Source organism: Acanthochromis polyacanthus, chromosome 2 (assembly GCF_021347895.1).
Source record: "Acanthochromis polyacanthus isolate Apoly-LR-REF ecotype Palm Island chromosome 2, KAUST_Apoly_ChrSc, whole genome shotgun sequence".
In the NCBI taxonomy this organism is placed as follows: Eukaryota; Metazoa; Chordata; class Actinopteri; family Pomacentridae; genus Acanthochromis; species Acanthochromis polyacanthus.
Window position 1 is genome coordinate 35,549,334 of NC_067114.1, and position 121,896 is coordinate 35,671,229.

Below are 121,896 nucleotides of genomic sequence, written 5' to 3' on the forward strand. Positions count from 1 at the left end.
GCGCTTTTCCACCACTGCAGGCTTTGTTACCATACTTAGCGTTTATGCGCCAACTCTCTGCTCCAACCCAGAAGCCAAAGATAGATTCTACGAAGAGCTCGATGCTGCTGTCAGCAAAGTCCCATCTACTGAGCACTTGCTCTTGCTTGGGGACTTCAACGCCAGGGTTGGGGGTGATTACGACTCCTGGTCGGGTTGCCTCGGACACTTTGGTATTGGCAAAATGAACGAGAATGGCCAGAGACTGCTAGAACTGTGCTCTTACCGAAAGCTGTCCATCCATATGTTCTTCAATACAAAGCTCCACTACCGCGTGTCCTGGAGGCACCCAAGATTGCACCACTGGCACCAGCTGGACCTGATCGTCATCAGAAGGGCCCAGCTTAAGAGCGTAATCATCACACGTAGCTTTCACAGCACAGACTGCGACACGGACCACACTTTGGTTTGTAGCAAAGTGCGCTTCGTGCCTAGGAAAATCTATCATCCAAAGCACATGAGACCTCCACGCATCAAGACTGCACTGATGTCTGACCCTGTGCTCTGCAGTCAGTTTGCCGACTCCTTCGAACAGGCGCTGAAGGATCAGCCAGCAGTTGAGACTGCAGAAGAGAGATGGAATTCTCTGCGGGACACCATCCACAGCCTTGTCCATATTCGGCAAGAAAGAGCGACGAAACCCAGATTGGTTTGAAGAAAGTCTTCCGGAGATGGAACCTGCCATCAAGGCCAAATGCGACACTCTAATTAACTATAAGAGGGAGCCATCAGCTGGCAACCTCACTGCTTTGAGAACAGCAAGGAACAACGCTCAGAGAACTGCAGGACGCTCTGCCAAACCAATACTGGCAGAACTTGTGCAGCAGCATCCAACAAGCTGCTGATAGTGGGAATACACGAAGGGTCTTCGAAGGCATGAAGAAAGCAATCGGACCTAGTGCTAGAAAAACGGCCCCCCTAAAGTCCACCACCGGTGAGATGATTATCAACCGCAGCAAACAGATGGAACGTTGGGCAGAGCACTTCCAAGACCTCTACTTGAGCAAGAACGCTGTCACGGAGGCGGCCATCAACAGCATTCCCAGCCTGTCTGTCATGAAGGAGCTCGATAAATTACCAACAGAGGAAGAGCTCAGTAAGGCAATCAACTCCTTCGCTAAAGGCAAGGCTCCAGGAAATGATGGCATTCCAGCAGAGGTGTTACAGTATGCCAAGCCCAGTCTCTTACAACAGCTCCATGAGCTTCTCTGTCAGTGCTGGGAAGAAGGATCAGTACCCCACGACATGCGTGATGTAAACATCATAACTCTCTATAAGAACAAGGGAGACCGCAGCGATTGCAATAATCATCGAGGCATATCGCTGTTGAGCACTGTGGGGAAGGCGTTCGCCAGGGTTGCTCTAAGAAGACTGCAACAACTGGCTGAGTGAGTCTACCCCGAGTCGCAGTGTGGTTTCAGAGCGGAAAGATGTGTCTCACTGTGACATGATCGTCACAGTGAGACAACTGCAGGAAAAGTGCCGCGAACAGAAGCAACCTCTACACATTGCCTTTGTAGATTTGACAAAGGCCTTTGATCTAGTCAACAGGAAGGGCCTCTTTAGGCTCCTGGAGAAAATAGGGTGTTCACCAAAGTTGCTGAGCATTATCGTCTCCTTCCATGAGGACATGAAAGGCACCGTGCAGTTTGACGGCTCATCTTCTGCCCCCTTTCCCATCACAAGTGGAGTGAAACAGGGGTGTCTCCTTGCTCCCACACTTTTCGGCATCTTTTTCTCCTTGCTGTTGTCGTACGCCTTCCGATCATCAGAAGATGGAGTGTTCCTCCACACATGGTCAGATGGCAAACTCTTCAACCTCTCCCGATTGCGAGCAAAGACCAAGATATGCCGACTACTGCTGAGAGAGATGCTGTTTGCGGATGACGCTGCCCTGGCTTCCCACTCACAGGCAGGACTCCAGAGGCTTATCAACTGCCTGGACCATGCCTGCAAAGATTTCGGCCTCACCATAAGCCTTAAGAAAACAAACATAATGGGCCAGGATATAAGCGAAGTACCCAGCATCTCCATTGGAGACCACACCCTGGAAGTAGTCGAAGAATTTACCTATCTCAACAATCTCCAACAACCTGTCTCTGGACAAAGAAATCGGTAAGCGAATCGGCAGAGCAGCATCAGCCATGGCAAGACTGTCCAAGAGAGTGTGGGAAAACAGTAAGCTCACCACAAATACCAAGATCGTAGTGTATAACGCTTGTGTGTTGAGCTCCCTTCTCTATGGCAGTGAGACCTGGACAACCTACGTCCGACAGGAGCGTTGCCTCAACAGCTTTCACCTGCGCTGCCTGCGACACATCCTTGGCATCTCATGGCAGGACAAAGTACCCAGTGTCGATGTACTCGAGAAAGCAAACTCCCAAAGCATGTTTGCGATGTTATCACATCGTCTATGGTGGCTTGGGCATGTTCATCGAATGGGTGACGGATCCTTGCCCAAGGACCTCCTCTATGGGGAACTTGCGACAGGCTCAAGGCTGGTCGGCCACCCTGTTCTGCGATTCAAGAACGTGTGCAAAAGGGACATGAAAACTGGAGAGATTGACCCAGATCTCTGGGAAACAACAGCAGCCGACCGCAGCATTTGGCGACATGCTGTCAAGACTGGCGTACAAAGAGCAGAGAAAAAGAGGGATCAGCTGTGGCAAGATAGAAGGGAGCGGCGAAAAGCGAGAGTAGCATCTGTAACTGCCCCGAAAAGCACCTTTACATGCAAGCACTGCGACAAAGACTGCCACTCCAGAATTGGACTATTCAGTCACAGTCGACGCTGCTCCAATCAATCACACTGATATTCCTGGCGCAGTCCATTGTCCTTCGAGACAAAAGGAGACAACAATTTTAAATGATTTACTGTGTGAGCCCAAGAAGACTTCAATAAACTCCCTCCATCCTCTGGACACATATTTTATTGCCATGTTAAATCTTTTTTTTTAATATATTTTTGAGTTTTAATCCTAGTTTTAGCATAGTTTTTTCTTTGTTTTTTTTTTAGTTTTGTCATCTGTGTGAAAGATTCTAAACAAATAAAGTTGAATTGATAAACTTAACAATTGACTAACTCATGATTGACAAATATTTTCATTGTGATTGAAGGGTTTGTTTCATTTTTAAGGTTGGGGTTAAAATGTTGACAGAAAAAAGATTAAAGAAATAAACTACATTAAAAAAGCAATTAAATCTAAGGGAAAAAGCAACTTAAGAAAATTACACATTAAATACAATTAAATTATATTAAACAGGCAAAATATTTAGATAATTAAATGGAAGATACAAAATATGAAATTAAACACTTTAAAACAAAAATATTAAAGATGAAATATTTTAGATAAACATTTAAAAAATACAACTAAACAAGAATAATAAATGTTTAAGAAAATACCATTTAATTAGATTATTAAACCTTTAAAAAGACAAAACATTTATTTAATAAAATGCTTAATTAGAAAATTAAATCTTAAATACGAAACTCTTAATAGGAATTAAAGAGAAAATACAATGAAACAAAAGAAAATTAAACATTAAAAGGTGATAAAACATTTAAAAAGAAAAACCTTAAAGATTTAATTGAAAAATTAAACATTGGGAAAGAAAAGGAAGTTTTTCAAACAAGCTGATAAAACATTTGAAAAAACCAAACATTTAAAAGACAAAACAATTCAAAATCAAATCAGACATTAGAAAAGAAGAAAAGTTGAGAAAAGACCAAAACTAAACATTTTAGAAGAATCAAACTAAAGACAAAACATTTGAAAAGACACCAGTTAGACTTTAGAAGATCAAACAGAAGCAACAATAAAACAATCAAAAAGAGCAAAAACAGATAAAGGTCTTAAAACGTTTTCTAGTCTGAAATGACAACATCAAGTTGTTCCTTCAAATATTTCTTCTTTCTATGTTCTTGGTTTGATTGTGGACAGATTTACTAAGAACTCATTTCAGAAAACTGCTTTCCAGATAAAGTCTACTAGTAGTGGAAGGCATCGATCAAAGTAATGTTCCCTTCTGATCTCCACAAACTTTACTGTTCAGTGAAGAGAATCAAAGTTTGTTCAGGATTTCTAAAGAACCCACAGGTGAAGGTCTGAGAAGAACTCAGATCGATGGTCCAAATGTAACTCATGGTCACAAGTTTTATGGCTTCTGTTAACTAGAAAGTTCAAACTAACAGTAAAGTACTGAGAAACATTTCAAACTTGTCATTTATAGCTCTGTGGTTCTTGTCTTATTGTGTACAGGCCCAGAGACAACAGATGCACCAACTCTGGTGCAAATACTTTTACCTAAACTAAACTAAACTAAACTAAACAAAACATCCTTCCCTCTGGCCACTGTACCTACCATCTAGTCAGTCTCAGCACCAGAGGACATGAATAACACTCAAATGTGTGCATCTGTATGGTCAGAAGAACAGCACCACTGTAGCAGAACTTCAGTTAAAAAGAAATACAATCACTAAGCAGTTGCATGTAAACTGTACTAGTAAGACTGCTTCTAAATTCTATTGGGAGTAATAACATATGAGCTGTAACTGTCATATGTTTGAGTCTAAATGATTCAGAACCTTGAAAAGACAAGAAGCCACAGAGAATTCATGCATCTACACGCTGGTCCTCCTGTAAACAAGAAGAGAGCGGTGCTGTCATGAGCTTGCTCTGCATGGTGGCACTGCAGATATAAAGAAAGATGCTGACGTCATTTACAGAACATGACATGGCCTGCTGTTGGACTGATACGAATCAGGTCCAGACCAGAACACCCACGACGGTTCTGGCCTCAGAATGAAGAGAAGCCTGACGAGCAGCCACCCAACGGTAAGATTCATTCAGCTCCTCTCAGAATAAGATTAATTCTTAGCGCTGCTGGACTTCTGTAGTTGTAACAGAAAGGTGCTTATCAGTTATGAAATTCAGTTTTGTACAGCTGTCACGTTGACCTCTTAACAAACTCATGACATCCTCAAAGAGTCTGACAATCATAAATGGTGTAATAAAAAGAAGCAAAAAGAAGAATGTCAGACAGACCATCACTCACAAGATGGACTATATAAAGCCACTGATAGTCGCTAATAACTCAGTCTGAAGTTGTTGTTTGAATGTAATAATGGCGATCTGGAATACAATGAATCCACTGCCAAGACCAAAACAAAGACTTTCGTAAGAGCAATAACTTGCGATCACACAGCGGTATCATAGACAGCCACTGTTCCCCTGAAATAGAGACTGTCACACTCAGACCCTTCTACTTGTCGAGAGAACTAATAATTGTGGGTGTCACAGCCGATAGCATTCCTCTGGATGCCAACTTTAGCACAGTATGGCTCATGCTAATGTGTTGAGACAGATTAATGATTACTTCAACTCTAATGGCAGGAAATGCACTCCTAATCTTGTTGTATCCTGAAAACAATGACAATAAAGGCTTTCTATCTTCTAACAAACCTATTCTATCCTATTTTTAGATTGCCACATGTATTAATATGCAAAAGAATATTTGGAAAAGCAAGGAGACTATTCCAGCTCATGTGTTTGAGAGACAAGGAAAACACACTGAGCCTGTCAGAGGACAGTCATCCTCATATTCAGAGGATAAAATAATAATAATAAAAAAAAAAACGGTGACGGGGTCCAGCAATGTTGCATTTGACAAAGTTCAGACAAAAATGTTTATATTTGGAAGAGACATTTTTGTGCATTTAATTCAATTTTATTTATATAGCGCCTATTACAATTCAACTGTCTCAAGACGCTTTACAGAACCCATATGCCTGAATTTGCAATTCTTTCTCCTCTTTTACAACTTTTAAGATTAACTTAAAACTGAAATAAAGATTAGTTATTTTTTTTCACTTCCTTTTTATTTCTCCGTTTATTTCTGAGTATTAATATTTTTATTCATTGAAAAGGCTTTAAGGAAAGATTTCATGAAGGTCGATAATGAAAGTTAGAGCAAGCTAGCACTAAGCATTTTTGACTTCGTATCTCTAACTCCAGCGTGAGATGAGGCCATGAAGCAGAATTCAAGATGAAGGTAGGAGATGGGGACAGGACCACAAAAGAAAACAGATCACAATTTTTGCATGGCGATGAGGCCTAAGGACTGGAGGAGGTAAAAATAATTAGTTAAAACAATTGGCAAACACAAGAAGAGATGAGAGTGTAGGCAAGTTAATTAGACAAGAATTGGAAATTAGAGAGAATCTTAGAACACAACAACACTGCATTCATACCATCAAATAGTGTGCACATGTACATTTAATGAGACGAGAAGAGTGTTATTAACTTGGCGATCCCTCTTCTCTTTGTGACTTGTTTTCCCCTCACCTGTTTTTCTTGTTCGTTTTCTGTTCTTAGGTGCACCTCATTTCGTTTTTTTTTCAGCCTCCTTGTGTCCTCTGGCCTCCTGCTGCCCTGTCCTGGAAATCAGTCCTGGTTCTACATCACAAAGCCTCAGTTCCTAAAATGCATGTCAAGCAGAGAGGACCAAGGTGTCTGGAAGAGCTATGAGCGAGAATAAACAGGTGTGTCCTCGACATGTTCACTAAATTTTTTTGTACCTGTGATATAAAAGAAGCATGACACATGGCTGGACGATACAGGGCGCAGGACCAACAAATGTGCGCATGAGTTTTTGTGTGTATACTTCACAGCACGCAGTGTGTGTGTTAAATAAAATAATGAAACTGTTCCTTACATTGCTCATGTAATTGAACATGTTGAAGAATGTAATTTTTCATGACATTGTTCATTATAATTCATTCCACAGTATGCCACGTTCTGAACTGACTGCTGTAAATGATCATGAACACTGTTCTGCTGATCTCACAGACATCATAAAACACAGAGGTAGGTTACAGATGATGCAACTCTGCCACACATATTTCACTGAGTAAAGCTAAGAGGTGTGGAAGTCTCATTGTGTTGAATGTCTGTTGCCTCGCGTCCTCACCCCTCTGGTGGGAGGGAATAAGGAGCGAAGAAAGGATGGGGAGAGAAGTCAAGGATTTAGGAGCAAAGAAATGAGATAGGGCTGTGTATGTGTTCCTGTTATTCGTAGCAGGAATCATTGGACACACCTGGGCTCCATTCTTAAACAACTCCATGCTGCGTAATACTCTGGCTCAACTCTTGTGGCTTTACCAGATTGTTATACCTTTCACTTGTGCTAGTATTACCTAAGGCAAACCCAGTTGTATCTTTCCAGTGTTTATCTCGTGCTCTCAGTAACTCAGTCACTCATTCAGTAAGTGAAGCGGACCTCCCTGGATTTCCCACCTGTACTGCTCTCTCACTGCAGCTCAACACAGCATCACCTCCTCCACACCAACATCAATGGTATCTTTTAAAACTTCCTCTGCCTGTTGACCTTTGCATATGGGTCCCAAAAACCTTGCAGTGTGACAGCCCAAATACATGTATCAACACGGCACAAGAGACAGTGGATGACTTAAAGACACGCATGCACACAAAGAATGTGCTGTACATTAATATCAGTCTTAATGTTTTAGTAATACTCAAATTTCAAATGTTTAAACAAATATTTTGACACTTTGGCAACACTGAATCTTGAAACTCTGAACTGTACTCGACACTGCTGCCGTTGGCTTCATCCAAATTGAGCTGCCTCATTTTTAAAAAAAAACTTCTCTTTAAGTCCCTCAGTATATTAGTGATGAACCACTGATCAAATTAGGATAAACTAAACCAGTTTACCTTTTATATCAACATGTTTTAAACACAACATTGCTGCTGTAAGCCAAATACGAGGTTTTGTTACATTTAAATTTCAAATGAGGAACAGGTTGAACCAGTGGTTTTCAAACACCTGGCTTCTGAGCAGGAACCAGCTTCTTATTACCGTAAGAAGCGGCTTCCTGCTCAGAATGCAGGTGTTTGAAAACCCCAAGCAGGATCCTTGTTTTCATCTCCCATCAGACATCATTACATCATCAAGATTCTCTCTCTCTCTCTATCCGAGACTGTGCAGCACATGCATCTAGAAGAACAGTTTTGTGATTTCCATCCATCTTAATAATGTCACTACACTTTCATTTTACATTTCAGAAAATAAATAACGTCATGTCTTACCACAAAGAGGTAACAAAAAGGTATTCTTTACTGGCCTCCAGTCAATGTGATATCAAATGTTTTCACTGAAATCACACAATTAGGCAATACTTTACCAGTGATTACAACATCATAGATCTTCATCGTTCCCTGGCAACCCCCCCAGGCTGTGTGCCTAGCCCAAATTTGTAACATTGCACATAATTTGGTGACAGCACTGGATTGATGTATGTGACTTATACTAATTAAGATGAACACTGATCAGGCATAACATTATGACCACCAACATAATATTGTGTTGATCTCCTTTATGCTGCTAAAGCTCCTCTCACCCAGAGAGGCATGGACTCGGGAGCTCTGGGGATGTCGTGTGGCACTGGGATGGTGGCAGTGAATTGTGTAGGTCTTGTGGGTTGCAGGGTGGGACCTACCTCGATCAGACTTATCCTGGCACATCCCACAGATGCTCAGTAAGATTTAGATTTGGGGAATGTGGGTGAACAGCTTAGCTCTGCCGTGTTCCCCGGGCCACTCCTGAGCAGTTTTTGTGGTGTGTCGGGGAGCACTGTCCTGCTGAGGGTGGAAACTAACATCAAGGATGGCTGATGCCGTGGGGGGTGAAGGGTGGGGGGTTGCTTGACCTGCAATGTTTAGGTGGGTGCTACATGTCAAACATCCACACGGATGTCAGGGCTTAAGGTTTCTCAGCAGAACATTGCATTACAACAAGATGATCGATGTTTTTCGCTTCACCTGTCAGTGGTTATAACGTTGTGGCTGATCGGTGCACAGTGCTCAGGTTTTTCTGTCACGCAAACAGCATCTGTTTTAACTCAATGGGCGTTTCCTAGAGAAAGTTTCTTTCATCAGCATTTATGAAAACTTTTGAAAAATCTTTACATTTTAACCAAGAAAATTAGCTTTTCTTTTTTTTTGTTGCTATGCTGGCTTTTGCCAACAGTGATATACCTGTGAAAAGCTCCTGACATGCTGTCAAAGCCTCATGGGAACATAAGTAAAAAATGTTTAATTTTGTTTATTAAAAACACCGTTTCAGTCCAAGCTGATTTGGTTACACCTGCAAGTAATGACATTTTACTTTAACAATTCAGGGCCCAGAGCATGATTCATTTGAAAATTACACATGTATTAAACATCAGGTGAATTGAACAGCTACTTAGTAAGAAACTTGAACACGTATCATGTCCGTTTGATCCCAGCCAAAAGAACTACAGGTGAGAAGATTCATCACAGCATGTCGTTTCAGTAAAGCAGCATCAAGCAGTCTTCTGCAGCAAGTCCAGTACATAGTGTCTCATTTCTTATAAATTGATTGTGCTTGTAACTCTAATGTGGACCCTGTGAAGAAAAGGTAGGTTAATAATGACAAAAACAACTTAATGGGGAAGAAAAAAACCCCAAGAACACATTTTATCTTTTCAAATGATTTCCAAATCAGAAGCAATTGATACAGTGGAGTCTTAAGCCAAAACTGAGCTTTATTTAGAAAAAAAGAAGAAGAAAACGCTGTGTTCTTTTAACTTTAAGTCAAACCTGTCAAAGTCAGAACATAGGACAAAAATGGTCTGTTAAATAATGTTGCAGAGGACACAGATGTTAGTTTTTTGCGTGCAGGCCTCCACGGTAACAGTGGGAGCTGTGGCTAGCATGCAGATTCTTATGCCACAGTTTAGGGCCGGCCGTGGCTTTGGTGATGCAGCAGGCTGTCCACTAATCGTAAGGGTTGGTGGTTGATCTCTGGCTCCCCCTGTACCCAAGTGTCTTAGACCCTAAGTTGCTCCCAGTGGTAGGTGAGAAACGCAGTGTAAAGTGCTTTGTAGAACATAGCTCAGGTTGAAAAGGTAATTTACTAGAAGATTCTGGAAAAGACACAGTATTCTGAATATGTGAGAATCTCATTGCCAGTGCCATAAAATGTCAAAACACGTCCCTGTCCAGTGTTACCTACAGAGAGCAGAACGTTCTAGACTGGACTAGCTAAATAAAGAAAGACTGAAATGGACATAGAATAAATAATGGACTGCAGCAGCTGAGTCACAGTCTTATCAAACTGGCTAACAGTCTGCTGTGCTGAAGTAAACCCACTCACTGTAGTATCTGGACTCTGTTCTGGGAACTTTGTGACTCAGTTTTGTGACTTTTGGTGTCTCCTGTGGGATCATTGATTTCTCAGGTCTTAACATAGCATTGGTCCTGTGGTACTGAGGTAGTGGGGGGATGTTACCGCATTGCACAGCCTGAGGCTCAGCCCTCATGGCAGACCTCTCCCTCCTACGTTGCCCTGATGTCAGTGTTTGGCGGCCTCCTGCTCTGAACACTGGCAGTCTGTTAGTGTAAATTCCCTCGGTTCACCCACCATACAGAGTCGTGATTCTGTGCCTCGCTGTCGCAGTACAGCAGCTACCTTCTTTTTCTCATGTTGGTCTCCAAGTGCCCGAGTTCCTCGTAGGACTGGTAGAAGACTTCCAGCTCGCAGAAGCCCCAGCCCCTCCAGACACACAGGCACCACTCCATGTTTTCCTTCTGAAAGCCACATACAACTGTGTCCTTTGCCACTAGCGCTGCCTCTTTCAGTATCCTGAGTGAAAGACAGAGAAAAGGATGAAGAAGGGAGTGAGAGATACAAGAGAGAAATCAATCTTCAGAGGGAGAGAGTGGTATGCAGTGTGGGGAAGGAGCTAAAGTTAGTGAAACATCCCTGTGCACTGTAATTAGCTCTTCCTAGAAACTAGTGGGCAGTTCTCGGAGGCAGTTTCTTTGAAAGCCACTGGGTATACTAAATGCACTGTTAGCATAGAATTTACTATTTGCCAAAGCACTGGTAAAGAACTAAACTCCTACGCTACTCTGTTCAAAAATGTCGGCTCCAAAGCTCTTGCTCTTGGAAATTAATATTTTTCAAATTAACCAATGAATCATTTTGCAAATGGGACACCCAATTTAGTTTGAAACATTTTGTAATTTATGACAACTGTGACACAAAGCAAGGGCTTTTGGTGACCTTGTATCTTGAACTCAGCCACTAATGCATCGTACAGAACAACCCTGAATTATCCACTTCCATTGTTGTTTCATCTTTCTGAGGTGTATCATTATCCTTTCCTAATGTTAGTTGATGTCGTGTGATTTCCAGCCTCATGACTGCAAGAGCAGGTGACGCTGCACTCTCTGACGCCAGAGAAGGAGATCAAGGCCAAACATGAGATAACTAATGAGTTAGACAATACCTTGAGGCTTAAACATTACAGTGATGGAGGGAAACTGTCCTGTCAGAATGGGCTGGCAGCACTATGGTGCAAATCTTCCCCTTTGTAGAAGCGCACACAGATATATTTTCTGCAAAGAATCAGCTGCTGGCATCTTTACAGAAATAATTACAGATTCAGTGAAGCACCACAAGTACCCGGTGAAGGATTTTGCTAAGCTTTATTGAAGCTGCATTAGTAAATTAATATACTTAATTCTGTGGCTTTTCCTTCCCTGGTGGTATATAGTGTGGACTGTAACAAAAATGGGTCGAACAAACCCCCAATTTGAAACTCACTAAGATCCTTTAATGTTAGAAGTACTTTATTCCTTTCTGGACAGAAGCACAAAAGTCCAACCCTATCCTGTCCACCAATCTTAGGATACATTTTTGAGGTATACATTGCCTTAATAAACAGTTAATGAGGCAAGCTAATGTAAATGTGTAATTGTGCTTAATTTTAGACTGAACATTTAGTAATTGGATTTCAGGATTCTTTTTTTTAAATGTTATACTTTGCCATTGGAACACAGACACATTTGTGGTACCGTAATACTTTCCTACAATGCAGTGCAATCTATTTGCTATAATCACTGCATGAGTAGGTTAAATTAGGATGAATATACAAATATATTCAAATAAATAATTGTTGTGAGAGAAACAAAAAATTTAGATTATATATATTATACATTTGTAATTTGTAAAAAAAAAAAAAAATTGCATATTGCTTTGAAAATAATGATGCTGACATACTGATTTTTATGTGCCTTTCCATGTGCCTCGTGTCGCTGGGCAAGGCACTGAACCCCCAGTTGCTCCTAATGGTCGGGGACCTTGCGTCTTGCATGGCAGCTCTGCCTCACTGATGTGTGTGTGAGTGTGTGTGAATTAGATTTTATATGCTGCACATGTTCAGCATAGAAGTTCATTTACATGCTGAAGAGAATTTTTCACATTTTCAGGCACCAGTAGGATGAAAATTTGAGACTACACTGATTTCTATTATTTATCTTCTATAGATCAAATCAGTAGGAAAATGCTGTAAAACAATTAGATTTCGTTTCTAAAATGTGAGGCAACATTTTGTCTCGGTAAATGAGCAGGGGAAATGCTTATTTAATGTTTCACCCATGTGCTGCAAAAAATCAAAGAGTGGGGAAATAAAGTCATGTGATGTTAAATATGCCATCATGTTTAGTGAACACTGCTTTTCAGGGCAGGAAATTAGCTCACCCCAAAGAGGAACATCCAGGCGGGCGAAGGACAGCAATGACACGTCCCTGTAGCTGATGAGCATGTGGCTGCATTTCAATGACCATCACATCACCTCCATGCCTGTCAAACAACAACACTCATCATCCCACACATGCGGTAAGCATAACCCTTTTTATTGTATATAAGAAACACTCTGATATGGTGCTAGAAAAGGTTAGATAAGCTTTTAAAGACCTAAGTAGTTCCTAAACAGAAGTTATTACATATTTACTCATTCACTCATTAGATGATTATTAGTGATTATATTTAATATTATTACACAATAGGGTGGGCATATGCTTGGATCCAAATATTGGTAATGACTTCTGAGTTACAATAAGCAGGCTCCAAAGCCTCCAAAGTCACTCACTTGACATACTGTCCTCACTGCCACATACCAAACAGCTATGCTGCTGCATGCTGAGGCGGCTGTTGTCAGCATTTCAAATGCCCCACTACAGCATTCATCTGTAGATCTGAGTAGAACTTCTCCATTAGAGAGAAGTTCGTATTGTAGCTTCCCACCTTCTGCTGAGCTGAGCTTGATATTTCCAAAGACATAAAACAATAATGCGGCTATATCCTGCATTTAAATAAGAATCATCTGCATGAGATGGCTGACTGAAATAACTTTAAAATCTGCAAGCACTTGAAAAAAAACAAAACGTATTTTCTGGACTATAAGCCGCTACTTTTTTCTCACGCTTTGAACCCTGCGGCTTATACAACGATGCGGCTAATGCATAGATTTTTACGGGCGAGCTTCATGCCATCATAACATTTAGCCTCGTCACATCAGAATAAAATTACCGAACAGGTCACAGTGAACCAATGAAACTGTCTGAATTAAATCAAATGCTCTAACACTAAATTCCTCAGATCAGTCATTTTGCGCTTCATGCACACACCCTCATCGAAGAAGGAAATAGAGCTGTTGAATGAAAGCTTGGCATCAATGAATCGAGGATGAGACGTTGGAGCTGGCAACGTGAACTGACTCAATGTGTTTTACTGCCGTACTACAGGCACTGTTTGGAAAAAAGCATTTATTTAATTAAAAGCTTAAAAAATCTTTCTGTGTAAATATCTCATGTCACAACGTGGACACCTGCGGCTTATTGTCAGGTGCTGCTTATATATGTACAAAACTTTTTTCTTTTTAAATTTAGTGGGTGCGGCTTATATTCAGGTGCGCTCAATAGTCCAGAAATTACGGTATATATATATATATATATATATATATATATATATATATATATATATATATATATATATAATTTGTTGCATTACATCTCTAATTGCACAGAAAGCATTTTTGAGTTTCCCCACTTCTAGCCATGGTTGTGCGGTTTTTATCTTGCACCTCTGGGGACAGAGGTTTTGTATTGTCGTGAAAAATGAGTCCACAGCAAGTAGTACACTACTATGTACCTGGGGATCCACAGAGTTCCATTCACTAGGAGCACAGCAAAGGCCTGCAGCTGAGGCGCTGTGGGAGTCATTGTCAGGCCAGACTCTGGGTTGGTGGATGCTTGCTCATCTTGGTCACCGCTCATCTGGTCCAGGTCTGCAGCCAGGGACACACCACTGCAGCTGGTTTGTAGGCTGAGGTCTGCAGTGTCTGAGCAGTCTGACTCTAGAGGGTCCAGAGAGCGGTTTGATGATATGGAGCAGTAGTCTGTTAGTGAATCCTGGTGTTGGATGATCTGAGTACCCGCCTTCTCACTGTAGATCAGTGTCATTTCTCCATCAGTCCAGTCGTGCTTCTCTTTATGGTTTATGATGTTGAGATCAGTGGCTGCAACTGTGGTGAGTCCTGCAGGACGCTGCACAGTGAAGACGTCTCGTAGAGGGTTGCTTTCTGTGCAGCTGAAACCATAACATCTTCTTAAAAACAGTCACTCAAAACTCATTTAAGTTTCAGCTAATAAATGAGCGACACAACATATCAGCATACAACAGTCAGTCAGTGTGTGTGATGCAGTGGGTACATGACAATTTAAAGTTACAAGATTGTGCTGAACACAGTGAAATAATTTTTTGATCAAGAGTTACAGTTTTCTGAGTTGTAACTATCTTTTAGAGGCTCTTCTATCTGCTCTTTCACTCGACACAAACTGTGTGGCTTTTATATTTTTGCATCCATCACAGAACGATTTGTACTTTTTTAGAACAGGAACGAGTTTCTCACAGGCCTAACAGAAGGAACTTACTGGATTTTGTTAAGTAAAAGCCCCCAGTCAGCTACAGGAACCGAAATTGGTGTTTGAGGTAGTCTACACTATCAAAATAAAGTCAAAGTTAAAAGAAGCTTACCAAAATAACACGCACTGTCTCGTAGCTGCTACAGTGTATAATAAAAGATCCGAGATGTCAAGGAACTAACCAGACCTACTCCTCTCAGTGTCTTCTCTCACACACAATAGTGATGGACAAACCATATTTAGATTCACCTTCAAAATAAGAGTCCAAAACTTGTAACATAGCTTAGTCTGAGTCTCTAGAGCAGACATGTCAACTCAAGGCCCATACTTTATTTATCATTATAGATATTTTGCAATACAGACAATGATAATATCGAACGTCTATCATAACTGACCTGCCTGTATGTAGCACACAGACCACTGATACCACAAGTCCCAGAATCCAGGTGCAGCTCCCCGCTGCTCTATTGACACACTCATCAGATAGCAGTGGTCTACCAGGCCCTCAAAACAAATGGCCAGATGCAAAGTAAACTCTGAGAACAGGTGGGAGGCAGATAACCTATTCACTAGCAATAGCAGTAAACCACTTGCCTTGTTTGCAGCGCTGACGAGGCCACAACTTAAGAATATAACTTAAGAACTATAAGACAGTTCAAGTTCAAGGACCTGGACAGACAGCAGAGGCTGCCGACAGTAGAAGAGTTCAAAAAGAGTTTGTTGTCACAGCAGATTATATTAACAAAAAGCAAAATCTCCAAGTGACGATGCCTTGAAAGCTAGCTTTACTGTGGCTAAATCAGCCCGAGAATTTACAGAGGGAGATTTTGTAAAGCTGTGAATGAATAAAGTGCAATGTCATGTTTCCACATAAAAAGCAAACATTTTTAAATTGTAAGCCCAAACAGAAATACTATTACCACTCATTTACAAGCACTGTTGATGGAAAAAGGAAATGATTTTACTGCACAGTCCTTTGCTGTGGACAGGAGCTGATAATGCACAGTGAATCTCCTCCATGGAGTCGACTCCAATTTGTGCATTATGAAGGAACTCTTGGTAATTCCATCAATGCATGGCCTAAACAGGGGAAAATACATATTTGAAGAAGTATATAAATGTGTAGAAAAAATGAAACATCCCTGGGACAAACTGATGGAACGGACGACAGATGGAGTGCCTGCAATGTGTGCCGTGAAAACAGTGGCTGGGGAGGAAGTGAGAGAAGATGCAGAGGCTGAATTGATCAGCAGTGTCAGCCTTTTCAGCCTCATGTTTGCTGAGGCGGTGGGCAAGAGCCAATCTCGAGAAAAAAAAACTGCACACCATATGAGGACATGAGAAGAGAGCATGAAAAGTGCAGAACCAAATCTTTTTGAGCTTTTTGATGTAAGAATGCCAGTAGGTTTTGCAAAATAGATTTTGATATTGCATTTTGGTATTTGCGTGGTCATCATTGATTAGAACTGAGTTGACAGAGATGCTCTCTGGATTGCCAAAAAAAAAACATTTGGGGTGTAAAGGAAGGGAGCTACGGTGAAAATATTTGCAAAATAAGTGCATGGGAGCTGTGGTAGATGCCATTTGTACTGGCACGGGAAATTCATTCCCAGAAAAGGATAAAGCTGTCATTAAAAAACTGATTGTGTGATGAACAGACTGACTGTAGCCAGGAATGAAGGTCAAGTAGTGGCTGAGCTCTCCAACTGAGCTCTGAGTTTGAGAGCTCAGCCCAGCGTGTGGACAAAGGCTGAAACAACGGCATGCTTTCCAAAGTCCTAAATGCTTGTTTAAAAAACAGTTAAAAATGTTAAAGTTAAAATGCCCACTTATGACAAAGCTCCTTGCTATTTGTTTCACATCCTGCCTCCCATCGGGACATACTGGACTTACTGAAGTGAGTAGTTTTCAGCTTTCTCTCTTGACTCTGTGTTCACGTGCAGCTTTGTGCTTTGTTGATTTGTTCTTAGCAAAGCACTGGTTTTGCTCTTGGAGACTGGGCCGTAGTTCCTGCATCACACCAGTCATCTCATAAAAACTAACTTGTTTAATGACTTTCGGGACAGTGGTGCTGGTCCCGTTGGTTTGTAGGCTTGTTTGGTCAGCAGGTTGTCAGAGCAAGACGGTGAGCAAGCCCCAAACAAATTTTTGCTTTGTTATTTTATCTTAGATTAGGAAGTATGAAGTTAACTCTAAGTTTGGATTCATTGGGGAACGGGTACTCTAGATCTGTCCTGATGTCACTGAAGTTCAGCAACAAACCGAGCTTACAGATTTTGTGAGTTTATGTTGAAATGCTTAGTGTCTGATGCTGTGTGGCCACAAACATTCACGCTTAACCAGCCCATTTTCTACACTGTGAACTGATGTGGTCGGTGCTCAGGTCTGTGTCTCAAAGCTGTGACCTAAACAAGATATAAGGTGGTCCCATTAGCTTCAAATCAGTTTTATGAATCAGACTAATATTGATTAAAGTTATTTGATAAACATAAGACGAGCAACACGTTTCAAGTGGCTGTCAGCGCACAGAGGCTGTTGACTTGTCTGGGATCAGAGTCAGCATCGCCAAGGCCATGGTTCTCTGCCAGAAACAGGGGGATAGCTCCCTCTAGGTTGGTGGTGAGTTGTTGTGACAAGTGAAGGAGCTTAAGGATCTTTGAATTTTGCTCACAAGTGACAGGAAAATAGAGTGTGAGATGAATGGGCAAATAGGTGGAACATCAGCAATAATGCAGCAGTTGTATGGGACTGTCGTGGTGAAGAGGGAGCAGAGCCAGAAGACAAAGTTCTGAAGTTACCAGCTGATCTATGTTCTAAATCTCACCTATGGTCATGAGCTCTGCATAATAAGCAAAAGAACGAGACTGTGGATAAAAGCAGTCGAAACAACTTTCCTCTGTAGGGAGACTCATTTCGACTGCCTCGTCCTACTGCTAGGTTAAACCTTAGCAGAACGGTACAGGGCTCAGACTTATCGAAGTTTATGTTAAAAGGAGCCAGTTGAGGTGGTTTGGACAACTGATTAGGATGTTTCTGGGCATCTTCCGTCGGAGGTTTTCTGGGTATGTCCAACAGTTAGTAGAATAAGTAGTAGTATACAGAGAACTTGCTGGAGGGATTACATACTGTATCTCATCTGAATTGGGAGCTTGAAAACTTTGTTGGCTCAGTTGTAAAAATACAACCTGATATATTTGATGAAGAAATGTCTCCAGGTAGTCAAATGGGATATCTATAATATCATTTGTTTTTCTATAAGATTTAAATGTTCGTGTCTATGTGTTCATAGACACCATTCTTTAAAACATTCTAAATCCTTGGTTTCTACACGTGATGATTACATTTACGGCAGCAGTCCTGTACTTTAAAGCTCCACTCACCAGTATTTAGCACAGAGCTCGTAGGAGGCAGCGTGGTAGAGCAGCAGGGTGTTGTTGTGGTCATCAAGGGTCCACACTGCTTCCTCCCCCCAAAAACTAAAGCTTGTTGCCATGGATATAATACAAGATGGCAGGCGGTAGGACTCCAGCCTTTGAACTGCCTGAAGACTAAGGCAGTCGATAACGAGCACAGCTGGACCATTGGAGAACCATAACTGTTAAACACATGGACAGGGACAAGAGCGACGGAGTAAGGACAGAGTGCTCATTCAAAGTCTTACATGTAAATGAGTTTGGCTGAAGGGTTCACGCTGTCAAATGTAAATTTGACCTTCTTAGTGACCTCTCAATCATGACTTTATAGTCAATATTAATACATTTTTAACAGATTGTCTGCTTACCTGGGAGCCACTGCCGACCAGAGCCATGCTCCTGACTGGGAAGGGTCTCTGTCTGGGATCTGAGTCCTTCAGACCAAAAATCGTCTTGTTTAAGGTGTGTGAGCACACGTACGCCTCCCCATCAAGAGGAAGGTCTTCCACCACACTGTACACTGCCACCAGGCCATCAGACATACCCGCAAACACTTTGGCCAGACTCTTTAGCAGGATAGGAAGAGAGATTTTCTTTACATTTTAATCGTCATCATACATTTTCAACTGCAGTAATGCAAAAGTGTGGTGTTTCATTGTCTCAATATTTTTTCAGGGGTGATTCATTCTTGATGAGTGTGACTTTGTTGTACTACCCAATAAGAACTGGGGCTGTACTCAGAACATCCTAAGCTAAAAAGCAGCTTCTGACTGGCTAAATCAGGAGAAACTACTGACAACGGACACAACTGTTTGTACAAAATCCACAGCCCTTGTTTTATGCAAAACATGGCACAAGCAGTTTGAAATAAAGGGGTTTTTTTTAGAATTAACTCCATAAACAGTCTGCGATATGTTATGTGACAATTAGTTGTTTCTGTTGCATCACACTTTGCATTTACAACATTAGGTTGAGCGAATGAAGGACTCAATAACAGCAAATTGCATATTTACTTGCACAAGCAACAATATTTCTTCCAACATCTGCTAGTCTCATGAGACTCTTGGACTGTTTTCTAATGTCCGTTGAAATGATCATGAACTCTACTGCTGCTGGCAAACATTCTTCCAGTCTTACAGTGCTGCCACAGTGATGAACACCAATGACACCAGTATACTGTAGATGTGTATGTGTTTATACTGAGACATGAGCTGACCTGTTCTCCTGCTGGAACAGGGAACAGATAGGTGATGATGGCTGGACAGGAGAATTGTTTCTGAGGTTTACTGAGCGGACACATGTCCTTCAGACTGTAGACGAACACCTCCTGTTCCTATCACACAAACACAATTACACAAGTAGTAATTCTGTTTACAATCTTGTTGCATATTCTCAGGATTTACAGTTTGGATATGTGGATGGTAAAGTGATGATCATGCCAACAGTAGAATGTAGCATTTGGATGATTCAATATGATTTCCCTTTACCAAAGCCTGCCAGTCAATCACAAACACAAGCTGGATGCACACTGCTGTACTAGTCTGAGCCTCCAGCTCCTCTATCAAACAACCGATAAATAGCAAAAATTATCTCAAAAGTTTCCCCAGTTATTTCATTACATTTTGTATTTTTTCTGATAAGTTGCATTAAAAAAACAGATATTTCATCTTCCAAAGGAACTGTAAACTGCTATTAGATAGAATATGATTTGCGATGGTGCTGGCTGGGTGGTGTGTACCTCAGTGGCCATCCACAGAGAGTTACCCATCTTCATCTGGCAGCTAATCCTGCTGCCTGGACAGGACATCCTCTCCACCTCCACCTGGCCTTTCTCCACATTCACCACACTGTAGTTTCTGGGAAACACACATGTAATTGCAGAGACAATTTTGTCTGAGCTACTGAATGGTAAATGCAGGTCATTTTCTAAAAAAGTCTGTAAAATATTTTTGATGTTGAAAATGTTTGGAAAACGAAATCAATGAGGAGTTAAATTTAAAGAGTTTAGCAATTTTAGAATGGATTGAAATGTTCTGTTTCAGGTACAACATGGAGCATTGTGTTTGATGCATTTCTTGACAGGCATATATGAAACAGTGTAGTGTATTATTTGTGCGGTATTAACTATTGCTTATACCTATATATACATTATGCAGAAACCACACAGTGGAGCTACCAGTAGGACTCACGACAAGCAAATGTGTCAATTTCCTTTCTTTCATTTGTTTCTCATTTGTAATTTTAAGTAGCTCTTTACCTGTTACTACTTATACTACTTCACTATTTTCACAACTGAGTAAATGGAACATGCATGCAGGAGTGTAAGGAGTGTAGTAAACTAGCTAATAACGTGGAAGGACAAAAGCAAGAAAGGAGGAAGAGTGACAGAAAGAGCAGTGGGAGAGTCGGGGGAGGAAAGAAGGAGCTAACAGAAGGAAATGCCTACGTGAGTCAGCTGTAATGATGAACACCAACAATATGAAGACATAAAAGATGATTTTATTGTACAGAAACTAACTTCTAATCTGCTAAATACAGAAAACAGCAGAGCTATTACATCAGGCATCTGGGAGTCATCTCACTAAGGTGTGTGTATACAATGTGGTGTATGAGTAATTGTGTACTGTAACATTTATACTCTGTGTCTACTTTTATTTGTGAATGTGTGTGAAACTGCTTCTGTGAGGGCAAAAAGGTAAAGTTCACAAGTGAAAAAAGTGTCTGACAGGGACTAATTGTCCTCCCAGTTAAAGAACTGTAGTGAGAATCTGTGCTGCCTGGACTTTAATGACTTTAACACTAGCTTAAAAATGCCAGATTGTTTACCATGCATGAGGCTTTGACGTGTATGAGTTTTAATCAGTGTCATGCCCATATAAAGTAGCCATTAAAATGTCAGCATATCCCCTTTTTCAGTATCAAACATTATTGTTGATAGAAAAACAAACTTACAAAAACACTCAGATTCCATGGAAACATTAGGAAATGTGACACCAATAAAACATTCCCTTATCATTATAGTTTTTCTTAGATCATTAAGTAATTATGCATGAACTAAACTATGCTAAATCTTATTAAATATGGATTACACTTCTATGCATCTGGATCAGTTATCATCTTGCATTAATGCCAAAAAAATGAGCTAGTAGGAAATGGAGCTGTAACAAACCTGTTTTCCTTGTCTCCATCCCAGAACACAGCGCTGTATCCCTGTAGCTGGGACAGGAAGAGCTGTGAGTGGCTGTCACAGGGTAATAAATACCTGAGGCAGGGGAAGCTGGGATCCTGCATCTGCCTCACACACTGCACTGCCACTGGCCTCTGCACACACATAAACAGAAGACACACATACACACCATCAGGGGGGTGCTATGTGAAATAAACAAAATTAGTTTCAAAGAGTAAAGATGTAAAAGCCTCTCTGTGTATTGAAATTGCATATTTAGCTTTTTTCCCCACATGAAAGGCATCTCTTCCCACCTTAAAATGACATACCTCTAACTGTGCACTGTTGCTTCATCTAGAATGTGGGGCTCTACTTATATGCCTCCCTAAACACCCATCCCAATCAATCAATTAAGCGCCATGCCATTCAGCGTAAGAGATCATTTATCTCCATCTAATCTGATCTTTTTCATTCTGAATTGTGACCGTTGTCCGTTCCATGTGAGGCCGTGATGTCAGTCTGTCTATCATTTTCATTCTCTGTCCACATCCATCCCACCCAAGTGAAAAAACTCAGCCCACAGTTCTCTCGCCAACTACATCAGGTTGTCCTCGAGGATTCCCCTTTACTGCATTCATTTTACCCTCTAAGCTTACAAGCCTTTCAGAGTCTACTGCCTACAATGATGATAGAATCATGATGCTGCCACCACCATGCTTCACCGTGGGGATGGTGTATTTGTGATGATGTGCAGTCGTTGGTGTCAGTCTGATGGCCAGAAAGCTCAATTTTGATCTTTTCAGATTAAAAAGGTTTATTCCAGTTGACTTCAGTGTCTCTCACATACCATCTGGTGACCTTTAATCAGCTCTAGCGACATTTTTGTCAACAGTTTTTAACTTTCTCTTAGTCACTCCACTATAAAACTTTACCAAATGATTAACAGTCAACAGTTGTATGCTCATTCTCTCCCTTCTCCGCCGCCAAAGAGTATGTGCTTCAGATAAGTTCTAGGTGTCCAAAGTGGGTCAAAACTTAGAGCATAAGTTTTGACCCCTTAAAATATGACAAAAGTGGGGTTAAATTTGCTTCCTTCTCACAACTCGCCCTCTGTGTGCAATTTTTTCTTACAACAAAATGAAGGTAATTTGATCTTCCTTAACTGAATTGTTACTCACATTGAGATACAACTAACATTTCTCGTGTGTTCACCTTGTTTCTTGAGCAGAAACTGTGTCGTGTTATGATATGCGTCATTGTGTTACCAGGATGCTTTGAAGTATGTTAGACTGTCAAAATAAAATCTCCAAGATGTTCAAAGCCTATCAGCCCTGCTTCTTACTGCCTCTTTCTCACACACATACTATTGACAGACAAATCTTCATCTACAGCTTACGGTTATGGATTCACTTTCAAAGTCAGTCTATTTCCTACAAACAGGGAAACTTGTAGTTTCACTATTATTGTGCCAGCCAAAACATGTGGCATGACTGAGCAGAAGTGCTCACCTTCTCTGGCTTGGTGTCCCAGCATTCAGTCAGCAGGCTGTGGAGGTTGTAGAACTGAACCTCCTCTGGACGCCCCAGCGTTGGCCGTATGCCTTTGGAGAGTTTCTTGGCTATTTGAAGCTGGTGAGATCCCAGTGCTGGCCTCTGCCCAGACAGTAGCTCATACATCACCATACCATAAGAGAACATGTCCACCTTCAAGCGGTGATGAGGAGAGAAAACACAAGGAGCATTAAGGTCAGCATTACATCTGATGAATTTATTACAACCTCCAGAGAGTTTTGAGTACACTGTTGTATAAAATGATCAGGGTCTGAAAAAACTCCAGCTAATGCTAAATGCTGCAGCCAGAATTTTGACAGGAACCAGAAAGAGAGATCATATTTCTCCCATGTTAGCTTCTCTTCATTCCTTCCCTGTAAAATCCAGGATAGAATTTAAAATCCCGCTATGAACATATAAAACCCTAAATGACCAGCTCCTTTTGGCGCTATATCAAAGAAAAAAACTGAACTGAGTTGAATTGAATTAAAATATAGCCTTAGATTTTAATGAGTGTTTGGTGGTAGTTTTTATAATATTTGGCAGTAGATGACATGAATAGTAAGACAAAAATAAAACATTGTCCCTGTGGTGCCTTTGCACACAGCAGCTTGTGTCTCCACAGCAGGAACTTTTAGCGTGTAACAGAAAGGAAGGAAGAACTCTTCAGCAAAGTAGTTAGCAACCTTGCTGAACTGCTGCAGCTGCACACTTAGTCTGCTGAGGCACTACTAACTCCAGAGCACCTGTGCCCTAGATGCAAACATTCTTAATGCTATGTCCACCACCAAATGCACATGACAAATATTTAAAAGAGCATGATTTACTCTCACTGACATTTACCATCTCGCTCACAAGCTCCATCCACCAGTGCATAAAGTTGTTGCATTCTAGTGTTGTTACAAATAGATCTGATATTCTTGGAATTATAACTCATAGGTCTGTCAATCATTATGCACACATTCCAGAAATATTAACAGTCTATTAATCATTCAGAAAACTGCATCAACATCATCACTGGATACTTGTAAAATGGCACACTTCTATGTGTGAAAAAGGAAGTGGAACATACTTTCTCATCATACACAATGCCTGGTCGGATCTCAGGAGCCTGGTAACCTGGTGTGCCCTCAACTCCAAGTGCCCCCTCGTGAAAAGATTGTCGAGAAATGCCGTAGTCAGACAGTTTAATGTTGACGGCATCCTGCACCTAGAAAAAAAACACATGAATGAGGAAATTAACTTAATAAACAAACTGAATTAGATGAAAGATATAGCTCAACTGATTACCTAATTATCATCCTATTTTTATTCTATTTTTTATTCATACTAATTTGAATGAAATTTATAGAAACAACATTTTACTGTCCTTGACAGCATTTAAGATGTAACGTATGATTTCAAAAATATACTGGAACACTTTCAATGAAGCAAAAGCAACAACTTTCTCATGGATTTCTCTTTGGAGATTAATAAAGTATCTATCTATCTATCTAATAGTAATTCCCATACAAACCTCCAGAGACCACACCAGGATGTTGTCAGATTTGAGGTCACAGAAGATGATGCTCTTTCTGTGAAGGTATGCCAGTCCTGCGGCAATCTGATAGGCTACTTTGAAGGTTAGCATGTGACCAAGGGGCATGTACATGGAGCCTAGAGAAAAAAAAAAACAGAATTTCAAGTTGCACTGACAGAAACAGGCTTTGAGCAGTCATTAACTTTCAGTGGGAAATCACATGATGAAATCTCTCCACTTGCTTTTCTTTTTGTGCTTCTCCTCCAGCACAATGTTGAGGCTACCCAGAGGGGCTAACTGCAGGGCCAAGCACAGTGGATGAATGCTGATGCCCACCAGGGAGACAATGCAGGGATGCTGCAGAGAGTGCAGCATACTGGCCTCCTGGCGAAATTCAGAGAATCTCTGACAGGCATTTGCAGACCGCAGATGTTTCATCATGGTGTCTTAAAGGAATGAAGACAGGAACAAAAGGAAGCAGCAAAGTTAAAAAAGGAATACTAGTTGTAGAAGCATTTTCCCCATTCTGTATTTCCACTGCCTTTTTTCTTTGAACTATATCCTTTATGCTGCTCAACACAAAAACACGGTACTGTGGTAGAGCGCTAAGGCAGCAGCTACTCATTTATTTAGGTGTTATTATGCTGAATCTACCCCTTACAAAAGGAAAAATGTCTGAAGCAGATATATGGCAAACACATTAGTATTCATATGTTATCTTAACCCTCATGTTGACCTTACCAAAAAATGTGGTTGCCTTGTCTGAAAAAAAGTCCAAAAATTCAGAAAAAAATTCCCCAAATTTATACAAATTTGCAAAATCTTCAGGAAGAAAATTCCTGAAAAGTTTCCCTCAAAGGTTTCATTTTTTAAAATAAAAAATCCCCAAATTTGACAGCGAAATTTACTGGATTTTGGTTGATTTTTTTCTGAATGTTCTGAAACATTTTCTAAATTTTTTTTCCACCAAAAAATGCTTAAAAATTTCCTAAAAAACTTTTGAAAATGTGGAAGTTTTCACTGTGAATATATATATATATATATATATATATATATATATATATATATATATATATATATATATTTCCACATTTTTAAAACTTTAAAACAGGCCAATCTGACCCGCAGGACGACAGGAGGGTTAAGTTTGCCAATGCTGGCCAATATTGAAAAATTTGCCAGTGCTGGTAAACATGTTTTCCGGCAGGTTCCTGCCACACTTTGCTAGTAGTGCTGACTTTCTATTAACCTAAATATCAGTTTAAGGTGGCCAAATTTCTGGCAATCAGAGGGTAAACTGGGCTGAGTTCTGCCACCTGGTATCGAGATCATGCCTTGCTGGAGCACAATTCCATTTCTTTCAGTATCACAGCACGACCGGCTCACATCCATTTCTTGAGACACCTAGTTGTGCTGAATTAACAAATGTAGGAAGTCATCCTTTCTTCTTTAGCTTGATTCAACTGCAGCATCACACAGCAGCAGGATCAATATGAGCTCTAACTTCAGAGAGCGGTTGTGTGCAGTTTACATGGCACAACAGGTTATGTCATTAGTTAATTCAGCCTTCTAACATTACAGCACTTCAAATGGTTGTTTACAACTACAGGCAGTCTCATGTTTCCACACAACTCAAAGTGCAAGATTTTCTGTCTTCTTCAGTTACTGCAAGCAACAATCAGGTCCTCGCAAAACGAGAAGCTGATGATTGTTTTTTTTTTTTTTAAATTCTAATACGGATCTTTGCTAATGATAATTAGCAATGCAGTTTAGTGAATTAATGCATTTTGTCAACCTTATTGTGTGAATTTGCATCCACATAATTTTTCACTCCACACTCAGTTGAGGTAATCTCACAGTACAATGCTCTGCTGTGGTTTAAGAACACAGAAGAGCAAAAGAAGGAATCTGTAAGATTTTGATCGGCTCTGCTTTAGCTGCTACTGATTCATGAGAATTTGCCCAGATCAGCAATGGGATCAAAGTTCTAAACTGATCTGATGGGAACCATAAAAGTGTGCATCAGATACAAAAAAATATGCCCAGAAATCACGTAGATTTTTAAATACATATCACTAAGTAAGTAAAAACTCATGCTGATGGTTAAAGAGGAAAAGTCACAGGATCACAGAAGTCAAAAATAATAATAATTTTGTGTCTTGAATAACTGTGGCTAACTTCATTTAAATCCCTTGAACAGTTCTTGAGATATTTCACTCTGCAAAATAAGTGTCAACCTTATTTTAGAGCAGGAGAAAATAAAGAAACACTGGTTTAATATTGTCAGTAGCATTTATCTTGAAACTGAACTGCAATCCATCCCGTAAGTCAGTGGTAGACCATCTGACTGATAATTCCGTGCCTACTGCATCTGAAACACACCTCTGATAATTCAGTTTGGATTCATTAAGTCCCTGCAGTGTCTAATGGAGATGATAAGGACAGCTGTTATTTATCAGTGTGTACAGAATAATAAATTACAAGTGGTGAACACATTGTTTTGACAGTCTGATTAGTTTTACATCTTATAAAAAAAATCAGACATAATGATATGAGAGATTTAGCAACTACACAGAAGTAGGGCATGCATTGTCATTTTGGTGAAAAGCACACACTGACTAGACTCCTAACTCTCAAACTGAGTAGACAGAAGTAGGTTTATTGCAAATCCAATTATACTTCACTTATGTCCTATGGAAAATGGTTTTCCTGATTCCCAACACACAAAGTAGTAACAAGTGATTATTATAATTGAAGGCAGTAGCGATAGCTTCCTTTGCACAGTTTATCTTAATGATGCTTCTGGAGCTTTTTCATATCGACAAGCCTAATTCTTGTATTCAGTATTGACAAAATAAAATAAAGTTTTACATCAGCAGCTTTCAAAATATTAGTATCAGCTTTCATAAACCCAATAAACTGCTCTGTAAAAAAACAAAAACAAAAACACATCATTAAAAGAAAAGAGTGTGCCTAAATACCTGTGTTACTGCTGACGTTCCGCTGCTGACACTTCTTAAAGTGGAAGCGTTTGACGGCCACTGGCTGGTTTTTATATCGAGCTCGGTAGATGGTGGTCCCACTGCCACCCTGGCCAAGGATGACTTTCTCCTCCTCAGAGTAATCCAGCTGGGCTTTCTCCAAAAACAGCCTGACCACACACACATAGACACACACCCCCCCCACACACACACACACACACTCATCTTTATCATTTAGTCCAATGCAACCAACACTGACATTTTGGGTAACTTGACGTTTAGTCTTACTCAGTGAAGTCAGGAAATATTTTCGCAGGGGAAACAAAGTAAATTAAAGCCGCAAGCGGCGTCAAAAGGCCCTCGCCGGCCACCGACCTGACCCGCCCCGTTTTTTTCTGGCGAGCGTACATCAAATTTTCAGCAAAATATTTACAAATGTGCAAACAGCAGCAACAGGAGCCATGCTCATTCATTGCTGCGTTATGACGATATGTGACATGTTGGCCATCGCCACAGCAACACCGTCCAAAATACTGCATGGATACCATTGACGTTTTTGACCTGCATGTAACAATTTATGTGTCAAATTTGGGATGTTTCCATGGTAACAGGTAAATTTAATATAATGGGAGATTTTTCACTTGGGCCCATTAGAATAACATGGGGAACTGCAGCCATCGCCACGGCAACACCGTTAAAATTACAACATGGTTACCATTTGCTTTTTTGATGGGGACCACATGAAGGAATACTCACCCAAATTTCATTCATTTCTGACTAATAATTTTACTCCCCATACAGATTTTATTTTTATTTCTGTAGGGGGCGCTGTAACGTCGATTGACAAAATTTCACTGTCAATGTGTCTAGGTAGGAAGGACCAATAAGTGTTTAAAATTTGGTTGGGAGGAGTGGATTGGAATTGTCAAAGAAATATATGACACGGAAAGACTGACTTTCTCCTTGAACCTGTGTATGGACAAATTTAATTCGTATTGGAGGAAATGGACAGCTAATATTGAGTGACTGCCCCTTCATCACAACAAGATCCGGTAACAGTTGCTGGATAGGACTAACCTCACGTACTGCTGGATATACTCCTTAGGTACTGATTAAGTGCCTAAGTAGGGAGACTTTTGCCTCACCTTGAGGTAGTGAAGAGATTGTGATCGGAGGGAGCTGCAAGAGCTGATATATTTGGCTATCTATATTTACCTGGCTCTGGACTTGGCCCTGCCTCTTATTGTGTACACATGCTGTTATTGTGATTTGCCTCACCCCCCTCCTTCCTCTCCCCATCTGTGCCTTTTGTGTTTTTTTTTGTTTTGGTTTGGGTTTTTTTTGTTTTGTTTAGTGTGTTTTTTATATGTACTGTAAAATAACTGACTCTATAAAAATAAAGTATAAAAAAAATAAAATTTGGTTCGGATTGGAGTCGTTATGTACAAATGGCAGCCATTTATCACGCACAAAAAATGGCAAAATTTTACATCAACTTTGCAGCGTTGCCACGCGGAAACCGTAAAATGAAATTTTATGATTTGGATAACTTTTAATTGTCTACTTGTGTAGATGGTGTCCACCAAATTTCAGCTCATTTGGAGAAGCGCGCGATCAAAATGAACATTTTGTACGACGTCCTGGAAAACAGTGACGATGGGAGATTTTTCCCTTGGGCCCATAGAATAACATGAGGAACTTCAACCATCGCCATGGCAACACCGTTAAAATTACAACATGGTTACCATTTGCTTTTTTGATCGGGACCACATGAAGGAATAGTCACCCAAATTTCATTAATTTCTGACAAACTAATAATTTTACTCCCCATACAGATTTTAGAATAGGTAAGAATTAAACAAGAGCTGCAGGTGAGCTGGGTAGGGAGAGGTAGACAGAAGTGAGGACTTACAGATGTGTACATTTTAGAGGAAAAAATCGTGTAGAGATAAACCTAAAAGTCGTCGGTGACCTGGTGTGCTTGAGCTGAGATGAGGAGCAAAGAGATGCGTGCAGAGAGAAGTGGAGACCTCATAGTGCTGCACATCTTAAAGGGAGAGCAGATACATGAATACATGGAGATGCATTTGAAGTGGTTATATATTATCTGAGAGGTACTTTAACTCTATAAATTCCTATGTGGTCATTATTCTGGAAGTAAGTCTGTAGGCACATACCCGTGCCGTTTGACTGTTTATTTATTGAAGTAAGTTTTCAGGGTAAAATAACCTTTAATAACCTTTGGTTAAAGTGACCAAATAAAAGACATTATGTTTATTGACAAACATAACAATGCACCTTGAGACGCTTTTTCAAAAAAATAAATGAGCACCTGTCCAAAACTGTCTAAGATCGTAAGTTAGTGTCACATGCTGATTTTCAGTGTTAAATTCCATACTAGAATACAGGTTGCCCCACACTAATATCACATTTTTAATAAAAGACCAATGATAACACTTACACAAGACAGCCATCCAGCTGTAAAATTGGCTGGTGTTAGTGTGTGGTAGAATACACTGTATGCAGTATACAACAGAAGAAAGTACACTATAATATCAAGAAACATAACCATATACACCTGTGATTTTCACTTAGCCAACTTGCTAGAACATGGTTATAAATGAGCTGCAAACGCCGGAACTTTTTTAGTTTGGAACCTATGGGCTGTGTATCTGCTTGTCTGCATCAGGGCACCACATGTTTTTAATGCTAGAAGAATTAAAAACTCTGACAGAGACTTCACAAAAGGATTCAAAAGGATATAGGAACATCAGTGTCCAGCTAAAACTGGAAACTAATCAGAACAGCACTAGCCGTCCTCCAAAAATGATGCCACTACTCAGTGTGCTGCTTTACAAACAGACGGCGAAATACTTCAAACTTGGCTCAGGTGCTATCAGTGGAATTCAGAGTGTCTATGACAGCTCAGAGAGTGCATAGGGCATTGCATAACAACAACCTCTGAGGACGTCATCCAAGAAAAAAGTGCTCTTCAGCACAAAATTTCCAGAGTAAGCGTTGGTAAAAAATGTGAAAAGAAGCCTGATAAATATTTAGAGCAGGTTCTTTGGTTGGATGAGATCAAGATAAACATGTTGACCCAGATGGAGACAATGCTGTTTAGCGTGAACCTGGTCAGTGGTACCACAGTCAATGCATTGTTACGACAGTGAAGCACAGTGGTGAGAGTGTGATGATCTGGAGCTGCACGAGTGCAAAAGGTGTCGCAGAGCCTGTGGATATCCAAAATTACTGGCTGATAAGAATACTTCCCATATGTAGGAACTTGGGAGAAGTAATATTTCAGCATGATAATGATCCAAAGCACACTGCCAAAATCACACAAAAGTTTCTAATCCAAAAAAATGTCAACGATGGCGTGGCCAAGTTTGTGTGTTTTTGTTGTTTCATGTCTATGTAAACCCAACACATCTGAAAGCTTTTCAGAGACAAAAGTGGCTAAAACAAACAACGCAACGCTTGAAACATGTCTGAATTTCACGACACTGAGAAGAACATATTTACAGAGTGGTGGACCTGGGCCTGGGCATTGTTGGAGACACTGTAATAATGTGATGGCTGACCACTCTCATATCTTTTGGTGTTGCAATGCCCAGTTATCCAGCCATTTTGGCTGGAAGTAATTAAAGAAATCAAATCGATTCTTGGTTTTGAAATCAAATTTGATTTGAAAACTGTAATCTACCAGTTGATCTCAATCACCAGGACAAATACCTACTGCAAATTTTACTGATAGCCATCAAGAAATTAATTACAAGCAAATGGCTTAAGAGGGATCCGCCGACAATGAGAGAGTGGACAGCCAATGTTAAGGAAATACATGAAATGGAATTGTTGACCTTCTCCCTTAGATGCTGTGGTGATATAGCACAGAGGTATTGGTCAAAATGGGTATCATATGCGAAGGAGAATATGGTCTGATTCCATGTATTATTTTTATTATTTTTTCTGGGTTTTCTCGCTTTGCTATGACAGAACTTTGATGTGACTGGATGTTCTGGCGCTGATGGTGACTTGCCCTGGCAGTCACTTTGGAAGCTGGACTTTGCTCCTCTGTGATGTCTGGGGTTTGCCATCCTGGTGACCACTCCGTACATTTGCCTCATGTACATGGATTGTTGTGGCCCTGTGCTGTGCCTGCTGTTTGCTCCATTTTGTTTAAGATCTTGACGACATTGTACTTTCTCCTTTGGTGACCTATATGTTCTGTGTTGTTTGATTTTGTGTGTCATGTCCCTTTGTGGTTATGTAAAGTTCTGTATACAAAAATAAAGTTTAAAAAAAAGAAACATGTCTGAAGATACAGATTCTCAGCAAGGAAGGGTACAGCTGCCCCCAGATAAGCAGGAAGTGCAGATGCAGTCCTTCAGTAGTTGGATACACTCTGCAGAAACACAGACGAACCAACAGCTTGGAAGACAAACCAAGATCTGGTCGTCAAAGGGTTTCTTCAGCAAGAAATGACTACATCCTGATCTGCATGTGCAGGGAAAACTGCAGAATGACATCACAGGAGCTTCAGCAGCAGTGGTCAAACCAAACTGGTGTCCAGTGTTCCACCTGCACTCTACGTGGCCGACTTTTAGATCATGGCTTAAGGTCCTACAAAGCTGTCAATGAGAGAAAAAGGTGAGGGTACGCAGAAGGCCAGGCCAAGCATGATCTCCAGCATGTACAGTACCTACTGTCAGGCATGGTGGAGGCGGTATCATGGTTTGGAGATGCATGAGTGCTGCTGCTGTTGGTCATCTCACTGTCTGCAATGGCAAACTTTGACAATTATTGTGCCATTCTTGAAACCCACATGCTTCCTTCTGAATGTACACTGTTCCGTCCAGGTCCAAACTGGACGTTTCAACAAGATAATGCCCCTTGCCACACATTCAGGGCCAGAAGAACTTGGCTGCAGGAGCACAGCATCCAGGTCTTAGAGTGGCTGGCTCAATCCCTGGACATGAGTCCCATAAAAAAATCTGTGGTGGATTATCAGAAGGTCTATTTCAAAGTGTAAACCAAAGAATTTAGAAGAATTACAAGCAGTAATTCTTGAAGAATGGTACAAGATCACCCCATAGTGTTAACTAACTTTAAAGTAGGCTAACTTGATGATACATAATAACACATACTCTTTCACATGTATCATGTATCAGGTCTTGCTTTGTAAAATAATTTTCCTGATTGGGTGATACTTCTGACATCATGTGTGTGGTCCATAGTAAATATATTCCCGACAGTCACAACTGATAAGAAGCACAGGTTTCCATGAGATTCTATAGGAAATGCATGTGGGCCATTTTTGACCCACCTATAGAAGCTTGGGAGAGTAAGAAAAACATTAGAATTTTTTAAAAAGTATAAAAGGTAATTTAAAAATTTAAATGGGGTGATGTCAATAACAGGCTGTGCAGTGGAGTAGTGGTTAGCACTTTCGTCTTGCTGCAAGAAGATCCCTGGTTCGAGTCCCTCTTTCTGCATGGAGTTTGCATGTTCTCCCTGTGCATGCGTGGGTTTCTTTTACTTCGGCTTCCTCCCACAGTACAAAAATAGGCTGAGGTTACTTGATTACTCTAAATTGCCCGTAGGTGTGAATGTGAGTGTGATTGTTTGTTCAGCTGGGATAGGCTCCAGCACCCCCACAACACTAATGAGGATTAAGTGGTGTATAGAGAATGGATGAATTGATGATGTCAAAAACATGTTTCTTGAGGAATACCTGGAATATGAAATGATAACAACCATTCATTTTCATTTTGCCACACTCATGCATCTCTAGGTCAAGAAACAAAAACAGATTCTGTCACTGGCAGTAAATCTGCTGAAAGTTGTAGAACTGCAGATACGAGGTGTTGCTGAGTGTCACTGTACACTTGTCTCATGTTGTGAGGACACAAGACCATTTAAAATAAAATTCTGGGAGCCCACATTCATTAAAAAAAAACAGAACGCAAATCATTAAACTTTAGCATGAAGACAGTTTAAAGGTTAACGTGAGGGTAAAGGTTAGCAGTATTTTGTCAGCATCAATGAAGAAAAATGTAATACTAAGCGTGTTGTAAGTAAACTGATCAAACGTAAGTCAATATAATGTCCTCTGAATGTGATTGGTGAACAGTAAATGTGACTGTATTGTAACAAACATGTGACAATTCTCCACAGACTGGTGACATAGGCAGCACGTCTGCCAGTAAAGAAAAATATTTTAGTCTCTCTACAGTCATTGACTAAACACATAGGAAGTCATCTCCTTGTATCAAAGTTACACATATTTTGAAGATTATTGTGTAAGTCTACACTGTTGCTTCCTCTGGGATGTGTAAATCTATGAAGTCCTCACCTCTATCTCAGTTTTTCGCCGCACCTGCAGCACACCAACTCAGTCTCGACTCTGTTGTTCAAACCAGTATCTGATAGTAAAGAAAACTGATATGGAATGTCCCACCCTGTAAAATGACTGGACTGGTTCTATAGGTTTGTTATGTAAGAAACCCTGGAAATCTGAATCCATGATTTCAAGGCGCTCATCAGTACTTCCAAGGGGGTACTGCTCAGCCATGATGTTTACTGTTCTTGTCAGTCATGGTTTGAGCATTTATTGTAAGGATACCAAGTATATTTTTACACTGTAAACTGAAGCACTATTTTAACAACCAAATGTAACATAAACTGTTCAACAATGCTAAACTTTATGTTGTAGCTTTTCCACACCCTGCAACAGATCACAGGTATTACTGTTGGCTATAATTGTTATTTGTTGTTAGCTCTTATCACAGATTAATGTAAGCATCTAGTAGAATCAAGTTGAGTTGTTAAATGAAGCCAGGATTATCTTTTGACAAGTTTGGCAGAGTGTGCCCAGTGGCTGGATGAATGGATGGATGGATGGATGGATGGAAATGTGAGAGTTTACCGTGCTGGGAAGTCCGTCATGAAGAATTCTGGGACCAGTTCTTGGAGGGGAACTGGCTGATCAGGGTGTTGATGACAGATGATGTGTTCCTTCTCCATGGCAGCTAGCACACAGTCCTCCATGTTAAAGTAATGAATCCCTTCTCCTCCCTCGTCTTCTCCATGTCCTCCCCTCTCTCTGACCTTGCTGGACTGATTAATCAGGAGCTCAACCTGCTTCTGTTGGTCCAGTGAGGAACAGACCGAACAGGGCGCATACTGCTCTATAAGCAGATTCCCATCACTCTCAGTGGCTGTCAAAGCTGTAAGAGAACATTTGAGACAAAAGACATTGAGATAATTTCTTGTACCACAAGAGGGTGTATCTAAGGTGCATGTGTACTACTTTGTTTGGAGTTTTTATTAGAGTCCAAGCATGCAAAGCAGGGACCCTATTGTTTTTGTTAAGATTATGATGTTCAATTCCAACTATGAAACGTTATCTCTGGCCTATATGGTAGGTAGTCCAAAGCTAAAAGTTTAATGGAACATACAGTAAGGGATTGAAAATACTGTGATGAAAAAATGACCCATATCTACCATAAGAGGGTGTTATTGCACACATGAAAGTGCTGTATTAAATATACATTTAAATGATTTATATGTTACTTAAATGTTGCTTATTGTAACATAAGTGCTCACATTTCTGAAAGTACTTTTTAATGCAAAATTGATAAACATTCAGAACACACTTTTCAGAACTAGTCTGTGTTTTGTTCATAAAGAGTAACAATTTTTGTGTCAAAATATTTTTATCGAACCGCTCTGACAATAATTATCAACCGCATTTTTGATTTTGTACAGTATTTGCTGGAAACATGACTTTGTATTTGGATAGCCAAGTGTCATTTTTCGCTAAAACAATGTAACTTACTCAAGCAACCTTCAAACTACATTGGATGTCACACAACTATCAATAGCCAGTGAGTAATTGAATATACAAAACTTATTGTGAATGCACCTCCAGAGGGCAGGGTAGAGCAGTTTTCTACCTATTCGTGACCATTTTCTAATTTCATTATTCACATTGTAGTCGCTGGTGAATCACTTGCCTCAGTCAGTTGGGTTTGTTCGTGTTATCAGACTAATGTGTTAAGACATGAAGGTCACAGAGTAACAAGTCCCTTGTTCTTGCCAGAAATTAGTACAGAAATTATCTAAACAGAAAGAAATCATAATCATCTAACATATTATGAACTTGTCGTCACAGGTGAACTGTCACACAGAATCACAGTAATTCAGCTGCAGTTTAATATTTTCTCACATTGCAGCCATCCTCAGGTTGAGTCCTGAGTCTTTTCATTGTATATAGAAATTAGAAATTAACTGGACTGTTAGCTGTTTGGATACTTTGATCACCTGCTATGAGGTTAGATATGGTCTGTAATTCTACAATTCTACAATTTCATTTAGCAGACGCTTTTGTCCAAAGCGACGTACAACACAAGCAAGGATTCAGACATAAGTGCATTATTATGCGACATACATCACTGGGTGTATTATCCAGTCCAATGTGTCATGTCTTGAAGGGGTTTTAGTGTGATTACTTGTTGATTTTATAAGATTTTTAAAAAAATGTCAGTCTGTGGGAATTTTGAAATGCCTACAGACTGACATAACAAAGAAAATAATAATAAACCACTGAAAATCATAGTATAGCATCTTGGATGGAATCCATCTTTAAAACCAAAAGTCCTGCACTTAGTCGATCATCCATGCAGAAGGTGGCACTGTCTTAAAATTAAGGACTCTAGACTTGCAGCCCTCGAAGTCTGGAAAATGCAGTTTCCGGGCCTGCTGACACATACTATTGGTCCCAGGGTAAAATGCTTTATAGTCAAGAACTGTTGCAATAGTGTCACTCTGTGGCCTGTGACAACAATACAATGCAGCAAAACTGTCATGAGTTCGCTCGTCTACAGGCACAGGTACAGGTTTTACAACGTACTTGTAATTGCTCTGTATGTTAAGTCTACAAGCTGCGCATCAGTGCACAAAGCAAGGTCCATAAAGACATGGATGACAGAGTCTGGTATGGATGAACTTGACTGGCCTGCACAGAGTCCTGACCTCAACCCAATAGAACACCTTTGGGATGAATTACAGCGGAGACTGAGAGCCAGGCCTTCTGGTCCAACATCAGTGTGTGACCTCACAAATGCACTTGTGGAAGAATGGTCAAAAATTCCCATAAACACACTACTAAACCTTGTGGACAACCTTCTCAGAAGAGTTGAAGCTGTTAAAGCTGCAAAGGGTGGACCAAAGTCATATTGAACCATATGGATTAGGAATAGGATGTCACTTACATTCATATGCTATGTTCATATGAAGAAATCTCTGAAGAATATTTGATTTGATTTGTTCTCTTTCTATTGTGGAAAGAATGCCACGAGTGTGTTCAGCTGTGACTATCATGATGTATCAAAAGTTGAGAATGCATTTTGGTTTCTAAATAGATTTTTTCATAACTTCATTTGTTCTATGCTTTCATTTCAGAGTACAATGAGACAATAAGATGCATAATTTCCAATAAAAAAAATTGAAAAATTGGGGAGTTGTAAAACTTTTGACTGGTAGTGTAGATTTTTGAATCCACTGAAAGAGTAGTGTACTAACCGGGGAACCACTGCTCGATTAGAGAGTTGACATGGTCTGTGATGAACGCCATTGCAGAGAAATCCCTCGTCTCTGACTGGCAGATGATCTTTATGCCTCCACTCTTCCTCCTCTTCCAGTTCACTTCTGATGATTCCACGCTGCAAAGACATAAACACAAGTGACCACCTCGTCCCATTTAAGTTCCATCTGATGTCACCACCTCTTGATTTACCCTGTTGATTGATTGTAGCAAATCTTCTTGTAAAAGACCATGTTTTTCTCAAATTCACTGTGGGACATGCAAATCTACCTACCTTCTGTGAATCAGCAATCCCATTAAGGAATATCATACTGGCTACTGTTAAGTTTGTGTTTCCTTTATCCTAGTTCAGAGACTTTGAATCTGATTGAAGTTAAACATCTTTAAAACTTGTTGATTTTCTGAACTCATCTGTCTAATGAATTGTACCCATATTCTCTTAGTCACAGTTCTGACCTGAGGCAACCTCCATCAAAAGTGACCAGCAGCCCCTCCTTCCAGTAGATGGTCTTGCTGCGTCTGACTCTAAAGGTACTGCAGCGGCTCCTCTGCTGGGCTCCAGCAAAGCTGTAGATCACAGAATTCCTGCTCTGCCTGCTCCTGGCGATTTTTGTTTTGGTCTCAAATGACTGGAAGAACACAACATTTCATGGCATTAATGTAAAAAAAAACAAAAAAAAAATAGCATAAGTAATGATAAGAACATGTTGGGTTCAGCACCTGCAGGTCCATCTCTTTCAGGCTTATGAGCATCCTAGCAATTAAGCGCTCCCAAAATCCAGCAGGAACAAAACTCATCTTGAAAAGGCGCTGAAGGGTGTTGTTTGATTGCTGGCGAAAGGCGTAGATGTCCATGGCTGGCTTGGGGGGGAGGAGGTGGGGTAGCAGATAGCTACAACAAAAAATAAACAATACACAATTACAGTTACACACTTTTGATATAAACTTCTTGTCTGATGTTCAGCACAACTGCAGAAATGTGGCTGCTTGTAGGTTGCTTTCACATTACCTTTGCATTTTTGGCATTATGTGATGGCTTCTGTGTTGCCCTCAGGAGCATAGCTCATTATTAGGCACATTGCAAATGGATGCTAAGTCATTGCTAGGGTGTTTGAATATATCCTCTGTGGTAGCTGGTTTTTTGCTAAGTGTTTACTAAAATGATAATCTTGAAAGTAGTTGGCAAAGTGTTTCAGATTTTTACTAGGGTGTGTATAAGTGCTACTAATATTCACTTGGACACTTTACAAGAGGGTTTGCTGTGTTGTTAATAGATGCTGTCTCCATGATGCTAGAATGTTGCTAAGATGTTTGGGATGGTTGCAATGGTGATTCTGAAAATTTACTCGATATATATAAGGAATGCTTTACGGTTGACAGTCGTGCATATTTTAATGTAAAGAAACTGTGGGACTACATATGCAGAAAAGAAACCAAAACACTGAATAGGATATGATTATTGCTACTCTTGGCTTTCTGTTATGTAATTATTGAGTAGTTTGTAGAGCAAGCATACATAATAGAGTAAACTCCAAAATATACAGGGATCACAATGTACAGCACCCTCCATAACTATTGGCACCCCTGGTTAAGATGTGTTAAAAGCCTTAACATAAATTCAATTTTTATTGCGGAAGCATACTCTCACACTAAAAATTGTAGAAAAATGTATTATAGGAGAAGGTTAGGTGCTGTTTTGCTGGCAAAAGGGGGTTGTACAAAGTATTAACATCAGGGGTGCTAATAATTGTGACACACAGGATTTGATGTCAAAGAATTATTTCTTAATGTGTGATTTTTTCAGCCACTGAATAAATGCACTTGAATTAAAGGTTGGATTTTCCTCTTTTTTCATTGTGATCCTATATTATTTAGAAAAAAACTGAATTATTAGAAGCTAAAGAACACACCTTAACCAGGGGTGCCAAAAATTATGGAGGGCGCTGTATATCAAATAGTTTTACCTGTCGATGGCCACAGGCAGAGCAATCTCAAACTTGGCCAGAAACTGGAAATACTGTTCCTCTGTCTCCTGAGTGATCCCAGTTCCTACCAACAGCATCTGCACAACAGACATCATCATAGGCAGAAATTTAGTATCAACATTAACACACAAAATAACATACAAACATGAGCATCCTAAGTCTCACCCTGAGGTCTGAAGCTCGGATCACTCCATTCCTGGCTACAGAGCGTGAGGACTTGATGTAAATGATCCTCTCAAGGCATTCTGAGAGCCACACAGGACACAGGAAGTAGAGGGTACACAGGCCATGGCTGGTGTCAGGGAAGTGCAGCAGAGTCCCTGTGTCTATTAAGAAATTAATGGCTGGATGTAGAGAAAAACAAAGAAGAAGAAAGTGATAATAAGCATGAGGTTTCTTCATAAATTATGGTCAGCGTTACTGATATAAGGTGAATATTTTGGTACACCAGCAGGATCAACAGGTTGGATCTTTAGCTGGACAGTCTGACAATCTGGAAGTCATTATCACCTCTTCAGTCACTCAGACACTTCTTGTATTTAAATTCACACATACATACATGGCACAAAGTCTAAATGAGCTTCCTGTGTATTTTTCCTAGTTCTCTTTTCACAGTCTCTGTTTCAGATGTTCAGTAAAACATGGAACAAAGAACACAAGTCATGTCTCCATTATTTAAATAGCAAATCTATCACATATCACATACAATGCCTCTGTGAATCTAAATAGCATGAACCGTTTGACATGTCAAACTAATTATTTTTACATTGTAGACTGCACAAATCATAGTACCAGTCTGTAGATCCTCATAGTCTCTGATGTCACTTCCTGGGTTCTGCTTAATGATGTTATCCAACTGGACATCAGTTAGGTACTGGACTTCTCCCTCAGCACGTCTTCTCTGCTTTTCCGCTATGACTGCTTCCTGAAGTGTCAGGTAGCTTCTGGGAATCTGGTGGAGCAGACAAGGGTAACAAAATCTATATGTGCAATAGAAAACACAGGAAGAAAGTACCCGATCATTAAGGCATGCACATGATTCCTATTTGGTCTTCTGAACACCATTTCAAATTATGGCTGCTGTATAGAATGCATATATATTGAGAATTCCCTGCACTCAATGCATTGGATGTACCTACACAGTAAAATCTACTGTAATTCTACTTTAAATGTGGCTACAGAAAAAGAAGTTTTCAATTCTGGCAATTATATTGTGATTTGTACAAGTCTTGGTTAAAAAATAACATTTCAATGCTGCTGTGTCAAAATTTCTTTCTTGGATCATTTCAAGTATGCTTTGTCATTAATAAAGCTGTTTTTTGTTCCTCAAAAAGGTTTGATTGGAGAAACAAAAACACTGATACATGCATATGCTGCTGTATGTATATATTAAGCAGCTTTTCACTATGGGTTCAAACTGTCAAGCTTTCTCTCCACAGGCAGACAGTTCAGAGCATCACAAGCCTCACCATGATCACTCACCAGTCTGCCTAGAAGTTTACTGCCACAGGCTGAGCTGCTGGTGTCTTTCATGGACAGAGCCACATTGTAGATCAGCATCTTCAGATCATCTAAACCCTCCAGGGACTTACTGGACACTTCACTGAGTAATAAGGCACATATATACACTTGAATACTTTCTTCAGACGGATGACAGTAAATTTGATTCTTACAAAGCTGAAACAACTGGCTTGACGTATGCGCAAACACTGCAACAGGTTCTTATCTATATACACTATCGGTCAAAAGTTAGAGAACATCCCAATTTTCCCAGATTTTTTTCACCGAAATTCAAGTAGTTTAACTCCAATGAATAGCTTAAAAATGGTACAAAGGTCAGTGGTGAACTGCCGGAGGTTAAAAAAAAAAGAGAAAGATTACACAAACTGAAAAATTATGTAAATTTCAGAATTATACAAAAAGGCCTTTTTCAGGGAGCAAGAAACGAGTTAACAACTTAAAGCTGTTCTGCAGCAATGGAGGTTGATCAAGCCGTGAAAGTAGGTGCTACCAAATCCTACAGGAGTCCCAACTTTTTTTGATCACTTACAACCCCCTTTGTCGGCGTAACAGTAGAGTTGGAACACACCGTGGCACCATACTGTCAAGAGCATTATTTGAACAGTATTTTACTGCAGAAAGCAGTATGCTGCTATAAAAATGGTGAGGAAAAAGCAATTAACAATAGAAGAGAGACAGACTATAATAACATTTAAAAATGTGGGTCTTTCCTACAGAGAAATTATGAAGAAAGTCAAGGTGTCGGTGAGTACAGTATTTTTCACCATCAAAAGGCACTCAGACTGGGGGAAACTCTGAAACATGAAGCGGTCTGGAAGACTCAAAGACACAACAGAATCAGAAGGCAAGTTTCTGGGAATCAACAGCTTGGTGATAGGTGGCTCACTGGACAACAGCTTCAAGCACAGCTTAATATTGGTTGTAGTTAAATCTCAGTTTCAACTGTGAAGAGAAGACTTGGAGTTGCAGGTTTGACAGATTGAGTAGGCGAAAGGATGGTTCCTCAGTTTGTGACATCAACTGTCAAACGGAGGAGGAAGTGTGACGGTCTGGGGTGGTTTTGCTAGATCCAAGGTTGGTGATTTATACAGCATGAGAGGAACCCTGAACCGAAAAAGCTACCACAGCATTCTGCAGTGCCATGCAGTACCCTTTGGTATGCTCCTAGTTGGTCAGGGGTTCATGCTACAGCAAGATAATGACCCAAACCATAAGTCCAAGCTGTGCCAGAACTACCTTTGGAAAAAAAGAGCAAGATGGTAAACCTGAAAACATGGAATGTCCAGCACAGTCTCCAGACTTAAACCCAAAGGAGCTGGTTTGGGATGAACTGGACATCCATCCTCTATACACCGCTTTATCCTCACTAGGGTCACGGGGGGGGCTGTAGCCTATCTCAGCTGACTTGGGTGAAGGCAGGGGACACCCTGGACAGGTCACCAGTCTGTCGCAGGGCTACATATACAGACACACAATCACACTCGCATTCACACCTACGGGCAATTTTAGAGTAACCAATTAACCTCAGCATATTTTTGGACTGTGGGAGGAAGCCGGAGTACCCGGAGAAAACCCACACATATACAGGGAGAACATGCAAACTCCATACAGAAAGATCCCGGGCTCAGGCCGGGACTCGAACCAGGGATCTTCTTGCTGCAAGACGAAAGTGCTAACCACTAAACCACTGTGCAGCCCATGAACTGGACAGAAGAGTGAAATCAAAACAACCAACAAGAGCCACACATTTATGGGAACTTCTATAAGAGAACTGGGAAGAACTTTCTGAAGAATATTTGATTTCCACTGTGGAAAGAATGCCACGAATATGTTCAGCTGTTATATCTGCCAAAGGTAGCTACATCGATGAATCATTTTGATTTATAAATTGATTTTTTTTTAATAACTTCATTTGTGTATTGGTTCTTGCTTCCATTTCAGAGTACAATGAGACATTAACATAGACATTTATTTCCAATAAAAAACTGGAAAAATTTGTGTGTTCTAAAACTTTTGACCGATAGTATAAATGCACAAATAACAAAACGTAAAATGTATGCTTACTGCAGATGTTTATGGGTGATGTCAGGGTAGCCAGTGGCTCGAGCCCCTGATGGAGATCGGCACAGAGCCAGAACATAAGCTCTCAGTGTCGCCACTCTCTCTGTGCGAAACTTGGAATCAATGAGATCTAAATGTGTTCCCACAACTATCACTACAGAGTTAGGTGCTCGAGCCTGTAGACAACAACACATAGACAGTAATATACTTATAAAATATTCATTATGAGAAAAAAAGAGATTTGATTTGTAAAATGGACAGTCAGATAATCAAATGATCACCGATACAACAAGAAAAGCACTCAGAGAGCGCAAGGCTTTTCAGCTGTATCATTTCCGACAGCTGAAATCTTGAAAAAAATCATGGCAGAAATCACAGCACCATAGAATGACGCCATTTAATATAGATGTACCCACAAGCAAAATTACTTTTTTTCCACTCTCACTATCCACATTTTTTTAAACTGTATGTCAACCCACCTTTGGCTTGTTTTTTGCACTAAAAGGCCACTGTTATCTCTCATCTTGCCATTAGTTCAGAATCTGCAATACTTCACAAGTAGCTCAAATAGTCTCTGATTATGGGTGAGTAGAAATATGAAAACAATTAAAGCTGACATGAAAAGTCCCATCTTTGAGCAAACATTAACAAAAAAACTGATAATGCAGAAGTCAGCTAATGAGATTTTCTGAATCACGTATAGATGCCCATCACAACAAAACAAAACACAACATATAAAATACTTTTAAATATGAATTGCTAGGTCACCAAAGTCAGAAGCAAGTAATTTATTTATAGGATATAGATTTTATGATCAGCCTATTTTCATTTTGTGAACTCATTTTAAAAGAATAAATCCCTGGTATCCTCCATGAAGAGGATTGAGTTTGTAAAAAAACAAAGGTTTATATACAAACCAGTGTTGAAAAAAATATAGGATTTCAACCTCAATAACAAGAGTTATACTGCTTTTTGTTTTAATGAGTTCCTACTATATGTAATGTAGTTTTAATATCCATCCAGACAACAGAAAATATCCTCCTGTTTAACTTAGAAGTAAAGCATTAACTGTAAGGTGATACAATTTTTTTCAGCAGTAGTTCTTTTTTCTCAGAAGAACATCATTTTTATAAAAAGGAAACAAAATCCAAATCAGATGTAAATCCTTGCAGTAGACAAGCTACAGTAGTATGCAAAAGTTTGGGCACCCCTAATCATTTTCAAGATTTTCCTTTATAAATCACTGGTTGTTCGGATCAGCAATTCCAGTTAAATATATCATACAGCAGATGAACACAATGATATATGAGAAGTGAAATGAAGTTTATAGGATTTACAGAAAGTGCACAATAATTATTTAAGCAAAAGTAGGCAGGTGCATAAAATTGGGCACCCCAACAGAAAATTTACATCAATATTTAGTAAATCCTCCTTTTGTAGAAATAACAGCCTCTAAACACTTCCTATAGCTTCCAATGAGGGTCTGGATTCTGGTTGAAGGTATCCTTCTTTCTTGAGCTGAAACGTACCTCAATGTTGAGCAGCCATGTCTGCAGGTTGGCCACAGCCTCCTCTCCTAGAGCAAGGTTCCAGATCACCACATACAGGGCCTTATCAGTGAAGAAACACTGGTTCACTGTGGACATGCTGGCTTGACCACCAATGTCCCACACGCTGAACAACACAGAGTCCTTCTGTGCACAAGAACACATGAAATAGCTCAGCTCTAAACAAGGGAATGCATTGGTGAACAGGAGATGAGCAGGGAATAGAAATTGCATTTAAAAGATTCACTCTCAGATTTCAAACAGCCCACAGTCCCCACTGTGAATAGCTTAACACCTTTCAGAAAAATAAACAGCAAGAATAAAAGCTATAATATCTGTGAAACTACTGTCGTGTTTATAATAATAATAATGATAATAATATGTTCAATTTGTATAGCGCCTTTCACAAACCCAAGGTCGCTTTACATAAACAAAGAGAACAACAACAAAACAAAAACAAAACTACAAGAAGGAGGAGGCAAAATGATTATTGAAAAGATGAGTTTTGAGCAGAGATTTGAAAGTAGAGAAGGAGTGACAATCACGGAGGGATTGGGGGAGTGAGTTCCAGAGCTTCGGGGCAACAGCACTGAAAGACCGCCCCCCCACGGTGGAGAGTTTGGTTTGAGGGATGGAGAGGAGGTTGGAGCTGGAGGACCGGAGAGAGCGAGAGGGTGAGTAGGGGGTCAGAAGTTCATTGAGGTACGGAGGGGCCAGATTATGGAGAGCTTTGAAAGTGAGAAGGAGAGTTTTGAATATGATATGGGACTGAACGGGGAGCCAGTGAAGTTGACGAAGGATGGGAGTGATGTGAGAGGAGCAGTTGGTGTGAGTGAGGACACGAGCTGCTGAGTTCTGGATGTACTGAAGTTTCTGTAGGGATGATGCTGGGAGACCAAGGAGCAAGGAATTACAGTAATCTATACGGGACATGATGAAGGAGTGAACCAGAGTTTGTGCATCAGTGTCAGTGAGGAAAGGGCGGAGGCAAGCGATATTGCGGAGGTGAAAAAAGGCAGTCTTAGACAGCTGCTTTATGTGAGGTTGAAAACTGAGGGTGGAGTCGAAAAGTATGCCAAGGTTTTTAACAGTTGAAGTGGGTGTAAGAGGGGCAGTGTCAATGGAGAAAGAGAAGTGGGAAAATTTATTAAGGGGTCACTTGGATCCAATAAGAATGACTTCTGTTTTATCAGAGTTAAGTTTGAGAAAGTTGTGATGGAGCCAGGATTTGAGATCAGAGAAACAAACAGAGAGTTTTTGATGGGGGAAGTCAGTGGGGGATTTGGAGCTGAGATACAGCTGGACATCGTCAGCGTAACAGTGAAAATTGAGGCCATGTTTGCGGATCATGTGACCAATGGGAAGACTGTAAATGAGGAAAAGTAACAGACCAAGAACTGAACCCTGGGGAACACCGCATGTGACCGGTAAGGTGGAGGATTTGTGAGGACCGAGGGTGACAAACTGTTTTCTATTGGTGAGATATGACGTTAACCACTGAAGAGCCAAATCAGAAATACCGACGGAGGAGAGACGGGAGATGAGGATGGAGTGGTTGACCGTGTCGAAGGCTGCAGTCAGGTCCAGGAGCAGGAGGACATTGACTGAGCCCTTGTCTGCAGACAGGAGGAGATCATCCACAACACGCAGGAGGGCGGTCTCAGTGCTGTGATGCTTACGGAAACCTGACTGAAAGGTTTCATAGAGAGAGTGAGTGGACAGGAAGGACTGAAGCTGGGCAGCAACAACCCTTTCCAGGACCTTAGAGAGAAATGGAAGGTTGGAGATGGGTCTGTAGTTGGTGAGAGAAGATGGATCCAGTTCGGGTTTTTCAGGATGGGGGTGACAGCAGCAGCTTAATTATGAGAATTATGCAGAGAAAACAGGATTTGGAAACATTTAAAAATGCAAAACATATAACATCATATGTAAACTGAAGGACAGTCATTTAAGATTTTCCTCTATTTGTGTTTTCCCAATCAAATATAAGCTAATTTGGGTCATTGACCATCATAGCATCTTAGTATAGAAGGCCACATTTCCTTCAGTTGCATCCCTGCAATCGAAACAGTTAGGACTTAAAGTGCAAAAGGAGGACTCAAACATCTGGTCAAACAAACCAGGCAAGGAAAGCTGGACTCGATAGGATGACCTGATAGCAGGGGCTGCTCAAGAAAACAACCAAGAAACCGAGCAGAAAGACCAGGGGCCTCATTTATAAAGCTTGCGTACGCACAAAACAGGGCTAGAAAGTGGCGTACGCCACTTTCTACGCAAAGGTTGTGATTTATAAAAACAAACTTGGTGTGAGAATGTGCGCACCAGTGCACCAACCTTGATTCTTGATGCTTCCTTACGCACAAAACAGGGCGTAAATCACAAACTTTGCGTAGAAAGTGACATACGCTGTGTTCGTTGTGATTTCTAAAACAAACTTGGCGTGAGAATGTGCACACCGGTGTGCCAACTTTGATGCTTGCTTAAGCACATTTTGGAGAAAGAGGGAACTGCAGTGCCGGAGGGTGAAGTGGCGAATTGAAACCAGATTGATCTCAAACCTTTATTGTTATCACATATAAGACTTGTAGAGCCAGATAATCATAAACCCTCATTGTTGTAGATGTTCATATAGTGCGTCATTCGGCCGACGACTGTATTTGCAGAACTATGTTCATATATCAACAGGGGCGGATTGAACGTTATTTCATTCGGTCGTTTGACCGAAGGGCCTGTCCACATCTGGAGCCGGTGCGGTGATCTTTATTAAATAATTGTGTTTACTGATCACCCGGCGCCCGTATGGATCATCGGGGAAAGCAGAAGACCCATTTGCAGGGGTGGTCTCTGACGCAGTGGCCCGGCTTCGATTCCTGCACGCGGCACTTTTATGCATGTCTTCCCCCTACTCTTCTCCCCATTTCCTGTCACTCTTCAATGCAACTATCACAGTAAAAAGGGAAAAAAAAAGTAAAGAATTTTGTTTATTTATCCATATGCGGCCGAATGGGATGAATGTCCAACCATCAGCCCTGTACAGGCACGCAGGCTTCACACCACAACCCCCGAGTGAAAATGAATTTGTCTATGTGAACCGAAAAAATGTACATTCAATCAGTTTACAAATTATTTGTACATCGGACATGATCATAACAAATTTAGTGGCAGGGTAGCCTGGGTCAACACATGATTCATTCATCCTGACGCACAGCAGTGAAAAGACTGCCGGCCGGTGCTGCGTGAAATGCCGTGGATCCCGCAGCTTATTCATATACAGATACATTCATGAGTTACTTTGCATTGACCATTCATGGTAAAATGTGGGTGTGTTGTGGGCGGAATGTGAGGTGGATCCACCTGTGCAATCTTCCAGCTGGTGTCTGATTTATCAAGAAATTGCATGCAGCTGTGCTTACGCAAAGTTTTATAAATCAGGGGCGAAGGGCATACGCCCTTTACGTATTATCGGCGTACGCAAACTTTAGTATGGATCCTACGCAATGTTTTATAAATGAGGCCCCAGGTTGCTAAAGTGAATGGCCCAGACGCATCTGAAGCAGACAGGGCAGTGGAGAAGGGGAGCTGGTAGCAAAGATCAGCGTCCTTCAGCATCCAGGCAGGGGCTATGTGGTGAAGACAGACCCCCTGAGAAAGTAGAACAAATGGTGAAGGCATAACTCTTCCGGAGGTCTGGCAGGAGACCAGCGACAAACTTGAAGTTCTCCCAGGACCTAGGCAGAGGGCCAGTACCAATGCCCCCTGGGGGTCAAGTAGAAAGCTGGCAGTGAAGGTGGAAGCCCTCCAGACGTCAAGCAAGCAGGTGAGGCAGAGGAAAACAAGACAGAACATAAAATAAACCTTAATAGCCATGAAAAAGAATTCTAAAATCAGAAAGAAACTATCTAAAACTAAATCCAGAAACCTGACCAGCACATGCTAAGATAATACTCAGACAGATCTGATCTACTCATCATAGTTTAAGTTAATGAACTTGCAGCCAGTGACTGCCTGTTATGAAAATCCATCTTGCATTCCAAAAGCACTATCTGTGATATTTCTGTCCAGTGCATACAGATCCAATATGGGTCTCAAGTCCACCATCATAGCAGGTCACAGAATCCATTCAAAGAAAGCAGATGTTGCACAGTGGGCTGGGACCAGGAAATCTAGAAAATTTGACCCCCTCCAAATTGCTTTTATTTCTGTTTTTCTTATAGTAGAATAAAAATCCAGTTCAACAAAAAAATAATAAAATCAAGTCAAACGGTCTATTCTTTAAAAAGTTAGGCCAGTTTGAATCTCAGGAAATGACACATTCCACAGGTGTAAAAAAATTGATATTTGAGCTTTTCATTCTATTTCTTTTTGAGAAATTAATAATTTTTACCTGAGATTTTAACAATATTCAGGTTTACCTGCTCCAAATTTTCTTAATTGCTTAAATTTAGAAGATTTCTGCAAAGTTTGAAAAAAATATAGTAAATTTTCACTTTTTTTTCTGAGACTATTTTCATGTACCACCCAGAATATTTTCACTTGCTATAAGCCAGATATGGGAAAGTATATATTTTCTGAAAGAATAGGATGTCAGGTGTTGAAAAATACAAGTGTCAGAAAATCTGGCTTATGGCAACTCTCACAGATCAAATTTTACTGAAGAAGTTCTAAGTTCCCCTGTGTGGACCTTGGGCGATTGATGTTAACACGTATGTATCGAAATTGTATGTAGTACTTCTAATATACACATACTTTGCAGTATAAAAAGACTTCTAGATGTCTCTAAGTGTAACAACTGCCTTCAAATTTTGAAAATGGTCATTTAGGGCATCAATTTAGGGCAGATCTCATTAAAAATTCTTGAAATTTGGTAGATTTTTCCAGTTTAGACTTCATGTTTCACGGTTATGTTTTTTGTAAAGTAGTCATTTACTCTGCATAGAATTAGTTAATAAAACAATTGAAGGCAATATCATGTCTCCCCTTTCAAATTTACGTTTAATCACCAAATTCCATCGGTGGAACCCTACACTTATGTCTAGAAAAATCTCCCTGCTGCCTTAACTTTTTAATATAATTTAAAGATATCTTTTTAGATGTATTCCCAAGTATATTGCGGTTGAAATGAGCCCTCAATCACTACCAGAGGATGATTTTTAGCCAAGATATTACATTTTTTCAAAAAAATAAGCCGAGCAGCCCACTGTGTGTTGGCAAAGGAGACTGTTGTGATTCACACCAAATCCAAGCACTGGAAGGCCACTATGTTGCATTCACTACCAGCCGTATGCCAAAAGACCATGTGTTTTTTCTTATTACTGGACGAAGTGCAGCATGCCAGACATTCTCATCTGTCATGCAAGGTAGGAACAGTGGCACAACATGGTCCAGACATGCAGCTTGTGAATGAACGATTGGAGGCAGAGTGGGAAGCTTTGGAGCAGCTGAGCCTGACCTCTGATTTCATCACCTTCAACGCCACTAATTGCTGACTAGCATCTTCCCTTACCTTCCAACCCATAAGAGACCAGTTGATCCCATTACTCCTAGTTTTTACTTGCTTCAGTGTTGAAACAGCCAAAGAACAAAGTGAATTGGTTCTTGCAAGGGTTTGAGGTATGTTTAGCGTCATTATAGTGCTTCAATTTGAATCCCTCTCCTTAAAGCCAGAGAATGAAGCACATCTGCAAAATGGAGGAGTACTTTTCCACGATCAGTGGGTAGTCGATTCAGTACTGTTCTCCAACTCCAGAGTAGGCAAAACAACTTGAACCTTTCTACCACCATGAAGGTATCATTCTCTCTCTTCATAGTAATAAGCATAATAATTGAGGCTGAAGGGAAGATCATTAAATTTGGCACTATTTAGTCATAAACCACAGTTGTGGAGGATCAAAGCTAAAAATCCCTTTGATTTTTATTGAAATGTTCTCAGTTCTAGAAATCCATTGAATACAAAAGCAGATTAAACTCACCAGTCCCATAGTACAGGTACACCAAAAAGACAGGATTTTAAACTACTTTCAAAAGTAGTTTTCATGGTATGAAATCTAGACCGTTTACTGTGTGTATGTGCAGTAAGTGTATAGTACATGGATGTGCTGTTTCTCTCACATTGTTTTTTCCTCGATTGGGTTTGTCCAGCTCCCAGGTGGAGGTAGAGATGCTGCGTTCTGATAGGGTGAAGGGGAATGCTTTGCCGGTCTGCAGAGCCTCGACAAGGGCCGTCTTCCCCTGCCTCGATGGGCCGATCACAAGCATCTTCAGCAGTTTACAAGGCTCTGCTTTTCGAAGGTTAGCTCGGAGGAAAGCCAGGACAGACGCAGGACCTGACCCAGCAGAGAGGGAAAGATTTGTTTTTGAGGATATTACATTGTATTACATTGCAAGTTCCCAAGAAACTAAAGAGAGGGCATCATTGCAACAAATCAAATGCATTACAAGACAGGTAAATGTGAATTTGACAGTACCTTCTTTTTGTACTTCTAGGGGGACATTAGTGATGTTGAGATCTTCAATGTCCAGCTGCCACAGGTTGGACAGCTGACCAAGCTCTGCTGGAAGTAGCCGGATTCCAGGATTACTGTTACCAGAGCGAGAAAAAACAGGTCAGCCTTTCACTCTGAAGGAAGGGTGTTTAAGCTATGAATCATATTATTTAGCTTTCATGATCCTTTACTGAAAGAATCAACCGGTGTCTCTAACTTTCCTTCTAAGAAACAGCTGAATAGATATTTATGCGGTTCAAGAAAATCCATAACTTCAAAATACTTTCATAAAATAATTACCATATCAACAATCTTAAATTCTGAGGAGTATGTGAGAGCAAGAGCTGCAAAAGGAGCACAGACATTATACCAAAGCAGCAGTTGACAGGGACTGAACTAATTTAGGTGGCCAACCTAGAAATACTAAATATAAATATACTCTAGTTCATTGTTTGTTCTTCTCATGAGTTTAAATAACTTTTAACATAAATAGAAAAAGACAGAGGGACTCACTTGGAGAGGTAGAGCTCAGTGAGGCTGTGCAGACTACACACTGACTGGGGAACACACTCCAGCTGGTTGTCATTTAAGAAAAGCACTTCCAGGGAATCCTTCATAACAGCGGAGAACTCGATGGGACACACTGTCAAAACACAGCAATGCAGACGGTCACAGCTACTACTGGAATGAGTTTGTAGACTAGAAACAACAACTTCCACAGAACTAGATTCCTGGCACGATGCGATTCCTCTGAAATAGCTGTGAAACACACACTTATATGTGAACATGAGAATTCTAACATCCATGCAAATTAAGGTCAGTGAGCTCGATGATATACAAACTCTAAATACACAAATTAAAGACAAATACATTTCTTTAAAAAGTCGCAACTAATTTTTAAATTCTGAAAAACTGTGAAAACATGTAGTGATTAGTGTAAACAAAAACAATCATGAAAACTGGCAAGTACTACCTATTACAATATGATTTTTATCTGCGCTTTGAAACCGACAATGTCAGAGAAAGCAATGGAGTTTCAGAGAATGTATGTTGCAATATGAATGAGGACAGGATTGTTATCGGCCCTCAATCTGTCACCAGAGTTTTTAAATCCATAAAAGTGGAGAAAACCAGATAACATATCAGATTTTCTTCTCGTAACATTTGCAGAACAGCTTTCACCAGTTTGGAATAGACTTTTTCAATTCTCCATAGACACACAGTCCATACAAGAGCTCTGGAAAAAATCTATCCCAGACGCTAAAAAGCATGCCCCCAGGTGGACAATCGACCAGTGGCTCTCACTTTGAATGTTATGAAGTCCCTGGACACAGAGATGGAGCCATCACTTGATCCTTTTTAATTTGTCTATTCAAAACAAGGCAGCACTTGTGATGGCTGCTGTGATGCACCTGGCTTTGAAGCACCTAGAAAGCCCTGCAGCATATGCCAGGCTGCTTTTTTTTTATCGATTTTAGCTCTTCCTTTAATTCTATCCAACCACACATTCTTCTAAAAAACATGGTCGACCTGAATGTCAACCCATTTCTAATCAGGTGGTATCATTCTTTGATTTCAAACTGTCCACAGCAGGTAAAATTCAACTCTCTCCTCCCCAGCACTGCTGTAAGCAGCACGGGGGTCACCCAGGAGTGCGTCAGTTCACGCTTTCTCTTCATTTTGTATACCAGCGACTGTGCCAGCACTCAGTCAGATCAATATGTCATTACGTTTTCAGACAATACCCTTATTCGCAGTTTGCTCACATGCAATCAAGGCCGTCATAAAATTGCTGTGAATGAACTTATTAACTGGTGTGACACCCAACAAACTGCAGATTAACACAGAAAAAAACTGTTGAGATGCTGTTGGACCCCAAATCAGTGGGTGACCATAGTCCTGTGGCCATATACGCCAACAACATCAAATAGGTCACCTCTTTTAAACACCAAGGTGTGCACATTCATAGCAACCTCAGCTGGCACACGCAGGTGGCAAGTGTTTGTGGCAGGATCCATCATTTTCACTGTGCAACCATTGAGTCCATATTTAGGTACAGGATCACCTGCTAGTGTAGGGCTCTTACAGTCAAATCCAAAACTCAGATTCATGACCTGGTGAAGATGAAGTACGATCATGAGTACCACTGCATCAATCATGTCTCAGGACTTGTTTGTACAGGCCACCATCAGACAGGCAAACAACGTCCTGTCTGACCCATCACATGTCCTGTTTCCAGAGTATGAACTGTTGAGGAAGTACAGAGTCCCGCTGTGCAGGCTCAACCGCTCCAAACACTATTTTATCTCTCTCTGAATCAGGTTCATTAATGAGCAGTTAGGTGTAGCTACCAAAAGGAGGTAATTAAATGTTGTGTATGTTGGGATGTATGGGGGTAGGTGTGTATTTTTAGCTTTTTATGTTATTGTAACTTATTTATATGTCTAAGATTATATTCTACATATTCTCTGTGTTTTTTTGTTGTAGTATGTGTTCTGTCATGTGTTGCAGTGCAGCTGCAACACATATTGTCTTTTCCTTTTTCCAAGACAATTTCTCCCACGAGGGACAATAAAGAGAACTTTTAACTTTTAACAATAGTCAGCCATAATTTCAAAGGTGTCACTTCAAGGAAAAAAATCATTGCATGGAAACAACTTTTTTCAAGATTTAAAAAAAAGATGTGGCCTACATACCAAGTTTCTGGGACTACAGTATGACAGAACAAAATCACAAGCCTTCACAAAGACACTGGTAAATGACTGACTTTGTGTTTTTTTCCCCCTTGTATTCAAGATTCAAATGATTTCAATGCATTTAAAGCACATCTACCTGGGTCTGGGTCCCTTCTGCTCCATGTAGTCAGGAAGGCCATTCTCCTGGATTTGGGCATCTCTTCTGTTCTAAAAGACACCATTTAAGGTGCACAAACAAGTCCACTAATGTTACAAAAAAGCCACAAAAGTATCAACAAGGAATGATAACAGCCCTCATATTCATTCAAATGTGACAATATTAATTGACTATATCGACAGATAAAATGACAATAAAGCTATCTATCTCTATACATAATCCATGTAGTTTAGCCTTTTATGATTTAGTTCCAGTTTATCTGCAAACAAGCAAATTTTTCTGATGTAAAAATGTAAACAGCAAAATATTAAGCCAGGTTGACAAGTACTCCATAAAAACACTATTAGGAAGCAGCAAATAAGTTTCAGTATAGCAATGCATTTCTATTCTTCTCACTCTGACACTAACAAATCTCTTATCTAATCATTTCTTTTAAAGCAATGTATAGACTGAGGTTGTAACTAACAGTTCCGATTATAGTTTAGCACGCCAAATATTTTCTCTGTTAACCACTTAGTATATTAAAAAATGGCAAAAAATAGCCCAAATGTTCACAATGTCTCAGAGTCCCAATGTGATGATATCAGTGTCTTGTGTTGTGAAATCAGCAGTGTCATTAAAGTCGAAAATCATCCCATGTGAAAAATGACTCGCTCTAGTGCAAAAAGATTCATGTAGAGCTACATTAATCTGAAAACCAGAGTCAGGCATTTGGCTACTAATGACTGCAATCGGTCCCATAGTTTCCTGGGCAAATAAACTCCTTTACACAAGCCGTTTATTGATGGTTCACAGAGTTAAGTAACAGCTCACTCCAGCTGACACAAAGAAGTATGCATACGTGGACCTACTTGCCCAGCTGGTTCCTTGAGAGATCAAGCATCCTTAGCTGAGAGCACTTCCACTTATTGGTGGCCGGGAGTGTTGCAATGTGATTCCCACACAATCTCAACGAGACCAGAGCCTAACAGGAACATGAGTGAGAGGAGGAGTGAGATACGGCAAAACACACATTTGCATTTTCAGTTTAATAGCAGACAGTTGTTAAACTGAAGTTATAAGAACAATGCGGTTTGTGGTGCTCCCAGCTAATAACTATTCAACAGCATGGATGACACTAGTGGTAGAAGATGACAAGGATTAACAGAGGTCTGCCATGGCTATGAAGCTACCTGAAGTAACAATCAATTCTACCCAGTATAGACATTATGAGACAGCTTTGAAGCAGCCACACTCCCATAAGAAATGGAGATGCATGTGATTTTCTACATGAATCAGTTCTAAAACAGATAACTACTGAATGAAAATAATTTGCATTTGTTTTTCATCTATATATTCTTTTTTAAGTTACTGATTTTGAGTATGCATATCAGAAAAACACAGTAGGAAAGGTCTGTTGTATTTTGTTATTCCATTTATCACCCCCTGATTTGCTGGTTCTGAACTGGGTTGTACAACAAAACTTTCTTAAGATTCTTAAGAAACACAGATTTTGTTCCAAACATACCCTCATGATAAAAAAAGCAAAAATAAATACATCTATATATTGTTATTACTTGTCCCCCTCCCTCCGTAGAAGTTCTAGTTATAGCCAGCTAGAAATGAAGACTATGCTAAAACCGTAGACTGTAGAAGAAAGATGGACGTAGCTGACATTATCCAGTTCTAGATTAATAAAGTCAAACCTGGCTTGTGTCCAAAATCATCCGTTCATTCCCTACTTCCTACTGTCTCTCTTGGGACTACTATATCGTGAACTACGGTATACAGGGAGCTCTTTGGCAAAAGCAACACTTTTGGACACTACTTAAGTCTCAGCACTATTAATTAAGGCAGGACCTTCTAAGGTGTGAAACAAGAGTGCTAACCACTGCACAACCCTGCTATATAAAAGATAGTCCTCAAAATCTGTGGAAATGCCACCAATCCTCAGTTTTTCTTTATTTGCTTTATCTGTTCTAATGATCATGCGAATATTTATAATGGAAAGAAACACAATTGATCATCAAAGAAGACTGAGAAGCTTTGTTCCTATCCTTGACATGAGTTCAAACATAATCATGGTGGGTGCTGGACTCCACAAGGGCTGCAACTTGTCTTTGATCCTGTTCATTATATTAATGGATGGGATCTCCATGTGCATGTTGAGAACTCTGACCCAGTCTAATCTGGTTTGGAAACCAGAGTTGGGTCATTAGTTCTCTGTATTTATGTTGGATGATGTGGCTCCCTTGGCTTCGTCATGCCATGACCTTCAGCGTACACACTAAGAAAGTTTGCAGGCCAGTGTGATGCGGCAAGGATGAGTCAGCACAATGAGGTCATGGATACAAGCAGCAGAAATAAGTTTCCAATGTGGGGTTCCTGGGCTCAGCCTTAAAGGGTGGTTGAGAAACTCGGACACCCAAAGGAAACTCAGGGTAAAGTCCCTGCTCCTTCACCATCTGAGGTGGTTTGGACATCTGATTAGAATGGCTCCATGGTGCCTTCCTCTCAAGCAGGGAAATGCAACTAGATTCAGACCTCTGAGCAGAAAGTGTTGGTCTTTGGAAGCTTTGCTGGGAAAGGAATGCCGTCATGCCTTGCTTAGGCTGCTTCCACCGTAACCCTACCCCAGATTAGCTGTTTACATTGATACTACATTTCATTATTTGATTTCAGAATCAAATTTATTCTCCAAATTTTATGAGATTGGCATGACGACCTTACTGCAAATATGTTTTCTAAGAATTTCTCGCACACAGCAGGCTGTGACTTCTCTCTGCACTAGTACTTTCAATGGATGTGTACAAAATTCTTGATTTGCAATTCTATTGAGGAGCTCCACAACAAATTCACCAAATATGCAATCTGTCAGCAAAGTGAGCCAAATAAGTATGCATCAAACTGGTACATGATCTCTTGGTTTAAAGGTGCCAAACAAGAATGTAAAGTCAACCTAACAACTGAGTCAAACACAAAGCTGCAGTGCCATCTAGGCTTTTCTGGTCGGATTACACACAGGGGTCTGACGTGTTTTTAATTTCAAATTTTAGTGACTGTATTGTTTTTTTTTTATCCTGATATTTTTTAACTAATAATTTCCCTCCAGCTCAATAACAGAAAAAATCTGATCCAGATGGTTCCTACCTCCAGTTCAAACATATATGAAGGAAGCTCCGTCAGGCTGTTGTCAGAGAAGTCCATCTCTTGTAGGTGTGTCCTCCAGAAGATGGAGATGGTGTTTGGAAGACTCTCAATTACATTAGAAGAAGCTTTGCATTGCTTCTGCAGGGAGAGGAAACAGAAGAATATCGATTTGTGATACTATGCTGACATTTTATTCTTGTTGTTACATATATTTCAGTACATATTTTTTTTATCAGGGACATCCAGGTCGATCAGAATCAGCAAGAATCAAAGCAAGTGCTTTGTTTATGTCCACTGCCCCATGTGTTTGTACATTTGAAAAATTTGCTTAACAGCAATATCAATCAATAACTGATTAATTGTGAGTACACATTCTTTATTATTATTGGTCATGCACAGATACACGTGGATGCAGGCATGATACATTCCTAAAAAGCACACAGTACATATACCATTGAAATAGAAAATTTATGTTCTTAACTGATCCTAATTTGATTTAATTCATTAAGCGCCAGCCGGTGGTCTTTAGGCGTAACAGAATACTTTCTTATGGCTCCCCTTTATGAACTAAATCCCATAATACCCAATGTTAGCAGCGTTAAACAGTAAAACACTCCACCTGGTTCCACAACCAGGTACTACAACTAATCTACAGTAACTGAAGTGGGATTTATGAAAATGGTGTTGGCAAAAATTAAATACTGACTAAGATCAGATCAGCTGATGAAACAAAAAACAAAACAAAACAAAAAATAAACTTCACATCACTAATTTTTAAAAACACACATGCATACACACACACATACACATAGAAATTAAGATAATGCTGTTATATTTGCCACAGAGGTGACTCTGTCAACTCTGTCTTGGCCTTTTGTCCAGTCAAGGATTTAAGCTTTTTTCTGCTCACTCACACCAAAATTCATCTTTCTTTTTTAAAATGGAATGATTTAATACTTTTCTTCCCAGAAGTAGAGCAAAACCAATGACGACACATATATTAGTGGAATGCAAAACAAAAACTCTAAACATTTTGTGTGAACATTCATTGTTTTCCTAAAATACTATGCTTGGCATGGTGGACAAGCCTCAATGAACATATAGTCCATAAATAATGTATATTCACAAAAGATATTTATTTAATAATGAAATAATTCCACACAGTTATACCCAGAATATCAAACCTGAATAACAGCAACTAGAATGTTCTGTTCTAAATAAAAGAATAACAGGAAATACATCAATATCAGCGTCTTACCAGTGGACAAGCCCATGGGTCAGGGAAGCTGGTCAGTTTGTTTCTGCTCACGTTGAGGAAGCTCAAGGATTTCAAACAGTGCATGACTGCAGTGGGCAGACTGGTCAGACAATTATCAGACACATCCAGCTCCCTCAGCTTTCGAAGACCAATCCAGTTAGTAACTGCCAGAGTAGGAATAAAGAACACAGTCAAACTTTGAATTAGATCACGATGAAAATCAAGTGCTTTTTCAAGTAAAAGAAATGGCAAACATATTCAAGCCCTCTTCACTCCAATTGTTTTCTCCTTTTTCATAACTCTTACTCAAAAGGTATCTTCTGAGCTTGGACGGCTGATGAAAATGTCAGAATAAATCGTATTGGGTACTCCCATGGCAACAACACTCCCAAACAGCAGTGGCCTCCCCCAGCAGGACCATGCACTTCACCACACCATAGCAAGCAGGAATATGACAAAGATTTCAAAGCAGGGACCTGACCTCCACACACTCAGTCTGATCGGTTATCCACAGGATGCACAGAGAAAAAGACGTCTCCACAGAGGCTCCACCTCACGACCCACAAGATGTAAAGATTTACTTCCAATGTTCAAGGACACCCTCAGAGATCTCATCTCATTGTCTCAATGTTTCAGAGCTATTCCGGTGGCACAAGAGTGACCTACACAATATTAAGCAGGTTGTTTAATGTTGTGGCTGATTGATGAGCAAGGTCATTCCAAACATCTCTGACAGAGTACAGTTGGGAGTATTTAGGTGGGACTGCAAAAAAAAAGAACCTCTAAAAATGAAAATAATGTATTTATGGTATTAACCTAGTTTATGTCTATTTAATTTCAGCTCACTGTGAGAGTATCTATCATGGTTGTGTTGTTCTCCCATAGACTGTATATAAAAGACAGACAAAACTACCGGGTTTAAAACGAGAAGCCACTGTGGTGCAGGTATCAGACGTGCTTGACTTGTCAGATTTGCTCTAGGGCGTTGTTTACAGATGACACGCCCTCTGTAAGAATCCCAATTTAAAACAGAAACCTCAATCTTAGCAACGACAAAGGTAGAGTAAAACACTCAGCTGTATTAATAAGTAGGAATGATTTGTGATGTGCTCATTTTTGTGGAAATAATGCCAAATGCATAATGGTTTTAAATCCTCTCTCATAAAAGCATGTGGCTGCCTATTGCTTTACTTCAAATTTACCACACTTTCTTCCCTCAGAAAATAGGGGTCTTATTCTTTTGCCTGGTAGAGATTACATAGTTACTACATTTGTTCTTTTAACTATAATTCAAGGAACCTTTCCAGGGTGTCACTTACTTTCACCTTAACTAAGCTAGGATAGGCTTTAGCAGATAATGGATGGATTATCCATGACAACATTAAGTAAGTTGGATTCATCAAAGTAAGATCAACATGTCATGGATATAGCCTTTCAACAGTTTGCTGAAGAACTCTGGTTGCTTTTAAAAAATACTGTCCCTTCTACAACTCTGACAGTCTGGTGGAACATTTCTGTAAATTACAAATTCTACTCTCACCCCTTGTAAATGTATTTCCATTTGCCAAAATCCAGGTCTCCACCCTCGCAAAACCTCTATTTGCAAAGCACATGGGAACACAAAGGGCCTATACTTCAATACCTTCTCCAAAATAATCACTTCATGTCATTCAAAAACTTGGTCCAGAAATACAAAATTGGAGCAAGCAGTCTTCTCAATATATACAAATCAAATCAATCTTTAGAAGAGAAACTGTCATAAGAAAAAGCACCTCTCCATGATTTTAAATGACATAAAATAACTTAGAGATCACAAAAACCTTTAAAGTAAAAAAGCTACTAGTCAGTACAGATAATTGTATTTTCGTGATGCCATGTATGATGACAATAAAGCCATTCTAATTCTAAGATAGCTCCACAAAGATCCTAAAAATAAAACGGAACAAGGACCTTTCCACCTCTCCCACATGTGACTGCAGAATGGATATCTGAAAAACACATTCACTGACAACAAACACTATCCTACTGCTCATTCAACACAAAGCCGTTCATCATTAATAGAGCGCACATTACTCAATATAATAAAGCACAAAAGCATCAGCATAGTTTCATTAAAACTGTCAAAATTTGGGGCACTTGCAAGTTAAATGTCAGTATGATTTCAATGTTCTTACATAATATGAATAGTTTTTTTATGTGTGTGGTTATAAATTTTATGATTTATTATTTTGTGTCTTCGATTCTGACTGTTCTAAAGTGTAAAATATTCGAAGGATAACCACCCTTGAGCGGTCTGCAACTAAATCACAAAATACATTGTAAATTTTAAAGTAAAAAAAATCTTTGCCATGTACCACAGCCTACCTAATGATGCTTTCTGTATTTATCGTTATGGCTAGAGGAGGCTGAAGCACACTGCTGAGCAAACCTCTTCAACTTTACACTTTTTTTTTTTTTTTAAAAGAGAGAAAGCAACAAGGCCACACAATCCCAGGTCACAGACTGTAGGAACCAGGCCGGTATATGTGGACATTAATAGATCTGCCACTCTCAGATCTGCGTTTATTTTTTGGCCTTTTTTGGCTTTTATTGACAGGATAGTAGAGAGAGGAACACAGCAAAGTGGGGAGAAGAATGGGGGAACGGCAGCAAGGGGCCATGAGCTGGAATCAAACCCATCGAACACGGCCATTGCATCGTGGACTACAGCCCCCGTTTATGGGTTGCCCATCTTTTACATAGTCTATGTGCTCTTTGTTTCACCAAGCACGTGTCTCCTCTATTATGTGTCATGGTGAAACAGACACACTGACAGGAGGAGATCAAACAAAGCCAAGGATCGACAGGACAAGCAAAGAAAACGTCGCTTGAGCTGACAATGCATTTTACAGTACAAGTGTGGGCTAATAATTGTGGCTGGATATTTTATTTTTTGCTTGCACCCATGTCCACGACCTCCAAAAAATGTGCTACTTCCATATCTCATAACTACGATTATGTTTCTTTTTTTTTAATAGTTTCAAAAAATTCTGTGCTGTAATGGTGAAAACTGGCAAAAAGCAAAAAAACTGTGACTCTTAGAAAAACACATACAGCTTCAGCCATGCAGATTTACATGATCAAAGCTTTAGGTCATTTAATAGGATATTTCACTGGTCCAGCTGGGTCCTGGGGTATGATATGATGATACGAGTGCCAGTTTTGCTGCAGCTAAAACAGCTAAAAAAACTCTGGTTGGCTCTTTACTGATGATAAAGTTGAGGTTGCTATACTCTTTCAAAATCATTTTTACATGCAGCTGACTTTGTATTCTGTTATTACAGTTTTCAAAAGCTTTTTTAAAAAAAATCATTTTACATATATACATACAATAGTTAGGTCAAATCTGAGTTGTAACATACTGGGAAGGATGTCAAACAGGACTGCGAGCTGGTTCTTGGCAGCAGAAAGCTTCTGGATGTGAGTCAGATGGAGAAGTCCGGATGGCAAACTGTTCAGCTGGTTCTGAGACAGATTTACGTGTTGTAACCTGAGGCACAGGAAAGACTGAGGTTGAGAATCGAGAGCTGTCAGTTTCTTCTACATGAGGGACAAGCAACTACTTTTGATGTATAACACAAAAAGCATTCAAGTAATTAATATTATCCTATACGTGTGTCAAGATACACACGTGGACAAAATTGTTGGTACCCCTCAGTTAAAGAAGGAAAAACCCACAATTCTCACTGAAATCACTTGAAACTCACAAAAGTAACAATAAATAAAAATTTATTGAAAATTAAATAATCAAAAACAGCCATTACTTTTGAATTGTTGATTAACATAATTATTAAAAAAAACAAACTAATGAAATAGGGCTGGACAAAAATGATGGTACCCATAACTTAATATTTTGTTGCACAACCTTTTGAGGCAATCACTGCAATTAAACGATTTCTGTATTTGTCAATGAGCGTTCTGCAGCTGTCAACAGGTATTTTGGCCCACTCCTCATGAGCAAACAGCTCCAGTTGTCTCAGGTTTGATGGGTGTCTTCTCCAAATGGCATGTTTCAGCTCCTTCCACATATGTTCAATGGGATTCAGATCTGGGCTCATAGAAGGCCACTTTAGAATAGTCCAACGCTTTTCTCTCAGCCATTCTTGGGTGTTTTTGACTGTGTGTTTTGGATGGTTGTCCTGTTGGAAGACCCATGACCTGCGACTGAGACCAAGCTTTCTGACACTAGGCAGCACATTTCTCTCCAGAATGCCTTGATAGTCTTCAGATTTCATCGTACCTTGCACACTTTCAAGACACCCTGTGCCAGATGCAGCAAAGCAGCCCCAAAACATTACTGAGCCTCCTCCATGTTTCACCGTAGGGACAGTGTTCTTTTCTTCGTATGCTTGGTTTTTGAGTCTATGAACATAGAGTTGATGTGCCTTACCAAAAAGCTCCAGTTTGGTCTCATCTGTCCAAAGGACATTCTCCCAGAAGCTTTGTGGCTTGTCAACATGCATTTTTGCAAATTCCAGTCTCGCTTTTTTATCAGTTTTTTTCAGCAGTGGTGTCCTCCTTGGTCGTCTCCCATGAAGTCCACTTTGGCTCAAACAACGACGAATGGTGCGATCTGACACTGATGTACCTTGGCCTTGGAGTTCACCTTTAATTTCTTTGGAGGTTGCTCTGGGCTCTTTGGATACAATTCCAACGATCCGTCTCTTCAATTTCTCATCAATTTTCCTCTTGCGGCCACGTCCAGGGAGGTTGGCTACTGTCCCGTGGGTCTTGAACTTCTGAATAATATGAGCCACTGTTGTCACAGGAACTTCAAGCTGTTTAGAGATGGTCTTATAGCCTTTACCTTTAAGATGTTTGTCTATAATTTTTTTTCGGATGTCCTGGGACAATTTTCTCCTTCGCTTTCTGTTGTCCATGTTCAGTGTGGTACACACCTTTTCACCAAACAGCAGGGTGACTACTTGTCTCCCTTTAAATAGGCAGACTGACTGATTATGAGTTTGGAAACACCTGTGATGTCAATTAAATGACACACCTGAGTTAATCATGTCACTCTGGTCAAATAGTTTTCAATCTTTTATAGAGGTACCATCATTTTTGTCCAGGCCTGTTTCATTAGTTTGTTTTTTTAAATAATTATGTTAATCAACAATTCAAAAGTAATGGCTGTTTTTGATTATTTAATTTTCAATAAATTTTTATTTATTGTTACTTTTGTGAGTTTCAAGTGATTTCAGTGAGAATTGTGGGTTTTTCCTTCTTTAACTGAGGGGTACCAACAATTTTGTTCACGTGTGTAACAGCCTGAAATGAATACTTAGGTAGAGATATTTATTTATTTGTCATTTTAACAACAGTAAGAAAGAAAATAAATATTAACAGTCAAGCTATAATAACAGTGTAACTTTAAGCCCCTCAACTATTAAGATGATGCCGATCAAACACATTCAGTCCTTGTATGTCACATCACTAGACTTTTTCAGGCATGGGATATGGAATATTGATGGCGTCATTAATCTGCTAAAGTGACAGCTTTCTATCATTCGGACACTTTTTCCTTTATGTTTCTCAGGGCTTTATTTCGACATACCCCCACAGTGACAGAGAAAACTGATTAGACAACACACCAAATGATGAATAATACATAATAATGCAACAGCAAACTGATACAAGCAATCTAAGCTATAATAGGAGCTTATCAAAATGTCTAAACAATAAACAAGCTAGTTTATTTATGATAATATATTGAAGCTGGAAGCTCAGGACTCTATCCGTGGACAGTCACAAAGTAATGCAATATGCTCTTTACGCCGTCTATCAATATTTTGCATTTTGAGGCACAACTTGTCACACCTGTTCAGTTTGTTATTTGAGTTAAAAATATACAGTGTGAAACAAATTTATTAGACCACCACCCAGTGTAAGGTGTTGCTGATTGCCCAAATGTGTTTTTGTGTGTTTCTGTAATGGTTAATCCATCAGTATGTGCAGCTCTTTATATCTTTAATGCTAAAATGTAATCACTCCACCAAGGAACGCGCCAGAGTCATGTGATAATCGGTGTATGTGAATCTGTCTGTCTGCGCACAAAATTACTCAAAAACAGAATAATGGATTTGGATGAAATTTTCATGGGAGGTCAGAAATGACACAGGGACCACCTCAATACATTTTGGCAGTGATGTGGCTTATAGTCTGAATCCACAGATTTGTTGCAAGATAGTGACACAGTGACACTGTAAATATGACAACAAGTGAACGCTACATCACCTGCCTTCTGGCGATCACATGACTGGAATCCTACTACAAATCCATCGGGACTTGTCCGTCGGAAAACACACAAGGAACAACTGACTAAATTGTGGACAGGGTTTAAGTCAAAATCTGTTTGACACTGACGTATCTAAGCAGACACTGTCCAGTACCTGGAGCAGATGACCTCCTCTGAGTTGCACGCAGAAGGCAGCTCTTTCAGCAGGTTGTCAGAAAGATCTAGAGTCCTCAGGTGGATGAGACCCCAGGGCACCACAGAGGGCAGAGCTGTCAGGCTGTTTGATGACAGATCCAGGTGGGTGATAGACGAGGAGACGTCCATAAACCAATCTAGCTCCAACCAAGGCAACTCCAGGCCACTCCAACACACACTGACAGCCTGCAATTTAATGAAGTGGGCTGAGAATTAATATAAGTCCTATCTGAAATACAGACAGGAAGAATATGGTAAAACTTGCATTAATAAACGGAGTTGTTACCATCGGTTGTTAACGTTTCTTCAAAAATTTAACATTGAGCACAAGGATTTTGAAGCAGTGCCATTTGATTTCGTTTTTAAACAGATCTAAGATTTCAGACCATAGCTTATTTGGAAGTAAGATTTTTTTTAATTATTTGCTGTTTGTTTTAAATAGACAGTGTAGCAACACACACACTCTTCTCTACAAATATTGGAACAGTGAGGCCAATTGCATTATTTTTGCTGTAGACTGAAAACATTTGTGTTTGACATCAAACAATAAATATGAGACAAGAGATCAACATTTCAACTTTTATTTCCAGGTATTTCCATGCCTGATACACAACTTAGAAGACAGCATTATTTGTAATGGAACACCAAATTTTTAGTTGACCAAAAGTACTGGAACACAGACTTACAATAGATTAAAGTGAAAAAGACTTAACATTTAGCTGCACATCCTTTGCTTACAATAACTGCATCAAGCCTGTGATCCACTGACATCACCAAATTTGTACATTTTTGTTTTGTGACGCTTTCCAGGCTTTTACCGTAGCCTTATTCAGTTGTTGGTTGTTTTGAGGGGTTACTCTCTTCAGTCTCCTCTTTAGCAGGTAAAATGCAGCTCTCCAGAATGTACACATTGATCGTAGATATTAAGGGCTATTTATTGTTTGGATAATCAGTGAAATAGGACACACCAGGCCAACAAACACACCTGTCTGTCACATGTTCCAATACTTCTGCTCACATGAGAAATGAGTGGGTTCAAACAAAAGGTGCTATATTCTAAGTTGTGTCAGATCCAGATGTAAACACCTAGAAATAATCTCATATTCATCGTTTGCAATGGGGAAGAAAAACAGATGATAAAGAAATATATGATACAAATCTCTAGAGTTTTATAAAAGACTGCGTACCTCCATGAGAGGTCATCAATCACAGCTTATTGCTAGGGTCAAAAACTAAACACACAACAGAAGTGAATTAACAGAAGATATAAATTCTGACTAACAATGGCAATCTCTTTTGAAAGCTTTACCTTTAATGGTTGCAAGACACAGACCTTATCTCCTTCTGCACTGGAGGTTTCTTGTATTTTGAGTCTAAGGAGATGTTTGCAGAAGGCTGGATGGTCCATCAGGGTGTATGAGGAGAATCCTGCTCCATTTTTCAGCAGGAAGTCAGCTATCTCCTCATTATCTAAAACACAAAACACACTTTTTCACTCTGTGATCCAAACCTAATTTTCCCCCTAAACCAAATGACATAAAAGGAGGATTCTGATGTTACGCATTACTTGGAAACAATGCATCAACAAAGAAAAAAAAGAGTTTTGATGCAGGTACACTGTGATTACCCACTTAGTTAATCACTGACATTACAGTGTGTATACGTTTTAGAAAACTACCAAAAGTCAGGAAATACATCAATAATGGTAAATTCTATGAAGATAAAAACCCTACAAAAGTGTAAAAAAAACCCAAAACTGTAACAGTGAGCTGTCAGATGCTGTCACTGACATTTCATTTCCAAACTCAGTTCTTCATTACACCATCCGTGCTGATTGTGTGGACGTTTTCTTGGGGGGGCAGGACAGCCAGATTTAACCATTATCAGTGTTATCATAACTTTATAATGTTGTCTGTGCTGTTTTTATTGGTGTTGTTGGTCCTCTTTGACTACTTGTACTGAAAAGCCCAACCAGGAACGGGAGTTGAAAATTAGCTTCATGCTATACACTCTATACGTAATACGTCACATGTTTTCTATGTTAATTGCATGGTCCCTGATCAAATAAATAAACAAAATAAAACAAATACAGGCACTGACAAGGTGCTCTGTGGCACTTCTCAAATCATAAAATGAAGATGTATCACTGTTACCTTCAGATACTTGCAGGGATTTAATGAATTGCAGGAGCATGCAGAAGGTTTTCATACAGCATAAATTAGCAGTGGACCAAAAATATTGTTAGTATTTCTCACTTTCAGATGGCTTTATCAAAGTTATAGCTTTAATTACATTGAACAATATTTTAAGACCAATTTATACACATTGGCTAGTTGACAAACTATTAACTGAAATGGTGTAATTGTCACACCTCCCGCTCCTGTGACCAGACTGATTATCTAATGACAGACAGCTGTGCGGAGTGCGCAGCCGGGAGTAATTGACACTCAGTGCTGCATAAAGCCTGGCGTTCTCCATTTCCCCGACGCTGCGTCATTGACAATTCTCCCTGCTACACCTCGCATCCTGATTCTGGCTGTTCTCCGTTTCCTCCACATCGTCCTCCCCCTGGACTGTTTTTTCCCTGGATATCCTTTGCCACGTCTCCGCTGCTCAGACCCTGTTCCCCCCTCTGGACAATCCTGCCAGTTTTCCCAGCCAACGCCACAACCTCCACCGGTTCTGTCATCTTTGCCCTCTCCTGTCCTCCATATCCCTGGACTAACAGTAAGCCACTTCCCTTTTAGTTTAGTTAGTTTTATGTTTTTGCTCTTGTCTCGGCCTTCGGGTCCGCCCTTGGTTTTGTTCAGTTTAGTTCTCCTTTCTGCCTTTTCCCTCCTGCTTCAGTGGTTAAGAGTTTTCTGTTTGTTTCCTTGTTTTATTCGATTAAATCATTATTAATTCACCATCCCGTCTGTGCCTTCTGCCTGGGTTCAACCCTGTTGTATGACAGTAATAGCATTTTAAGCATTATTTCAATACAGCTGCAAATGTATCTGTGCTATAAAGTAACTCGGTGCTACTATTGATAAAATCATCACTTCACCAAGTCTATTCTCAACTGTTGTGCACTGACATAGTTTTCACCATTTTTTCAGTTTTTATCTAATATGGCATCAGCAGGTTCTATTGATTCCAAAATAGACAGACATTTTCAGGAAGGAATCAGTTCCTATCAACAACCAAGAATCACACTGATCATAAAAGTGCCAATTTCCTAATCAGCACACAAATGTGTACACATCTGGTACACAGTCATATGTGATCAAATATGTGTATTCCATTCGGCTAAAGATGCTTCTTTTTTCCAGTCAACAACCCTGGAATTAACCAAGCAGTGTTCACAGTCTTTTCAAGAAAGAATTTTTAAGGATATTATTAGTAACATAAGTTTCAAGGATTTCCAGCATGTTCTAGTCCCTTAAAAGTGCCTCAGAAGAGACAAGGAGTGAGGAGACAGAAGACTTCTGGAGAAGCCTGGAGAAGTTAGAAGTAAGGAAGCATAGCGATAACTAATTGAAAGATGCAAGAATGACACACAAGAGCGGGAACAAGGACCAACATTCACATTTTGAAAAGCACAGACAGTGCAACTATTTTTGACAGAACTGCAGAATTTGTTTTTGACACAGTAGAGCAGCAAACTTGAAAATCTGAAAGTACAATTTGGACAGCAGCGTGGCTGATTTCCCGACACTATTTATTGTGTGTCTCCCTACTTGCTTGTGCAGCAGCGTACAGCGGCAGCCCGGTGATGACAGCAAATTCATCACTGTGGATGGAACAGTCTTTGGCATCAGCGTCATAGCTTTGGACCAGCAGACGAACCACATCCAGGTGACCCTGCTGGCAAGATGTGGCGAGCATCCAGTTCAGCAAGTCTCTCTTCAGACATGGACCTGACAAGGAGCCAGAGAGCCATCAGCAGTCAGTGGAGGAAGAGTTTTTGAGTCAAGTGTTTTTTCAGCGTGGATGAGGAGTCCAAAAATTGCAAAGGGCTATTCTACTTATATGTTTTAAATAAAATAGGCATCAACCATTAAATTACGCACACTGGTTATATTAGTTATATAGACTTAGATTTATTTTCTCAGATTTTACAGTACATCCAGAATAACTAGGGATTACTCAACACTTTCAAAGTATTACACACCATAATTGTAAACTGACTTTGGTCTAAAAATGAGTCCTCTTTTCAATTATTAAAGCGTTAGCCTTGCAAGCAGTGCAAGTACAATTGCATCATTTGACAAACTGCAGCAGGTTCAGTAAGTCCCAGCTGCAGGACAACAAATTGCCTATGGTATCAGAATGAATAAACACATCCATCCATCCATCCATTCTCTATACACCGCTTTATCCTCACTAGGGTCGCGGGGGGTGCTGGAGCTTATCCCAGCTGACTCGGGCGAAGGCAGGGGACACCCTGGACAGGTCACCAGTCTGTCACAGGGCTACATATACGGACAAACAATCACGCTCACATTCACACCTACGGGCAATTTAGAGTAACCAATTATCCTCAGCATATTTTTGGACTGTGGGAGGAAGCCGGAGTACCCGGAGAAAACCCACGCATGCACAGGGAGAACATCCAAACTCCATGCAGAAAGATCCCAGGTCCAGACTGGGATTTGAACCGGGGATCTTCTTGCTGCAAGGCGAAAGTGCTAACCACTACCCCACTGTGAAGTCCCTGAATAAACACATGTAATATGCAAAATAAAATGCCAGCTGTGGTCTATATGTCATGAACATTGAATTGTTTCATTTTGTCCTACCAGGTATAGAATCTAGCAGCTCTTTGGCCAGGCTGGTGTGGCCATAGTATGCTGCCAGAATGGCTGGGTTGGTCTTGGATGGCTCGTAGGGCACAGTGATACGGACTTCTTTTAGGAGGTAACTCACGCTCTGTAGATCACCATGCTGAGTGGCCACACACAGAAGATGTGCCTATAACAACACATAATGGGAACAAATGCAGTGTGTAACTGACACAACATTCAGCATTAACATCAACATTAAAGTTATCTTTGTATGTCCATGCATAACATATCTACAGTAGAGCAAAACAGTTTTTGACAATCTCAAATACTATCATGAAATACTTGTGGAAAAATCTTTTTTGTGTTTCAAAAGGTGCGGCCACATTAGACAGACACAAATTATATTTCTTTTGTTTATTGCTTACAAGAAATCTAACAAAATTAAACTCTTGACAGTTTCAACATGCCGGTTCTCGACATTGTTGGTATAAAAGTCAATGAACAACAGAGAATGTGTTCAAAACTGAACAAAAAATAAATAAAACATCACATTGTCAAAATAATATTTAGTAGTCCTGCCATTAGCACGCAGTACAGCTCTAATCCTAGCTGGCATGCTTCTCATGAACATTGGGGAACACTGTTGAGGGGTGATCTTGTCCCATTTTTCTTGAATTACTGCTTTTAATTCTTCTAAATTTTTTGGTTCACACTTTAAAACAGACCATTTGATAATCCGCCACAGATTTTTCAGTGGGGCTTAGGTCCAGGGATTGAGCTGGCCACTCTCAGACATAGATTCTGTGTTCCTGCAGCCAAGTTCTACTAGCCCTGTATGTGTTTAAGGGGCATCATCTTGCTGAAACATCCAGTTTTGACCTCGATGGAAGAGTTCACGTGCAGAAGGGACCATGTGGGCATAGGCGTCAGTTTAGGGGGGGACGGTGGGGATGTGTCCCCCCACTTTTTGTCAGGGGTCATTTTGTCTCCAACACATTCAAATTCTTCACATGTAAGCCGTTGTAAACCCAGTTATTTTCGGCAGTATAGAAAATTCCGACGCTCCTGAATGTACCATCCGCACTCAGCCGAGAGTTGCACAGACATGCAGCACACCTTCGTGAGGTTAAAAAAAACTGTGCAGATGCTAAATTTGCGCCCGTGCCAAGTGGACGCTCCGACCAGAAGTGTGCAGGGGCAAAATTTCGGCCCGGGAGAATTAGTACTATAGCGGTCCACAGACCCCTCTACCCGCATGTACCGATAGTTCAACAGGTTGAGCCTCCGCCTTTGGTGTGGTGGTTGTGAGTTCGAGCCCAGCTTGTGGCATTTTGCCGCCGTTCTTCGACATTTTCTCAAAGTGCTGTGGTCTCCATCCCCCCTACTTTTAAAAACAAACTGACGCCTTTGCATGTGGGTTTCAAGAATGGCACAATACTTGGCAGAGTTCAATGTGCCATCACAGACAGTGACATGACCAACACTAGCAGCACTCATGCATCCCCAAACCCTGATACCGCTTCCACCATGCTTGACAGTAAGTACTGTACATGCTGGAGATAATGCTTCACCTGGCCTTCTGTGTACCCTCACATTAGCAGGAGGAAGATGAAGCTGGAAACTGGACTCATCTGATCACAGAATCTTCTTCCAATTCCTGACTCCTTGTTTCAGCCATTTTTTTCTCTGAAGAACTTTCAAATGTGTTGGGTTTATATAGACATGAAAGAACAAAAATTCTGTCTTTTAATAAAAAGCACACCCTTCATTAGTGGATCACTGGTACCAAAATGACCCAATACTCAAAATTTCTTACATCCATTCAAACATTTTCTATACAGCGCTTTGTCATCTGTAGGGTCACAGAGGACTGGAGTCTGTCCCAGCTGACTCAGGGTGAAGGTAGGGGACACCCTGGACAGGTCACCAGTCTATCACAGGGCTACACATGGAGACAGTCAACCAAGCACAGTCACATTCACACCTACAGACAATTTAGAATCCCCAATTAATCGCAGCATGCTTTTGGACTGTGGGAGGAAGCTGGAGAAACCAATGAGAACCCACACTGCACAGGAAGAACATGCAAACTCCACTCAGTAAGACCCCAGGCCAAGGTTTGAACACAGAACCTTCTAGCTGTGATGTGATAGTGCAAACCACTGCACAAGCTAATATACTATAAATCAGTTAAATTATTAAAGCATATTACTAATTATGGTCAAGATTTTTAATTCCCATTTTTACAGTGAAGGTCAGGTGTATGCATGCATTCAGCTGTATAAGTTTTGTTGTGTATGGGTTCTGGGCAATCATCATTATTTTGGGTAAATGTTTAATTCACCGATTGTAGTTCATTATTTATTTACAGTTAAATTGTACCTTTTAACAGCCAAATGATTAAATGGGAAGCCAAGCCTTCCTTAAGCCTACTTACAGTAATCAATACATAGAATGCACTAAAGGAAGCTCAGTCTAAATGTCAGTGGAAAGCACATACTGCATGTTTATTCAGTGAACTTCAAATATGTTTGACACAGATGACAAAATGGAACAACTGGAACACTGTCGAACCTCTGCTGTAATTTTTTTTCTTTTTCAGGTTCAACTAGGTTTCATGCTTCCTCCTTTAACACTGCCAGCCTAGCTCATGACAGTGAAGTGAAGTGGCCCTTATCTTACAAAGATATAACAGGTTGGTCAAGGTTGCTGGACTTCCTATTTCCTTTGAATAAGTCGAGACACAGAAAAAACACATGAAGTGTATAATACACACAAAAGGTGATTAAAGGGAACAGTTCTACTTTAACACTTTACGCTTCAGTGCGTCGTAGGTGTACCGCCGGCGGTACACCTACTAATTTGCATAGGAATTTCAAGAATGTCCGACGGGTGCAAACACGATTATACAAACACTATACGCCGATGGAAAGCTTAGATTCTCATGAAACCACTTTCAGATGCGATTACCACAGCGGGTGAGAAAAACACATTTGTCTGACAAAAACAAATATTCATCCATCCATTCTCTATACACGGCTTCAATGCACACAGCGCGACTCACATTTCCGGGTTCATTATTACACACAGAAAAAAAGATTCCACAAAAAACGGCCATAATCCAACCTTTTACATCCAGACAACACAAGCCAGTAAACTATTTTGTCCAAAACATGTCCTGAAGTCGGTATAAAATCCACGAATCGGTCGTTTTCAAGGAAATGCACCTCACGATGTGCGTCCAATATTCCCTGTATTTTTCATCATTTTTTTTATTTAAAAATAGAATATTAGCGATTTTTTGTACTGAAAACGGCTGGAATTGACTGAAGCTTAAAGGGTTAAAAAAGGAATCTTGACAACACCTGACAAACAAGGAAGAATTCCTTTCTATCTATATTTAGCAGTGCAAAAAAGAAAAAAAAACCCCGGCTCAGGCTGGAATTAAAAAACAGTTTCCTGATATCTGAATTTGATGCTGCACTGTGTGCACAAGATTCTATCAACAATATCCAACAAACAGGCCCAAATGTATCACTCTGTCCAACACTAGACTACCTTAATCCTAAAGGTCAAAAAAAGCTCACTCCCATTCACTGGTTGAGAACAGCCAATTGAACATCTGTAGTTATCAGGAGCTGATAACTGAAGGCTCTGCCTCCCATTCTGCTCTATGAACCACAAGTAACCCTGCACATTGACAGCATGTTCTTTTGGAATAATGTTGTACTATCAGGTCGTTAGAATAAGACGGAGCTTGGTCATTAAAGGTCCCATATTATGCCTTTTTTTCAGCAAATTAATCAAAGTCTCACGTCTCTGAAGTGTGTTCTGCTATTATGCAACTAAAAATTCTGCAAAGATGGTTCATTTTTTCATGACTGTACACACCTAAACTGCCTGCATTAATCTTTCAGTGTCAACTGAAATCAGTTATTGCAAAACCAAATCCACCAAATTTATAATTTTCCTGAAAGTGTTGCAGTGGATTTTAGTTGTTCCTTAGATTCTACATTTCAAGTATTAAACTAAACAACCATATTTCCAGTAAAAGGACATTCCAGAATCTGCCTCCAAACAGGTGGAAGATGACATTAAGAAGTGAAATAGGTCAATATGAGAAGTATGAGTTGGGATCTTTATCCATTTTAAGAATCAGTGAGATGAAGGCTTGGGTATATGCTAGTGGTAGTTTATCATGTCAGAGAGAAACTTGAAACATTTCTAAAAGCAGAAGTGGTAACTGACCGGAGAACTTTTAAAAAAAATTTCCCAGGGCAGCCATCCAGTCCTGGAGACTGCCCACTCTACATTAACTTGACAGGATCTTTATCTTGCTAAGATTTAGTGGCGTCTCTCCAATCTTTGTATTGTTCCACAGGTAAGGGAACATTTAAAGGCACTGAGCCCGTCAAAAAATGGTGCTACATCAAGCCCTGTTCTCATAAATAAAATATGCATAAATCCAAATAATAGTGACTCTGAATGTTGAGTTAATTTTGGTAGAGCTAGTTGTCAGTATGCCTGACTTATTTGACAGATTTGTTGTGAGGCCATCCTGCCCTTTAACTGATGTACAAGAAGGCATCTCTTTTTTCCCCTTTGTTCATAGTACTCAACAAGATTTAAACAGCATCTTATCTGCAGCCCTAGTGGGCAAAAGACTGACCAAAGTTTGGAACGCAGGTCTCTCCTTGAACAGCTCAGGAGATGGTTGAGTTCAGCTGTTGTTGCTCACGTTGTCTCTTTTGCATGCGGTAGTCATAAGCAGAGTATGAGACTATCGACTGCCTACGGAATGTTTAAAAGTTTTCCATAATATAGATAGTCTGGATTTCTGTTTTAATGGGGTCCAAAAAGAGCCCAACAGATTGAGTGATAAGATTACAAAATTTCGCATCAGAGTAGTATCGGATACAATTCCTAAGAATGACTCTGCTTATGTTGGGTTTCAAGTTTCAAAATGAAATATCAAAGGGAAGTGACCTGAATTAACTAGAATATAGTATTCGACTGAGGTTATAAAAGGAAGAAGGGTCTTATACATAAAAAATTTCGTCTAACATCAGTGAGAGACATGGATAAGTGAGTAAAAAACAATATCATTGGATAAAAAAAAAACCTCCATAGATCAAAGCACCCCAATTGACCATAAGTGTGGCCAGAACTTGTGACATCTCAAACGGTTTATTTATCCTAGAATTAGATCTGTCTGGACTGGAATCTGTCACACAATTGAGGTCTCCTCCAAACATAAGCCTACAACTATGTAGACCAGGGAGTGACAGTATAACTTTTAATAGAAAGCCTGCAATATCCCATTCAGTCATACACACAGACAAGAACAGCTGCAGTTTGGTAAGGAGGGCCAGTTACTATAATATATCCCAGAGTTACATATATCAGAGTTAAAAGTTTACTTGTTGATTAATGAGTGCCTTTCATTGTAGGTGGATTTTAGCATAAAAATATTACCTATTCATACTCTGCTGAGTTGTTGATGGTTTATTGAGCATAAGTGTGTTTCTTGTATGAATGTGATGTCTGAATTTAAATGTTGGAAGTAAGAGACTACTGTAGCACACTTTATTGGTCCATTCAAGCCCCCTTCATTCTAAGACACTACATAAATGAAACCTCTCCCTCTCGTTGGCTGTTATTTATTACAATTTATCACTGCCACCCCACATGCCACATACTATTTGAATGTGGCTTAGCCAAGCCAGTAGCACAGTTGAGACTTACCGCATCAATGTAGGGGGGGCCTGCACTGCACTCCAAACAGCAGGCTTGTTGAATCAGCTCTCTGGCAATCTCCTCCTCTCCCTTGTCATATGCTGCCTGGATGTTCTCTAAAGTAGGAGAAGGAAGTGTAGAGCTGGGCCCAGTTCCCTCCACCACTGATGCCTTAGCTCCCATTGCCTCCCTAGGGCCTGGCAACACAAAGGGGGAGGACAGTGGTCAAAAGAGAGTTAAACCTGCAGCTATGATCCCATTCTCCTCACAAATGCTATTTACCACAAAGTATTACCTTAGACTTTACAGAAACACTCAACCAGAACTAGGTCATCTTATTAAAGAAAGTTGTCAAAGCCTCAACTAAAGCATAGCTGACAGGATTAGTGCACACTGTGAAAGAGTAATCGCCTCTGATGTCAGGTGTAACATGTACTAGATAACGAACTTACATGATTCAGACAAGTTTACAGACAAAAAATTAATACCAATAATATCTCAGTCTTCAAAGTACGATACATACATTATGTATGATGGTAAATAATTTCATTTCTTAGAAGTTTCTAGAGTAAATTAGTACACCACTACAATGACCATATCAGACAATGAACAAGTAACAGAATGGAAGTTAAGTTATAAGGTAAGAAATGGATATTCTTGGAGTACATACAATCACACAATTGGTCGAGGTCAGTCATTTCCATACTTCACAAATTAGTATCCAAATCATCATTAATCAATAAAAAAATAATAATCTTACTCAAATGTTTTTAGTGTAGTATTTTTGATAGAATAGCTGCAAAGTAAAAACTAGCCCTCTTCACCGAAACATTCCCTGTTAAGTCATGATATTCATATTTACCAACCCAGAACAACCTTTACTGGGGGGAAATCGTGTGCTGTGACAAAATGAGTCTACTTTAAAGAGCTCTGTGTATCTCTGTATCAGTTCTTTTTTTGCTGAGTTTATAAGCCATTAAAACCAAAAAAATATGAAGGATTTGAAACCTAGGGCACGCTGAGCCAAGCAGAAATAGTGCCAACCTAGCAGAAATAAAAAAGAGGAGTTGGTCTAACTTTTGACATGATTACTTCGTGTGTGTTCTGATTGGGTCTTCAGATGATGGGTTGTGGCTTTCCAGAGCGGAAGAGGTGTGTTCAGAAGAAATTTGCATAAAAGATGATGTAACGCTTTATGCAGTTAGTTAAAATCTCGAGATTTCGCTCATGTTTGTTCTTACAGTCTCTGTATTGAATAAACATAATTCACATCAGACTCTGAAGACTGCTTAAAGACTATTTCTTGAAAACTTTTTGAAGACTCCAGGTTTTCATTCAGAACTGATTTTTGACTGTGTGTGACAAAGCTGCCTGATCATCACTGGCCCTGAGCATGCAGACTGAGTCACAACACCAAACTGTGGTAACATTAAATAGCAAACACATTAAGACATATTAAACACATTAAACAATAGTGTGGACAGCCAAGGTGAATGCTTTAGTAAGCTCTTAGCATCAGCTAAAGATAAGAATTGAGGGCCAAAGATGTTCTGTGTTGTCTGACCAGAGCTGCTTGGTGACAGCAACTTTAACAAGCTAGTCAAGACTAACATGAGTTCATCAAAACATGAGGTCAAAAATCGTGACATCTGAGCTCCTGGTGGTTATTATCACCATGATCCACAACAACAGGATCTGTTCAACATTCTCTGTGTCAGTCATTGACAACTACTACAACTCCACAAGGGCACCTGTGTCTACATCTGTCCTATCTATACAACTAGCACAGCCATGTGACATCAAGGGAAGCCGGATACCAAAGTAGTGGTTTACAGTAAATGTTGTTCTTAGGGACCTCTACTGACAGTGAACACTTTGTAAGTTCCTTTGGGGAGAAGACTTAAGCAACTCAATTATTACACCATGGATGAATAATAGGAATCTCACAATGCCAATCATTTGATTCTAACTTTTTAACTAGCCAATATCTGCCCAATACAGTCTTAACAATCAATATGTAATTGATCTTTATATTACTGAACATTTTTCCTGTGCTGATGTTGCTATTTTAAGCAACAGACACATGATACGTGCAGCAAAGGCCACCGCTACATATTCCATTGGGAAATATGAATGGCACCTTTGTTGATCCTTGCTTGATTTAACTTGTGCTGGAGGTCATTACGTACCACAGAAGACATTGTCATGGTGCCCCTTTAACTAGAAAGATCCCCACAATGCTTTCTGCTTACCAGGACGGAACTGCCCGCCTCCTCTGCTCACTACAATCACACAAATGGTAAAATGGAGACCATCTTAGTGCAGTTAATGTGTCTCAAGTGAATGTAGTGTAAGGATACCTGTATCTGGAATGTATAACCACTGGTAAATCCGTACTCCTGGCTACAATGACACATGATAATAAATAACACTCCAAGCAACTAGTTATTTAAAAGCATAAGTCATGAGATGGTAACAAGAAAATTTCATAATAACTGAACATCTCTTGGAGTACAGCTAAATCCATATTTAAGAAAAGGAAGGACTAAGGAGTGGTCCGTGCATGGCAGAGACTAGTGAGGGGGGCCACCAAGACATCTATTGCTCCTCTAATAAGGGTACAATCTTCAAAGGTGAGCTGGGACAGACTGTCTGGACAACAGTGGTCTGTTCTTTACCAGTTACACCAAATACCAAACAAAACATCCCCAAAGTGAAGGAGTGTAGTGGTAGCATCATGATGTGAGGATGCTTTTTGGCAGCAGGCCCTGGTAGGCTTGTAAAGGTAACAGGGAAAATGAATGTAGCAAAATATAGGGAAATTCTGAGGGACAACCTCAGTCTGCAAAAGAACTGTGACTCGGGAGAAGATTTGTTTTCCAGCAAAACAGTGACCTAAATCATACAACCAAAAATACAGAGTATGGTTTAAAGACAACAAGGTGATTGCTGTGGAGTCGCCAAGTCAGAGCCCAGACCTCAGTCCAATTGGTCCAATTGAGAATTTGTGGCTGTTTGTGGTTTCTGACAGAAAAACAGATTAGATTAAATGTAGTGTAAAATAGATATTTACCAAAAAAAACATTAGCATGCAAGCTAAAAATTAGTGCTGTGCACAGCACAGTTTCCATAGCATGGAGGATTTTCTCTCAGCTGTGAAGTGATCAGGCATCAGACCTCTCTCAGGTCCTATACAAAGAGGGATCCACCACACTATGTCTATCCTGGCAGTTGGGAACTGCAAGTTAAATCATTTAACACAATTTTCTTGTTAGAGCTGATTTTGCATTAACTACTGTATATATGTATTGTATATATGGCTACTCTATGGAGCCAAATCTGCTTTTACTGAATAATTAACTAAGACTTAGTCTGACTGGCTGCAGAGGAAATTTGAGAACCCCATAGGGGATGAAACCATTAGACCCAGAGCAGACTCACAGACAGTATTCTGTCAGTATTCTTCTATAAGTCTTCCAGAATTGGATTTGAACAGCTCCACCATCAACAAATTTCTCTTTTCATTTGAGTTATAAACCACATCCTCATGATTTCTGCTACATGAAGAAACAGCAGTGAGCACTCGACATCACTGGTGTCAGTAGTGGATATTTAGAGAGAAGCTGCTGCAAAATGAGATTTTTTTGAGACAAATGACAGAGATTTGGAAATCATCTATTTATATACAGTTGTGGACGAAAGTTTACACAAGACCGTGTGTATCATTCAGGCATAGCATTATGACCACTGACAGGTGAAGTGAATAACACTCATGCATATATAATCAGTAGGGCTGGACTTGATTATCCGAATATTCATTTGTGACGTTGGTATTCGAATATAAATTCTGAGATCTGAATATTGGCTAATACTGTGGCTAACAGGTGTATATAACAGTAATATGCATGATGTGCCTAGGAAAAGCTCACAGACAAGCACACTACAGTTCTACAATACAGAACACTGCATTTAAAAATGTAAAGCTTAGACTAGTCAGTAATGTAAAAGGATTGTGTTTAACATAAATTACATTTATAACATGTCTTTGAAGTTTTAATCCCAACGATTTTCATGAATTCAAACCCTGTTTTTGATACTACTTAGTGACATTTCAACTATAGCTATTCACTGTATTTGAAGTCTGTCATCAACTCGTAATATTAAATCGTGAATTGTAAATTTGATTTAATTTCATTTTTCATTTGTTGACCTTTATATGGCATGTGTGTAAGTTTTGAGAAGGGCTGAAAATACGTTAAGCAGCTGGCTCCCTTAAACTACATCCTGCTTTGTTAACATATGATTAGATGTTATTTGGCTGGGTTCGGTGGTAGGCAGTGGTACGTCTCGCCTGGCCAATGGAAAAATACCAGTGTCTGTCATTTGTGTTTGAAATGTGATTTATCGCATAGATCTGCAGCCTACGCTGGCTCATTCAATTCGGATGTTAGTCATCTGCTAGTAGAATCACAGCTCAGTGCAGAGAAGCTTTTAGGCTCAACCAGCCCTACATGTGCAGCATATAAACAACGCTTCCGTCAGCATCCTGCTCTGCGCCTCTGATCCTCTCTTCTACTAACCTGCTTAGAGCGAAGCAGCAAATCCTCCTCTTCTTTCTGCCTCCATCACATCTAAATCTAATCATTTTCATTTCATAGCTTCACTCCAACTGCTGTGTAGTTTACTACCCAGTGTCCTCAAGCTTCCGGCTACACTCCTTGGATGATCTTCCACCAGCTAGAAACAGACCGAAGAGAAAGGCAGGATGGGGGCAGCCGGGAGAGTGAGGTAGTCAAACAGGAGGGGGTGGATGATACTCCTTTGTGTGTAATCACGCCAACCTCTGGCTGCCTGTCTTTCTCTCCCTTTTACTGTCTTTGCTATGATACAGTGCAATTTCTACTGTCTAATGGAACATTAAACTGATTACCTGATTCCTTAAGGAAATTTATATCACATCAGAATTACATTACAAGTCCATGATGATGTCATCCAATGCCTTGTTTTTTTTTGTCAAAAACCCACAGAAAATCAGTACATTAGTAAATAAAATTGCAGAAAAATGTAAAATCTGACAAACTGAAGAAGCTGCAACTAGACAATTAGATGTCAAATATGTTTAATATGTAAATATGTTTACTACATGACCCAATATTTTCTTGTCTATTTTCAGGGTAGTTGTCTAGATTATGAAGGCCATACATGCTGTATCTTGTTTATTTTTTTCAGAACAGCTTAGGTTATCCACATCTTTCATCATTTGACATGATAATATTTTAAGACTTTTACTATTAACCCATGTTTCAAGGATAAATATGGCTCTAGAGATATCTTTATAGTAGGGCTGGGACTTTAACACGTTCATTTCAATTAATTAATTACAGAAAAAATAATGTGTTAAATACATTAACGCATTCAATTGCACCTTTCTCAGTTCCCTAATTTGTGGCACATTGGTAACACTGATGAACACTCCAGCCCAGTAGGTGGTGGTAATGAACCTAAAGTCTGTCTGCAGCTTACGGTCTACGGTCTGCAGTGAAGAGGATACACAGGAGTGATGTCACAAGGAGGTTTGGTAAACAGTGAAGGAAGATGGGACCATATTGAGCTTGTTGTTAGGAAAATTTGCTTTTAAAAATATTCCCAATGTCAACTTGAATAACAGCGTGGCTGTGTGCAAACTGTGCAACAAAGAGTTTTCTTATCACTGCATCACTTTAAGTCGACGGCATCACCTCAATGCAAAACATGTTTCTGTTAGCACCAGGGCTAACGTTAGCTACATTAGTCCTGCTAACAGCTAACGGTGTAGCCATCCCATAATAGACCACTTTAGAAGTCACTAAAAGTGCTTTGGTTTACAAAAAGTTGTACAATGTTGAATATAATTGCTATAATTGCATTTTGAGTTTGGCAAAATCTGTGAATGTAGCAGACAGATGAAAAAATGCAGATAAATAGAAATTAAACAAACATATTTGTGGTTTAACTCATTACACTGCCAAAGAGGTGGAGCCTTGGCAGAGTAGTAAGTTAAACCACAAAAATGTCTATCTTTTAACAACCTAATTATAAACTTTTAGTTTATGAAAAAATATTTTGTTTATAAATAAAAATGTATATTCCTAAAAAAAGAGCCATCAAAATGACACCATTTATCAGACCCAGACACTACGAAAACAGAATGAATCTGTGGATTTTCTACTTTTTGAAGGTCCTTGAACTACTTATGCTTTTGTTATAGCCATACAATAGGGAAAAAACAAACTAAATACAGGCTTTAAATCATATCCCATTTTAAAATTGTATTAATTTTATAAATTTCAAATTTTACACACGTATATGTCTATTCATTGATTCAACTGTCAACCAAAATTTATTTGAAGTGAAAATAATTACTTATTGTGTCAAATATTGCTGTTTGACAAATTTGATTAATTGCAATTAATTCCAAAGCCTGTAATTAATTAGATTAATTTTTTTTCAATTGCGTCCCACCACTACTTTATTGTTAACATTGTCTAGAATCCGTGCAATATCAGTATCACAACTGTGACCTTACCTATTATACTTGCTGGACTCATATACTTATTAGGGAAGATGCTTGACGGTAAACTCTTAAACACTTACTAGGTACCATCTCACTTTAACTCTCTGTACATAGACCAGCTTGTGACATTGGTCCCCGAAGGGCCAGTTTATTCCTAATGGAACATGAACCACAAAGATCCTATCAAACAGTTTCCACAATGAGAATAAATGCATCAATAAAGCCTTGCTTACATACGTACATCAAATCACCATTAAACATATGTCAAGGTATGAAAATTTCCCACGAGAAAAATCCAAGCAGATCTATGTATTTGGTCATGGTTATATTATGCTAATGTCCTCCTAAAGTCCTACTGTAGTGACAATTCACAAAGAAATACACAGAACTACATGAGAAACCTCCTCCAAACCATTTAGAAAGCGGAGTCTGAAAATTAAAAATATACCGATCGTATAAAATATTTTTTTTAGTTATATGTGAAGTAGCATTTTGAAACTCCAGAATTCTATTGTGCTTGCTTTGGGTTCTTGAGCAATATTCAAGTATCTATATGTTTTGTTTTGCAATATTGTGGTATGCAACTGCATATGTTGTGGAAAATAAAACTAGCTGAGTTCTGCTTATTCATTCTTTTGTTCATGTGAGCTCAAAGATGGGACTTTTCATGATGCCCTCAATTATTCACATTTTATGTCAGCTGTATTAAGCATTTGATTCAACAAAATAACAGTGAAAATTGTGAGGATTTTACCTTTAATAGTTCCTGAGATATTGTCATCTAAACATAGCTACATTTTTCAAGCATTTTTTCAATGTGCAAAATTATGTGCTCAAAGTTAGTTGGTGGGTTAAAAAAATCCATCCATCCATCCATCCATTCTCTATACACCGCTTTATCCTCACTAGGGTCACGGAGGGTGCTGGAGCCTATCTTAGCAGACTCAGGCGAAGGTAGGGGACACCCTGGACAGGTCGCCAGTCTGTCACAGGGTACACACGTGGACAAAATTGTTGGTACCCCTCAGTTAAAGAAGGAAAAACCCACAATTCTCACTGAAATCACTTGAAACTCACAAAAGTAACAATAAATAAAAATTGATTGAAAATTAAATAATCAAAATCAGCCATCACTTTTGAATTGTTGATTAACATAATTATTTAAAAAAACAAACTAATGAAATAGGGCTGGACAAAAATGATGGTACCCATAACTTAATATTTTGTTGCACAACCTTTTGAGGCAATCACTGCAATTAAACGATTTCTGTATTTGTCAATGAGCGTTCTGCAGCTGTCAACAGGTATTTTGGCCCACTCCTCATGAGCAAACAGCTCCAGTTGTCTCAGGCTTGATGGGTGTCTTCTCCAAATGGCATGTTTCAGCTCCTTCCACATATGTTCAATGGGATTCAGATCTGGGCTCATAGAAGGCCACTTTAGAATAGTCCAACGCTTTTCTCTCAGCCATTCTTGGGTGTTTTTGGCTGTGTGTTTTGGATCGTTGTCCTGTTGGAAGACCCATGACCTGCGACTGAGACCAAGTTTTCTGACACTAGGCAGCACATTTCTCTCCAGAATGCCTTGATAGTCTTCAGATTTCATCTTACCTTGCACACTTTCAAGACACCCTGTGCCAGATGCAGCAAAGCAGCCCCAAAACATTACTGAGCCTCCTCCATGTTTCACCGTAGGGACAGTGTTCTTTTCTTCGTATGCTTGGTTTTTGAGTCTATGAACATAGAGTTGATGTGCCTTACCAAAAAGCTCCAGTTTGGTCTCATCTGTCCAAAGGACATTCTCCCAGAAGCTTTGTGGCTTGTCAACATGCATTTTTGCAAATTCCAGTATCGCTTTTTTATGAGTTTTTTTCAGCAGTGGTGTCCTCCTTGGTCGTCTCCCATGAAGTCCACTTTGGCTCAAACAACGACGAATGGTGCGATCTGACACTGATGTACCTTGGCCTTGGAGTTCACCTTTAATTTCTTTGGAGGTTGCTCTGGGCTCTTTGGATACAATTCCAACGATCCGTCTCTTCAATTTCTCATCAATTTTCCTCTTGCGGCCACGTCCAGGGAGGTTGGCTACTGTCCCGTGGGTCTTGAACTTCTGAATAATATGAGCCACTGTTGTCACAGGAACTTCAAGCTGTTTAGAGATGGTCTTATAGCCTTTACCTTTAAGATGTTTGTCTATCATTTTTTTTCGGATGTCCTGGGACAATTCTCTCCTTCGCTTTCTGTTGTCCATGTTCAGTGTGGTACACACCTTTTCACCAAACAACAGGGTGACTACTTGTCTCCCTTCAAATAGGCAGACTGACTGATTATGAGTTTGGAAACACCTGTGATGTCAATTAAATGACACACCTGAGTTAATCATGTCACTCTGGTCAAATAGTTTTCAATCTTTTATAGAGGTACCATCATTTTTGTCCAGGCCTGTTTCATTAGTTTGTTTTTTTAAATAATTATGTTAATCAACAATTCAAAAGTAATGGCTGTTTTTGATTATTTAATTTTCAATAAATTTTTATTTATTGTTACTTTTGTGAGTTTCAAGTGATTTCAGTGAGAATTGTGGGTTTTTCCTTCTTTAACTGAGGGGTACCAACAATTTTGTCCACGTGTGTACATATATACAGACAGACAATCACACCTACGGGCAATTTAGAGTTATCAATTAACCTCAGCATATTTTTGGACTGTGGGAGGAAGCCGGAGTACCCGGAGAAAACCCACACATGCACAGGGAGAACATGCAAACTCCATGCAGAAAGATCCCAGGCTCAGGCCGGGATTTGAACCGGGGATCCTCTTGCTGCAAGGTGAAAGTGCTAACCACTACTCCACTGTGCAGCCCCAATTAATAAGATAATAATCTTCATTTATACATTAATCTAAAACACAGATATCTCGAATGTGTTTCATAGTCACAGATTATGTTATATTATGTAATATTCAAGCAATTCAGAAACGGTTGAGCAGAAGGCCTCTAATAATTTCAGATGGAATTATATAAGGGTTGTTGTTTGACTGAAGGATATGTAAAAAGAGGATTTCTATCCATGGATTAGCAGATTAATTACCATTTATTTTAGTTAAATATGTGTACTTGGTAGAAGTCCTAAAATGCTGTTACACTTTAAGAAATTCATGCTTATATCTTATATTTGCTTTACTCTTAATATCAAAGTATGATCCAAGCTAAACTGAATTTATCAGTTGTTTTATTTAGGGTGTCTTTATCGGTCATTGTGCCAGAACGTAAAAATCTAAATTTATTTTTTGAAGAATTTAAGAACTTTTTCTGCACTGTTTTGTAGTGTGCTATTTCATTTTTTAGTTATCTAACAAGTCTATATACCATTCTAAGAATAACATGCCATCTAGTTATACTAAAACTGTGTAAATCGCAGTTGTTTTGTTGCAATCCAGCTGAACACCAACTCCTAACGAGATTATCTAGCAATCCAGGATTATCTAGGATAATGCTGAATGAATTTGTTTGTGTGAATTAAACTGAACTTTTGTTCTCTCCCTTACCTATAGGATGTCTATGTTCTTTCTTCATTCTTACTCTCTGCTGAGGAGAGATCCTTGTCCTCTCCTCTCCTGAGACACATTGAACTGTCTTCTATGACACACGACCCTCCCTCAACATGCTTCATTAGCCAGACTCGCACTGCTAACTGAGTGTAAACTTATATTTATGCTGCATACTAATGCAGAGTCTTGCACACAAACGAACATCCTCTTTTCTAACCTGGCACACGTATCTTACACAGAACACACACACACACACACACACACACACACACACAGAGGAAACTCATAACTCCCACTTCCCATACTCTTTTGTTCTGACCACGTACTCTGAATACACACGGTCTTTCTGACATGTATCCACACACACACACACACACACACACACACACACACACACACACACACACACACACACACACACACACACACACACACACACACACACACACACAAGTATCTGCTTGTCTATTTACCGTAATTTTCCATAAGAAAACACAAGTGAACATTCACAACATATAAAGGAAAGCAACCAATCCCTGTATTACTTGCTATGGCAATAAAAAGTAATAATAATGATAAAATTGGGCCACTTTTGTTTCTGTCCAATTTGACTCAAAGAAACAAGCTTTGCCACTATTAGCTCTGAAAGTTTAAAATGCTATAAATTACATGAAAACTGGTGAAACACGTGGTACAGTGCATGCTCCATGTGGTCAAGAGCCACAGAAGTCAACAAAAACAGCACAACATACCATACTGTACTCCATTTACCATACCCTACTACAATCCTCCATCAGCTATTATGGACTTTTTTTGTCGGTTACTAGACAGTTGGCCTGCAACATAGCTGAACAGCAGACGATTATGCTTTTGAAACCATTTTGGTTTCTGTTCTGTTTTTGCTAAATTTAAGCCGTGTTTGAGCTGTTCCACATGTACAGACATTTCAGTTTTCACTCACATTCTTTCTGAACCTGCCAGTTAAATAACAAAGTAATGTGTATGGCTGGATTTAGAGAGGGACAGATGACATGCTGGGAGGTTACTCACCGATTTCTTGCTCCATGTTGCTGAGAGTGTCTCCAGGGTGTTGGGAAGGACAACAGGTCAGTAGGACATTTTTTCTGGTGTCAATGGTTACATTAATCACTCTCTGAGCAGAGTTCTTCCGCAGAGAGAAGGTTTGAGTGTGATGTCACCCTGTATGAAGACAAAGCACTCATGAAAAACAAACACAGACTGATTAAAAAAATATATATATATCTATATATATCTATCTATATCTGTATATATATGTATATATATATATATATATATATATACACATTTGACAAGTTAAATAGCTGCTTAAAGGATACTGTGTTTATGCACATGTAAAACTACAATACCATGTTTACAGTTTATTTGTTTTAAACACCCAGGAGCTGGGCTTGTATTTCAAGGGTAGATACTAAGTAAATAATACATTTAATCAAGGAATTATTGTGTGTCATGTTGGATTGCAATAGAAAGCATAGATGTTCATTTTTCTGGTCAGCATATCACTTAGTGCACTTGTGCAGTTTTCTAAACAAACATAAAAAGGATTCAACATGGATTTTTTGATAATGATTTGTGAGAATTCTAAATGAAACAGTTCTAATCTGGTTTCCACCCTAAACAGAATACGGAAGCAGTCCTGGTCTCCAGCAACCACCTCTGCACTGCAAATTTCAGTCCTCCTCTGTCCTAACCTCCTTGACCTCAGTGCAACCTTTAACAGTATATACACCACCAGCTACGCTTGGGTCACCGTGCTTGCGCTGAAATCAGTGTCACTGTGTGTCACTGACTTGCCTCTATTTTTGAGATAGGACACAGTTTGTACAGATTCAGAATGACCACTTAAAGCACTACAGTCTACCAAAACGATCAACAGGGTTCAGTCTTGGTTCCACTGCTGTTCATCATTTGCCTCCATCCTCCTAGTAATGTCTTTCAGCACTATGGAATCGCTTCTCACTGTTATCCTGATGACTGAATTACACCTCATTGGTCCTAAATCTATACTTTGTTGTTCATTCCCATTTGCTGCAGCTACAATATCCACCTACTTGGTCTGCATTTATATTTATTTAGCGCCTTGTTACCTGAAGTTATGTTCTACAAAGTACTGTACAATGTGTTTCTCAATAAACCATGTACACACAGACACTCAGCAGGGTGCTTTCCCATCATTAAAAGCAACTTGGGATTTAGAGTGTTGCCCAAGGATGCTTTGGCACATGCAGGGGGCTTCTCCCATGTTGTACCCAAACTTTGTAAATTACTTTCTCTTCACATCTGCATACTGGACTCCATGAGAGAAATAAAGCCACTCTTGAAACCTTTTTAGGTTCGTGGTCTCATCTTAACTGCACGATCTGCATTTTTAATACACTACATAATATATCATTTATTATCAGTATTTTTGCTATTAAACTTGTAAATCATTTGGCAATGCAATCTGTCTTTATCGTAATATTTTACCTTTGATCAAAAATATATGTAATGCAATAAAAAATTGAATTACATTTAAAATTTTATTCAAGTCATGTATTCTTCATTAATCTTAAAAATGACAAATTCAATGTGATTCTTATCAATTAATACAAAACCATCAAGGAGGTCCTACATTCACTCTCTCACAAATAAAAATGACCCAGATTATAAAGTCATAAGAATCTATCTTCAGTGATAAGAATGAAAAGAGGCCGTTGCAGTAGATGGTACAATCCAGGTCTTAACATTATGAAATGACTAAAGCACCCAAGAAAATCTTAATCGACAGAAAAATTCTGGAAATGCACTTGTAAAAACCTACTTTCCAGTATCATGCAAAATATATCTCAAAAGCAAATGCTGCTTATACTAAATGTAAACCTGATTAAGGTTATTCTGTTTGCTGCTCAAACTGAATGAGAATAAAAGCTCTTTATGTCATTTTTTAAATCATCCTGACTTTACTCTAAGTAGCTAAAAGATTTTAATTGAGGAACACGCTCAATTTTGCGTTTCCAACATTCTTTAAGCTCCTGAAAACCATTGCCACATTAGCTGTGTCCACAATCTCTGTTGATTCTCAGATTTAAAGTGATCCATATATTGGCTTCATTGAGCACAAAGTGAAACTGGATCCATCATAAACGGAGAACACAAAAGGCTCATTTGAGATGAGTCAGACCTGCACAGATTCACTTACTAGCGGTCATTGCACAATGCATGCGGATTAGACGTGCAACTTGATACTGACCTGCAAATATAAGCTGCAATGATAACCTCAGCTCAAGAAAGGAGCAGTTTATAGGGCCAGATGTTGCGTAACCTCAGAGCATGAAGGGAAACATTTGGCTCTCACCTGATCTATAAAGTGATTTGTTTCGATTTTGACTCAGCAATATGACCTCTTTATTGTATTTGCTTTTTTAATCACAAGCACCAGTAAGTGCCTGTTATACAGAAAAGACTCCAATATTTAATCTGCAGGTGTTAACGTGTTGTGCAGCCAGAACTTACTTTGTTGACTAGGCAACGGCTTGCTATGCCTCTTAACTTGTGGTTAATGCTATCTAGAATAACTTCAGCATATTTCTAAAGTCAGAATAACTTTAAAAACCTGACAGACATGTCTCTCTAGCAGACATCTCCACAAGTCAGGATATAAGCTGCTTTCACAGAGGCTAAAGCTACGCTAACACTTATCAGCTAAGATAGGAGGTAGCCAGAGATAATCCTGAAACCATAAGAACCCGAAGTTGTAAGATCTGAACCATAGTTAAATTAATGGAACAGTGAAAGATGAACAAAACACAGAAGAACAGCAGACAGAGAACCTAGTCTCACTGTCATTACATGCTGTTACCAACAAAAGCAGTCAGAGCCAGCACTCCGCCAAAGCTGCTCATTCCCCCATATGGCGTTGTCAGAAATGCAGCATATTTTTGTAGAAATGCAGCATTTTTTATTAGTTATTTATGGTGAGAAATGACTGCAACATAGAATATGACCATTTAAAGGATGTACCCGCAAATAAAATGACCTTGCACTGAGCACGGGCGAGTGTTATTCTACTATCTATAACAAACAGACAAACGCACACCAATGGTCATATAACTCTGTCGCGTTCCTTGGTGGAATAATAATGCATTTGGTTCTTTCACATATTTATTATTGGTATTCTGGAAAAATAACACAATCTGCTTGGTCAAAAATCTACAGACAGCAGCTTGAATGATCAGTTTTGGTGTTGCAGAAAGTTATGTTCATCACATTTTCTTAGTGGCATGACCTCTTAACTTCTTGTGAGTGATTACAATTGACTACAGCAGCTGACTTCTCTGAGCCAATTGAAATAGGACCTGTTTGATGCACTCATCAGTCACAGACACAGATGTTACAAAAGAGCTCAGCACAGATCTGAAAAAGCAAATAACTGACTTAAACGAGTCAGGAAAGTTACTTGGAGCCATTTCAAAGCAGCTAACAGACAGAGATAGGTCTTGTGGAACTTCTGGAGCATTCATGACAGTGAAATCCAGCTGTTTCTGGAAAGAACCCAGTCCTTCTACAACAATCACCACCAGTACCAGCAGCATCTAAACGAGAAATTCACCAACTTCTGTTGTGCTACCTAAGTAAATGAGTAGTCCTTTCTGTGGATAGTGTTTTTCACAACCAGTGTCAACAGAAATCTTTAACAAATCCATGGATTCAGACTATAAGCCGCATCACTGCCAAAATCTATTGAGGTGGTCCTTGTGTCATTTCTGAACTTCTCTGAAAATTTAATTCAAATCCGGTAGTCTGTTTTTGAGTAATGTTGTGCACAGACAAAGGTATGCTGACAGTCACATAACTCCTTGGCGGAGTAATAAGGAACTTGAATATCTGTTTACAGTTCTCTATTACCATTAATCAACATCTGTTGGTCCCAAATAGGTTCATCCCTGGTGGAAAGAACCACAATAGTAGTTCTAATAATTTGCAAAATTAGATTTAGAGGTTTATTTAGTCCACACTTTTAAACGCACATCTTATTCATCTGTGTTCCATCTCCACGGTGAACCTGTCAGTTTAAACGTTTCTGAGTGTCTCCGTGGAGTCACCTCTGTAAATCACAGAGCCCTGTTCCTGCCTGCGTGTCTCTCCCACTGTCTGCTGGAACTCTACTGGCAGTCTGTTGCTAATGCTGAGAAGCCACTTCTTTCCCTTCCCTTCTTTCTCTCCCTCGTAGCTTCACCTCCCCTTGCAGCAGCAGCAGCAGCAGCAGAGAGCGGCGCTGCGGACTGGCTGCGTGGGCAGACGGCCATCGACAAGTTTTGAAAATCACAGCTTCTCTCTCGAGTTTAATAATGCCGACATGAAGAATTCAAATGAGCTAAGGAAGGACAAAATTCAGTAATGGAACCGATTTTCTTTTTCTTTCTTTCTTTCCTTTAGTTTTTTTTGTTGTTTTTTTTACATCCAGATTAGTTTCTCTTTCTCCACAGACCGCGTCACAGAGCAGACCTAACTTGCCCCTGTCGTACCTCCAGCAGCGGACATGAAGCAGAGGGACCCGGCTCACCTCTCGGTCCGGAGCTCCAGGCTCCAGCAGCGGCTCTCTGTTGGTCAGCGGATCGCTGGACTTCCTGATTCCACCATCAAAACTTTCCAATCCGGATACACGCGGACTCAGGCAGACAACAGCGGCGTCTCCGGTCATTTTCAAAATAACGTCAATACTGTCATTTTATTAAAAACAGCTCATCCGGGATAATATTTCAAAATAAAAGGCTACTTGGAGGAAAAAATGTTCCATCAACAGATCTTTACTCTCAGAAAAATATATATATAACGGCGTAACGCAGTAAATGTCAGTGGACTATTACTTATTGTAGGTTTTCTGGGTATTATTTGGTTGTATCAATAACGAGTTCAGAAATTGATCATAATAATTTAATTATTCCAATATGAACAATGTAGTAATGTTTTTAAATTCAACTGACAAATCTTCAGAAACAAGATCATTTGCAGCCAATTGCAGTCACTCCCACAAACCATCCTTCTGTTTTACAATCCATACAGTGAGCACAATGTATCAGAATGTACTAATACTATGAAGACTTGAGCATGTTGTTTTGTTTTACATTTCACTCATCACTGCAACATAAGTAGCTAAATAGTTTCCAGTATAACTAAAACAAGTCTATATTTGGCTCATAAAAAATGACCGCTGCAGTATATATAATTATCCCTAAAAAACAATTTTAAAAAGTATAAAATATATGTACTCATACCAAAATTTAATTGCAGTGAATTGATGTTTCTTCTGGCTGGAAAGGACACAATCATGTGATCAAAGATGGAAGACATTGCAGTAGAAATTAAAAAAATAGTTGTGGTTGAGTGCCATGTCCCTGCATACAAATAACTACATATTCAGCTCAAACAACCACAAAACTGATAAGCAGACCTTTTCGTCCAGGTGAGCTTTTCTGTGTCTGTTTTGAAGGAGTTGCAGTTGTACTTGGTTCACAAAATAAGTGAAGCATTCAACTCCAAGTTCACATACCCATGGACAAGCTTGGTGGTGAAAATGTAGTAAACAGCATCATGATTTTTTAAAAAAAGCTTGACTTTAAGATTCTGGAGCAAAAATGCTTAGCCTGGGGCAGCATTGGGACTCCCACTGAAAAACTGAAGTCCAGAGCAATGGCAAGGAAATCTCCCAGTCTCAAAGAGCAAGATATTGTCGCACAAGAGGAGTAGTCCAACATTCCAGTGGAGGTATGCCTGTTGGCAGTTATAAAGACAGTTTGATTGGTGTGTCATAAAGAAAGGTGTTGACACTAATTGCTGAGAAGGTATATGAATAATTTTCGGCTTTTGGGCTACATGTTTATGTGTATGTCCGTTACCGCTGGGTTTTATTTTTTTCACATTAAAGACTTAACATTTAAAGACTGATACCCAATGTCTCTTTGATTTCCTTTATTCAGAATTTCTATTTAGGTACAAAAGTAATGTGAGAAAACCTATTACATGCTTATTCCCCATTCAAACCACATATGTTGGTCAAAGGAAAAAAATCTCATTTAAAACATTTAAAAATTTTATTTTTTTTAAAATGGCACTACTCTTGTAATGACATCGTTGCTATTACAGTGCTAAACTGTTAGTGGCAAAGGAAATTTTGCAATATCTTGGACAAGGAACCGAGTTCCTTCCAACGTATAAAAGTCAGAAATGACATCCATATTAAATCACACCCAGGTTTGAAACAAAAAAATTGTCTGCATACATCTGTACTCAGCAAATACATAAATAAACTTCTTTTCTTGACCTTTTCATATTGCTTATGTTGATATTAGGCGGTAGTATATAGATAGTTCAAAGATTATGTGTTTAAGTCACAATGCAGATTCAGGAAAATACTTTTCAGGAAATGTAAACAAGGAATTGTGGAGTTAAGCGATAGATGCCACAGTTCCAACAATGCAACAGTGAAATAGACTAAGATGTTGAATGAACAGTAAAAACACACAACATGAGGATTAGAGATGAACATGAAGACATCTGAACACTTTGGTATTGTGACAAGTGAACTATCTCTGTGATGAGTAAATTTCATCCTGTGATAAAGCCCATTTTCTCAGTTTTTGTCTTCTGAATAAAAATTCCAAAATTAATTACTAATTATGAGTAAAATTTGAATTTTACTGAAATAACTACTGCATTTTAACCCAAGTATACATTAACTGATTACTAATTGTCTGCTGGTAAATTCACTTGTCACATTAACAGACTCATATGCTTGACAGCAGACACATTATACATTTATAAATATACTAACTTGCTGTTGTCCATGGGTTAGTTGGATATACACCAACTGAGCACTGTATCAAATTTAACTAAAATATCAATTCCCATACTTGCATAAAACTTCAGAATAAATTATTGGGATATTCTTTGAAAATTACAAAATTATCAGTTTTACATACTAACATTAATGTAGCTGTTGAGTAAAAATCCATCCTTACCTACAGTATACAAACAGTGGACAAATGATGACACTAGTGCTATGATATAGTTTTTATTGTGTGTTTTTTAAACATTTTTTAATTGTTTTTATTGTTTGTTTATTGTGAATGCTTGTGTAACTGCTGCATAACAAGTCGCCCCTCAAGGGACAAATAATAAAGTTAAAGTTCTCTATAGACTGCTATATTGGCTCAACATAATGAGCTTGACTGAAGACGGTCATAGAAACGTGTGGGTTGAAGAGAATTGTGATCTATCCTGATGTGACTGCAAGTGCAGAGCACTGAACCTTCCCAGTTCTTGTCATATGGTTTCACTCAGTTTGATGGTCACTGTTTTTACTTCAGAGTACTCAGCCAGAGCATACTCTCCACTGATGGGACAGAGACAACACACAAGGGGGGTTAGGGCATACACACTACACAGGTACAACAGAACAAAATGAAAAACGGAAAAAATGTGATGGTTCTTACAGCTCTCGTCCATTGCCTGACATCTTATACCCTCCAAAGGGAGTTTGGGTATGAAGGGCATTATAGCAGTTTATCCTAATAGAAAAAGAGAGTGAGTTCAGTGTTTTAATTTCATTTGTTGTCAGCTTTTTCTTGTAAAAAAAAAAAAAAGAAGAAGAAGAAGAAATTCAAATCAACCCTTGTCAGTAAATGATTTGCCAAACTCAACATGAAAAAATAAGACATAAAATCCACATTCCAAAGTCAACAGCTCTAAAGTTCACGAACAAATTTTTATCTGTGCTAAATCTGTACATAATAAAAACAGTAATACTGGGCAGATTTACATCAATGTAAACTTCCGGGTTACACAACAACTGGCCAACCTGTTCAAAATTTTGGCTTGTTATTTTAACACACAGTTGTGAACAAAAGCTTACAAACACTTCTCCTTTAACTCCTGATTTTCTATACAGAATACTTAAAACACATGACTTTGTCACAAAAAAACCCCAATCATGCACTTTGATCTCATAGATTTTTTTATAGGTCATTTGGAAATATGGCAAGATCTGCTGGGTCAAAAACCTACATTCAACTAATGTTCCTAATGTTGTGGCTGATCGGTGCTTACTTACAAACAGTTGTTTGCACAGACGATATTGAGATTTGCAAAGCGTCCTCTCTTATATAGCGCCTTTTAACCTTAGCTACATTTTACAACACACACTCACACACCAACAGTGGCATAGCTGCCATGCAAGGTGTTCACATACCACTGGGAGCAACTTTGGGGTCAGTGTCTTGCCCAAGGACAGGACTCACAAGTGCACATGGACGGGCCATGATTAATGGATAACACGCTCTACCATCTGAGCAATTACCACTCCAATTTAGAATTTTTGTATACATTTAATCGCACAGTCTTTTTTTTTTTTACTGTATTAATGTGCCACCAAAGAATAACAAAATAGAAAGCATTCATCCATTATCTATACAATGCTTTATCCTCTGTAGGCAGAGTCTGTCTCGGCTGACTTAGGGCAAAGGCACTTCACACTCTGGACAGGTCGCCAGTCCATCAATAGAAACATAGAAACCAAAGATAAATTAGACTACAAAAATTATCCTTAGTGTCATAGCTTGTAAAGATTGAGTATTGATTCCACTGTGCTCTTACCTAAAAACCCTACAGATATACAAGACACTGAAAGTACTCCAGAGATGTGTTGTCTCTAACGTTGCAGCAGCATTCATGACTGCTCTGTAGCTACTTGACACTGGTTGTGAAAAAGACTATCCACAGAAAGGATTACTCATTTATTTACTTAGGCAGCACAACAGAAGTTGGTGAATTTCTCGTTTAGAAGCTGCTGGTACTGGTGGTGATTGTTGTAGAAGGACTGGGTTCTTTCCAGAAACAGCTGGATTTCACTGTCATGAATGCTCCAGAAGTTCCACAAGACCTATCTCTGTCTGTTAGCTGCTTTGAAATGGCTCCAAGTAACTTTCCTGATTTGTTTAAGTCAGTTGTTTGCTTTTTCAGATCTGTGCTGAGCTCTTTAGACTTTTCCATTGTAATATCTGCGGCTGAATCTGATGAGTGCATCAAACGGGCCCAACTGGCTCAGAGAAGTCAGCCGTAGTAGTCAACTGTAATCACTTACAAGAAGTTAAGAGGTTGTGCCGCTAAGAAAATTTGCACAAGAAAAACACAACTTTCTGCAACACCAAAACTGATCATTCAAGCTGCTGTCTGTAGATGTTTGACCAAGCAGATTGTGTTATTTTTCCAGAAGATCTACAATAAATCTATGAAAGAACGAAATACATGATTACTCCACCAATGAACGTATGTTTGTCTATTTGTCTGTGTGCAACATTACTCAAAAATGGACTAATGGATTTGGATGACATTTTCAGGGAAGGTCAAAATGACACAAGGACCACCTGATTAGATTTTGGCAGAGATGTGGCTTATAGTCTGGATCCATGGATTTGTTAAAGATTTCAGTGTCATCGCGAGATAGCATCACTATGTAACTATGACAACAAGCAAAGGCTACATCAGCTACCGGCTAACGATCACATGATTGCGATCCTACTACAAATCCACTACTGCTGACTAATCGGGACTTATCCATCGATAATCATATGATTGAGCAGCCTTGGCGGAGTGCTGCGTTTTCCGAGAGCTTTTCTTGTTATTCTTGTAACAAAGACACATGTTGTTAAATGATTCCATCATATAAACTAAGGGTGTATATTGGAAACTCAACACTGCCATGGTATGCACTGTCTTCAAAGTGTAAACTTTTGTTTACAACAGTACATTGTGGTTGTAAAGTGAAAAAGGACAGTAGAAAAGTGATTGAAAAACAAAAGTGTGCTGAAAAATAGTGTGAATTTTGTATGAAGACCATAGATCAGCCTTGCACACCATTTTAGTGTACGCGGCTGTAGTATGTGGGCAGTGATGTTTGCATTTTTTTTTTTTACATATACAACTAGATTTTTTTTTCAAATGTGTATTTGGTTGAAGACATTCTGACGTTCACATGATGTTTTCAAGTATTAAATAGGAAAACATAAAATGATGTGTAAATATGCTCAAAACACCAAAAAGATGTTAATCAATTTATGCTTAAATTTTATCCAGTAACATTTCTTTGTAAACTTTATTAATACATAATAAGGAAATCAAATACATGCCCAGATATTTGCCTGTTTTATAAAACAGTGACTTACCAAACAGTGCCAGTCTCCAGGGCTGCAGACACAGAGAGTGCTCTGTCCATACTTGCTGTAAAGACTGCTGATACTAGGCCATATTGTGAGCTGTTTGCTCTCTGGATTGCTTCCATTTGGCTCTTAAAGCTGAATATACACTGCACTGGACCAAAAATCTGGAAGGGGGAAAGATCAGTCACATATAAAGAGAAATTAGTCACACTGTACAATCAAATTATAGTGTCCTCTGTCCTCTGTGATAGCCTTCCATATACGATTTATAATAATGTGTAATATAAGCTGATAAAAGAGTAACTGGAGTATACTGAAAAAACATTGCTAAATATATACAGTCCAGAATAAGGGTGTTTTTTCACAAAGGTATTTCTATTGTATATTATGACATGCAACATTATGGCTACGAACCCATTAGCTGTAATGATACTGTGGCAGAAAGGAATTCTCAGTCCATAATAAGAAGAAGCTTGTGGAGAGCTACCTAAAGCACCTAGCTGAGGTGAAAATGACCAAGTGACACTTAACCAAACATTATTGGCACTGCTTTATGTACATTTCTGAACTAGCAGATTTTTGTGATTTTGTCATATTTCCAAGAGACCTACAATAAATCTAATAAAGAACTAAAATGAATTATAGTCTTTTGTGACAAAAAAGATAAAACCACTGGCAACCTCTTCACTAGCGATGCGCATGTGGTCCTTAACGCTGGAGAAGATGGTGGGTTGAATGAAGAGGCTCTTCTCACCCACAGCTCCTCCTCCATACTCGAGTCTGGCTCCCTCCTTTTTACCACTCTCAATCAGATCCATAATTTTGTCAAACTGCTGTTGGTCAATCTAGAGAAAACATCAAGCAGTCATAAATTGACAACGGAATGTAACAATTTAATCGTATATGCCTAATTTATTGGGGTATGTTTTGTTTGTTAATGTATAAAATCATACTTTGTACAGCTGTTGATACAGCACCACCCCAAACACTGACAACTTCAGACTTATAGTGGGGGATTTGGCCTGTGAGCAAGTGACATCATGAACTTCAGCAGCAGCAGTCAGGGATCTCTGTCTGTGGAGATGCGTGATAACAGCTGCCACAAGGTGAATTCTATGTGCTGGGCCTCAGTTAACTACCCTGGTTCTCATGTTCTGCTGTGTTTAGTGGGAGTGGCAGATACTCCAGGCTGTGTCAGTTTACTTCCTGCTTCCCTCCTCAGCAACTCCGACCCAGATCAGCCAGGGATGCTTTGCAGATTTAAAATATCTACTCAGACCATGCCCATCTTCCAGGTGAGAAAAAAAGAATTACTTCATCCTTCTAGGTTATTGATTGATAGATTGCTGGACAAAAACACAGATTTTATCATTCAGAATTACATTTACAAGTGTACCAAAAGTGAAGAGGTCTGAATACAAGTGACAATACAGGTGGCAATATTTGTAGTGATGAACGTTTACAGAATTTTCAACAGAATCTGTGACTTCCCTAGCCTAGCCACGCTATACCCATGTTTCTGATGGCACAAGGGTCTAGGGAAGCTCGACAGGGAGGGAGGCGGGCTAAAAGGTTGTCTATCAAATCCCTCTGCAGCAATTGGGTAGGTATACAACCAATCAACGCAATGAATAGGCTGACGTAGTTCCGAGAGCACCGGCGGATTGTGGCTAAGTCCCATTAGCTTCCCAACCAGCGGAGCCAACTGGTATATTAAGGATTTGCCATATCCCGTCGGCATAGGTCCAAATACGTCTTTCTTCTCAATGAAACACTTCAGTGCCGTCCTTTGTTTATCTTTCAAGTTGAATTTTAGCTTCAAATCTTTAAGGGCTGTGGCCAAAGCCGAGTCGAAAGATAACTGTTTATTGTGCGCCGGTTGTTTCTGTCAGAATCGTCACGCCTCTGTCGTCACTTCGTTACGCCCGCCTTCTGACTCTACACTTCATGGTGATTGGTCCGGCCAGTTTTAGGAGAATCCAGCCTCGAGCCTTATGGCGGGTAACTAGACCCACCCTGGCAGAGAATTAAATTTGTTGCCATGGGTTGTCTAGCACGGCTAGGCTATGACTTCCCTAAACTTTATAGAAATTTAAAGGTAGTTTCAAGCACAGTTTTGGGTCACACATATTCTGTGACTATTATAAATTGTCACCACAGGGGTCACTGTTACATTGATTTCACTTTGCATAAGCAATTTTTGCTGTTTACGGTGCTTAGAAAAAGTATCCACGCCCCTCTGAATTTTTTTTTTTCATTTTGTTGCTTTTCAACAATTAATTGTGGTCAATACACTTCTGCTGTTTTTGACAAGAATTTACAATAGTAAAAACAGATTTCTTTAAAGTAATGTTGAATAATTAAAAATACAAAACATACAATGTTTTATTGGATAAGTATTCCCCTCCTTCAAGTCAGTATTTAGTAGACACACATTTGGCCTCAGTTACAATATTGAGCCTGTGTCAAATCAGCCTTGCACATCTGAACATTAAAATTTTACCCCATTCTTATTTGCAAAACTGTTCAAACTCTGTCAGATTGCACTGAAAGTGGATTACCACAAATTTTCAATTGAGCTGAGGCCCAGGCTTTAACTCAGCTACTCCAGAACAATCTCCATGTCTTGAGTTGCTTAGAATCTTCGTTTGTCGTGATGGTGTAGCTTTAGTCATAAATGTTAAGTTTTGTTTTTTTGTTTGGACTGAGAAGCAGAACACTGAGAGTTGTGGAAGAAAATGTGGATTTATTAAATATACAGTATTTACAGAGGAGTAGAGGTGGCCGAGGGCTCGCTGGAGATGTTTGATCGGGGTGGTGAATCTGAGGAAGGTGAGCTGACTGAACACACTGAAGGCTGGAGTATAAGTGAGCAGAATCAGTAGCTAGCAGTGAAGCACACGGGAGGATCAACAAAGGGAGGGGGAGGGGGTTCGGTCAGAGGGCTCAGAGCACTGGTGGGGACAAGTTTAAGCAGAGATACAAGAAATACATTATGAACATTAAAAGCAGGAGGGACTTTGAGTGTCATTACAGAGTGGTAAATAACCTCTTCTATTTCGTATGTTCTGATATATCTAAGAGCTAGCTGATAGAGTCTATATTCAGTGGAAGATCTCTGCTACGAAGCCAAAGGTCTGGTTGGTGCCCAGGCTGGTATACAGAGGCTGAGCTATGGTGACGACCAAGCTGATGATTTTTGGCAGCGGTTCGGGTGAGTGCCACCCAATCTTCATCGCCAGACTCAATGGGCAGGTTGATGATGCACCAGATAACTTCTGCCTCCTGTGGAGTGAAGAGTTGGGACAGAAAACTATCCCCCATCATGAATGTAGGTGTACCTGTAGCAGAGCTGATGAGGGAGTTATGAGCATATTCTATCCAAGGCAGGTAGATGGACCAAGAGGCAGTATGACAAGCAGTGACACAACAAAGAGCCACGTAAAGATCAGGAAGAGGTCGTTTAGGGCAGGTGGGGGAATGTTTCTAATGTGGAGTCCTCCTCAGAACGGTGACGGGCGATATGCAGCAGAGAGGCAACCGCATCCTCCCGCATCCTCCATGTACCAAGGTACGTGGAGGATGTATAAAGGCCTTTTAGACAAATTAAAGGGGGGCAAGATGTGGGGTAGTGATTTGCTGGATGGTGTTAAGAAGCAGCTTCTCCAAGTGCTTCATCATTATGGAAGTAAGAGTGACAGGGTGATAATGATGGAGATCAGTTGGCCGAGGTTTTCTGGGTACAGGTATTATGGTGGTGGGTTTCCAGGGGGTAGGTATGGTTGGGGTCCGGTAGGATTCAGAGAAGAGTAAGTGAAGCACTGGGGAGAGTTCATGGGCACAGTCTTTCAGCACCCTTGCTGGGATGCCATCAGGCCCAAGGGCCGAGCCCAGCTTGTATCGGCTGAGCTGGTGGCGTACATCTTCTTCTGAGAAATGGCTGACTCGGCCACTTCTGGAAGAGGAAGGGTTTCCAGTAGAGCTTCACACTCAGCTCTGTGATCCTGTGTGTCAAACTAGGCAAAAAAATTGTGTTCAGTTCTTTTACAAAGGATTCTGGGTCCTGTATGGCATAGGTGTTGTGTTTGGGTTCACTTCCAGTAAGGATTGGCACCCGTTGAAATGCCTGCTTGGTGTTCATCCTGGCAAATTCAATCTCCATCCTATCTTTGATTCTCATTTTTGCCTCAAAATCCTATTTTTTTTGTTTTCCTGTTTGCTAATATTAGGCTTTCCCAGTCATTGAGCCAAAAGATGTTGTGTTTTTCTTTTAGGCTCTGTCTAATTTTTTGTGTTATCCAAGGCTTGGAGTTTAGAGATTTTTTTCGCGTTTTAACAGGAATACTTGTGTTTTTGCAAAGAAAAATGACAGAACGTCTATTATTCAGATCACCATTAAAAATACTCCAGTCAGTGAATGACCGGGAACCTTGGAGATGTGCAATAATGTCCTAAAACCACTATTGAGCTCTGTAGCGTTGTGGCATGTGACGTTTCAGTTCATAGTGCCTGTAGAAGTAAATAGATGATGTTATACTCTGCTTATCCAAGCGGTGGATAGGAACGGGACCAGAATGCATCGGTTATATTACTGTAGCACATGTCCAAGATGTTTGCTTTCCTTGTAGAACATACTAATGAAATGATGCTAGTACACTGTCCAATCTGACCATCATAGCATTAGCATCCTCGACTGCCAGCTCCGCCGCTGTTTTGATGTAAGCACTGGGAGCAACATAAAGCTGACCACGATTGTTGGAAACTCCCAGGGAATATAGAAAGGACATAGTGACACAGTCAGCATCTCCAGGTCTTGTGAGCACATTTTATGATGCACTTTGATGCTGTTACACCATCTATTGTTGATGTAAAGGCAGACTCCGCCACCCCACTTGTTCTCACAGTATCTCAGTCTGTCAGACCTGATGAGGGTAAAGTTGTCCAGGCTGACTTCTGCATCAGGGACCGTTTCATCCAACCAGGTTTCACATATGGCAATGACACAATGTCTCTGAAGGCTATCGGCCAAAGCTCCAGTGGCAAATCACAGCAGGCTTGGTTTTACACAGCATTGAGGTCCAAAGTAGCAGATAGGACATGTTAGGAGTCAAGGAGAGAGTGGTCTGTGCTGTCACATCAGTGTGCATGCCATCATCAGAAATGTGGAACTCACATTTCTTCACTTAAACATATGGTCTTTTCTCCAATAGTCTCCAAAAAAATGACAAAAAAACACTCTAATTACCTATAGAGGAGGTGGACCAGTCAAAATAAAGGTAGTGCAGTTTTAACCAAAAGAGACCTAACACAACTGGGGACATGGGTGAGGGGATTATATATAACAAAATATGCTTCAGTGGGTTACCTGAAAGTAGAAAGTTAATGGGGCTGTATGCTGTGTCATATGTCCTAAAAGTCTTCCATCAAGGATGAAAATGTTATTGGGTCAGTGAAGGGCTCGGTTGGAAGGTCTCTTTGGGAAACTAAATTTGGGTCAATGAAAATGTCATCAGCACCTGAGTTAATAAGAAAGTGTAGGTACAGGTAGACAGTTAGTTGATCTGATTCCAGGCTCATCGGTGTCCCTTCTGGTAGCTCTCGTCTTTTGACGTAGAGAGACATTTCACAATGAAGTGTCCTTGAAGTCCAAGGTAGATACAGAGTTCTGTCAAAACTTCCTCTGATGCTTCACTGAGGTCAGCCTCATCCTTCCCAGCTGATTTATGTCCTGGAGGTAGGGGGAATGGCATCACAGAAGCAAGACAAGGTGAAAAGGTATCTGGGAGTTGGAGTTCTTAGGACTGCGGGAATGCCTTGAGGAAGGTAGGACTTCCTCTCCCTATGTCTCTCTCATAACTTGTTGCGTAGATGGATAGCCAGAAAAAGTACTTTGTCTAGAGAGGAACAAATGTGTCCCGGAGCACCACCTCATCCCAGCCACATTCAGTTGCAATTGATTGCATACTGAGTAACAAAGGTGGAGCATTGATGGAGTGAAAGGAGTCACTTAGCTGCTTCCTTACCTTGAACTGGATGATCAAATATTTTTTACATCTCATTGAATGACTGGAGATTGTCTGGTGAAGGTGTTTCTGGAGGATATGGCTACTACCCATGCAGAGGCTTTACCTACGTATGAGTAGGGTAGGTTTGGGGCTGGTGGTCAAAAACAAGGCTGCACTGACTGCATGTCCATATGTCACCTGACTACCTTGCGGGAGTGGGGATGAAGGGCACATGGGGAAAAACTGGAGGTGGACACTGGCATTGCAGCTGGAGAGGAAGCTCCATTTGAGACGGATGTGATGGAGGTGAGTCGAGTGGCGAAATTGTCCATGCCTCCACTGAGCGTCCACTGAGCACTAGCGGTGAGTCAATACAGGATTTCCATTGTCTGCTGCAGAGTTGTCTCATGCTGCCCCACAAGAGCACCTTAGGTGGAGACAGCTTGCCAGATTGTTCTGTGAGGTTTGGGTTTTTGTTCAGAACCAGAAGCAGAACATTTTAAGTAGTGGTAGAGAAGGTGGATTTGTTAAATGAATAGCCTTTAAACGGAAGCAGAGGTCGCTAAGTGTTGGCTGGAGTTGATCAGCTGTAGGAAGTGTGGTGTGTCTGAAGAAGGTGAGCTGGCTGAACAAAGACAGCTGGAGCACAGGTGAGTAGAATCAGTAGGTAACAATTAGGCACACTGGAGGATCTACAAACGAGAACACAAGATCAGTGGAACAACAAACGAGAAGTACTAGAGATAAATACTCTCGTTTCGCTGGGGGTTGCCAGAGAATCGTTTTGGATGTACTATAGTCACAGAGCAATCTGGGACTGGAGAACAGGAGGAGTCAGGGATTTATGGAGGTCTTGGTAAGTTGAGATGATCTGTAGGTGTGTTCAAACAGCTGCACACTGAAAGGGAATGATGGCAACAAAAAGAGGGAGGAGGGGAGAGAAACAAGGAAAAACAAAAAACAAAACAAAAAACCATGACAAGGAGGGCTGATTCACCAGTGACTGGCACCTTTAGGTACGAGTATTATTGCATGACATCTGGCACCATTTGGTTGCACCTGTGTTTAATTTGTAGGTGAATACCTATGCAATAAATTGTTTTTACAATTTACATTTTTAAGGAATTGACAATACTTTATAAAAATCAGTTTTCACTATGACATGAAAGAGTATTTTTGTGTTAATGCTTGTAAAATGAAATTGACCAATGTTGAAAACCAATAAAAGGGAAAACACCAAGGAAGGTAGATACTTTTCAGAGACCTGTATGGTTTTCAGTCTGAATGGCTGAAAGAAAAGTACCTGACAATTTTCAGATGTTGCAAATTATGTTATATTTTTAGACAGAATAGAAAAACATTTCATTGGTGACCAAGGTAATACATTTTACTCTTTACTCTGCTTTGCTTCCAACATTATATTTTGGTGTATTTTCACATATTCAGACAGAAATGCCAATAATTTGATAATTACTGGATATAACATGTTTATTTTCTTAATTTTTCGATCAGCATGGAGGCAGCTGAATAGAGAGGACAATTTCTTGTGAAGGTCAACATAAACTGTAATTCTATTTTGCTTGCAAACTGAATAACGAGTGGAATCTAAAAATCTGGTACTTTGCCTTTTTTCAACCATTTTAAAGATTGAACAATGTTCCAACAGTAAGGTGTACAAAATAACATCTATTGGGTCATCTTTTTGATTTTACCAGAGGAAAGACTTCAAGTGTTGAAGGCATTTGTTTTGGTAAATAAAATGTCTGGCTCATCTACTATGTGTCCCAGAAGACACACTGGAGGCTGACTGCTCCAAGGTGGTTTCCATTAAGCAGCTAAAGAGTATAGTAAATGGAACATTTATATAAATATTGGGTATATTAGAGCATATTCACTTTAGAAGTTCATAAAAAAAACAACACTGAGTTAGAAGAGAGCAAATGTTGGCCTTTTTTACAACTCCAGATCAATATTTAATGTTTCATGGTAGCTGCTTTATGAGTTAACAAGCAACTTTTTCACTGTATTAAGTGTTCTTGAGCTGTAATCCTTTGCGTGCCAAAAAAACAAAATGCATGATTGTCACAAGTTTAAACACATTACTTGCACATAATATGTATTCTAATATGTTGATTATTTGTTGGTACCTGTGGTCCATGTGATGTCTGGGGGTCCAGTGGGTCTCCTATAACAATCTTCTTAGCATTTTCTATGCTGCGATGCACAAACTCTTCGTAAATAGTTTCTTCCACAAACACACGTGATGCAGCTGTGCAGCACTGACCCTGGTTATAAAAAGCTCCTTTCTGGATTTCCTCCACGGCCGTCTGTACTGTACAAAAACACATTTACATGTACACACTTGTCATGAACAATAAACAAAATACCAATTTTAGGAAAACTTTTGGTGTTTTAGAAAAGAAATCACACATCCTCACATTTTATTACAAATGGTCAGTGACATTCAGTGCATTTTAGGAGTTGATGTTACGTGTATAAGGGATTGCAATTTACATTTTTGACGCATTCATTTTAGATCTGCCTGTTTTGTCTACTCTGTCATGCAAACAACCCCACATACAATATATAGTTAGTTGTACTGTAGTTGTCTAATCATAGTTAATCCTATTGTTCCAAGTTAACCAAACACTGATTTTTGTAGGAAATATTTCTGTTAATGTTTTCCTCTTATGGGCTGCACAGTGAGGTAGTGGTTAGCACTGTCACCTTGCAGCAAGAAGATCCCTGGTTCAAATCCCGGCCTGGGCCTGGGATCTTTCTGCATGGAGTTTGCATGTTCTCCCTGTGCATGCATGGGTTTTCTCCGGGTACTCCGGCTTCCTCCCACAGTCCAAAAATATACTGAGGTTAACTGATCACTCTAAATTGTCTGTAGGTGTGAATGTGAGTGTGATTGTGTGTCTGTATATGTAGCCCTGCGACAGACTGGTGACCTGTCCAGGGTGTCCCCTGCCTTCGCCCGAGTCAGCTGAGATAGGCTCCAGCACCCCCCGCGACCCTAATGAGGATAAAGCGGTGTATAGAGAATGGATGGATGGATGTTTTCCTCTTTCCTCTTATGACATAATTCTTCATAATCGCTACTTCAAAGCTCAGAATTGTTTATTAGAAAATAGGATCAGTCATTCAGAGTTCTGGAACCAGGCTATTAAACCCTTCCAAATACCAAGAAAAATATTCGGATCTCAAAATTAATATCCGGATACCATCGTCACGACCGAATATTCGGATATTCCTGTCCAGCCCTAGTATTAACATGGCTGCGCTAACTAGGCTACTGGAAGGCCTTAAGGCTGCCCTCTCCATTAATTTCTATTATCCTTTTTCAAATGAGACATATTTTGAATATTAGAACATTACATATTGAGAAATTTGCTGCCTTGGGAGTTGTTCTATTTCGCATACGCTATTGTACAGTTGCTTTACTTTGTTCTAGGGGTTAATTCACTTTGTGTATTTTTTCTTTCTTTCTCCATAATGGGAGCAGGAGTAAGCTGGAGTTGGTGGAATAAGGAAGCATGTATCTTGTACCATACACAGGCTTAGTTTTCCCAAGGGATTTACTCGTTTTGTTTTGAATGTATGTGCTGTGTGTATGTATGTATGTATGTATGTATGTATGTGTGTGTTTTGTCTCTCCCCTTGTGCCTTGTTTTTCCCCATCCCTTGTGTTTCTACCGTTTTACAGTTTGTGTGCCTTGAGTTGACAGAAGCAACATGCAGACATCAAAATGCTAACAGGAACTGAAGTTTGTTTTTTAGGTTATTGCTTCAAGCTGTTCTTAGGAGTCTTTAATACGGATTTATTTAATATCACCATCAATTAATTTTTGAAAAAGGGACAAAGAAAGCATATTTACTTACAGTCACAGTCAGCAAACACAATGCAAGGGTTCTTGCCTCCCAGCTCCAAAGTCACTCTCTTCAAATTACTTTTGGCTGCTGCTTCTGTGATCAGCTGGCCCACCTGCAAAAAAATTAAATTCACCTTAATGTACATCAGTATTTGTGACTGTTACATAAATATTACATGAATTTCATGTTTTTCACATGTGATCACATGTATAACATGTCACAACATATAAGGCAGACATGTGAAACTTGGAGGGCTGCACAGTTTCGTAGTGGTTAGTACGAGTAGTAGTCCTTGCAGCAAGAAGATCCCCGGTTCAAATCCCGGCTTGGGATCTTTCTGCATGGAGTTTGCATGTTCTCCCTGTGCATGCGTGGGTTTTCTCCGGGTACTCCGGCTTCCTCCCACAGTCCAAAAATATGCTGAGGTTAATTGATTATTCTAAATTGCCCATAGGTGTAAATGTGAGGGTGATTGTTTGTCTGTATATGTAGCCCTGTGACCGACTGGCGACCTGTCCAGGGTGTCCCCTGCCTTCGCCCGAGTCAGCTGAGATAGGCTCCAGCCCCCCACGACCCTAGCAAGGATAAAGCGGTGTATAGAGAATGGATGGATGGATGTGAAGTGTCATGACTCCCGTCCTGCCTTGCTGGCTACAGACTCCTTTTTAACCTTTGTGGGGGTTTCATTTCTGATATCATGCCATGTTTTTTGAGCTCTGCCGTTGCCATGTGTTTCTGTGTTGCTTTGTACTGGTTCTCTCTCACCCTCATTAATCAGGTCAGAGTGGCTTCAGCAGCAGCTGGAGCCACTCAGGTGATTGGCCACGTAGCCTGGACTGAGCAGCTGACTCCACTCCGTCATCATCTCACCCTGACAGTTAAAAGCCGGTCGTCACATCCACTCTTCGCCGGATTGTTGTTCAAACTACTCACAGTTAGTGACACGCCAGCCAAACCAAGTTGTCTCAGAAATTGGATTCTGAAGATTCATTGTTGTTTTGCATAAAACCGTGTGTAACTCTGCCTTTCTTTGCTTCACCAGTCTTAACTGCTCGGAACCCACGCACTACCGGTCTGAATCACCGCCAAGAGGATACCACCGCCAGGACCAAGCCCAGAACCCCCGCTAGACCCACAGCCAAGAGATTACCACAGTCAAGACCAAATCCAGAGCCCCAGCGCAACCCACTGCCACAAGGTTACAACGGTCCGCAGTCAGAACCGCCGCCAAGACAGTACCACAGCCAAGACCAGGTCCCGAACCCCAACCCGATCCACCGCCAACAAGAATCCCAACACAGAACCCCAGTCCAAGACCTAGACCGGGAGGTCCAGCATCCGCCAAGACAGTACCACAGCCAAGACCAGGTCCCGAACCCCAACCCGATCCATCGCCAACAAGAATCCCAACACAGCACCCCAGCCCAAGACCTAGACCGGGAGGTCCAGCATTCCCTCTCCAGAATCATCTTTTCTCCCTCTCAATTAAACCTTTAATTCACCACCACTCCATCCCAGTTCTTCCACCGTTTCCACCCTCCTCGCTACAGACCTGACAGAACAATCCGGCCAAAAAATGGAAACGGAGAACATGGGTCCAGACGAACCTTCCCCTTCCCAGGTTCTGCACGCAGTTTCCATCCATGGTCAACTACTGGGGCAACACAGCAAGACCTTAAGGGAGCTAGTAGAAGCAGGAAATCAGGTAACAACCCAGCTTCATTCCCTTTCGGACCAAATGACCCAGGTAGCAACCGCTCCTTCTGTTTTAGACCAGCATAGCCAAGCCCTCCACGATCTGGGGGTTTCGAGCCGTCTTCTGACCGAGCAGATGGGAAGTATGACAGCCCAGCTGCACCAGATTACCACCGTTCTGGCTCAACTCTCCAGTCCACAACCACCACCGGTCCCCCCACCGAATCTACCACCACCGAGCCCTGAACCTGTCGCCACGCCCCGGACCATTTTTCCGGAACCCAAGATGCCTATCCCCGAGCGCTACGCTGGGAATCAAGGAGCCTGCGGTGACTTCCTTATGCAGGTTTCCCTAGTTTTTAGCGCACAGCCACAGACCTTTCGTACCGATGAGCAAAAGATCTCCTATACCCTGGGCTTATTGACAGGAGCAGCGCTTCGGTGGGGATCAGCGGTTTGGCAAAATAAGAGACCAGCCTGTGCTTCATATGCCGCCTTCACGGAGGAAATGAAGCGCGCCTTTGACCACCCGGTGCGCGGAGCGGACGCCATGAAGAGGCTGGGAAGCCTCAGCCAAGGCGGACAAAGTGTGGCAGATTACGCGGTGGAGTTCCGGACATTAGCAGCCGCCGTGGACTGGAACGATTCAGCCTTACGGTTCCAGTTTCTCAGAGGATTGAGCGAGGAACTAAAAGACGAGTTGGCTCACCGAGACGAAATCGAGGATTTAGATTCACTCATAGACAAGGCAATCATCTTGGACAACCGTCTGCGAGAAAGAAGAAGAGAGAAAAGGCATACGAACCCACAGGTGTCTCGCTTTTCCCCCCCAGTCCACCCTCGCCCTGGTCCTCGGTCCCGCGACTCCGGCTCCACAGTGCCGTCCCTTCCTCCTCCACGTGGGAATCTCTCTGTTCCGGTTACTCCAACGTCAGGAGAGGAGCCCATGCAGCTGGGCCGGGCTCGCATATCCCCGGAGGAACGAGCAGAACGTCTAAAGAGAGGAGCCTGCTTTTACTGTGGAGAACGGGGACACCTAGTGGCCACATGCCCATCCAGGCCGGGAAACGTCACGGCTCACCTCGGTCTGGGGGGGTCCGGGTGAGCCAAACCTCTCTCTCCCCTTTTTTGACTCATCTCCAGGTACCTGCGTCTATATGCTGGAAGACGCACCGGTCCACTGTAGGGGCTCTGGTAGACTCTGGAGCCGAGGGCAATTTTATTGATGAAACTCTGGTCAGTCAACTTTCATTACCTACTGAACCTATAAAACCACCTTTATGTGCCTTGTCTCTCAATGGTCGCCGTTTAGCCCAGGTGAGTGCCCAAACTGTCCCAGTCACCCTTAGAACCTCAGGCAATCACGTTGAATCACTCGTATTTTTTGTACTTTCCGATTTAAATTCGCCTATTGTCCTGGGCTATCCATGGTTAAAGCTTCATAATCCCCAAGTAGACTGGCAGCTAGGGAAAATTTTGACTTGGAGTTCAGACTGTCATGCCAAGTGTCTAGTATCCGCCCAAAACCCAGGGGATTCGGAAACAAAACCGCGGTCGTTACCTCCCGATTTGACCAACGTTCCCACAGAATACCACGATTTGGCTTCCGTTTTCGATAAAGACCGAGCCGTGTCTCTGCCTCCACATAGGCCGTACGACTGCGCCATAGATCTGTTTGAGGGAGCCCCCCTTCCTAGAGGTCGATTGTATAACCTCTCAAAACCAGAAAGAGCTGCTATGGAAACGTACATCAAAGAATCGCTAGCGGCCGGTCTGATCCGTCCGTCCACATCTCCAGTCGGGGCTGGAACTTTTTTTGTGGGAAAAAAGGACGGCGGACTCAGACCATGCGTGGACTACAAAAGATTAAATGAAATCACCGTTCGGAACAAATACTCCCTTCCTCTCATAGACTCAGCCTTTACTCCCTTACACGGCGCCTCGATCTTCTCAAAATTAGACCTCAGAAATGCTTATCATCTGGTGCGGATACGGGAGGGGGATGAGTGGAAGACGGCCTTTAACACTCCTTTGGGGCATTTTGAGTACTGTGTCATGCCTTTCGGTTTGACCAATGCCCCGGCCGTCTTCCAGCATCTCGTCAATGACGTCCTGAGGGACTTCCTGGACCGGTTCGTTTTCGTCTACCTCGACGACATCCTGATCTTCTCCCGCGGCCTGGAGGAGCACCGACGGCACGTGAGGATGGTTCTCGGGCGTCTGCTCGAGAACCGTCTTTTCGTCAAAGCTGAAAAGTGCGTTTTTCATGCAGTGTCGGTGTCCTTCCTGGGTTACATCATTGCCGCGGGAGAGGTCAGGATGGACCCAGCCAAGGTGGCGGCGGTGGTTGAGTGGCCGGAGCCCGGGGACCGCAAACAGCTTCAGCGGTTCCTGGGCTTTGCCAACTTCTACCGCCGCTTCATTCGCAACTACAGTCAGATCGCTTCCCCCTTAACCGCACTCACGTCCGCCGCTATTCCGTTTGTCTGGACACCTGCCGCTAAGCATGCCTTTGTCACGTTAAAATCTCTGTTTGTCTCTTCCCCAGTTCTCATTCAACCAGACCCGACCAAACAATTCATTGTGGAGGTCGACGCTTCGGACGCCGGAGTGGGAGCGGTGCTATCTCAGCGTGCCGGCGGGGATGGGAAGCTTCATCCATGCGCCTTCTTCTCACGTAAACTGTCACAGGCCAAGAGGAACTATGATGTCGGTAATCGGGAGTTGTTAGCAGTCAAATTGGCGCTGGAGGAGTGGCGTCACTGGCTGGAGGGAGCGGAGCTTCCCTTTCTGGTTTGGACTGATCATAAGAACCTCCAATACCTGCAGACCGCCAAACGACTAAACCCTAGACAGGCCAGGTGGTCACTATTCTTTGATCGATTCCAGTTTACCTTAGCCTATCGTCCTGGGTCACGCAATGGCAAACCCGATGCCTTGTCCCGTATCTTCTCTAACGATGCCTCTCCTAAGATCCCGGAGCCCATCCTGTCCCCTTGCCACCTGGCCTGTCTTAATTGGAATATAGAATCAGTAGTGAAACGAGCTCAACAGAACCAAGTATTCCCCGAAGCGGGTCCCCCAGGAACTCTGTTCGTCCCCGAATCTGTCCGCACGGAGGTTCTACAGTGGGTTCACTCCAGCCAGTTCGCCTGCCACCCAGGGGAGTTCAGGACTTTATCAAATCTCCGGCGGCGGTTCTGGTGGCCTTCCATGGCTGGGGATTGTCGAGACTTTGTCGCTGCCTGCTCTGTCTGCGCCCAAAATAAGACGTCCACTCAGCCGGCCGTGGGTCATCTCCATCCTCTGAAAATCCCAAGACGACCATGGTCACATATAGCCCTTGACTTCGTCACCGGGTTGCCTCAGTCACAAGGTCAGTCTGTTATACTATCTATCATAGATCGATTCTCAAAGTTCGCTCATCTGATTCCCTTGCCTAAACTTCCCTCTGCCATAGAAACGGCCGATCTGCTCGTCCACCATGTCTTTCGGGCTCATGGTCTGCCAAGGGATATAGTTTCGGACCGGGGTCCGCAGTTCACGTCGGCTGTCTGGAAAGCCTTTTGTACTGCACTCGGGGTCAAGGTTAGTTTGTCCTCGGGGTTTCACCCACAGAGTAATGGCCAGACAGAGAGGTTGAACCAGTCCATGGAGGCCGCCCTTAGATGCACATCCTCCAAGAACCCAGGCTCCTGGAGCAAGCAACTCCCCTGGGTGGAGTATGCGCATAACACCCTTCCCAGCGCCGCTACTGGTCTCTCCCCCTTCCAGTGCTTGTACGGTTACCAACCACCTGTGTTCCCGGCCCTGGAGGAGACAATTGAGGTGCCCTCAGTCAGGGCCCATCTCCGCCGGTGCGCACGCACATGGCGACGTGCACGTGCCGCTCTCCTCCGATCGTCGCGTCGCACTCAGGATCAGGCCAACCGACATCGGTCCGAGGCGCCGACCTACTCCGTTGGTCAACGGGTCTGGTTGAAGACCCAACACCTTCCCCTCCGTGCATCCCCCAAAAAACTCTCTCCTCGTTTTGTTGGTCCATTTACCATCTCCAAGATCGTTAATCCAGTCGCTGTCCGGTTGGATCTTCCACGTTCCATGAGGGTCCATCCCACGTTTCATGTCTCGCAGCTTAAACCGGTTCAGGAAGCCCCGCTGGCCCCTCCCGTGTCCGCTCCTCCGCCCCCGCGTATGCTAGACGGCGACCCCGTATACACGGTCTCCCGCCTTTTGGATGTTCGCCGCCGGGGTCGGGGCCTGCAATACCTGGTGGACTGGGAGGGGTATGGACCTGAGGAGCGCCTGTGGGTTCCCAAGGCCCGGATTTTGGACCCGGATCTCATTCGCGATTTCCATCGCGCCCATCCTGACAAGCCCCGAAGGGCGCCGAGAGTCGCCCATTGAGGGGGGGGTTCTGTCATGACTCCCGTCCTGCCTTGCTGGCTACAGACTCCTTTTTAACCTTTGTGGGGGTTTCATTTCTGATATCATGCCATGTTTTTTGAGCTCTGCCGTTGCCATGTGTTTCTGTGTTGCTTTGTACTGGTTCTCTCTCACCCTCATTAATCAGGTCAGAGTGGCTTCAGCAGCAGCTGGAGCCACTCAGGTGATTGGCCACGTAGCCTGGACTGAGCAGCTGACTCCACTCCGTCATCATCTCACCCTGACAGTTAAAAGCCGGTCGTCACATCCACTCTTCGCCGGATTGTTGTTCAAACTACTCACAGTTAGTGACACGCCAGCCAAACCAAGTTGTCTCAGAAATTGGATTCTGAAGATTCATTGTTGTTTTGCATAAAACCGTGTGTAACTCTGCCTTTCTTTGCTTCACCAGTCTTAACTGCTCGGAACCCACGCACTACCGGTCTGAATCACCGCCAAGAGGATACCACCGCCAGGACCAAGCCCAGAACCCCCGCTAGACCCACAGCCAAGAGATTACCACAGTCAAGACCAAATCCAGAGCCCCAGCGCAACCCACTGCCACAAGGTTACAACGGTCCGCAGTCAGAACCGCCGCCAAGACAGTACCACAGCCAAGACCAGGTCCCGAACCCCAACCCGATCCACCGCCAACAAGAATCCCAACACAGAACCCCAGTCCAAGACCTAGACCGGGAGGTCCAGCATCCGCCAAGACAGTACCACAGCCAAGACCAGGTCCCGAACCCCAACCCGATCCATCGCCAACAAGAATCCCAACACAGCACCCCAGCCCAAGACCTAGACCGGGAGGTCCAGCATTCCCTCTCCAGAATCATCTTTTCTCCCTCTCAATTAAACCTTTAATTCACCACCACTCCATCCCAGTTCTTCCACCGTTTCCACCCTCCTCGCTACAGACCTGACATGAAGCTTGTGACGAAGCTTGCATCGCCTTCACTATACTTGTGATGCTAACTTACATACTGTTTGAATTTTACTGCTAGCTATATATGGAGTATGTTTAATGTCAGAGCCGTACATCATAAGAGTAAACTATGAGTCAGTTTTCAATGTTAGCTTATACTTTGTCTATGTCACATATCCTGTCATGCATGTATCCAAATGTGTGTTGTGTTTTCCTTGCTTTCCCACCCCTCCCTCTTCTCCCATCCCTCCCCCTTGCCCTCCTCTGTCCCTCTCAACCCGCCCGGCCAGCAGGCAGATGGGTCCCCCCTATATAGAGCCGGGTTCTGCTCGAGGTTTCTTCCCTGTTAAAAGGGTGTTTTCCTTGCCACTGTCGCCTTTGGGCTTGCTCTGGGGGTCAGGCATATGGGTTCTGTAAAGCGTCTTGAGACGATTTGACTGTAATTGACACTATATAAATAAAGTTGAATTGAATTGATATCATGTATGTGGAAAAGATGTCACCATAGGTTATAACATGTGGAGCAAATGTGGAAAATTGTTCTACATGTTGTAATATGTGGTACCGTGTCACAAATACTGCACATTTTCTAAGTTTCATAAAAACCCTTTTAACAAGTGCAGTAATGTGTGGAGCATTTCTCCAGGTCCTTGGCATTGCAGTTAAAATAACAGGTAAAGGAGGCAGCCCTGTAGCCCAACAGGTTGAGTGGGCAACCCATAAACAGGGATTATAGAACCTGACGCAGCGGCCATGGGTTCGAGGCTGACCCATGGCCATTTGCTGCATGTCCCTCTCCTTTTCTTCCCTCCACTGTGCACTATAAAAAAAGGTAAAAAGAAAATAAAAAAATAAAAAATAATTGGTGAGTCCAGTGAAGCCTATTTTCACCCCTCCCAGCTCTTCCACAAAGCATCTTCCTCTGTCCTGGCCTGCAGGTGTGCAATGCATTGTGTGGACTGAACTGGTGTTTCTCCCTCCACCTGAGCCATAGCTGATGTTTGCTCAGTGGTCAGGACTCTAGATAACTGATTATAAGTTCAAACCCCAGCAATGCGAGGGGCAAACCTACTCTCTCCTCCAAAAAATATTGGAACAGTGACGTCAGATTCTTTCAGTTTTGCTGTAGACTGAAAACATTTGGGTTTGACATCAAACAGTGAATATGAGACAAGAGATCCATATTTCAACTTTTTTCTCCTGGTATTTACATCTGTATTTGATACACGACTTAGAAAATAGCATTCTTTGTTTGAGCCCCTCATTTTTCATGTGAACAAGAGTATTGAAACATGACTGATTTTGTTGTTCTAGGGTGTCCTATTACGTAATTATTCAAACAATAGATAGTGCTCAATGTCTACATTCAGTTTCAGACTTGGGTTTTGCCTGTGCAGGCTGCATCTGTAGTTAGAGGTGTAACCAACATGAAAACCAGAGAGCTGTTTATGGGTGAAAAACAAGCAATTGTGAAGCTGAGAGACGATAGAAAATCAATCAGAGCTATTGCACAAACATTGGCCATAGCCAGCACAACCATTTAGAATGTCCCAAAGAAGAAAGAAACCACTGGTGTACTAAGTACAGATGTTGAACAGGTAGACCAAGGAAAACAACAGCAGTTCATGACAGAAACATTGTAAGAGCTGTAAAGAAAGACCCTAAAACAACTGTTAGTGACATCAGAAACAACCTCTAGAGGGCAGGAGTGACGGTATCACAACGTACTGTTCACAGAAGACTTCATGAACAAAAGAACAGAGGCTATACCAGAAGATGCATATGCACATGTCATATATGTACATACCTCTGTAGAGCCAGTGAAGGCCACTTTGTCAATGTCCTTGTGGCTGGCAATGGCTGCTCCTGCTGTGGAACCAAACCCTGGAACGATGTTCACTACTCCAGGTGGGAACTCTGCCTAAAACAGTAATCCAGACAGCATGTTAATGCAGGGAATTGCCAGTGATTTGTTGTCAACAATAGCATATGGCAGTGGCCATGTGAACCTACACAGACTCACATTATTACACAGACTTACTCCATTTTCAGGACAGCAATTAATATTGTATGATATCAAAGTTTACTACAGCTAAAACTTACAAATGGCATGGATTTTCCACGCTGGATTCTGTATATCATATCATACTTAAACGTTAATACGACTTTAAGTTCAACAAGGAAGATTATAAAAGACTAGTATAAATTGCTCAGTTATTTCCCACCCAGATTTTAAGGTGGCTTTAAACAGTATTTAGAAATATAATGTCCTCTAAGCAGTCACTACCAAAATATATTAGTGGTAAAACAAACTAATCACAAATAGGACTTTTTATAAGAGTGCAGGTCCTGAATTTGTTAAAAAAAAAAATTGGATTGGAGGTTAAAGGACTAAACCTCTACTAGCCCTTGGCTTGGATCAATACCACTGAACGTGTTGAGCCTAACATCAGACCTCTTTGATGAGTGATCCAACGTGGAGGGCTGTGAGGGGGGTCTGCTCTGCTGGCTTAATGACCACAGTGTTTCCACAACTCAGGGCTGGCGCTATCTTCCACATGAACATCAGCAGAGGAAAGTTCCACTAGCACAGACAAAAGCAAACATGTCAACTGAGTGTATCAGTCAAATTATTCACAAAGCAGCAGGCACTGTAATCCAAGTTTTACTGAAGAGTAAACTGAATTCAGCCCCTCTTACTAATAAGAAGTCACCTATTTAATCATACTAAGTAAAAAAAGGAAATCTAAAACATAGTTATACACATGATGTATGAAGCAATTCGGAAAACTCAGATGCTGGGTTGTTATAGCACCTCATTCCTGAACTTTCAAATCCATGACGTGGCTGTGACCAGTTATCACTTTGTGAATGCACAGTAATCTGTCATAACATGGAATAATATGCTTTACACAGCCATGAACAAAAGTTTACCAGCGCTTGTGAGTACCGTGTATATTATGGCAGTCTTGAATTTTCAGACTTCTATAACCTTTTAATATTTTTTCCATGATGAAATGATTGAAACGCATGCCTCTTCATCACAAAAACATGAATGTCACACTTCTGACATCATGATGTCCACATCTCATTCGAATTTTCAAGTCAACTGCCGTTTTCTTTGAGTAACAATACAGAAACTTGGAAAGAATGATAACTGAAACTATAACATCCTGTAGTGTGTTCATTGAATTATGTTTGGAATAAAATGATGGAATACACAGTTCTTTTAAGTATTCAGCATGGGGAATGAGTCAGTTATGCCAGCTAACATCAGCCAGTTTTAAATGAACAAAGTCTTGACTTCAATTCATTTTTCTGGTTCACATAATATTTATGACTCTTATTCCAATGGTGACATGACACAAAACCTTATTAATAGCCAACTATACTTTTGCAACCAATCCATCAAGCTACTACTGTGGTTCTGGTATGGACCAATGTGATCCAAAATGGCAAGATATTCTGTTCAGCTTTGGAAAAGACTAACATTTGAGAAGCTGGAACTGAGGTGTTTCATTTGGAATGGACACAATGGGTAAAACCTTCTTTAGGGCTCCAGGGTATCATGTGTCTTGTCTAAGACTATGCCAAAACAGCCACACAGCCTCTGTACTAATGCTGTAATAATAATATGAAATTAGATAAATCTAATGTCCATATACTCTGACTTTGGAGACGATGTTAAACTAGCATATTTGTCGACCTCTGATATCATACACTACCAGTCAAATGTTTGGATACACCTTCTCATTTATTCCCAGAAAAGTGTTCTTATAGTTTGTTTGTACGTACCCTATTATGTATGTGTTTGTTTTACTTCTTGCACAAATCCTTTGCCCTTCAAGTCAAAGTAAAATGAACAGTAACTGGAGGTCCAACAACATGTTGGTCCCACCAGATCCTGCCTGGACTTACTGGAATGATGGCTCCACACACGCCAACAGGCTCATGTTTGGTTATACACATGAAGCTTTCATCTGTGAAGAACAGAGACAGAAAAGTCAGTTTGATCCACTGTACTTACAGTGGTTCTTTTTATTTACATACTGCCACCATGATTGTATTGTTTTTTTTTGTCATTGTTAAATTTTGCATTACCATACTTCAAGGAGCCACTCATAGCACAAGAAAACACCTCAAATGTTAATCACTGCATGTGTCTTCAAAATAGTTCACATGCCGGAGGGAACCGATCCAGATGCAGCCTTCCTCATCACAATTAGCTCTCTGAGTGACTGTACTTTGGGTTAGCCTGATTTGTTTTCATTTGATCTGACCACAAGATGGTGCTACAATGCATTGAGTAAAGAAAGAAAACAGTGAGGATGGTACGATGACTGAACGCTGTTATAACCTATTGGATGCATTGTGTGATGTTTACCTTTCAACACCTGTAACGGTAAAGTTTAATATGTAAGGGAACCCTTCACTTTGTTTCTCCACCTTGTATTCAGGGCCAAGCTCAATATGGATTATGTTCGTCACAGTCAGAAATTACTGTACTTCACTAAGCAAAAGTATTATGAATTTGTTAACAAGCCTAGCTGGTTACTCTCTTATCATTTAAAAAAACGAACTAATGATCGCTTAATTAACAGGACAAGGATGCCGGCGGTGATATTTCATGTGACCCTCTTACTATCAACAGAACATTTAAAGATTTTATGCTTCCTTCTACAGCACCCAAACGGTACAATCTAACATCACTTCCTACCTTGACACACTTTCGCATTCCTCCACACCTATACAATAGTCAATATTCCAATGGACATGTACAGTTTTTTTGCACCATGAACAGCATTCTCTACTTTTTGTGCTGTATCATGCAATTATCATTTTTGCACTATCATGTTTATATATTCGTTCTAGCTGTAAATTTCTCTATATATTGAGTTAGATTTAATTTTATTACTACTATTTTTATTTTTCTCCCTCTTGCTCTTTCTATACTTTCTTTATTTTTTATTATTCTCTTCCATATTCCTAGCGTGACACCAACAGCCGAAACCAAATTGCTTGTATCTTGTGTGCATACTTCACCATTAGAGATGATTCTGATTGATAAACATCTCATTACCTATAGCCACAGAACAGGATTGCACCAATTTAAATGTAGAATTTACACCACAGGAGGTTTGGGCCGCAATCCAGGACATGCTTAATGGGAAATATCTGGGTTCCCACTGGAGTTTTTCAAGAAGTTTTGGCCTGAGATTCACCTGATCCTCCTACCTTTATTAGTATAGTTATATAGTAATATAGTTTAGTATGCTTTCGTTGCATAAACAAAGTAACGGTTGAGGAGTGAGGCCATATGAGATTTACCGGTGATAACAATGCGTTGAATGCCATAGAGGTTGGTAGGTGGGGATAAGAAAGTTTATTTTCCATGGACTTGACTGTTTTCCAGAACCTCCTAGCATCAGATCCACAGGCAAAAAAATTTTCCTTAAAGTGGGAGATTTTGGCCTTCTTGATCACCTATGTAGTTTTATTTCTGCATTGCCTGAAGACAAGACTGTTGACAGGGGAGTGAGAGGAAGAGGCTTTCCTCCAAAGGGCATTCTTGTGATAGATAAGTTCTGTCAAGTCATGGGAGACCCAGGGGCTAAAACGATTCTTGGTCCTAAATTTTTGTTTTTGACGAGCATGTTTGTTGACGAGTGAGCTAAATCCATCCATTTGAACCGGGGATCTCCTTGCTGCAAGGCGAAATTTCTAACCACTACTCCACTGTGCAGCCCGATTGAGCTAAATGTATTTTTGAAATAAGACCAGGTATCAACTAATTCTGTCCCAATTTACTGCTGCGACGTCGTAAAGAAAGGCATGCATGTCAAAGTTCGTCAGAGAGTACTTGGTCACAATCACTGACAGCCATTTACCTGAGCAGCCAGAACGTATACATGCAACGGTACAGTGATCACTCATTTGCCTGAAGACTCCAGACTGATAGTTAGAAGGAGTGTTAGTAAGAAGAGGCCAATCAATGTGAACAATGAGGGAGATTTGGGGTTGGACTGGTAGGCTGAGATATAATTTGGGAGAGGTTTAAAGCTTCAAATTGTTCCAATACTATGTCTGTTGGGTTGATCATATCTCAGTTCAAGTCACCCAGGAGAACAATTTGAGAAGGATGTATGGTACTAGGAGTTTGCCAATGGTGGTTAGCGTGGAGGCTGGGGCAGAGGGTGTTCTGTAGCAGACAGCAACAGTAGGAGAAAAACTTGTTGAGAGTTTAAGCTTTAACACCAGTATCGCAAACTGCTTAGGGACTGACGTAGAAAGTGCAACAGTATAATGTAGATTATCTTTGACATACATAGTTACAGCATCTTTTTTTTAAATTTAATTGTAATTCTTTTTAATTGTAGAATTTAAAATCCATAAAACAGCCAGTTATATTCTTCTTAGTGGTTTGTAAAATCAAACCTTCTATGGCTGACTATTTGTTTTAGGCTGGAAACTAATTAAAACATACTAAAAGTTAATATAATTCAGAGCGCACTGACAAGCAGCCTTTTAGTGGAGATATAAAGAGAGTTTATGATTTAGTTTTTATCCTACCATACAGGGTGAATTTGACATGTTTATGACTTTCTGAGCTATGTCTAGCAGATTTAATAGGCAGCAGACAGATTCAAATAAGTTGGACGGACAGCTCATTGATTATTAAAGGAAACAGGATTAATCTGATCATAATTTGTCGTTCCACACATGAGTAAGCCATTTCAGGTTTTTCTAAAACCAGGTTTTCACCTTGACATTATAAGTTAATGTACATTTATCGATACTATCACTACATTAAATAGTGTGCAAAAAGTGAAAGGGATATAAATATTCCCTGACAAGACTAAATACATTTAACCACATATATAGTACAAGAAGATGATACACACTCTCACCTATAGGCATACTCTTGCCGTGAATCTTGTCAGCCCAGCCCGCGTAGTAGCGCAGGGTTTTGATGCTGCCTTCCAGGTCAACGAAGAAAGACTGCAGGAACGGCTTGCCTGTGTCCAGAGTCTCCAGTGTCTAAAGCGTAAGGAAAACTAGCATTACAGTTCCATTGATTTTCCTGAACTGTTTTGCACATTTATAACTCAAAACTAAGCAAACAACCGCCAGTAGCAGCCGGTCCCTCTCCAGCAGGTCGGCCAGTCTGTGCAGCAGCCTCCCCCGGCTGGACGAGTCCATCCGCCGCCACGGAGAGCCTCTCTGCTGGGCCGCTCTGGCCGCCGCCACCGCCTGGTCCACATCCTCCTGCAAAGAAACGGAGAGCAGAGCGATGTCAGGACACACCGTAAAATCAGAACACTGGTAACCCACTGAGCTGCCCGGGATCACCAGCAGATGGCATCCAACAGCTCCTGTCCTCAGACTTACACTGTTGGGTAGAGGTCCTGTCCGCTGGACTCAGAATAGCAGCACTTCATTCTACTGTCAAAACTATTTAGTGGATACAAACGCTACTTGGTTACATTTTTTGTCCTTATTTCACAGATTTGTTTGAAACGCTAGACTGACGTGAATTTAAATAAACTGACTCGTTCTGTAGTCTCTAAGACAGCTTCTTACTTTGTCTGCCTCTTGGACATCGCAGATTTTGACACCTGTAGCTGGGTTGAAGGTTGGAAATGTTCTCCCTCTGCTGGATGTGCGCCACTCATTGTCGATGAACATCTGCGGAGAACACCAGGTGTTTGTTCAGGCTTTGCTTTTTTGCCAAAACTGACACTTGACACCAAACTTATACAAAGAGCAAAGCTGGAGACACTGAGAGGACATGTCGACTGCTGCTGCTGCAGAATCTGACTCCGGTGCTGCGTTCACTGACCTTGGTGTGTCTGATCTCCTGGACTGTGACAGGTCGGGGTAGAGGTAAAGCTGGTTTCTCCTCTGTCGCGCCAATCTCTGCCGTTCCGTTCTGTGCCATTCTACAGTCCAGGTCCAGAGTTTGAGCCCCGTCGTCCCGTCCACAGTCTTTATAGGACCGTAGAGTCCTTCCCTCCCCGGCAGCGCAGCTCCGCCCCGGTCCAACATGGGGATGCTTCATGTGTTGGTGCTGCAGTGCATCTGGCAGGGCTGGTGCTCTGTGCCAACTGGGAATGAATCCTGTGATAAGGGCCGCCTCCTGGCAGCTGATCCCGGGATGAGTTCATGTATGTTCGTCTGCATCCTAACTGCTGCTGACGGTGAGCAGACATGAGGGAGAGTAAAACTGTGCTGGATAATATTTATATCTCAGTATACAGTAACGTTCATCTGCTTTTTGTGTGTGTTCGCAGCCGTGCGCATCAACCGTGCGAAGGTGTTAGGAGTTGCGATGTTGGTTTTTGCACCTGGGCCTGGTGAAGTTGAATGGAGTTGAACACATGCAAACAAACGCTTTTGTTCCTGCGCACAAAGCTGCTCCAGACTTGTTCTGTACACAGGCGGCCATTGTTTCCCCTTCACTGCTTCTTGTCACTCTTGATGCCAAAGTTTTAATTAGAAGCTTTCCAAAGCTCATTTCTCACTTCAGCAACTCCAACACTCCATAATGAGTGACAGAGAGCTCAAACAGGGTGGTGTGTGTGTGTGTGTGTGTGTGTGTGTGTGTGTGTGTGTGTGTGTGTGTGTGTGTGTGTGTGTGTGTGTGTGTGTGTGTGTGTGTGTGCGTGTGTGCGTGTGTGCGTATGTGTGAGGGGGAAGGATGATGCAAAGCACGGTTAATGCAAAAGCCTAGACTCAT

At 40.7% G+C, this 121,896-nt stretch overlaps 2 protein-coding genes across 7 annotated transcripts; both read right to left on the minus strand.

Annotated features, from left to right (window-relative positions):
- Positions 1 to 9,602: 9,602 nt before the first annotated feature.
- lrrk1 (leucine-rich repeat kinase 1) lies at positions 9,603 to 90,757 on the minus strand. Of its 6 annotated transcripts, none has more exons than XM_051960340.1 (38): positions 90,581 to 90,745; positions 86,047 to 86,196; positions 74,905 to 75,092; positions 69,175 to 69,346; positions 68,113 to 68,292; positions 65,703 to 65,863; positions 64,353 to 64,579; positions 61,326 to 61,453; positions 57,925 to 58,088; positions 56,667 to 56,804; positions 54,389 to 54,501; positions 53,517 to 53,587; positions 51,198 to 51,327; positions 50,667 to 50,779; positions 50,311 to 50,525; positions 44,185 to 44,346; positions 42,659 to 42,831; positions 40,556 to 40,676; positions 39,866 to 40,025; positions 39,239 to 39,417; positions 39,053 to 39,150; positions 37,809 to 37,980; positions 37,545 to 37,717; positions 37,067 to 37,206; positions 34,410 to 34,710; positions 27,482 to 27,651; positions 24,743 to 24,946; positions 24,498 to 24,637; positions 24,054 to 24,191; positions 22,940 to 23,134; positions 21,435 to 21,586; positions 20,004 to 20,121; positions 19,482 to 19,598; positions 18,634 to 18,831; positions 18,233 to 18,447; positions 14,080 to 14,517; positions 12,628 to 12,729; positions 9,603 to 10,725 (listed from the first exon to the last, which is right to left on the minus strand). In XM_051960340.1, exons 2-38 carry the CDS (start codon positions 86,060 to 86,062, stop codon positions 10,548 to 10,550), a joined length of 6,060 nt encoding a protein of 2,019 aa, XP_051816300.1. In that variant the 5' UTR covers positions 86,063 to 86,196; positions 90,581 to 90,745; the 3' UTR covers positions 9,603 to 10,547. The 6 variants fall into 6 exon arrangements, with proteins under 6 accessions (XP_051816300.1, XP_051816283.1, XP_051816291.1 ...); XM_051960323.1 differs by having other exon boundaries at positions 44,185 to 44,349; positions 90,581 to 90,744; XM_051960331.1 differs by having other exon boundaries at positions 44,185 to 44,349; positions 90,543 to 90,744.
- A 1,214-nt stretch (positions 90,758 to 91,971) lies between these two features.
- aldh1a3 (aldehyde dehydrogenase 1 family, member A3) lies at positions 91,972 to 121,330 on the minus strand. Its single transcript, XM_022210411.2, has 13 exons — positions 121,000 to 121,330; positions 120,741 to 120,845; positions 120,285 to 120,425; positions 120,068 to 120,197; positions 117,078 to 117,139; positions 115,615 to 115,743; positions 114,967 to 115,080; positions 106,121 to 106,223; positions 104,383 to 104,567; positions 96,911 to 97,075; positions 96,237 to 96,394; positions 93,510 to 93,584; positions 91,972 to 93,409 (listed from the first exon to the last, which is right to left on the minus strand). The coding sequence occupies exons 1-13, from the start codon at positions 121,216 to 121,218 to the stop codon at positions 93,340 to 93,342; spliced, it is 1,656 nt and encodes a 551-aa protein (XP_022066103.2). The 5' UTR covers positions 121,219 to 121,330; the 3' UTR covers positions 91,972 to 93,339.
- Positions 121,331 to 121,896: the final 566 nt, after the last annotated feature.

Coding starts and splice junctions, on each gene's coding strand:
- lrrk1 (XM_051960323.1), bottom strand. Junction 68,293..69,174: donor GCTGCTAGATTCTATACCTG/GTAGGACAAAAT, acceptor GCTCCTTGTCAG/GTCCATGTCTGAAGAGAGAC. Junction 56,805..57,924: donor ACCCATGGGCTTGTCCACTG/GTAAGACGCTGA, acceptor CTCTCCCTGCAG/AAGCAATGCAAAGCTTCTTC.
- aldh1a3 (XM_022210411.2), bottom strand. CDS start 121,218: ATGAAGCATCCCCATGTTGGACCGGGGCGGAGCTGCGCTGCCGGGGAG. Junction 120,846..120,999: donor AGGAGATCAGACACACCAAG/GTCAGTGAACGC, acceptor TGTTCTCCGCAG/ATGTTCATCGACAATGAGTG. Junction 106,224..114,966: donor CCTTCACTGGCTCTACAGAG/GTATGTACATAT, acceptor ATTTTTTTGCAG/GTGGGCCAGCTGATCACAGA.